The sequence below is a fragment of the Bos indicus genome, chromosome 11, assembly GCF_029378745.1.
Source record: "Bos indicus isolate NIAB-ARS_2022 breed Sahiwal x Tharparkar chromosome 11, NIAB-ARS_B.indTharparkar_mat_pri_1.0, whole genome shotgun sequence".
Lineage (NCBI taxonomy): Eukaryota > Metazoa > Chordata > Mammalia > Artiodactyla > Bovidae > Bos > Bos indicus.
In genome coordinates this window covers 21,838,067-21,965,460 of record NC_091770.1, presented here as the reverse complement: position 1 = coordinate 21,965,460, position 127,394 = coordinate 21,838,067, and the positions used below count along the sequence as shown (strand labels likewise).

The 127,394-nt window shown below is 42.4% G+C and overlaps 1 protein-coding gene across 2 annotated transcripts; it reads right to left on the bottom strand.

The window, feature by feature from the left end:
• Window positions 1-19,824: 19,824 nt before the first annotated feature.
• Window positions 19,825-123,517, bottom strand: TMEM178A (transmembrane protein 178A). Of its 2 annotated transcripts, none has more exons than XM_070798540.1 (4): window positions 123,350-123,517; window positions 35,626-35,739; window positions 32,429-32,566; window positions 19,825-20,797 (listed from the first exon to the last, which is right to left on the bottom strand). In XM_070798540.1, the coding sequence occupies exons 3-4, from the start codon at window positions 32,532-32,534 to the stop codon at window positions 20,556-20,558; spliced, it is 348 nt and encodes a 115-aa protein (XP_070654641.1). In that variant the 5' UTR covers window positions 32,535-32,566; window positions 35,626-35,739; window positions 123,350-123,517; the 3' UTR covers window positions 19,825-20,555. The 2 variants fall into 2 exon arrangements, with proteins under 2 accessions (XP_070654641.1, XP_019825602.2); XM_019970043.2 differs by lacking the exon at window positions 123,350-123,517 and adding an exon at window positions 76,844-77,359.
• Window positions 123,518-127,394: the final 3,877 nt, after the last annotated feature.

Below are 127,394 nucleotides of genomic sequence, written 5' to 3'. Positions count from 1 at the left end.
TATGTATTCATACAGTAAATACTCATTGCAAACTCACTATCTGCCGAGGCACTTTTTCAGCCCTTGGAGCTATCAGTGAACCAAGCAAATCCCTGCCCTCACAGGATTTAAAGCTAGTGGGGGAGACAGATAAAAAACGATAGACATAATAAGTCATTTATTTGCTAGGTTAAAAGATAACCTAGCGAAGATAACCTAGGTAAGTAGAAGGACCTTGCAGGGAGAAAATAGAGCAGAGTAGTGACGAGAACATAGGAGGATGGGGGCAAATGTTTTGCATTCTGCTTAAAACAGCTCCAGCTTCACTGAAAATGTGAGATTTGAGCAAATATTTAAAGGACATGGAATAGTGTTCCAGGCATATGGAACAGCCGTTGCAAAGGTCCTGTGGCCAGATAGTGCCTGATGTGTGTGAGGAACAGCAGAAAAGCACGTGTGGCTGGAGGAGAGTGAGTAATGGGGAGAATGAGAGGTTAAAGAGAAAGTGAGGGGCAGGTAAGGGTGGGAGGGGTTGGTGGGTGGGTTAAATCACATAGGACCTTGACGACTACAGGAAGACTTTGACTCAAAAGCAGTATAGAGTATTTAACAAGTCACAATCTAACATACACTGTATAGGATCACTGTGACTGCTGTATTGCACAGCGACTGTAGGGAGGCAAGGGTGGAAGTAGAGAGGTCAGTTGGGAATTTTTGCAATAATCCAGGCAAGAGAAGGTAGCTTGCCCCAGGATGGTGGAGCACAGGTAGTAAGAAGCAGCTGGATTCTGGATGTATTTTGTAAGCAGAACCAGCAGGATCTGCCGATGGAGAAGACGCAGGAATGACCACAAGATTTTTTGGCCAAGCACCTGGAACAGTGGAGTTTTCCAGTCAACTGTCCAGGGAACAACACAGGAGGAGCAGGCTTGGTGTGAGATATCAGAAGTTCAGGTTCAGACTTGCTTGCTTTGAGATACATATTAAACATTCAAGTGGAGGAGCTGAGTAGGCAATTGAATAAATAATCTGCAGTTTAAGCTGAAGGTCTCTTCTGGAGATAGAAATTTTGGAATTTACAGCATAAAGTTGCCATGAAACTGAATGGGGTCACCATAGGATGGAGTGGAGGAAAGAAAGGAAGAGGAGCAGGGCTGAGCCCTGGGTTCCTTCAACAGAAGAGGGATCTGCAAGGGAGACTGAGAAGGAACAAGCGGTGAGGCAGGAGGAAAACAAGAGCAGTTGCCTGGAAGGCAAATAATATGGTGGAGGGAGTGACCAACTACTAAACACGGCTAACCAGCCTAGTAAGAGAAGGACTGGAAATTGACTATTGGATTTAACAATGAAGAGGTCATATGGGACCTTGATAATGGGAGTTTTAGTGTTGTAGAGAAGGAGAAAAACCACACTGGATTGGGCTTCAGAGAAAACAGGAAAAGAACCAGAGGTAGTATGTATAGGCAACACCTTCAACTAGTTTTGCTGAAAAGAGCAAAAACGTAATAGTTGGTCAGGGACGTGGTGTTGAATGATTTTTTTTTTTTTTTTTTATGATGAGAGAAGTAGCATTTTTTTATGTTGATGAGACTGTTCAAGAAAGGTAAAAACTGATGAGCCAGGGAAAAGGGGCCAAATGCTAGAACGTCCTTGAATAAGGAGGTGGTACGAGTCCATACATGGAGGAATAAGCTTTCGATAAGAGCATGAATAATTTCTCCATGGTGACTAGTGGGAAGAAACATACAGGCATTTCTGCTATAACATGATAAATGTGTTTCTGAACACTTTTTCAATCCAAAATCCATGCACTAAAAATAACAATTTATGGAAAAGTAGGGTTGGGGCAGACCATTCCAAACCTATCCAATTTTGCAAACTGCATGCTAGCAAAAACTGACATAGTTGTTTGTTGTTTTTTTTTTTAAAGCCTTATATTTCATATAAATAAATCAGAAAATAAAAGACTCCACCTTCCCAAGAAAAGGGCAAAGACAGCCTGCTAGAATTTAGGAGAAGGAAAGATAGAAACTGCTGAGTCACGCCAACGGGTGGCCATTTCCTTCTCCAGGGGATGTTCCTAACCCAGGGATCAAATGCACATCCGCTGTGTCTCCTGCATTGCAGGCAGATTCTTTACCCACTGAGCCATCAGGGAAGCCCCCTCCAAGACAGAACCTGTGGCCAAACCACCAAGACCAGGAAGGACCAGGAAGGAGCGGCGTTACGTCAAGTACCTTATTCTGCAGCTCGTCCATTCAGCTCACCCCATTGGTGTCCTTCCCATTCGGCAGCTTTTATCTGGTGGAACAAAATATTAATGTGCTGGGGAAAAAATCACTTGTGATCCAACCCAATTTCCATATTACAGTGACATCATCCCCCTACTTAGCAATAATATTTAATGCCTGTCACAGAAACACACAGCGTAGGAGAACAGACTGTAAGTGGGAGCAGATGCTGGAAGGTGGGCGGATGTGCTGGTGAAAGACTGTTGGAGTCTTCCTACCACTTCCATTTTCTCAGTGAAAAAGTATGTGGTTATTTCCCCAGTTTCTGAGTCTGTGGTTGGAACAGCTTTCCTGTGCAGTGAAAGAATCTACACAATGAGCTCCAAACCAGGGGCTTGGGGTGTCTATTATGGAAGGACTAAGGTTACATACTCCCTAGGCTCCCCCTTCCTATCAAAATGACCAAAGAAAAGCAACACTGTACGTCTATAGGAACTGCAGATCTTGCTGCCACCAAGAATGAGGCACAGATGCTCAAGGGCACAGATCCCATCACTTGGCATCTGAATTCAACCTGTGTCAGCTTTGGGTCTGCTGCTCTGGCTCATTTACTCCTTCTGGACGCCTGGGTAGGAGACAGCTCTCTAGCTGGTCCAGGCACACTGGAAGCAGCTCTGCATTTTGCCCTTAGGACCCAGGAGAGTGAATGATGCCCAGACAGTCTGGGATCAGCCTGGATGCTGTGTGGACTCTGTCGCAGGTCCTAAAAGGGAAAGTGTAGCTGCAGCCTCTTGGCTTTTGGAGAAAATCCAAGCTTTCTTATGCAAGTAGTTATTCTTTTAGAAATAACTCTTGCTGCTAAGGGCTTGACCATAGGATTTTAGGTGACCATGTGACCTAAACTATCCATCCTGAGATTCAATCCAGCAAGCCAAGAGTGAGAGGGCTCAGTCTGACAGCATGCCTTCATCAGATGGGAATGACATATACCAGCACTGAGTGTGTGTGACTGACAGTCCTCATCCAGCGAGGTGCCTCCTGCCTGCCACTCCCCTCCCTCATAATCATGGTCCCACAGGGAATTCCCAATGAGTAGATCACCAAGGAGGAAAAAAAGCCAAATCTGGTTTGCAGATGGCTCTGCCAGTTTAGCTGTTATCTTCTGGCATTTAACTCCCAGAGCATGTCAGCCCCACTTGGGGCCAAGGGATGATGGGGAAAGGAAACATTCCCAGGGAGTACCGCTTGAAGCGGTCTGCAATGTCCACTTTACCTTAAAGGAGAGATGGCCTGAGAAGAGGATGCCCCCCATGTCATGGGCAGTAACTACCAGTTTGAAAGGATGGTGAGCAACATGAAGTGTGGGAAGAGGAATGTGGATGGACATCTCAGGATGGGCTCCCATATGGGAGAATCACTGGGTCTCAGTCACTGGAATGGTCCAGAACTCCCACCACGCATGAGACTCAGGTGTGTGAGCAGCAGATTGCCTGGCCTGCGCCTTCCCCGTTTTTCACTCAACAGCCTCATGGACAAAGTGGGCATGGTTTCAGACACAGAGATGAGGCGCTGGCCCAACAAGGACTTCTCACCAAGGCTGATTGCCTACTGCCCCTGCTGATGAATTTTCAGCAGCAGTGACCAGCCCTAAGACTTCGATATAATACCACACGGAGGAGGGGAATTAGAGTGGAGACCCTTCCCTGGTAGGGAGGGCAAGAATCTGTTCTCACTAGACTAACTGCTCACTCTGGACCCCAACTCTCCAGACCAGCCACGCCTTTCATGGACCTTGTTTCCCTGCAACAATACTTCTCATCAGAGTTCATTTACAGTGCTGTGTGTGAGACACACCACTGTGAGATCTGTGAGACCAAGGTTCATTGAATTTCTAGTCTTGTACCATCTGTCCCATCACCTCAAACAGAAGTCCTGATGGCAGGGTGGAAGGGCTATTCGACACTCAATGACTGTGCCAGCATAGAGAAGTCCTTGAGAGGCCGAGAGGCCTCCTTGCAGAATGCTATGTGCACTATGAGCCAAAGACCAATAGATGGTGCTCTTTCTCCCGAAGTCAGAAAAAAGGGATCAGGGGGTGAAAGTGGAAGGCAAGCCTGTTACCATACCCCATCTAAGCAGGCACCATGATGGAATCCACTCTCTGGAAGGGTGTCAGCAGAAGGATCTGGCCTCAGGAGTCATAGGGCCCCAAAGGAACGGTACGAGCTGCGGATGGTGCAGCCCAATGAGGCTGCAACGGCTCATTGTGACAGCAGTCCTGTCACGGCAGCTGGATGATGTTTCTGGTTGTGTAGCCACACAAACTAATTTCCTGCCCTCCCGAACACCTTAATATACCTAATTTTAATGACGTCTCTTCTGCTAAACTGCCTAGAGTAGATTCTGTCAGATGCAGCTGGGAACCCTGTCCCACACACCTGCGTTACTGAAACCCACTCCCGTCCTCCGGGCACAGCCCTCTCCTTCTCGGTGGGGTGCACTCATCTCTTCTGCATTTGTTCTTTTGCCACAGGTCTTAATTTTATATAATTTCTACACCCCCCCTTCACCAAAATTACTTTTAATGTTTTGGCCTCTTAAAGACGTTGAACAATAATACAGTCTTTTTCATTCTGTGCCTAAACCTTACTTGAATATTTAGAAGAGAAAAAAAAAACGTGCAAAGTTGCACATCTTTGTGTGTGTAACCAAGATGTAGCAAATGGCAGGTAGAAAATATGTTTCCTCATGGACTTGAATGACAGTTGGTGGACATCCTCAAAGGCAGTGGTTCTAACTATCTTTGCACACTTGGCAGAATTAAATCATGGTTTCAGTGTCTGTTAAAACAGCTTTAATAATCAAATGCACAAAATGATAAAGCTTTTTAAAACAAGTTTCCAAAATTTGAGGATATCTTCTAGTAGGAGTATTCTATCGTATTTTCCCCCACCCTTGGCACAGGGTGTGGCCCCCAAGAACAGTTAATATTCCTTGAACAAAACTAAACTGGCTCCTATTGGAAGGGAACAAATAGATGTTTGTGGATCTGAGGACAGTTAATTAAAGAGACACCCAGAAAGCCATGTGAGAGACAGACAGCTGTCTGGGGAGAGGCCTACTTTCTACATAACCTAGAAAACTAAGCCTCCTCAGGGATTCTAAATATATTGATTTTTCAAGAGGAATCACTCACTTGGATATTGGGTAAATATAAGCGTTCAAGGAGCCATGCAAGAAAGCTTTGGGGCAAAAATTAGCGAGATGAGAGGTCTTCACAGAAAAATCCTGGTAATAAAGAAATCTTAAGTGAGTATTTTCATGCACGTTATACAAACACATTTTTACATAGTGTTTATAGCGTTTTCAATTCTCTTATTCACTTCATTCATTGGACGGCCAAGCATCTCTGAGTACCTGCTGTGTGTCAGGCTCTGGGATGCTCATTAGTAAAGTGAAAAGGTGGGCAGGGAGCAGGAAGACAGCAGCCAGAGGTCTCCACGTATGACAGGGCTATCCCCGACCTCCAGACACAGAGGGACAAAATCACTCTCTGAAAGAGCTTGACAGAGAAAGATGGACAGAGTCCAGGATTGAGAGCAAAAAATAATGGATTTGTGGGGAGTTAAAAAAAACTGAATGCCTGCCTAGGTGTGGCTAGCTTCATCTTTTAGTTACATCACCTTTTAATGACATCTCTTCTGCTAAACTACCTAGAGTAGATTCTGTCAGTTGCAGCTGGGAACCCTGTTCTGCACACCTGGGTTACTGAAGCCCACTCCTGTCCCCCGGGCACTGCCCTCTCATTCATATAAATTCTGTGAATTTATGATGCTCAAGAGATGCAAGAATTTGAAGTATCATTTTGCCATCCGAATGCCACAACCATTTAATACTGTCAGTTTTCATCAAGTTCATTCAGCAAGTAATGGCCTTCTCAAATGTGTAATAAATGAGAACAATTACACCAGGCCCTCTCCCTGCCCATCCTCCTCTTCACATTTCTTCTTACCATTGAGTGGCTCTCCTCCTAGCTGCCCTTCTGTGGCTCCTGCCCTTGATATGTCTACACTATTTAGATTGAATTCACCTCGGAAGAGTGGGCATATTAACCATGTGTTCTGCCAGGGGCCCCCAAATGCCCAGTCTTGGACTCTGTGTATTAACATGATTCACTGGGCCAGAGGTTTTTTGGTTTTGTTCTTATGTAAGTTAGATAGTTCATCTTTCAGTGTCATATCTTTTTGCCTTTTCATACTGTTCATGGGATTCTCAAGGCAAGAGTACTGAAGTGGTCTGCCATTCCCTTCTCCAGTGGACCATGGTTTGTCAAAACTCTCCACCATGACCTGTCTATCTTGGGTGGCCCTACACAGCATGGCTCATAGTTTCATTGAGTTAGAAAAGGCTGTGGTCCATATGATCAATTTGATTAGTTTTCTGTGATTGTGGTTTTCATTCTGTCTGCCCTCTGACAGATAAGAATAAGAGGCTTATGGAAGCTTTCTGTTGGGAGAGACTGACTGTGGGGGAAACTGGGTCTTATTCGGATGGGTGGGGCCATGCTCAGTCAATCCTTTGTCCAATTTTCTGTTGATGGGCGGGGCTGTGTTCCCTCCCTGTTGTTTGACCTGAGACCAAACTATGGTGGCCTAAAGGAAATCAGTCCTGAATATTCACTGAAAGGACTGATGCTAAAGCTGAAATTACAATACTTTGGCCACCTGATACAAAGAAATGACTCCTTGGAAAAGACCCTGATGCTGGGAAAGATTTAAGGCAGGAGGAGAAGGGGACAACAGATGATGAGATGGTTGGATGGCATCACCGACTCAATGGACATGAGTTTGAGCAAGCTGCAGGAGTTGGTGATGGACAGGGAAGCCTGACGTGCTGCAGTCCACGCGGTTGCAAAGAGTTGGACACAACTGAGCAACTGAACTGAACTGAAGTCAGATAATTGTATGACTGTCTTGCTCAAAGCCCTCCAGTGATTTTCCCATTTTCCTCAGAATAAAACCTAAAGTCTTGATCTGGCCCCTGGTACCCATCTAACTTCATCTCTGACACATCCTCTCTCATTCTGACCCCTTGCCAACCCAGGAATGTGCAAAGTTCTGTCCCATCTCAGGCCTTTGGACTTGCTGGCCCTCTCCCTGGGCATCTCCCCTTATCCTGCACTGCTCAGGCTCTCAGTTGAAATGCCCTCTGATGAGCAAGGCCATCCATGGCCTCCTTACCTAAGCCAGCCACCACCTCACCCTTCACACCTAGTCTCAGAGCTCTTTTTCCATTTCTCTTTATATGTATGACATGCTTGTCTGTTGGCTGTCTGCCCATTACAGTGGCAGGTCCTTGAAGGCAGTGGCCTTAGTAATTTGCTCACAGTTTCTCTCCTGTACTGAAGTCAGTCTCTGACACATACTAGGCACTCAATATAGATTTGGTAAATAAAAGACCACATGAAGATTCCATTCCATGATCATCTGCCAACCAGATGAACAGAGCCAGAAAGGCCTGGATGCTAGACCAAGATCCCCCTCACTCTGAACAAATGCATACACTCCAAAAAAGAAGAAATGTTCAACTGTTATTCCCTGAAGAGAAATTCCCCCCACCTGCTTTCTTTTCCTTTGTGACATTAGAATGTATGGAATCGCGCAGCCCAGAACCAGCTGCTCAATCGTTACTAGGTAAAAGCTTGACATTTTCTATGACACCCTTCTTGATTATGTAGGCGTATCACAGCCCCACAGGCTGACTGCTTTTAAAAATAATGAAGTTGTACTAAATTTCACTTTAACCCATTGCATTCTTCACTCCTCTGGCTCCCCGCAGCCACAGGTATTTTTTTGGACAAGGTTGTGAAAAGCGGGCATCCATGCATCCAGCCCTGTCCAGCTCCACAAAACTCTTAGCCCTTTAATCCATCTCTCTCCAGCTCACCCTCATTACTCCCTCTCCTTCACCTCAGTTCCCTTGAAAACCATTCCTCACTCCTATGAACACTCTTTAAACTGTTACTTGATTTGAAAATTCTTTGTTTAAGAACTGGCTCATCCTTTGAATCAATACCACATTAATCACTTGTGTTATCTCCTCCAGATTACCTTTCACACTTGGTTTAGTTTCCATCCCCTAGTCCACGTTATCTGAGAAACGTGTTGGCACAATAGTGATTTACTGTAGTCACAGCAGAGGCATATAAAGCAGACACAGATGCCCAATTGACATGTTTGCAGGAATACAGATGCTTTGTTCAACCTCAAAATCTACTTAGCTGTTCTGTTTAGGGTGTTAGACACCTCACTAGAGACTGGCTGAGAGATCTTAGGTTAATACTCAGTCTCGTTTCCTCTCTTGTCAACAGGGATGACGATGAGGGCCTCCATATACCTTCCAAGGCTGCCTTGAGGTTTGGTTTGGTTTGGTTTTGAACTCACCACTCAGTGATCAACCTCTCCAAGAGAAAACATAAAATGAAGTACTCTCCTTGATTCATTAGAAAAAAAAATAAGAAGAACCTGTAGGATATCCTTTTTTGACTCAACATCAGATGGCTTTACTTTACTGTTTGTGTAATCCCCATGCTATATTTTCAAAGTTGCATTCAACTTGGATAAATAAAAGTTTACCAAAGTATTCAAAGTATTTCATGGGCTTCTCAAAAGTGTGGTGATTGCCAACATCCCTGGAAATCACATAAGCTCATGGATGTGTCTAGAGGTTCAGGAGAGGTGACTGGTTTTCAGTACTGTACATCAAGACAGTCACAAAACAAGGACTAAAATCCATGAGTCTCTGAAATCTGATACTATTTCTAACTGTATAGCCTCCTTTCTGAGTAATTGCTCTCATTTAATCATTTTTAAAAAGCCATCAGGAATGCTTTCTCAGGACAAAAGAAGGCAGACCCACCCACTTAAATATTAATCTTTGAGCCACCCTGGTGACATGGGAATTTCTCAAAATGTTCAGTGGGGGAAGTGCCAAGAAGGTAATTAAAATTGCTGTCATACCTTTAGGCTGCCGAAGGTCACTCATGTAAGGAGAGGTTCTGTGCTTGTAAAAATAGGTCTGGCATTCTTTAGAGAATTACAAAGGTCAGTGTGTGCTCTGGTTTAGAAATGCAGTAGCTTGATTAAAAACTGCAGAGCAATAACGTCCAAGGGGAACCATAAAAAATGTGGGGGAGTATGAACATATCTAGATGTACACGACTTTGAAAAATAAAATCAAATATAGCTAAAAGTGGACTGGCAGTGTTTGTCCTGGGGCTCCAGTAGGTGGTGTGGATGTCATGTGGAAAAGTGGAAAAAGCAATGACTTTGGAGTCAGCAGGCCAGTATCTAAACCTTGGCTCTGCCATTTGATACCTTAGAGAAGGTGATTTAACCACAAGGAGCCTTAGTTTCTCCATTTAGAAAGGAGCTATAGAACCTAAAATGGACTGAAATCAGTGAATTTAACTCAGATGACCATTATATCTACTACTGTGGGCAAGAATCCCTTAGAAGAAATGGATTAGCCATTCTAGTCAACAAGAAAGTCTGAAATGCAGTACTTGAATGCAGTCTCAAAAACGACAGAATGATCTCCATTCGTTTCCAAGGTAAACCATTCTATATCACAATAATCCAAGTCTATGCCCCAACCAGTAATGCTGAAGCTGAAGTTGAATGGTTCTATGAAGACCTACAAGACCTTCTATAACCAACACCCAAAAGAGATGTCCTTTTCATTATAGGGGACTGGAATGCAAAAGTAGGAAGTCAAGAGATACCTGGAGTAACAGGCAAATTTGGCCCTGGAGTTCAAAATGAAGTTGGTCAAAGGCTAACAGAGTTTTGCCAAGGGAACACACTGGTCATAGCAAACGCCCTCTTCCAACAACACAAGATAAGACTCTACACATGGACATCACCAGATGGTCAATACCAAAATCAGATTGATTATATTCTTTGCTGGAGAAGGAAATGGCAACCCACTCCAGTATTCTTGCCTAGAGAATCCTGTGGACAGAGGAGCCTGGTGGGCTGCTGTCCATAGGGTCGCCCAGAGTCAGACATGAGTGAAGCAACTTAGCAGCAACATATTCTTTGCAGCCAAAGATGGAGAAGCTGTATACAGTCAGCAAAAACAAGACCCGGAGCTGACTGTGGCTCAGATCATGAACTCTTTATTGCCAAATTCAGACTGAAATTGAAGAAAGTAGGGAAAACCACTAGACCATTCAGGTATGACCTAAATCAAATCCCTTATGATTATACAGTGGAAGTGACAAATAGATTCAAGGGATTAGATCTGATAGACAGAGTGGCTGAAGAACTATGGATGGAGGTTCATGACATTGTACAGGAAACAGGGATCAGGAATATCCCCAAGAAAAAGAAATGCAAAAAGGAAAAATGGTTGTCTGAGGAGGCCTTACAAATAGCTGTGAAAAGAAGAGAAGCGAAAGGCAAAGGAGAAAAGGAAAGATATATCCATTGGAATGCAGAGTTCCAAAGAAAACCAAGGAGGGATAAGAAAGCCCTCCTCAGTGATGGATGCAAAGAAATAGAGGAAAACGATAGAATGAGAAAGACTAGAGATCTTTTCAAGAAAACTAGAGATGCCAAGGGAACATTGCATGCAAAGATGGGCACAATAAAGGACAGAAATTGTAGGGACCTAACAGAAGCAGAAGATATTACGAAAAGGTGGCAAGAATACACAGAAGAACTGTACAAAAAAGATCATGACCCAGATAACCATGATGGTGTGATCATTCACCTAGAGCCAGACATCCTGGAATGCGAAGTCAAGTGGGCCTTAGGAAGCATCACTACAAACAAAGCTAGTGGAGGTGATGGACTTCAAGTTTCAAATCCTAAAAGATGATGTTGTGAAAGTGCTGCATTCAATATGCCAGCAAATTTGGAAAACTCAGCAAAACTCAGCAGTGGCCACAGGACTGGAAAAGGATTGCATTCCAAACCCAAAGAAAGGCAATGCCAAAGAATGCTCAAACTACTGCACAATTGCACTTATCTCACATGCTAGTAAATTCTGGCTCAGAGTTCTCCAAGCCAGGCTTCAACAGTACATGAACCATGAACTTCCAGATGTTCAAGCTGGATTTAGAAAAGGCAGAGGAATCAGAGATCAAATTGCCAACATCTGTTGGATCATCGACAAAACAAGAGAGTTCCAGAAAAACATCTACTTCTGCTTCATTGACTACGCCAAAGCCTTTGACTGTGTGGATCATGACAAACTGGAAAATTCTTCAAGAGACAGGAATACCAGACCACCTGACCTGCCTCCTGAGAAATCTGTATGCAGGTCAAAAAGCAACAGTTAGAACTGGACATGGAACAATAGACTGGTTCCAAATCGGGAAAGGAGTATGTCAAGGCTGCATATTGTCACCCCGCTTATTTAACTTATATATCAGAGTACATCATGAGAAATGCTGGGCTGGATGAAGCACAAGCTGGAATCAAGACTGCTGGGAGAAATATCAATATCCTCCGATATGCAGGTGACCCCACCCTTATGGCAGAAAGTGAAGAAGAACTTATGAAAGTAATGTAAGTAAAAGAGGAGAGTGAAAAAGTTGCTTAAAACTCAACATTCAGAAAACTAAGATCATAGTATCTGATCCTGTCACTTCATGGCAAATAGATGGGGAAACAATGAAAACAGTAACAGACTTTATTTTGGGGGGCTCCAAAATCACTGCAGATGGTGACTGCAGTCATGAAATTAAAAGATGCTTACTCCTTGGAAGAAAAGCTATGACCAACCTAGACAGCATATTAAAAAGCAGAGACATTACTTTGCCAACAAAGGTTTGTCTAGTCAAAGCTATGGTTTTTCCAGTAGTCATGTATGGATGTGAGAGTTGGACTATAAAGCAAGCTGAGTGCAGAAGCATTGATGCTTTCGAACTGTGGTGTTGGAGAAGACTCTTGAGAGTCCCTTGGACTGCAAGGAGATCCAACCAGTCCATCCTAAAGGAAATCAGTCCTGAATATTCATTGGAAGGACTGATGCTAAAGATGAAACTCCGATACTGTGGCCACTTGATGTGAAGAACTGATTCATTGGAAAAGACTGATGCTGGGAAGGATTGGGGGCAGGAGGAGAAGGGGACAACAGATGATGAGATGGTTGGATGGCATCACCAACTCAATGGACATAAGTCTGAGCAAGCTCCGGGAGTTGGTGATGGACAGGGAAGCCTGGCATGCTGCAGTCCTTCAGGTTGCAAAGAGTTGGACATGACTGAGCAACTGAACTGAACTGAATGTTTGTAAGGAAGATGTCCTGGAACAGTCCCTAAGAAAACTCAGTCCTTCCCTTCAGCATCTCATCAATGTCAAGAAACAAAACTGGAGAGGACTTAAAAATCAGAGCTTTCTTTTCCACTTCTCATTTATATCTAACATTTACAAGAATGAAGGAGACCTGGAAATTGACAGGAATAAAACTCCAGCACCAGCCTCTTAAATTCAAGTGCTTTGAAAATGGAAAGTGGTTTTTTTGAGCATCCAAGAGAGTCCAGAACTAACAAATGGAAACCAGGGCTTAGAGAGAGATGAGAAAACCTCAACAATTTATGCAGCTGCCTGGGTCCCTTTCTGCAGCCCAGTGCTTAACAGCTTCCACCGGTGTGGAGAGCTGTGATGTGTTTCATGTGTGCGGAATGAGTTTGAAGCCCACTGATGCCACATCCAGTGAAGTCAGGTTCCAGCATGGCCCAGTTCCCAAAGCAAGTATTGAGGTCTCATCACAGTCAACTTGATTGACAGGCAAAGCCAGGAGGATAAAAATAAATGGTGTTTTATAATTCAAAAACTAAACATCCAGAGCCTGACATCTCTCTGTGATTTCTGAGGGATCTGTTGTGTTCTGGGGGCACTGTCAGTGGGGTCCCAGGCCCTTCTTGCCAGGATCTAGTGGAGTCTTCATGAACCCCCACTCCAGCAAAGCTTCCATGCACTTTCCAGAATTCCCAGAGGATGTCATTCCACATCTACATAGTATTTAGGGGATTTACCTCTAGGGGCCTGTGTAGATTTAGAATGTTTCCTAAATAGCTTGAGAATACAGTTCTCTATACTCACAACCCACGCTCTCAAGGTGGTGGCATCATCCGAGACTTGGCCATCCAGAACGAGCAGATGATGGGGTAGTGGTCTGTGCGTTTGGTGAATGTCAGTAATACCAGCCCTCAGACATGATGGAGACTTAATGAACGCAGGCCAATAGTCTGTCAGGTTGAATTTAAGCTAGGGGTGGCCAGGGCATGACATCTGCCTTCCCCATTCACTTACAATCACTACATCCTTTCCTCTCTGGCTGGACTGAAATCTTCCCGAACACCAGTAAATGATCAAGTTCCTACTCAGACTGAATCCTATTTGCCAACACTGTATAAGCAGCTTCTGGAGAACAACTATAAACCAAAGAGGACGAGGCCAGCATTGGATCAATTAGAGAGAAAGCACATTGCAGTCACTAGAACACATTCTCAGCTACAGCTTTTCAATCCTGGGCTCCACTCAGGATTTATCTTAACACAGGTGCCATCCTAGGTGACACTGTGTTTGCCATAAAACTTTGTATTGTTTTCTTTTTTCAAATTGCTATATGCCTTTTTGATATAAGAACCATAATTTCCTTAGTAAATAACCTATTTTCTTGGGCTCCAAAATTGCTGTGGATGGTGACTGCAGCCACAAAATTAAAAGATACTTGCTTCTTGGAAGAAAGGCTATGCCAATCCTAGACAGTGTATTAAAAAGCAGAGATGTCACTTTGCGGACAAAGGTCCATAATAGTCTAAGCTATGGTTTTTCCAGTAGTCATGTATGGATGTGTGAGTTGGACCATAAAGAAGGCTGAGTGCCAAAGAATTGATGCTTTTGAACTGTAGTGCTGGAGAAGACTCTTGAGAGTCCCTTGGACTGCAAGAAGATCCAACCAGTCAATCCTAAAGTAGATCAGTCCTAGGTGTTCATTGGAAGGACTGAAGCTGAAGCTCCAATACTTTGGCCACCTGAGGGGAAGAGCTGACTCATTGGAAAAGACCCTGATGCTGGGAAAGATTGAGGGCAAGAGAAGGGGATAACAGAAGATGAGATGGTGGATGGCATCACTGACTCAATGGACATAGTTTGAGCAAACTCCGGGAGATAGTGAAGGATGGGGAAGCCTGGTGTGCTGCAGTTCAGGGGGTCACAAAGAGTCAGACACAACTTAGTAACTGAACAATCAAAAATTACTTAGTTGTCATCCTTGATAATGTCCCCTCTTTTCCCCCTCTCCATCTACCTTACCAGCATGCCTTGTCAATTCCATCTATAAAGTATACCTCCCCACTTCTATCTTCATCATATTCGTACCCACCATTACACCTCCAGGACTCCAGCAACAACCACCCCCCTTCTCAATGGGCTTCTCCACTTCAAGTCTTGCCTCCTTCCAATCTATTCTCCATCCAGCAACAACACTGACATTGTTAAAACAGAAACCAGATCCCATTGTTGTCCTTCATTAAAGACTTTCATTGCTTTTCAAGGCCAGAATAAAACCTCATCTCCTTATGGTGACCAGGAAGGCCCTGCCCATCCTCGAAGTCTCTCCTACACCACTGCCCCTTGCTCTTACCCCTCCAGCCAATGGTCTTCCCTCATTTCTTGTCTGCAGACAGACCCTGACAGAAGTCCACGTGTAGCCCAAGGCCTTGCACATAGCAGACAGTGTTCTACCGTACGGTACATGCTGACAGAGGAAAAAATAGGAAGACAGAACAGTATCTTATTTTATAGCCAACCATTTTGTTTTCCTCTTACAGATGCTGTAAGAAGACATATTCTATTAGATTTTAGGACAATTAGAAATCTTTCTTTTGAAGGATGGCAAAATATAGGTTGTATACAAAGAGGAAATGTATTGGATGGCCATGTTCCCAGTATGCAGTGGGGTGACCTGAGCATCGTCAGGCATTTGTGGTTGTCCTACAGCAAGGAGAACTTCCGGTCAAACGACAGGGCCCCAGGGAAATTCAAATAATGCAATTTAAAAGGGTTCTTGGTCTGTATAGCTATTTACATTCAAAGGAAATTATTTTTGAAGCATTCCTTTCAGAATTCCAATTAGAGATCTGAAACATATCAGCACATAAATGGAAAAACTTTAAAATGAGGTGTAGAACCATATTGAGGTTACTAATGTAGTACTGTTCGAACCATCAAATAAATGTCCCATGGTACTTAGTTCGTAACACATTTCAAGTTATATCTGGGATAGTTTAGGTTAATAGTCCTTTTAATTATTCTAATGAGACTTCCTTGCTTGCCAAGCTATATTCTCATTCCATTTAGCCTATTATACTACTGTTTATTTTTTTATGGGTTCCCTAAAATTGGTGCTAACAGAGTCAGTTCTGTCCAGGGAAGAGGAGAGTTTGTTTTTATGACTGAACTCACACATTTATTCCACAAAGGTTTATAAGCACCTGTTGGGTTCCAGAGCTAAACACTGGAGACAAAACTCAAACAAGACACAGTGTACACCTTGCAAGAGTCTCTCATCCAGTTAGGGGTGAGCAGGTGATTAGTCAGCTGGGAAGTCTGCAAGAGGCAAACTCATTCCCACCACCAAAAAAAATTAATAATGTACTTTTCATGCTACTGATAGATTCAAATAAGAATGATATGAAGTGAAGCACATAGCCAATGAAAACATAATTCAAAAGAAACTTACTTAATAACTGGATTGAATTACTTTAATCCTGGATTTATGGAATCATGTGGGGCCTGAAGGAACTTCCTAGGTGGTGCTAGTGGTAAAGAATCCACCAGCCACTGCAGGAGATCCAAGAGATGCAGGCTTGATTCCTGGGTCGGGAGGATCCCCTGGAGGAGAAAATGGCAACCCACTCCAGTATTCTCATCTGGAGAATCCCATCGACAGAGGAACGTGGCAACTTACAATATATAGTAAGAAACGAATTGTTGAAATATATAGTTGAATATATAGTTGAAAAGAGTTGTGTGTGACTGAAGTGACTTAGCATCCACATGGGGCTTGAAAGGGTAACACATTTTTTATTTGTACTTTATTGCATTTTACTAGAAAAAGCTTCACAGGGGCAATAATTTTGGTCTGTTTTGCTTCATTGGTGTTCCCCAAGTGCCTAGAAAACCACTTAGAATTCAACAAATATTTAAAGTATACCAGGACTCTTGCTTATTAAGCGTCCATGGTGCTTCAAAGAAGGAGGGGATAGGGTTTCCTTTGAGTGGGCAGCAATGTTCTAACATTGCAAATAAACCAAAAATGATACTGATAAAAGGAGGGGTCCATGTGGCCTATGATTATCTCATCAAGGCTTTGGGTAGAGCTCTCTTTTTCGGTAAATATTATCTATATATGGCAGATGGACTTGAATCTTAGTCTACAATCTCAGGTGTTCTGTAAATTTATTTACTTTTTATTCAAAGCCCTTCCTTGCAGGTCTAGGGGGTATTTGCTCTCAGTCATTACTGGGGACACACACAAACTGTACCAACATTCCCAGACCTCCCAAGGGTCAGACAGGCCACCACTGAGAGGTCCATTATTCCAAGGAGTGGTCCCTCCCAGCCCATTGATTCTGTTGCTCTGAAACCATGGTTGGGGCATGAGAGCCATTGTACTAAGGGCCCAGTATTTCTGGACACCCACACAGCCATCCTTCCCAAGGTCCTGATAACCTCAAGAAATTCATGTGCTTGTGCTTAGTCGCTCAGTTGTGTCCGACTCCATGTGACCTTCTGGACTATATTCCGCCAGGCTCCTCCATCCATGGGAATTTTCAGGCAAGAATATTGGAGCGGGTTGCCATTTCCTCCTCCAGGGGATCTTCCCAACCCTGGGATCAAACCTGGTCTTCTGCACTGCAGGTGGATTCTTTCACCGAGTCATTGGCGAAATCCTTCCAAGAAATGCACAGACCCAGCTAATCACAGGCCTGCCACCCTTTTCTCTCTCCATTCTCCGGGATGCCCTTGAGCACTTCTCGCCCACAAAGTCAGTCCTCTAGCCTGGCCTCCCTTCTGGACTTCTGCATCCTCTCTTCAAGAATATCAGCTACCTCTGCTTTCTGCTCTGCAAAAATACCCGAGGCAAAACATACACACACACACACACGTAGCCTAGCTACAGGCATGTAACTCCAAGTGGGAGAGAGAGAACATGAGAACAACATTAATTAATTCTTCTGCACATGCAGTACTGTGTGGCCATTTCAATCACTCCTCATTTGCAAGATAATTAAGAAAACACCTCTATGAGAAGCCTAAGGACTGGAAGCCAAATGCCTGTCTTTGGCAACATTTACTCACACTCTAAGATAGTAAATAGAAAGCAAGAAACCTTGCTCTGAGCTCCCTTTGGCTGAAAGGCAGGGAAGCTCTGTTCTTGCCAACACAAGTTTGCATCCTAAGTGTACTCCCTTGGCTTCTGGGCAAATCTTTCTAGTACGTGAACCCTTCAACCTTCTGTCACTCTGAGTCTCTCTTCCACTCACACCTCAAGCCCCTGGGAAGCTTTTCAGAAACTTCAAACGTCACTTACTCAGACGCTGCTCTGGTGGTTGGAATATAAATGCTCAAGAGTCCTGACATCTTCTGTGGGGCTCTTTAAAGAAAACTTCAAAGAAACGGCTCTCCAGCTTTGAAAATTTCCCACATAAGTAATGAATGAAAATAATTGCCCCTTTCTATACATCTCTGATCTCATCCAGAGGGATGGGTTTATTAAATAGGCCTGAGAGATTGTCGGGGAATATGGCCACAGGCCTCAACAAGAGCTTATGAGATCACCCAGATCATCTAACCTCTTCTGAAAGGCTTACGTGAAAATATGCGGAAGTTTGATTTTTGGGCAGGGGTAGGTAGATTATCACTGTCCTTCTACAATCACCAAATCAAGTTTCATCATGAAGAGAGAAAAATCTTTTACAAAATTAAAATCTGAAACACTGCTGTACTTCTGGTATAACATCTTTTCTCTTTTATAGACCATCTTTCTCACATGTTGTATGTAGAATATCAGATAATGCCAAAGTTTTTAAAAGGAAAAGCAAAAAATTAGCTAGTAAACCTACCCTTCCATTTAGGGCTTCCCAGGTGGCATAGTGGTAAAGAATCTGCCTGCCAGTGCAGAAGACACAGGAGATGCTGGCTCAATCCCTAGTTTGGGATGATCCCCAGGGGGAGGAAATGGCGACCCACTCCAGTACTCTTGTTGGGAAAACCCCATGGACAGAGGAGCCTGCTATATACAGTCTGTGGTGTCATAAAGAGTCGGACACGGCTTAGGAACTGAACATACACACTTTTCCATTTAAAAGATAAGGAAACGCCATGGAAGAGTTTTAATTTTGTCCTATACCCACACATTAAAAAAAAAAAAAAAAATGAAGCAAGTGCTCTGAGTCTGCCCTTCAGCTTCATTGTCAGTAAAATGGAATAAAAGTACCTACCTGGATGATCAGGCCACTCAAGATAGTTCTTCTCTTGCTCTCAGCACATCCTCTGCTTGATCCATCCCTGCTTTACCTACACCCTACTCAAGGGAATATGCTTGCCCCCTGCCCCTTAGGCCAGAATGGTTCCACCTGCTAGTTTATTAAAGGGAAACATACACCCTCATGATAGTTGTTAAGCTGCGGGGCGGGGCTGTGAGGGAAGGTGTCTCAGCTTCTTGTTTCCCTGGTAACTAATGAGCCAATCTGACATCAATTCCCTGAGAAATGGTAGCCTCCTTCTCCCCCAGGTAGCAAAGACCACTGCCATAGCCTGCCTGCCATCTACTGAGGGGTATTGCTCTAGGACCTTTTTGCTTCAGATGTGTAAGATTTCATGTCCAATAAACTGCTGATGTCTCTCTGTCGCTGTCTCTGGGCTCTTTCTTCCGTCTTGAGGCTGGTCATCCACAAGGCTTGCAGGGTGCTGCCTAACACTACCTGATAGAACTTTTGAGAGGATTTGAATGAAATTATACCTGGAAAAAACAGTCCAGTTACTGGCACACAGTACGTGCTAAATGAATGTTAGCTATTAAGGAGATAACCACAGCTCTGACGCAGTACAGTGACTCTTTATCACAGCTGCACGTCATACCTGAGGTGTTTCTTTTCCAAAATTATTCAAGCCGAGGCCCAGCTGCAGATATTCTATGATAATTGCTCTGGGACAGGGCACAGTTTAGGTACAAGTGAAGATGATTAAGCAGGTGATTCTGCTGTGCAGCCAAGGTTGAAACCCATTGGCTTAGGAGGTCCAAGGATAAGGCCAGAAACTGTAAATCCTTATCACTGGCTACATGCCAGGCAGACCGCACACAGAGAGGAAGAGGGAGAGAAGAAAACTCAAAATACTTCAGTGAGGTTTTAAAAGAAGCTTGAAAAATGATATCTTTTGTCAATAGCATATGTGTGGGTGCCACAAAAGATAAATAAAAATGACCAACCTCACTGAAATGAAACAAGTCTGTGAAAAACAAGAGTTCTCACCTGTCCAAATGGCTAGGGAGACCTACTGCCATGGCTGAAAGACAGAAGAACACACCCAGATTAACAAGGAGGCAGTCATTTAATGCAGAGATCCGGTTAACATAAAGAGACAGGTTGAACAACAGACAGGACTTCAAACAATACTGCATAGTATTACAGGGTAACTCTTCCACGGTTGGTCTGTTTCTCTTATGATTTCGATTCCAGTACAAAGAAGGAGAAGAGACTTCAATTAAAAATAAATAAGGCAACAGAAGAATCTTCCTGTAACAAAAAACATCAACAAATAATGCACAAATATTTGGAGCTGACACAACAAGACACCATTAGGACAAGTTCTGAAGGTGCAGCATGAAAATTTAACAAGCATGGTACAACAACAAGAAAATTATACTCGCTTTGTTATGAATCCTTTTGCAAATAGAAATGACTCTCGGGTAATTGTTATATACAAACTTTCTGAAATAAGTGGCAATCGTACAAATTTTTCCATTGCAGTTTCCTCTCTTTCTAAACCGAGAAATGTTCCATGGCACTGTTCCCTACTCCTCATAGTCAAAGCATAAATAGTCATTAAAGCACTTGAATCCACAGTAGTCTTGTCCTTAGAAAAGTATGGAGGTTTTGCATGATTAGATATCAGTCATCCACAAGGGGCTGGCAGGCAACAGACTGGAATGTAAAAGACGGTATTTGTGCTTGGGATCCTGACTCAAACTCTGCTCCGTCCCCTTCAAGAGTCGTCCGCACTGTGGACGGGGCCACCAAGCAGTGAACTTGAGTGTGGACAGTCATACCGTGGAGTCCCTGCCAGACTTTAGATGTGCAATCTTGGTCCGGCTGATAAATGGGTAAGCAATGCAGAGACCTCCAGCTGCCACAATAAAGCCTAAACTGCACCAGGCACAAAAGATAGACCAGCTGTAGCCGTGTTCCACATCATCAGGCAGGCTATAAATTAGCTTCGGGAGCCGGTTCAAATCATAGGAGATGCTGGCAGCGTAAGTGCAGAGGGAGATGGTGCAAAATATTCCTATAAATAATACAAAGAGAGCAGAGTGATCCGTTACTGTTTTGCCGGCTACAGGCAAATGCCAGACAGGCCTTTGTGAACATCAGATCAACAAATGAGATGATGAGTCCAAATTAATAAAAGATCCACAATTCTTTCACTTGAATTACTTCATTCAACAAACATTGGCAAAACCTTTTTGTGCCAGGCTGTATGCTAGGTTCTGGAGACACAGGAGTGAAAAAAAAAGATGCAGGAAATTCTGGTAACTTGAATTATTCAGAATTATCTAAATTAAATGGTATGTATATATGAATTTTTTTCTTCTTAAAAACTTAGAAATTTTGATTATTTTTAAGGAAAAAATCTTCTATAATCACTCAACCCTAATACAAACAATTTTCATTTCCTTTTTATTATTTTTGTTTATTTTTGGCTGCACTGGATTTTCTTTGCTGTGTGCGCGCTTTCTCTAACTGCAGTGAGCGAGGGCTGCTCCCTAGTTGCGGTGATCGGGCTCTAGGGTGCCAGATTGGTAGATGTGGTGCTCGAGTTTAGAGGCTCCAAGGAATGTGGGATCTTCCTGGACCAGGGATTGAACCTGTGTCCCCTGCGTTGGCAGGCAGATTCTTAACCCCTGGACCATCAGGGAAGTCCCGAGTCTCATTTCCCTTTGTTCTATACCTGAGTTGATGCATTTTTAGAGAGCTGCAGTCATACCAAGTCTTTCTTTTTCAATTAACATTATCCTTGAAATGTATCTGGTTGTCTGTGAATAATATCTCAAATTAATTTTTACAAGTTTCTTTTAAGGCACAGAGCTTGGCACGTTCTAGGGCTTCAAAAATCTTTTTTTTTTTTTTAATGAATGGATACAAAAATTTAAAATAATATAAATTAAATCCAAGAAGCTGGAGTTGATGTAAAATAGCTGACATCATATATAGGAGATCTATAACTCAACCGCTCAGAATGCAGGTAATTTGGGTGGCTTAAGGAAAATGAGACTCCCTTGGACTGCAAGGAGATCCAACCAGTCCATTCTGAAGGAGATCAGCCCTGGCATTTCTTTGGAAGGAATGATGCTAAAGCTGAAACTCCAGTACTTTGGCCACCTCATGCGAAGAGTTGACTCATTGAAAAAGACTCTGATGCTGGGAGGGATTGGGGGCAGGAGAAGAAGGGGACGACAGAGGATGAGATGGCTGGATGGCATCACTGACTCGATGGACATGAGTTTGAGTAAACTCTGGGAGTTGGTGATGGACAGGGAGGACTGGCGTGCTGCGATTTATGGGGTCGCAAAGAGTTGGATACGACTGAGCGACTGAACTGAACTGAAGGAAAATGAACAATTTAATTTGTTCATGTCAACATGTTATATACAATTGTCCTTTCAGAACACTAAAATCAGCATTCTGATAAAAATGCTGCAAAAGCCCAAAAGACAGGATTCTTAGTACTCATGGATGTAGATGGTTCTATTTCACCACAGTGGACCCCAAGGATGCTCCTTTTTGGTAGGCATGGGATTGCAATAAGGCAGTTGCCGAGCTGAAGGTGGGTAATAAATACAAAAATCCAGTCAAGTATCAGAATGTTTCGTTCTGTTCTGAGTCCTACATATCTGTTTTTAGTATTTTGGTTTATCCTTGTGTACAAAGGAGGTTATATCCATTTGCTGGAAAATTGCTTTGGTAACCTTAGGGATCTCTGCAGCATCTCCATAGGATTCGGAGACAGGTTTGGAACTGTAAAGAGAAGGTGAAAAGTAACAGACCGCTATATCCCTTTTTAATAGAGCTTTGGGGATCAGAAACACCAGAAGAAAACAAACTCAGAACAGGCAGCAGCCAGGAGGAAAGAAAGATCACCTTAATGCCTCCTTTTTTCCCCTTAATGACATTTTTAAGTGATAGAATTTGTCTGCACTTAAATCGCATAAGGATACATTGCCTGAATCCTTTTCCAAATGTGCATTTAGAAATGTTTTAAATGAAAAGGACACTTGATCTGAGGTGATTTGATATCTCCTACTCTTGGCATAATTCTATTTTTAGACTCTAAAGCAATTATGTTTTATAAAATCTTGTTTTCTGACTTCTTGCTCCAAATTATTATGGTAAACACATTGATTTTTGAGTTCTCTAAAGAAAGATCATGATGGAAATAAGTTTTTCATAAAGAATTGGTCCAGTTAAAACCAGAATACTACTCTGCTTTTTTCAAACCATGTAAAGAGCAAATGTTCTTGCATCTACATGAATGTTTTCACTGGCAGCCAAACAAAGACAATGTTTTATATGTAACAAGGCCCGTCTAATAAGTGCTGGTAATAGAACAATAGGCAGAAGAATTTGATCTCTAGAGTGTCAACAGGTAAAATACTAAAAATAGAACAGTAACCTGCTCACAGGAGAACCAACTCTAATCTGCATTTATCTGTCTGCACACAGCTGAGTGCTTGAAAGTGAAGCTTTTTACAAGTAACATATTTTTAATGACCTCAGAAAGTATGAGTTCAAACTAAGACTCTTAAGCAGCCTTTGATGTCCAAATGCATTGGGCTGGGATGAAAATAATATGTATTTTGGTCCCCAGCTCTGCTACTAATCACTGTGTGACCTTGAAATTACCTAACCTCTCTGAGTTTCGTCTAGGAAAGAAAATGAGGGCTTGGTTCCTGAAGTCCCTCGCTGTGCCAATTTTCAGAGACTCTATTATTCCACAATATAGCATAGAGCCAGGCCATTTCCCAAAATTTCCTAGTGAATCTAGTACTCAGTATTATACAGCTAAATAAAAATTGAAAGAGTCATGAATTTTTCTTTCTGCACGTACTCCTTTTGATTTTATACTAAACTTAGATTTTATTGGCATCTCTCCCCTACCAACACCCAAAACTGCTTTGAGTGAAATGAATTTTTTTTCCCTTGGTTTCTCCTCATTTTATTATATAAACAATGATTGTACAACAATTAGAAAATGCACATAATACAATATTGTGATGGTTTTTGCCATACATTGACATGAATCAGCCACGAGTGTACATGTGTCCCCCACCCCCCATCCTGAGCCCCCCTCCCGCCTCCCTCCCCATCCCATCTCTCTGGGTTGTCCCAATGCACCAGCTTTAAGTACCCTGCTTCATGCATAGAAACTTGGGCTGGTCATCTATTGGGTGAAATGAATTTCAGCGTAACAACACCAGCTCATACTGAATAGAAAAAGATTGTAACCTGAGGATTTAATCTCTCTCTGCCCTGAGTGTCATGCCCAGGGCACTTAGTTTGTGCTTACCTCATGGACACTGTGAATGATATCACTAATAGAAGTTTTTTTCCCCCCCAGCAAGTTGCCAGAGAGCTGAAACTCCCCTAAAATGTATACATTTGTACCCACACCCCACACCCAGGAGCAAAAACTGGCAAATTCATGGCATGCTTTTTGGCTACTGACCTCACCCTTGGATCCATCTTGCCTCGCAAACATGACTGCTTCTTTGTCTTATTTGTATTTCTTATTTTTATTTATCTTATCTTGAAATATACACATCTCTGTGCCACTTAAGTTCTTTCTGAAATAGGACATCACCAAACCTTGATGAAAACCTGCTTTATTTCCTTCTGCCTTTACTCTCTCAGCTGGGATGGGGTAGAAGAGACTCCATGAGCCCATAAATATGCCTGATTTCTACCCCTCCCCCTCCCCACAACTGTCCCCAGAGGCTGCTCTTCTGGGGACATTGTTTTCTCCCTCCGAGATGCTCTTGAAGTGGTTCTGAGTGAGAGAAAAGTAAAGATGAGCCAAAGAGCATATCTAGGAATTTCCCCTTTCTGGACCCTCACAGCTCTAAGGAAGTTTGCACGCACATAGCTGCCACAGCTCTTATTCATGGGCTGGGCATCACTGTTTCTGATTATTACAAAGAAATGTAGGGACAGGAGACAAAGCAGTGTTTCCAATGCTTGAAACCAGCTTTTGGAAAAGAGGCCTACTCCATTCAAGATATAAGAAGAGGAAAGAAAAACCCTTCTAACTTCAAAGACGCTAAGGAAAAGTGTTTAAAGGACGAAAACATCTTTGGTGCAGCTAGATTAGTAGTCTTGGTCAGTTTTGACCCTGTTGAATTCTATTTTATTTCCCTACACATGTCTTATAGTCTTCATGTGTGTTAGTTGCCTGGGTTGCCTTAAGAAAGTAGCAGCAGTCTGGATGGCTAAAACAACAGAAATCTATTTTATCACAGTTCTGGAGGCTAGAAGTCTGAGATCAATGTCCTAGAAAGGTGAGTTTCTTGCAAGGCCTCTCTCCTTGGCTTAAAGCTGGTGGTCTTCTCCCTGTGCCTTCACACATCCTTCCCCTGATAATATTTGAGTCCAAATTTCTTCTTTTTTATAAAGACACCAATCACCTGGGATTAAGGCCCACCCTAATGACCTCATTTAGATTTAATTACCTCTTTAAAGACCCTGCCTCTAAATACAATCACACTCTGAGGTTCTAGGAGTTAGAACTTCAACATATGAATGGGAGGCGGGCCACACAATCCAGCTGGTAACATTGTGTGCATGTGTTCAATGTATGAAGTACATTTCTATCCCTTTTATCAGATCAGATCAGATCAGTCACTCAGTCGTGTCCAACTCTTTGCGACCCCATGAATCGCAGCACGCCAGGCCTCCCTGTCCATCACCAACTCCCGGAGTTCACTCAGACTCACATCCATCGAGTCAGTGATGCCATCCAGCCATCTCATCCTCTGTCGTCCCCTTCTCCTCTTGCCCCCAATCCCTCCCAGCATCAGAGTCTTTTCCAATGAGTCAACTCTTCACATGAGGTGGCCAAAGTACTGGAGTTTCAGCTTTAGCATCATTCCTTCCAAAGAAATCCCAGGGCTGATCTCCTTCAGAATGGACTGGTTGGATCTCCTTGCAGTCCAAGGGACTCTCAAGAGTCTTCTCCAACACCACAGTTCAAAAGCATCAATTCTTAGGTGCTCAGCCTTCTTCACAGTCCAACTCTCACATCCATACATGACCACAGGAAAAACCATAGCCTTGACTAGATGAACCTTTGAAGCCTAAGCAAAACTTTACTATTTTAAGAGTTATTTACTCAGTTTGATCCCTGGGTTGGGAAGATCCCCTGGAGAAGGGAAAGGCTACCCATTCCAGTATTCTGGCCTGGAGAATTGCATGTACTATGGAGAAGGCAATGGCACCCCACTCTAGTACTCTTGCCTGGAAAATCCCACAGACGGAGGAGCCTGGTAGGCTGCAGTCCATGGGGTCGCTAAGAGTTGGACACGACTGAACGACTTCACTTTCACTTTTCACTTTCATGCATTGGAGAAGGAAATGGCAACCCACTCCAGTGTTCTTGCCTGGAGAATCCCAGGGACGGGGGGAGCCTGGTGGGCTGCTGTCTCTGGGGTCGCAGAGTCGGACACGACTGAAGCGACTTAGCAGTAGCAGCAGCATAGTCCATGGTGCCTCAAAGAGTCCGACAGGATTGAGCGACTTTCACTTTCTTTCACTTTCACTCAGTTGCTCAAGAGTTATTTATAAGTGGAATTCCCTGGAGGTCCAGTGGTTAGGACTCTGCACTCCAACTGCCAAGGACACAGGTCCCTGGTCAGGGAACTAAATTCCCACAAGCTGTGAGGCGTAGCCAAAAAATAAAAAAGAATTATTTGTAAGCCCCTTCTAGGTTCCAGACCCAGTTCTGATTATCATAGAGGTAGCTGAGTTGAATGAGTTCTTGATGGTCACAGCCATCATTTTCTTGACACTAACGTGATCATGAACCCCAAATGTTCTTTCCATTCACTTCCAAGCACGCATCTCAGGGAAAAGGAGTAGAGACCCCTCCCCACCCCAGACTTCCTGTAAGTTCCACATGGGGCCTAATAGCACAGAGGATATGGGAGTCAGCAAAACCTGCTGAACAAAACTGAGTTCTACAATGCAGTGAGTTCTACACACCTAAGAACCAATTCATTCCAAACTGCCTTCTGTAAGATTTACCTTGGAAAAGGAAATGGCAACCAACTCCAGTATTCTTGCCTGGAAAAATCCCATGGACAGAGGAGCCTAGCGGGTCACAGTCCATGGGGTCACAAAGAGTCAGACATAACTGAAGCGACTTAGCATGCAAGGTTTATCTAGGTAGCAAGTTATTTCAGATAATGTTGCCTTTTTGTCAGTAGCAACTTAGTTAATGCGAGATATGGGATGAGGGCATGGAAAGATAAGGTACCAACCTTGCATTTCAAAGTTCTAAATCAAATGATCCTTCTTAAAAATCCACGAGGAGAGAGGTCACATCTCTTTCTTCTTCTCTTAGACTTTTCCTTCATTTTCTCCTCTCTCCTGACCAACCAGGAGCTCCCTGGGGCAACCACCACTGACACTTTTCAGCCCAGCTAGTGGTGCCAAGGGAAAGGAGTTTATAAGTCCCAAGCCTCTGTCCTGGCTATTGCTGGTAGCATCGTCAAAAGGGTGAATAATTACTGGTTCTGAAGAGCCCTGTAGGCAGTTACTTTTCTTATAAAATATTAAAAGGTTTTCTGCCAAAATTCTTAATTAGAAGATACAGTGATATCACAGAATTACAAGACTGGAAGGGATATTTTCAGATCAGGAAAGAAGTGAATTTATGCTGCATCTCAGATCATCAACCTAATTTCCTTCCCTAAACTCTTCTCAGTGCCCGTGGCCAGCTGGTACAGTATAATTAGGGTAACTGGGCCCACTCTTCTCACCATCCTCCTTTGATGTGCTTGAAAGGCAGAAGAGAGCGGAAGTTGCTTCATCCTGGTTAGCCTGTTTGATAAATAACGTAGCTGCAACACCCAAAGGCATAAACATTGATTTTTTTTTTTCCCCCACTCCTTCAAAAGATGGCCTGCCCATCATTCTGGTCTCTGCAATTCCACACACACACAAAAAGCTTCATGCTACTTTTCACACAGATTACTCAAAGAGCCATTGCTAAGTTGCCTTAACTAAATGACTGGGCAGGACTAACAGAGACAGATGACACTTCTTGAAAAAGTCAAATACATGATCCACAGGCTGTAACTACTAAACCCAGAAAGCATGCAATTGTCTTCTGAGAGATTGCAGCACTGTAAATGACCAGCAAATCTTGGTCTGATGTGACACAAGGCTATTGACAGTCCTTATTGATCTTGCCTAGTGTGAATATTCATATGTTTGGCTGCAAAAATGTTAATGTATTGATTTTAGACCCTGCTTAGGGTGTTAGATAATACAGAATACATGCACTATATTACCTTTCTAAAAATCTAAAAAATATATATTTTTTAAATCCTGAATCCCAAAGTGCACCTGGTGCCAAGAGTTTCAGATATAGCATTAAGAACCTATAGTTTTAGGAAATAATCAATGGATACCCTAGATAAGTCAATACACCTACAGAGGAGGCCTTTTAAAAAAAAAAAAAATTGAATGTATTGAAGCAAAACAATGGATTGCCTAATGTGGGTGTTACCCATCCTGGAACTTGGCTGGGGTGGCCTGGACTGTTTCTTCTTTCTCTGCTGTCCCAAAAGCCCTGTATTGTTAGCAGTGGTCACTCCTGGCACAGCCTATGAAGGGGAATGGAGGCCCCAAAATATTTGCGTTGAATAAATTAACTTTTGAAAATATTTATATGTCTGCTGCTGCTGCTTGCTAAGTCGCTTCAGTCGTGTCCGACTCTGTGCGACCCCAGAGACGGCAGCCCACCAGGCTCCCCCGTCCCTGGGATTCTCCAGGCAAGAACACTGGAGTGGGTTGCCATTTCCTTCTCCAATGCATGAAAGTGAAAAGTGAAAGTGAAGTCGCTCAGTCGTGTCCGACTCCTTGTGATCCCATGGACTGCAGCCTACCAGGCTCCTCCGTCTGTGGGATTTTCCAGGCAAGAGTACTGGAATGGGGTGATTTATATGTCTAACAAATGATAATCATCATTCTATCACAATTGTGATCTAATGAGAGCATCATTTGAAGCTGAGGCACATACTCACTAGCAGTGCCCAAAGACAGTGCTGTCTGGTCAAGGGCAGCCCCCCACCCTGGATCATTAGTCTTATTTCCTTTGTCCTCTGGATACGCCTCAGTGACAGGGTGTGTAACCCAGAGGACATGAAGTCAGAAGGTTTTATTTGGGGCCCTGTGCCCTTGGCCCTGCTGGCGGACTGCTTGAGAGCCCCAAGGGAATTAGGATAAGTGACAGTTACAGCCCTGCTGTTCCACATGTGGGTAATCAAGAGCTGTCTGTATGCAATACGGCAGGAGAGATTGTTTCCAAGTTTCCATTTTAACATCTTAACTGTCACATCACTGAGGATCTTCATTGAAGGTTTGACTAATAAATTCAGGTAGAGTGAAGATGCCAGCGCCTTAGAAGAGGCTAAGATTAGCATCAAAAATCGGTGGGAGTGACGCTGACTAGGACTGCCGAAGACATTTCTGCTTAATTAAAATCAATTCTTTTAACCCTTATTTGCTCTCATCTGCTGCTGCTACATGGAAAGGTCCTATAGCTAATTTATCTCACGCAACGGATTAACACAGCTATCTCAGTGTTTACAAGGAAATGGAAAGGTATTATTTGTAGTAGCAAAAATGAAACAAACCTCCCTAAATCCCATAGTACAGGACTACAGCACAGCAAATCCCCTCCATGGAAGAAAATGCAGCTATTAAAATTGATTAAAAACGGAACACAGAACAATATAGGGACACGGGGAATGGATTTGGTAGAATGTTAAATGGAAGCCTAGAAAACAAAATACTTCCCAAATGATGAAGGTTGCAAACATTTTTCTTCTTTTTTTCTTTAAACTTTCTCTTCTGAAATAACTGTAGACTCAAATGCAGTTGAAAGAAGTAAAATGGTGAGGAGGATGGAGGATGAGTGGGAAGGAGGCTCAAGAAAGAGGAGACACATGTACACTTACAACTGATTCATGTTGTACAGCAGAAATTAATACAACATTGTAATTATAACCCAATTAAAAAATAACTTGTGTGTAGGCAAGATCCTACATTACCCATCACTCAATTTCCCCAAATAGTAATGTCTTATGACGTTAGGATAATAGCACAACCAGGAAACTGACAATGATACAATCCATCCACCTTATTCAGATTTCACCATTTTTATACACTCACTTGTGTGTGTGCACACTTAGTTCCACGGAATGTCACCATGTGTGCAGATTATGTGACCACTTTCATGGTCCAGATACAGGGCATTTCCATCATGAGAATGCCCTGAATTATCTACCCTTTTACAGCACAGCCACTTCTCTCCCCTTTGTTTACTTTTGTTTTCATGAGACAAAGATGTGGGCAAGACTTGGTTTAGGATAAGGAAAATATTTTAACAACCTAATTTTTCAGATGGTGACATCTATAAGTGGATTTTCCCTTTAGTCCAAAAAAAAAATGTTGTTTGGACAATCAAAATCAAAAACAAAAAAGCCAAACAGTGTTATGTGGTGTCTGTTTATCCTCCGGGACTGGTCATCAAACTTCAAGTTCACAAGTTTGGGATTTTGGAGGGGGGTTGCAGTGGGGTTTTGCTATTGTGGCTATTGTTCTGCTTATTCTTTTTTGTTTAACAATTGCACAGGGACTTTGAATGATAAATCCTGCTGAGCCCTGAGTCAGTCTGGCCCGAAGTTACACATTCAGTTGAGGGTTGAGTGGAGGCAGGTGGGCCTGGCTCAAGAAACTCTGTTCCTAATTCTGCTCCTAGCGACCCAAGACTGAACTCCCACCTCCTCTCATTTAAAACTAAACAAGCCCTTCCGCCTCCCAAGGAATGCTCACTGAGGCTGGCTTTTATGGCCCTATGATTTATTTTTATGCCAACAATTGTTTTATATCTAAGAGCATCCTAAATTATCCATGCATTACCCACATTAAAAGTGTCCTTTAAAAACTAATACTACTGAGGCTTTTGTCTGACCCTCAGCCCCTTTCATTTTCCTAAGGATACAACGTGGGGCCTTTCCAGGGCTGGGGGTAGTGAATCTGTACTTTGATGTCTATGAGGACGAGAGTTTGAAAAATGAGGCCTCAGCTAATAAAGGAAGGGAAGAAAAGGGAGAAGATTTTTAGCCTCCCAGGGCTACAGTCCTTCAGTCTCTGTGTAATCCCCCAAATTTGGAAAAGATGTTCTGCTAAGAATTTTTCAGGACCCAGGTGACTTCTAAGTGCTCTGTTCACAGTGATCATCCAGATTCCAGATCACTGCCAGTTACAGCCTCACACAGAACTTAGAAGGAAGGGCCTCTGTGGCAGAACTGGGTTAGGCGGGCTGACTGGTTGACCATTTACCTGTCAGTCACTTAAGACAGAGAAGACAGTGCCAACCACCGAGGGGTGCTGCTGCCTCCAGTTAACACCAGCTTGAGTAAGTGGCCGTGACAGTGAGAAGTGTCAGAAAACCCAGTCATGCTCACTTGAGTAACAGGACTCCAGAGAAGCAAAAATAAGCTTATTCAAAGTGCCTGCACATCTAGAGTAATAGCGCCCCAATGCTAAGCGTACTCGGGTGAGACTGCTAACTTGGCACTCACTCATCACTATCACACTCATGTCCTGAGAAGCAGCAGGAGGAAAGGTTTTTTTCCCCAAAGCCACGTTCAATTTCAGCCTTCAATTCAGCTCTTTTGACTCCTTCTTAGGTAAAAATGTCCTTCACCTGCTAATCGGTAAGACCAGCTGTGTCTCCACACACTCCCCACCCAACCTCCTGCTTTAAAATGAAGTCACTGCTCAGTTTAAAGCCTTCTGGTGACTTCCATCACCCTTGGATTAAAATCCAAGCCACTGCCCACTTCTCTGCCTCACAGGATGCTGTCCCTCCCCTCCTTGCTCTCCAGCCACACTGGTCTCTCTGTAGCTCAAAACACAAGCATCAACCCAGCCCTCCTTGGGGCTTGGCATTGTGCCTTCCTCTGCCCACAGCACACTCCCCATTTAGAATAGGGTCCCCTAGGCCAACTCGTTTCTCTTTCTCACAGCTTTTATGGCTGTCATAAATGATCATTTGTGTCTCCCCACAACAGAAATGGAGAAGGATTTTATTGCCTTAATCTCTGTGTGTCTTTAGTATGTAAAGCAGTGCCTGGCCCACAGTAAGTCCTCAAAAAATATCTGTAGAATAAAATGAATGAATGTGTTTTTGTGCGTAAAAATGACACCAGGGACTCCATCACTAAGGATGGACTGAGCTGACCTTCTGCCCAGAGGCATGGGCTGTGCTGAGCTATCATCCTCTGCTGGAGGGTTCCTGAGAACCAATGGTCCACTTTTGCTAAGAGTCCACATCAGAGCTAGGGGGCAATATGAAAGAATGGGACAGAAAAATCAGATCTGCCTCATTCGGAGATTAAACCCAAGACATCTCCATCTAATCTTGCAATGCACCACAATAGGGAAATCAGGACTGTGTTTTTAACATTGCTATTTTCTTTAAAGTCTGTATTACCTACCAAAGCCAAAGAACCTTTTGGTTGCTTTTCTCACAAGTGAAAATAAAATTAACAGAGAGATAACAAAGTGAAGCTACATGCTGCAGAACAGCCTTCACTTTTTCTGGGAAAGGTGTCAGAGGTGCTCCACGTACCTGTCATGAGGAAAAGGAGTCCAGCCACATGCTGGGTCAGGCTTTCCTCCCAGAAGAAGCTGACCGTGGCCACAATGCAGCCACAAAGCAGGACAGCCACAGCCATGCCCAGGAAGCCAGCAGTGATTCTTCTTAAATCTAATCTCAAATACAAACATTCAAAATAACAAGAAGGAGAGTTATTGAAAATTAGAGAATGAAGAGCTCTGTATACACTGTGAAAATTAATAAGTTGCATGGATAGGCATAGTGTCTACAGGGCCAAGGTGATTTAGGAAATAGACTTCCCAGGTATTCAGTAAGAGGACAGACCGGGTATAACGAATTGAGGTATCAGCATCTGCCTTCTCTAAATCCATGGAAAAGTCCCTACCAAGTAGAACACAGACCAGAGGACACCAGGGCAAATGAGGGTTATAGATAACGAGTTACTTAACAAACTAAGAGTCTGTTTGCAAACAAACAAGGTTGTACTGAACAAACTGAAGAAGGTCTGCAAAAGATCTTTATTATCCTTCAAAGAGCAACAGAAACCTAGGTCACCACCAACTGCAGTGACTGTAATTAATTTGACTTTGGGGAAAAAGTCTAAAAAGTCAGCTACAGTGAAACATGGTTTTACCTGCACACCAAGGATGCCAATTATTTTATTTTTCAGTTATATTTCCTCCTGCTTATTTTCAAAAAGAATTTGAGAAAGTGAAAGCAGTTGTACCTAAAAGGGGACCCAAGATGCACATATAAGACACCTGCTCATAAAGGCCCTCTCCCCTTAAACACAGGTCCTACAACCCACGCATCCAAGTACTCAGGTTAAGGAAGGGCTGTTTTCATGGCCAAGCCCACTGTATATGCAACTGTCAAGTTTGGTCTATCACAAAACCACCAGTGGTTGTGATCACGGGGCCAGGAACCCATCCCCTCCCCACCTTCTGAGCCATAACCAAGAGATGGACTGACTTCATGTACTTTGGTGCCGTGGGCTTCCCTGGTGGCTCAGATGGTAAAGACTCTGCCTGCAATACAGGAGAGGCAGGTCCAATCCCTGGGTCAGGAAGATGCTCTGGGCAAGGGAATAGTAACCCATTCCACTATTCTTGCCTAGAGAATTCTATGGATGGGGGAACTTGGTGGGCTATAGTCCACATGGTTGCAAAGAGTCAGACATGACTGAGCAATGAACACTGAATACTCTGATTGCCCACCCTCCTGTTATTTTCTTTTTCTATTTTCCTCTCTCCTTTTTTAAATTTGAATGCAGATACTTTTAAAAATTGTGGCTAAATTTCTCTGATCCCTCTTAAAGCAATAGATCCCAAACATAAGGCTGACCCTGAGACCAGTCAACAGTCCTGGGCAAGGTGGATCATGCACACCTATGCACATACAGAGCCCAGACAATAGGCACACCCTGCTGCATGAATGTGGGCGGCTCTGCGAAGGTGCCCAGGCAGACACCACCTCACTGTGTGTTCCTGTGGCTCCCGGGCAACTCAGGGTGGTGTATACAGGGTAAATTATGGTAGCTTCCAGTCTTGGCCTTGTCACACATGGTTCATCCCTTTCTTTCAAAAGAATTTCTTATTTCCAGCTCAGAGCATCTATACTGAATCAGGGCATTGCAGCCTAGAAGAGAAAGTGTATACATCACAGAGCTAGGGGTCACAGACACAGTTCATTTAAAGGGGCTGTTTAATATTACAGTGTAGGTCATTTTGAGACATTCAATATCATCATAGCTCAGCCACCATAATCTCACAACCTCCTAAATTCCCTGTGATTCAAGTTTTATTTACTATGGCCATTAAAATGTATACACACAAGGTTCAGATATAATCCACTTGGGATTCGCATTAGTACCAGACATGTTAAGCTTATCTGGTAAACATGGTACAGATCACCAAGTGTGACTGTCTTGGAAAGAGCCACGCCTGAGACTGCTGAAAGCATCTTTCCATGAGAACCTCAAAGAGGATTAGGAGGACAGTGCTCAATGTGGTCTTGTTGGGCAGTGACAGGGTACAAACTCAGAGTAAAGAGATAAGGTTCTTTTTCAGGACCCAGTAATGATCTTTTCTCACCTAAAACCAATGACTATGTGGCTTTCTGGATAGATGATTAAGGCAAAGAACCCCAAACATGCTCAAAAGTAATTATAAGAACACTTAGATAAGGCTCTAACTAAGGTCTGTTGAGAAATGACCATTAAGATCAGCCAGCCAAAAATAATTTTCAGGAATTTTCAGGTTTATTAAGAAATAAACCACATTTAAGCCAAGGACTTTCCAAGTTCTAAATGTGCCGATCACAATATCTATAATATTATACCACTGTTGTGGGCAGTATCTTAAGAGCTTCCATTTATGTGTTTGAGATTCAAAATAGAGCCCTTTGCTCTGCAGAGAGATTTTACTTTGCAAAATGAAACTCTGCCTTTGTAGTGACTTTGGTCACCAAACAAGATCACTGAAGTCCTTGTACTGACTGCATTGGAAATGACAATGTCAACCTCTGACTGCGGTAAACACTAAAAAGAATTAGGCCTAGTTTTTTTTTTTTTTTACTTTCCTGTATTAGCTATCCCTAGGCAACGCGAATCAATAGTTTTCAGGTAAATATCAGTTTTCTTTGGTATCACGCTGACGATCCTTTCTAGACTTTCACATTTTCCTGACAGTAACAAAAGAGTTCCTGCCATCAAGATGTGGAGGTAACAGACACCTTCTGAGAAAATTATAACATACACTCAATAAAGATATTTGAGTAGAAACACCAAGGTCTGAGACAGAAACGGTAACTAAAATGAATATTGGATAAACAAAACAAAAATAAGAGCACCTAAGGTATAATCTCCTGGGCTCATTGAGACAATTACCAGATCAGGGTCTTGTACCCCATGACCTGGTAAAGGAAACACCCAGGATGTGGCTTGTATACAGATGCCACCAGGACAGACAAGCTCACTGCACTGTCTCCCAGAACCCCACGCCTCACTCTCACACGTCTGATCTGCAAACAAGCTGTGACCTCGGCATGGTGAGATGACCCTCTGAGTCTCTGCCCAAGTCAGATGGGGCCCAGAGGCCCACGCAGGATCAGCACAGCATCTTTCAGTCCAGATCTGAAACGGCTGGTGGGAATACTTTTTGTTCAGAAAGACACCGCTTCCTCTCTGACCCTTTCCCGGAAATACTCACGAAGCAGGTGCCATTCATCTTGCTGGATTGTCTTGGTCAAATTGAAAGGGATGTTTCGTAAGCGGATTGGCTGAGAAAAGTGGTACTTGATGGCTGTACATCGTTGTGCAATACCTTGAAGGAAATAAGAAATGTGAGCTACTAGTTTGTGCATTTGTAATAGAATTCTGGAAACTGAAGGCAGGGTAATGCATCCTAAACTGGCTTGAAGGGACAAGGGAGAAGAGTCTATTGATTACTCTCATTAATAGAGACAAGTCAAAGCAGTAAAAACCCAAAACATGAAATAATTTTTTAAATCATGTTTCCACCTTTGAATGTATTAAATTTGATAAGAATCTAAACTCCCTTAATTGTTTTTTTCAACATTGAATTTGTGTTAATTAAACACAAAACTCCTCAAGGAGACATGGTCTAAAAGTATACAGAGGATTGGGAGAAATCAGCTTGGAATGTTAACACAGATAAATCTCATGCATCCAAATTTGATCCAACCTCAAACTCTCAAATAATCAAAAAGTACATCAGGAAGTGTGTTGTTTGTAAACCAGAAGACATTTTTCCATAAAGAATCTTCCACATGATGGTTTAAGTGGTAATTAGGTCTCCAGACAACCCACAAGAACCTAACTAGCCCTAGAGTAGCTGAAGTAATTCCTTAATACAAATTTTATTGATCTGAATTCAACGTCCTAAAAGCAAGGGTAATATTAAAAGGAGAAAGAAATGTGTTTCCTCCCTTTTCTGGTTGTTTGCATAATATTTTGAAAGGGGAAAATACCTACTACTTTATCTAGCAACTTCTATATTCCCTTCCAATCCATGCTTTTATTGCATAGATTAACACAGGCCTATTTTTCCCCTAAAATTTGCTGAATCCAACAAGAGTATCTATCTTCCTTTCAAAGTAAAATATAACAAAACTTTGTTGTTTCCTTGTAAATCACCGTGATCAGTTGTTTGGATAAATGCAAACTGATTAGATTAATTTTTAAAGAGCTGTGAGTAAATGTTAATCCTTTAACTCAAGCAGCTGTTAAAAAATATTCTCATAGATGCAAATAAATCTCTAATTGGTAGACTTGGAGTAAATGTAATAATAAAGTGAAACTTTTTTAAAGATCAGACATTGAAAAGGGAGATTAATATTTGAACACAGTTAATACCATGATCCAGTTAGCCCCTGACATGAAGGCACCTACAGAATCATCTCTCATAAATAGTTTCTCAGTCATTAGTGTTCGTAAGAATCACCGGGGGAGATAGTTTAACATGCAGACCCTGGACCTCACCAAAGATATTCTGAATCAAAAGATTTGGGACGGAGCCACAAACCTGACTTTTAACAAACATCCCAAGTAATTCTGATACAGGCAGCTGAAAAATACTACCCAAGACTATGTCTGCTTTTTGGAAGCTTATTTTTCTTTTCCTTATGAAACCATAGATTCTCCAAAAAGCTCAAAGCTCCCTTTTATTTTTCTCTTTGGTTGTGAGGTCTATAAGGTATGTAAGTTCAGTGTTTATATATGTTATGTGTTTATAAGTCAGAAAATTCCTGTGCTTACAAAGAGCAAATGATCTGGGCTGAGAATAATAATAGATAACAGACTGAAAATGTATTAATGGTTTACATTTGTGTTTTTCAAAATTATCATTCTACTTGATACTCATCCTTGGGGTAACTTTGAGGCTCTGTGTAAGCAGGAACTGAAGGGCTAAAGCAGAGTTGAACGACATGCCCCAACACACACACACCGTCCATCAGCAAAGACTGGTAACCTATTGGTTCTAGGCAGTTAAGGACATTTCTGTATAGTCATTAGCTTCCCACTAAGCTAGTCAAGCAGAGACTTTAGGGCCTACATATGACAAAGGATACAGACTTCACAGAATTAGTTCAGTAGAGTCACTAAACAAACAAACAAAAACCATTGACACAAAAAACAATAACAAACTCTGAGCAGGAGGGAGAATCTAATTTCCAGAATTGCTATATAATTTTAAATGCCCAGTTTCAATTTAAAACTACAAAGCAAACACAGAAAAGGAACATATGAGTCATACATAGGAAAAAAAATAGGTCAGTCAATAGAAACTATCACTGAAGAAGCCCAGACACTGGATTTATCTAACCAAGGCTTCACAATTCAAGGTTTTGTTTCTTGGTTTTTGTTTTCTGTTTTTAACACACTGCCAAATATGTGAGATCTTAGCTCCCCAACCATGGATTGAACCCCTGCCCCCTGCAGTGGAAATGTGGAGTCTTAACCACTGGACCACCGGGGAAGTCCCTAACCAAGACTTTAAATCAAATGTTCTAAATATGTTAAAAGAATTAAAGGAAACCATGTCCAAGGAGCTAAATGCAAGTGTGAGAATGATGTCTCACCAAATAGAGAATATTAGTAAAGTGACGAAATGTATGAAAAGAAAAACAAATAGAAAATCAAAAGTTGAAAAGTATAATAACTGAAATTTAAACATTTATTAGAGGGGCTCAACAAAGTTTTGAGCAGGCAGGAAAAATAATCAGTCAACTTGAAGATAGATCAATTGATATAATCCAGTCTGAGGAATATAATGGGAGTCCCAGAAATGAGGAGAGGAAAAAGGGACAAAAAGAATATTTGAAGAAATAATTGTCAAAACTTTCCCAATTTGATGAAAAACATGAATCTATACATCTAAGAAGTTTGATGAAGTAAAAAAAGGACAAACTCATATTCAGACACACCATCATCAAACTCTTGGAAGCCAAAGATGGAGACTCTTGAAAACCACAAGAAAAAAAGCAGTGTATGATATGTAAGGACTCCCCAAAAGACTGGACACTGATTTCTCATCAGAAACCATGGAGGCCAGAGGGAGTATTCAAAGCACTGAAAGAAGGATTGTCAACCAAGAATTTTGAATGCAGCAAAGTTATCCTTCAGAAATGAACAGAAAATGAAGACATTTCCAGTTAAACAAAAACTGACAGAATGCGTCACTAGCAGACCTGCCCTATAAAAAATAGTAAAGGAAGTCCTTCAGGCTGAATGAAGTAACAGTAACTGAATCCACATGGAGAAACAAGAAAACAACAAAAACATTTGTAATGTTACAAAACAGGGAAACATAAATGGAATTACACTAAATATAAATAGACCAAACATTCCAACAAAAGCAGAGATTGCATTACAGATAAAACAACATGATCCTTATGTGATACCCATTAGAGACACACTTCAGATTCAAAGACACAAGTAGGTTGGAAGTAAAAGATGAAAAAAGATACACCATGAAAATAGTCACCAAAAGAGAGATGGAATAGCTATACTAATATCAAACAAAATTAGACTTTAAGACAAAAACTGTTATTAGAGACAAAGAAAGACATTTTATAATGATAAAAGGGTCAACTCACTAAGAAGATATAACAACTTTAAACACATTTTATCCACTTACCAACAAAGCCACAAAATACTAAAAAAAAAAAAAACACTGACATAATTAAAGGAAGAAATAGACAATTCAACAATAATATTTGGAGACTTTAGCACTCCACTTTTAATAATGGTAGAATAGCGGAGAGTCAAGAAATAAACAGAAGATTTGAACAACACTATAAACCAACTAGACAAAACAGGCATCTACAGAACACTCCACCAAACAGCAGAATATACATAATTTTCAAGCGTACATCAGACACTCCCCAGCATACACCATATTTTATGCAATAAAATAAGTCTCAATGCATTTAAAAGTCATGCAAAGTATGTTCTCTGACTGCAATATAATGAAATTGGAAATCAATAACAGAAGGAAATTTTGGAAATTCAGAAATTTGTGGAAATTAAGTAACACTTCTAAACAATAAATGAGTCAAAAAGAAATTACAAGGAAAGTTTAAAAACACTTTGAGATTAATGAAAACAAAATCACAATATGTGAAAATCTATGAGATGCAGCTCGGAGAAGGCAATGGCAACCCACTCCAGTGTTCTTGCCTGGAGAATCCCAGGGGCGGCGGAGCCTGGTGGGCTGCCGTCTATGGGGTCGCACAGAGATGGACACGACTGAAGCGACTTAGCAGCAGCAGCAGCATGAGATGCAGTTAAAGCAGTGCTTAGAGGGAATTTACGCCTGTAAATGCCTACATTAAAAGAGAAAGTCTCAAATCAGCAGCCTGACTTTCTGAAGAAACTAAAAAGAGAAGAACAAACTAAACCCAAAGCAGAGAGATTACATAATTAGGGTAGAAGTAAAGTTAGTAGAGACTAGAAAAATGAGGAAAGTTTTTTTTTTTTAATTTATTTTTTAAAAGATTAATAGAATTGATAAATACTTATCTAGACCATTCAAGGCAAAAGGAGAGAAAACTTGAGTTACTAAATTCAGGAACAAAACAGAAGACAACACTTCACAAAAACAAAACATGGTAACAAGAGAATACTGTGAAAAAATTATATGTCAACAAATTAGATTCTACAGATTATATGAGAACTTCCTAGAGAGACGCAAATTACCAAAACTGACTCAAGAAGAAATAGAACATGTAAACCGATCGATATCAACTAAAGAGCCTTGAGTTAGTTATCGACTTAGTTTTAAAAAAAAAAAAAATTCCCACAAAGGAAAGTCCAGAACCAAAGAGCTTCACTGGTGAACTTTACCAAATGTTTAAAGAAGAATTAACCATGTTTCATAAACTCTTAAAAAAAAAAAAAGAGGAGGGAACAATTCCCAAATCATTGGATGAGGCCAGGTTTGCCCTGATATGAAAAACAAAGGCATCACAAGAAAAGAATATTACAAAACATTTCTTATGACTATGTATTCAAAAGTCCTCAATAAAGTACTAGCAAACTGAATTCACCAACATATAAAAAGGATAGAACATCATGACTAAATGCAATTTATGCCAGGATGGTAAGGTTGGTTCAACATAAGAAGATGAATTGATATAATACGCCTTATCGATAGAATGAAGTGCAGAAACCACCTCATAGATGAAAAAAAAAAAAAAAAGCATTTGTCAAAATTCATTTGGTACTCACCAATTCCCCTAAGAATTAGACATAAAATAGGTATTATTAATTCCATTAGGTGGGAAGAAAAATCTGATGCTCACAAAGGTTAAGTAACTAGACCAAAGCAATAGAACAAAGTACAAAGCAATAGCCACACTTTAACATGTGCAGTGTCACCCAAACTTTGCATAATGCTCACTCAGGAAAGTTAGGAATCCCTAACTCTTTTGGAAATGCCTCTTAATTCCGTGGGTAGTGAGACCTGTAGTTAGTTTGTTTTCATGGAAAGGCATTTTATTTTAAACACGGGAGTGTGTACATGTCAATCCCAAACTCCCAATCTATCCTTTCCTCTCACCCTTCCCCCCTGGTAATCATAAATTCAAGAACTGTAGTTATTGAATGAACTGTCAGTTTGAAGTGAAAAACAAATTTTTCAGTTTAGTACAAGCATATGCTCTTTTGGAAACAACCTGATACCCAAATTGAGGCTTCTGTCTGTACATTTTCCATACCTTTCAACACACATTATTCAGAGACTGGATTGGCTCATGGTTGACTCAGTGGCCTCATCCTTCCCGCATCTCACAGAAGCTGCTTAAGGCTAGATATGGGGTTGGACTGGGAAGAAATTCTCTCAGACTCAGAGGGCTGGCCTTCTACCAACTCCCGTGCTAAGAATATCTTTGGTCCCTTGCTAAACATCATTACTAATACTCTCAGAGCCCATCTCCTCCTCCACCCCTGCTGGAAATGGGTGTGATCCCAGGGGGCAGAGGCAGTAGCAGAAAGGAGGCGACCGGCCAGCCCAGTGTTCTTCTGCTCCCCACACATGCCAGGAATGAGGTAAGCAGTGCACACGCAACCAAATTATCTTTCCTTCCCCAGGAGGCTTCCAGGCTAAATTTAAACTGCCAAGAACTCTGAAATGAGAAGACATAGGAAGTGTGGAGAGTGACAAGGTCTGAATGGAGCACCTAAAATCCCAAAGATTAGGAGTATGGTGGGGAACCCAGAGCAACTTCCTTGAGTTTGCAAGAAAATGCTCTACAGCCCGGGAGTTACACTCCCTTGAAAGATTATTCGAGATTTCAGGCAGAAGTGGGGGTAAAGATGGAGATAGGACAGATCGCAGTAGGGTCAGAGGCCTGCCATTAGCTCTTTTATATCCTTTAAACATTTGTTCCACCATCATAGCAGAAAGTCAAATCGATTTGAAAAGGAAAGTATATTATTAAGTTCTAATTTCCTATGGCATGCACATAAAACTGACAAAATGAAACTTCACGAAAATCACATAGGAAAAGGCCTGCAGTTGCTTGATGGTTTGCTAAAGACAAAGTTCTTCTGATAAAAAGACAAGAATACGTATATACATAAGGGGTGGTCAAGATAGAAGTTCCGTGAGATATACTGAAGAGCAATACTATGAAAATCCACAAGGAGGCATTAGATGCAAATTTTTTCAAATCCATGCATGCAAACTGAAATTAACTGGCTGTCCGGGCTTAGAGAGCGATGAATCTGGTTCTCTGGAAAGGAACACAAAAAGCATGAGATCATAGCACCAGATGGCATCACACAATGGGGGGAAGAGACACGCAGGGGGTTGAAAAGAACAACTCGTGGTCTATATTTAGTGATTAATTAGCTTCTTAAAGGGCCAATCAGTTCAGTTCAGTCGCCCAGTCGTGTCCAACTCTTTGCGACCCCATGAATCGCAGCACACCAGGCGTCCCTGTCCATCACCAACAACAGAGCCACTCTAATGATGATATAAACCATGGAATAAGATATATAGACTATGCTGCACAAGGGTTAAAAATGGGGCTTAGGGGCTGGTGAATTTCTGTTGTTTCTGATGCTTAAGAGAAATGAATCAAATTCTGAGCTAAGTTACAGAAACTCACACTCTAGGTAAAATGACTGAGAAAAGTGAGAAACAGCAGAAGATGCTGTAAAAAATCATCAATCAATGACGAAGCAGTACATGCAGTGGCTAAAGGCCTTGCAGTCAGCCAGGCTCAGATTTGAATCCCAGCTGTACGATTTTGGGCAAATTACGTAACCTCCCTGAGACTCAGTTCCATCATCTGTAAAAGAGTGGGAACAATGGCAGATATTTCATGGGGTTATTGTGGGAAACAGAGATAGCACAGGATGTGGCCCACTCTAAGGCTCAGTAAACGTCAGCATTGGATTACGAGTTATCTCTCGGCATCTGCCCATGTTCACCACCAGAACAATCAGACACACTAGGAGTCTGAACCCTAAATGAGCATCGCTGTTGCTGCTGCTGCTAAGTCACTTCAGTCGTGTCTGACTCTATGCGATCCCATAGATGGGAGCCCACCAGGCTCCCCCGTCCCTGGGATTCTCCAGGCAAGAACACTGGAGTGGGTTGCCATCTCCTTCTCCAATGCATGAAAGTGAAAAGTGAAAGTGAAGTCGCTCAGTCGTGTCCTACCCTCAGCGACCCCATGGACTGCAGCCTTCCAGGCTCCTCCATCCATGGGATTTTCCAGGCAAGAGTACTAGAGTGGGTGCCATTGCCTTCTCCAAAATGAGCATCGCACATCAACCCAAATGCACAGGGAAATACACACACTCATGAAACACCTGACTGTACAACAGTCTAACCAGTGGCTTTTCTGTTTCCTCTCCTCCACCGCCTCTCAAGACTTCTATCAAGTCTTCACTTCACACCTGAACAGCTGGCTAACTGGCCACTTTGCCACTATTTCCCCACCTTCCACCCCACCCTGCATGCCACAGATAAACTTGCTGTGTGAAGGTGTGGGTCCTCTGGAGCCTTAGGTGCTCATCTATAAGGTAGGATATGAAAACCTTTATGATTGTTGCTATATCCACCTGCCTTTCACAGTATCATGAATTTAATATGTTTCTTTAAATTGATAACTCTACCAAAGCCTTTGGCTGTGTGGATCACAATAAACTGTGGAAAATTCTGAAAGAGATGGAATACCAGACCACCTGACCTGCCTCTTGAGAAACCTGTATGCAGGTCAGGAAGCAACAGTTAGAACTGGACATGGAACAACAGACTGGTTCCAAATAGGAAAAGGAGTATGTCAAGACTGTATGTAGTCACCTTGCTTATTTAACTTCTATGCAGAGTACATCATGAGAAATGCTGGGCTGGAGGAAGCACAAGCTGGAATCAAGATTGCTGGGAGAAATATCAATAACCTGAGATATGTAGATGACACCACTCTTATGGCAGAAAATGAAGAACTAAAGAGCCTCTTGATGAAAGTGAAAGAGGACTGAAAAAGTTGGTTTAAAGCTCAACATTCAGAAAACTAAAGATCACGGCATCCAGTCCCATTGCTTCATGGCAAATAGATGGGGAAACAGTGGAAACAGTAGATGATTTTATTTTGGGGGGCTCCAAAATCACTGCAGATGGTGACTGCAGCCATGAAATTAAAAGACGCTTACTTCTTGGAAGGAAAGTTATGACCAACCTAGACAGCATATTAAAAAGCAGAGACATTACTTTACCAACAAAAATCTGTCTAGTCAAGGCTATGGTTTTTCCAGTGGTCATATATGGATGTGAGAGTTGGACTATAAAGAAAGCTGAGCACCGAAGAATTGATGCTTTTGAACTGTGGTGTTGGAGAAGACTCTTGAGAGTCCCTTGGACTGCAAGGAGATCCAACTAGTCCATCCTAAAGAGATAAGTCCTGGATGTTCATTGGAAGGACTGATGCTGAAGCTGAAACTCCAGTACTTTTGGCCACCTGATGCGAAGAGCTGACTCATTTGAAAAGACCCTGATGCTGAGAAAGATTGAAGGCAGGAGGAGAAGGGGACAACAGAGGATGAGATGGTTGGATGGCATCACCGACTCAATGGACATAGGTTTGGGTAAACTCCGGGAGTTGGTGATGGACAGGGAGGCCTGGGGTGCTGTGGTTCGTGGGGTTGCAGAGAGTTGGACAAGACTAAGAGACTGAACTGAACTGAACTGAACTGAAGTGGGACACAGTTTTACTTGCCATCCTGTAACAATGTATTTGTTTTAGAATTCTGTATTTATTTGAAAACAAGGTGTCTTGAACAAGGTAGGTGCCATACAATTGTATAATGAATAGCTTTAAAGCTGTGCCAATGTAGCAGCATCCACATTTAGGCAAACAGAAGATAAGAACATTTCTAGGGGACTCTGAGAGCAATAAGCTCAGAGTTTTCATTGTCCAACTCTGTCTTGCTCCTTCTGAGACCATACCATCAGCTTCCGCCTGAGTCAAGCCCAGGTTATAAGCCCCTACCTTCTATCCCTGACCCCCAGCTCACTTACCTGTAACTGGTCCCCAGTGGCTCCCCCTACCCCTCCAACCTTCCCCTTAGAACAACCTACAATCTACTAAGCCCTCAAGGCTCAAAATCTTCATTCAAAAAGTCTTCTCTGAGCACATGGCCCATGCAGCTCACCCCCTTCTCTGGCTTTACTTTGATGTTCAAGGCTGAGCCACACAATCTGGCTCTAATTACTCAGTCTTTATTGCCTAACAAATCAGCAAGTCTGCCTCCCCCGAAAATCTGAAATTCCTTAAGGGCCAGGCTGTGACTTCCCTTCTGGGTCTGTGATGTTTAAGAGGTACATCAGCCACAGCTGTTGACGAATGCAGTATAACTGATACTTTGGGTCCTCTAGCAGGTGAAACGGAGAAGGCAATGGCACCCCACTCCAGTACCCTTGCCTGGAAAATCCCATGGACGGAGGAGCCTGGTAGGCTGCAGTCCATGAGGTCTCGAAGAGTCGGACATGACTGAGCGACTTCATTTTCACTTTTCACTTTCATGCATTGGAGAAGGAAATGGCAACCCACTCCAGGGTTCTTGCCTGGAGAATCCCAGGGATGGAGAAGCCTGGTGGGCTGCCATATGGGGTCGGACAGAGTTGGACACGACTGAAGCGACTTAGCAGCAGCAGCAGCAGCAGGTGAAAGGGCTGGTGAATAGCGTGCATGGTTTCCTAAAACATTTCAAAAGCAATTTGGAATTCCATAACTGGCCACGAGCAGAAAAATGAAGAGCTCTCTCCCCACCAGCACTACCTGCACACATCCCAGGTTAAAAGGAAAGATTGACCGTGGGGTCACAGGGCAGGGTGGTCACCATGTTCTTCCCTAAGAGATTTAATTTCAGAGGAAGGCAGGTGCTAAACAGGAAAAAGGAAAGGTTTTCCTCATCATCTCCTTGAATCAGCATGAACAGCTCTCACTTAGATAAATACACTAAGTACAGTAAGCCTAGTAGCTTAAAGCTGACTTTTAAGCCTAAAATGACCAAAACCAGTCCTGAAGGGCAAACCCATCATGAAGTGTCCAGAACTGAAGGGAGAAAGATATAAAATCAGTAAACCTATAATGTTGCTGTCCAGTAGAAATGGAACACAAGTCACATAAATAATTTTAAATTTTCTAATAGTCACATTATAAAAATAAACAGGGGGTATTAATTTTAATGTATTTTAACAAGCAATCAAGATTTTGAACATTATGAATGAGATATCTGACGTGCTTTTTTTTTACACCAAGTCTTCAAAACCTGGTGTTTGTTTTTCCCTTATGGCACATCTCCTTTTGGAAGTCTCCTTTCAAGCACCCATAAGTCTCCTGTGGCTGGTGCCTCTTGCACTGGAGAGAGGAAGTTTCCAGATGAAGGTGAATAAGACTCTATAAAAGCAACTAAGAGCAAGAAGGTTGGATATTGGAAGTGCCTGAAAGGTGTGAACGTTATTTTTTGCTGAGACTCTTTCTCTACAATACACTAGCTTGTTCTACTATAATTACTTATGATTAATACTAGTGGAGAATCAATTTTTAGCAATGTGGAATTGTGTTTGTGTTCACTCTGTTGGAGCCAGACAACCTGGATTTGTATTCTGGCTTCACCAGTCACTAGCTGTGTGCCCTTGGCCAGTTACTTAACCTCTCTGGGCATCAATTTCTTCTGTTGTAATATATAGACAATGACAGTTCATCTATCACACACAGGAGTAAATATATAGTACTTATACAATACTCATGTAATATTATTAGTGCAATTACTATTACTATTGTTAATACTACTACTGTTACTATTTCTACTGCTGCTATTTTGAACAAACCCAGACAACCACACTATTAAAGGTAAGATGCTGGGGAGTTCCTTGAACTGTAGAAAACACATGATCTCTGGGGTTCAATGCCAGAGGGACGGTTCAATGCCAAGTCTGATGGATTCAACCTTCTGCAGAGATAGTGAAAATCAACACAGGAAATTTTTTTTAAAAAGTGACAGTGGAGAAAACCAGAAATAATACTGGTCACACAGGCCCAGTCCTGTGTAAAGGTGGACACTGTCACTGGGTTAGGGTGATGACTGGTCTGCTGAACTTAACTGTCCTTGAATTTAGTTATGTTGCTGGGTCTAAAACATAATAAAACATTTAAAACTTGCAAACCAGGGATTCTCAGTTTTGAACCATCATGGCACACCATCAGGGACGTGTCTGGTGGCTTGGGGATTTACGATTAGAAGCTGAAGAGAGGATGTGATTTTCTGTGGCTTATGGGGGATGTTAGCCCAGCTGAACACTCTCTACCACTCTCTCTTTCTCCCTTCCTTCCTCCCTCCCTCCCTCTTCTCTTCCCTCCTCTACCCACTCTCTCTAGCAGGATATGAGAGAACTGAAATGCAGAGACAGGTCCTGGCCTCTTTTTTTCCATCTCAGAGGCGGCAGGATGAGAAACAGGGGAGTGATTCCACCACTGGAGAGAAGGCAGATGCACTAGTAACCGATACCCCCTCCCTCACCCTATTCCCTGAGCCCCGACTCATGTGAAACCAAATACAGCCATCAGCTAGTGGATACAGGAGCATCACACGCTGTGTATTTTCCCTGCCACCCACAGGGGATACCATGTTGCAGGGACAGGCCAACAGTCATTTCTAGTTACTCCTTCTCTGGTCACAACATGCTGACCTCAAAGAGATCAATACAGTCTGGACAATAGCTGTCTTAATAGTACCCGGGTCTGTTGTTAATACACACCTGAAGTTAAAATCTCCTGACTCAGGAAGGCATCCAGTCAGTCAGTGTGAGAAGCACATTGAAGCTGTCTTCCCCCTCCAGTCCCCAGGACTTTTTCAATTCATGTGAATGTCAATGAGTATACATTTTTTAATCAGCAGGTTAAACCCTTATACTCTACATATTGGGAGAAACTTGGGAATATGAGTTTTGTGTGTGTGTGCATTTAATATATGTGTATAAGAAGCAGCATGTGCAGTACTGTGCTCAGTCACTTCAGTCATGTCCTGCTCTTTGTGACCCTATGGACAGTAGCCTGCCAGGCTCCTCTGTCGATGGGATTCTCCAAGCAAGAATACTGGAGTCAGTTGCCATTCCCTTCACCAGGGGATCTTCCCCACCCAGGGATTGATCTCCTGTGTCTCTGCATTGCAGGCTGATTCTTTACCTGCTGAGCCACCTGGGAAGCCCCACAAAGAAGCTGCATGCAAGAGTGCAAACTGGAAGATCAGCTTTGGAACCAGCACATTGTGTAATTTAAACAATATACTTGACTACCCTGAGCCTCCATTTCCTCATTTGTAGAACAGAGGTGATATAATCTCATAGAACTGTTCACGAGGATAAAACGAGGTCACATATATGGAGTGTTCTAACACTGCCTAGCCCATAACTGATGCTTCATAAAGGCCAGTGTCCATTCACATCCCTCTCTTCCCGCCCTCTTCATAAGCAGGACCATTACAGTGTGAGTTCTGACCTGAGAGATGGCAGGAATTTCATCCTCGTCGCCAGCATTTGGGGAAAAAAATACTGGCTGTGTGTCAGTCACTATCTTTTGCCATCAAGAGTAAATCACCTCATCATTTATTCTTTATTTCATTTGCTCATTCATTCAACATTCATTTAGCAAGTACCCTTTAGATGGAGAACCTGCTTTCTGAATCTAGAATGTGGTTCCACAAAAACTGAAAACTAACAATATCAAACCAAACTACAACTCTAAAATGGGGAAAGGGGGAGAGAGTGGAGGATGAATGGGGAGAGAGAGGGAGCAATCTCCCACCTGCCACATGATGACCTATAAATACTGATGGCTTTAGCAATTCACCAACTACTCAAAAAACAGCAACTTTCTGGAGAAAAGCTGCCAATTGTAGAGTGGGTTGGCAGTGTCCCAGGGCAGATTATCCTTAAAAACAATGCACTCTTGGCCCTTTCCAGGTGCCTTCATAGAATTCTTCAAACTGACTACACTTTCAAACATTTGTTTCCTCCGTGAAGATAAGCCCTGGATCGAGCTGAACTGACTAATTGCTACTATACATGGAGATGAGGAAAGCAGTTTGGTAGAGCTAATTTATGAAAATATGGACAAGAGCAATAGCTCTGCTCAGACTGTGAAAAAAATCTAAACATATTTACTATCATGAACAATGTTCTCATGTCCCCTTCACCAGATGGGCTGCTGGATTTATGCTGGGATGTGTCACAGATACACATCAAGATAAATGGAAACTAGAAGCCCCTTTAAAAGCAGCCCTTAGGATCTCAAGAGAGAGCCTATTCTACTGCTGGCTTGATTACTAACAGGGTTGTAGTCTTGGGCTTTGATAGATGATTGAAATCAATTTCAAAAACCATACAAACTATTTTAAAACAATATTTTCAACTTTTTCTGAGTAAAGATCAAGGCTAAATTCCTGGATGTAATCTCACAAATGACAGAATGATCTCTGTTCGTTTCCAAGGCAAACCATTCAATATCATGGTAATCCAAGTCTATGCCCCAACTAGTAACACTGAAGAAGCTGAGATTGAACACTTCTATGAAGACCTACAAGACCTTTTAGAACTCACACCCCAAAAATATGTCTTTTTCATTATAGGGGACTGGAATGCAAAAGTAGGAAGACAAGAAACACCTGGAGTAACAGGCAAATTTGGCCTTGGAGTACAGAATGAAGCAGGGCAAAGGCTAATAGAGTTCTGCCAAGAGAATGCACTGGTCATAGCAAACACCCTCTTCCAACAACACAAGAGGAGACTGTACACATGGACATCACCAGATGGTCAATACAGAAATCAGATTGATTGTCTTCTTTGCTGGAGAAAGAAATGGCAACCCACTCCAGTATTCTTGCCTAGAGAATCTGTGGACAGAGGAACCTGGTGGGCTGCTGTCCATAGGGTTGCCCAGAGTCAGACACAACTGAAGTGACTTAGCAGCAGCATATTCTCTGCAGCCAAAGATGGAGAAGCTCTATACAGTCAGCAAAACAAGACTGGGAGCTGACTGTGGCTCAGACCATGAACTCCCTATTGCCAAATTCAGACTTAAATTGAAGAAAGTAGGGAAAACCACTAGACCATTCAGGTATGACCTAAATCAAATCCCTTATGATTATACAGTGGAAGTGAGAAATAGATTTAAGGGACTAGATCTGATAGATAGAGTGGCTGAAGAACTATGGATGGAGGTTCATGACACTGTACAGGAGACAGGGATCAAGACCATCCCCATGGAAAAGAAATGCAAAAAAGAAAAATGGCTGTCTGAGGAGGCCTTACAAATAGCTATGAAAAGAAGGGAAGTGAAAAGCAAAGGAGAAAAGGAAAGATATACCCATTTGAATGCAGAGTTCCAAAGAATAGCAAGGAGAGATAAGAAAGCCTTCCTCAGTGATCAATGCAAAGAAATAGAGGAAAACAAAAGAATGGGAAAGACTAGAGATCTCTTCAAGAAAATTAGAGATACCAAGGGAACATTTCATGCAAAGATGGGCTCAACAAAGGACAGAAAATGGTATGGACCTAACAGAAGCAGAAGATATTAAGAAGAGGTGGCAAGAATACACAGAAGAACTGTACAAAAAAGATCTTCGTGACCCAGATAATCATGATGGTGTGATCATTCACCTAGAGCCAGACATCCTGGAACGTGAAGTCAAGTGGGCCTTAAGAAGCATCACTACAAACAAAGCTAATGGAGGTGATAGAATTCCAGTTGAGCTATTTCAAATCCTAAAAGATGATGCTGTGGAAGAAAGTGCTGCCCTCAATATGCCAGCAAATTTGGAAAACTCAGCAGTGGCCGCAGGACTGGAAAAGGATTTCATTCCAATCCCAAAGAAAAGTAATGCCAAAGAACACTCAAACTACTGCACAACTGCACTCATCTCACATGCTAGTAAAGTAATGCTCAAAATTCTCCAAGCCAGGCTTCAGCAATACGTGAACCGTGAACTTCCTGATGTTCAAGCTGGATTTAGAAAAGGCAGAGGAACCAGAGATCAAATTGCCAACATCTGCTGGATTATCAAAAAAGCAAGAGAGTTCCAGAAAAACATCTATTTCTGCTTTATTGACTATGCCAAAGCCTTTGACTGTGTGGATCACAATAAACTGTGGAAAATTCTTAAGAGATGGGAATACCAGACCACCTGACCTGCCTCTTGAGAAACCTGTATGCAGGTCAGGAAGCAACAGTTACAACTGGACATGGAACAACAGACTGATTCCAAATAGGAAAAGGAGTATGTCAAGACTGTATATTGTCACCTTGCTTATTTAACTTCTATGCAGAGCACATCATGAAAAACGCTGGGCTGGAGGAAGCATAAGCTGGAATCAAGATTGCCGGGAGAAACATCAATAACCTCAGATATGCAGATGACATCACCCTTATGGCAGAAAGTGAAGAACTAAAGAGCCTCTTGAAGAAAGTGAAAGAGGAGAGTTAAAATGTTGGCTTAAAGCTCAACATTCAGAAAACAAAGATCATGGCATCTAGTCCCATCACTTCATGGGAAATAGATGGGGAAACAGTGTCAGACTTTATTTTTCTGGGCTCCAAAATCACTGCGGATGGTGATTGCAGCCATGAAATTAAAAGATGCTTGCTCCTTGGAAGGAAAGTTATGATCAACCTAGACAGTATATTAAAAAGCAGAGACATTACTTTGCCAACAAAGGTCTGTCTAGTCAAGGCTATGGTTTTTCCAGTAGTCCAGTAGTCATGTATGGATGTGAGAATTGGACTCTAAAGAAAGATGAGTGCCGAAGCATTGATGCTTTTGAACTGTGGTGTTGGAGAAGACTCTTGAGAGTCCCTTGGACTGCAAGGAGATGCAACCAGTCCATCCTAAAGGAGATCAGTCCTGGGTGTTCACTGGAAAAACTGATGTTGAAGCTGAAATTCCAATACTTTGGCCACCTGATGAGCCGACTCATTTGAAAAGACCGTGATGCTGGTAAAGATTGAGGGCAGGAGAAGGGGATGACAGAAGATGAGATGGTTGGATGGCATCACCGACTCAATGGACATGAGTTTGGGTGAACTCCGGGAGTTGGTGATGGACAAGGAGGCCTGGTGTGCTGCGATTCATGGGGTTGCAAAGAGTCAGACACGACTGAGTGACTGAACTGAACTGAACTGAAGCAATTTTAAGCAAAACTGACAGGTTTGAACTTTACTCCCTTTACTGTTTCAGTCTACCCTCTCATAGTTAGGTGGCCTGGTAGGTTCCAGAGGCAGGAAGCAAAGGAGCAAGAAAATCTCCAAATTGGATGAATTATCAATTATTCACTCCAACAAGAGCTGAGGATGGCACTCACTACCTTCCAGTGGCAAGAACCTTATGGAAGAAGAAGCCAAATCTCAAAGTCATTTGTAGCAGCAGCAGGAAGACAATAGGCAGGGCAAGATCCCTCCGTATCCAGCATCTTTTACACTATTTCCCATGAGTTCTGGCTCCTCCAACAATTCTATGGGCATTTCTAAATCATGACATAAATCTGCAGCCAGATAGCACACTGTTGAGACCCCCAAGAATTGCTATAGTGTAGTTATAGGAAAATGATAGTCATGCTCTTATTTATTATATTGCCTGTGATGCTATAGTCAACGTGCCTTCTCGTGCATCCTTATAAGTTACATAAGGCACCTTTCCTGTCCCTTCACAAGGAGGGCACAGCGGTTTGCCTTAGGCCACACAACTAAATGGTGATAATGATAGTTTACCGGGGACTTATTCTGTGCCAGGGTCTGTGCTGAGAGCTTAACCCACATTTCCCCCGTGAGATAGGTTCTGTTTTACAGAGGAGAAAACAGAGGCTCAGAGGTTCAATGATCTGCCTGAAGTCCCACAGCGAACAAGTGACAGAGCTGGCACTGAATTTGCATCTGCTTCCAAAACCAGTTCTTAGATATCTTAACAGACTCTGTCAGATGAGCGTCACTATGATCATATCAGACCACATCTGATCATAACTAATTAGTCCTCTTACATGAATAAGGACAAAGCAGGCAGGCATGGATGGACATATGGCGTTGCTTTTATTGTAATATTAATGTGTGTATTTCCATCCTCTTTGCTCTCATACTGCCCTTTACCCACAAGGAAGCAGAAACAAAGACCAAAAAAAACCATTATCCAAAGCTCTGCAGGCAAAATTTCTTTCCCTGCTTGGTGAGGAGGTTTTCAGGTGCCTACAGAGGCAGAGGAAAAACAAAAAGGGCACAGGAGTAGCTGGGGAGAGAAAGGAAGGTGTAGAAAGGATGCGAGGGGCAGGAGGGCCATTCGAGGCAGAGATTCCACCTCAGAGTCCTGGACACACATGGGTCCCAAATCCAGTGGCGGGGGCGGGGTGAGGGGGGTGTTGGGGTTTAATACCTAAAATGAAAACGGAAAGGATAAACTTCTTCCTTGACCAAGCAGAACTCACCTCTGATGGGAATCTCTGTGCGGGTAGGGAGAGGGAACGGGCAGGAGGAGGAAGGCCCACTCCCCAGCTCCCTACTTTAAATTGAAGTCCCCATCCTTCCCCCTACCAGAACTAACCACCTACCCACACAGTCCAAGCAGCCAAAATAACCATTGGATGCTTAATCCTGAAGCATAAATGTGCCTCTGTCCAGCTCCAGTGATAGTGTGAAGGAGAGCTGTAACTCTCTATTTCCACCTGTGCTTATCACATCTAGTCATCACACGTTCTTACTGGAGGACGAGCACAGGACGAGATAACCTGAATATAGTCCAGGGCTGTGTCTTGTTTACTACGGTTCTCACTGCACCTTATAACACACACACACACACACACACACACACACACACACACACACTTATACACACTGCCAGATTTCAGCCCACATCTCATCCAAACATCCCCACCAAATGTTTCCAGCCCTAATTTTACATCAGTCAGAATAAAAGACACAGACAACCAGCAGGAAAAAAAAAAAGTGCCAATAGGCAGTTCGGCTAAGTATCACTTCGATCAGCTATTTGTGGATATGGAGCTAAGAATCCAGGAAGTAGGCAGAGTTGATCTGAATGACAAAAATTACAGGTTAACCCTTAGCCCCCACTCATCTAGTCGGGTCAGCAGCAATGAACCTCTCCTTTGCTCCCCCAACCCCGGCCCCCCAGCCTGTGCTCAGTGAGCTCTCTCCTGCAGCTCCCAGCTCAGCCCAGAGCTATAGCCCATTAGCATTCCTATCACTCTCCTCAACCCAAGGGGAAAAACTTCCAGCTGCCTCATACTTAAGCATCACCCTCAGCACCATAAGCCTGAGCCTGTGCATAATTGACAAGGAATATGTTGATAAGGAGTGGGACTGTTCCAAGTTTCTGAAGGATAACTAGGTAATTAAAAGAAAAACCTAATTTAAGAAAATTCAGAAGAAATGCTTTAAAACCCTCTGGCAACATCCTTTATGGATTATCCTCTTTTACAGAGACCTCGGTTTTGCCTTTGTCTGCTTTTCAAAGCCCAGGGCTAGATCGCCACTGTTTGAGGGCATCCACAGCCCCCAACCTCCTCTGAAGGTAACTTAAAAGCCCTCGACTAGAAGTAGAAAGGCCACTTCCATTCCTCCTCCAGGCTCAGAAGTATCTGAGTTTTCTGAGGTTTGAGCACCTGGAGACTTCTTGCTCAGGACTTTGCATAGTACCCTCTGAGGACCCTGGCAGCCCAGCTAGCAGTTGCCCCCACTTTTATCAGGCAGTGCAAAAGGACTGAGAGAACCCCATGAACCCCCCCACCAGGAGCGCCCGTGCAGTGCTCCCTGCTTCTGGCCACACCACTTAGCTGCCTGGCTGGCTTAAAACCACAAACAGAGCCAGCCAGCTGCCAAAATACACCCTGAGACAGACAGACACACCCACCCACCCACACACACACCTCCACTACCACATACCAGGTAATCCATCAGCTCCCAATAGACAGCCTGGGCCAGCATGTTCTTTATTCCACTCTCCTCGCAATTGGCTTAACGTGAAATTACGGCCCCACCCTGCTACCTTTGATTTCATAGGCTATTCCAAGGACTAAGGGAGCACAGGTACTTCTGATGCTTGATCACCTCCTGCATTGCCCCCACGTGGGGGCGTGGGACTGACCTGGCCTTATCTAGTTTGATGTGTTGGGAACAGTTCTAACATCAGCAAATGAACCTTGTGACTTCCCCCCAATCCAATCCTACCTGTAAGTGAAAACAAACACAAGTCTTACCCTCAGAGAGTCTAGTGAAGGACAGTGGCATTGTTGAAATTAATAGGACAAGTAGATGCAAAATTATGACTCTGACATAAAGGAGATGCACGCAGTGACTGGGAACCATAGAGGAGGGTGTCTGAGTGCTGAGGACAAGGTGGAGACAGTCCAGGAATGCTGAGGTCTCGAGGATGAGCAGGATTATCCTCATGGAGCAGAAGGAAAGGCACACACGAGGGCTTTGAAGAAGGAGGCCTGTGAGATTGGGGTGCAGAGGCCGAGGAGGTGTCAGGGAAGATGGTACCAGAGGGGAGGTGGAGGCTAGATCACAGAGAGCCTGAAGTTGGATCTCCACTGTGAGCCTCAGTGGAACCACCCCAGATTGTAAATGACCAGAATCGATGATGAGAATTGATTTAAAAAAAAAAAAAACAAACCAGCCAGAAAACACTTCCCTTTTTCCCCCTAAATGGAGAATGGACTGGAGGGGGCGCAGAGTCATTTGAGTGAAGGAGATATAAGTAGGTGTCTACAGAACTGCCCAGAGAAACAGGTTCCCGACCAAGGGAAGGCAGAGAAGATCTCCTGCAGTGAATCTTAAAACAGAGCCAGAGTCAGCCAGGTCACAGGGGTGCTGACATTAGAGGCAGCAATGGGCATTCCAGACAGAAGAAATAGCAAAAGGGAAGGCAGAGAGGCAAGGAGTGTTTACAGGGACTGATAGGAGGTTCAGTACTGTGTGAGATGGAGCATGATGAGAAATAAAGAACTAAGAGGGGAGGTTGTCAGAGACCAAACAGGAAAAGCTCCCTCCCCAACTATGCAAGGCCTCACCCAGCAAGTTATCAGGAAGCACAGAAGGGTTTAAGCAGGGATGTGATAGGATCAAGTTTTCTCTCCAGTAGATGATTCCGTCAGGCAGACAAAAAAGGGGATAGGAGGAGAGACAAGAGTCAGAGAGATTAGTTACCTAGAAGGCTATGAGTCCACTAAAATAACTCTGCAGATATTAAAAAGAGATTAAAACTGGAAAACTCTTGTGGCTCAATGCTGGCTACAAGGCAGTATATATCATATTATCTAAATATGTCTCTGTACTTATGGTTACCAGGGTGGAAGGCTGGGAGGAAGGGACAGTTAGGGAGTTTGGAACTGACATGTACACACTGCTATATCTAAAATGGATAACCAATAAGGACCTACTGTATAGCACTGGGAACTCTGCTCAATATTATGTAACAACCTAAATGGGAAACGGACTTGAAAAAGAATGGATACATGCATATGTATAATTGAATCACTTTGCTGTATACTTGAAACTAATACAACAGTGTAAATCAACTATACTCCCATATAACATAAAAAGTAAATATATATGTGTGTCTTTATATATTTGCATAAAAACCGGATGAAAAGAAATCAAACTTTGAACAGGATTATATAAGTAAGTCGGAGGGCTACAGTTGATGTTTGTTTTCTTCTTTGCAGTTTTCTACATTTTCTATAATGAGAGCATGTTAATGAAAGTTCATAGTTAAGAAAGAAAGATATAAACCACGGAGACAGCATGAACCATCCTATCACACTGATGGCAACAATTTACATTTCGTGAGTGCATGATGTTTAGTTATCCTAAATCTTAAGCCACAAGATAAATATCATTCTCTCCGTGTTCAAAGAGAGGAAAATGAAAAACAAGGAAGGAAAATGATTCACTTAACATGACACAAAGGGCTGGAGGCAGAAGCAGACAGGAACAAGGTAGACGCATGGACCCTTGAGCTGGTTCAATTCCTTTTTTTGCTGAGAAATTATTTGAACACAACAGTTCATGCACAATCCCATAATTAGAACCAGCCCAACAGACTGCACGATTATCAGCCCAGATCAATAAAGAATAAGCCAATGCAAAGCCGTGGATAGACAAGGCCACAGGCTACACCGTTACAAGGACTGATTCCAGAATCCTGAGTGAGATTACGACAGTATTTTTCTAGAAGTGAGGAGAGGCCAGCCTTAGAAGGGAAGACAGCAGAAGCTGCTTCCACACTGTGCCCATCCTCATGCCTCCCGATGGTGTTAAAAGAGAGGAAAATTCCAACCCAAGTGGGACACAACAGTTGCTCACTTAACTCCCATGCCAGAAGAGGTAGCATGGTTCTATTTCTCTAATTACTGATCATCTCCTGGCTTTCCCCACAGCTCCAGGAGCTACATAATCCTGGCTGAAGCCACAGTGACATATACTGAACCCTCCTGGCTCCCTCCTCCCTAGGATGAGTTCCTATCTCCGTCCTAGGCCAGGCAGCTGTGGTCCCAGGACAGCACCAGGCCTGACTGCTGTTCTTCCATGAGTGCCCAGAAAACACAGCAAAAACAGCTTCATGGGAGACTGGCCTGTGTGATCCTTATTTATTTATTTATTTGAAAACTTCAGAAAAGCTTAGAGAAACCCAGCGGTATTTTTTAATATAGTTCCTACAGCCTAAAATAACATTCTTGGCTTTGCCGGATGGGAGGGTTGAGGTCACGGGGAGGGAGGATGGGAAAGGGACGAGGCTGCCCCAAATTGCCAAGCTGGCAGATTAAAGAAGCACAAATTAGTCAGTGTCCAGGTTTATGCTAAAATGGACAACACTGGATTTTGCAAGCTAATAAAGTGGCATTTACATGTAAATATACAGAAAATGAATAACCAATTTACATTTTCTCAATCTACCCGGCAAGTGGTCCTGAGGATCAATAGAATAACAATTAACTGGAAGTTCAGTATCCAGGGGTCCTAAATTAACCTTGCCACAGTAGACCCCCCTGTACATGCTTTGCTTCTTCTAAAGAAGGTGGAAATGGGAGGTCATGGTGGAGCATGGCTGGCAAGTCAAGGTTGTGAACAGGATGACCTTGTGGGATGCCCTATAAACATGACTTAGCCCAGTCTGTCAGTCTCCTGGATACTCTCACAGACCCACACATCTGCCCTCTCAGTGGCCTTTCTATTTTTGAGCCCTTTTTAGTCCCTTGGGCTATATCATTTCTGCCCAGCTCTCAGTCTTACCCGCCTCCCCCGGCAAGGATGGTCACAAACATTAGATCATTCCATAAACAAGAAGAGCCAGACACTTTATCCAAGGGCCTCTTACTGCAACACAGAACACCCCAAAGGCCTCAGGCAGTGACCCAAGGATGCCTCCAAACCTTCACACGCTGAAGTCCCTCCAGAAACCTCACCTGCGACTATTTGCCCAAACTTCAGACTTAACTCCAACTTGCTTCACCTACAGCTCCCTGTTCCTGGCCCATTAGAAGCAGTAAGGTGGAATACAGAAAAGGACAGCTCAAGACAGACAATGGAAACAGAAGGAAGTGATATTTAGGAAGCAGCAAGCATTAAAAAAAACCAAAAATCAGAACCAACACAATCATTTTCGTGAAAAGTATAGTGTTACTGCGATATTTGGTTTTGAGGCACATAGTTCCACATACCTCTATGCTCCCCAAGAGGAACATATCATGTTAATATGCTATATCCCAGTTATTATATCATAGTTCGTAGCAACAACCTTGAGTCATTCAGCAAAAGTTAAATTTAGTGCTCTCTGTTTCAGAAGGCAGATGAGAAGTATGTAATGCACTGAATAATAGATCCATCCAGTTAGATAAAAACAAGTTTCTGAGGCACAGAAAGGTAGGTTTTAGCTCTCTGGAAAACTCACCTTTTCCTTCCTGACACTATAAATAAGCCATAAAAAGTAATAATCTGGAAAACTCTGAAATCATTAAGTTCAATTTTAAAAATGAGAAACTTGGATTTAGAGAGGTTTAAATGACTTGCCAAGGTCCCATGGGTGGCACAAAAGCCAGGCCCAGGCCCACGGTTCCCGGTTCCCAGGGTTCTTCATCTCCTCCCCACTCCACGTGGCCATCTTCCCCTCCGTATACAAACAGTAATTAACGGCAGTCCCTATGTTATTCTCCTCAACGCTGAGTCAGAGAACATGTCTCCTTTTTCTCGTTGTAAAAACTGCTCTGACTTATACGGAAGGAATCTGCTGTGTAAATTTAAGGTGTTTTTCTTCATGAATTCCATGAATATCACACTCCTCGTCATATGGCTTCTACAGAGTAATTTCAGTTTCCTAGTGCATTATCTCCCACAGATTTTGTAAGAGTCTTCCTAGCGTTACTGTTTGTAAAAGGAAATAAACAAATTCCAAAAGAATGAAGAGACTTTCTAAGAAATATATCCCCAAATCAGCAGACCACAGTGAAGACCGTTATGTGATGACTCTTTCTCCTTGGAATTTTGTCTCCCCCATCTTCACCATCACCAATCAAAACAGGTCTCTCTTCTTTTTTTTCCTTCCTCTTAGATAAACTTCTAAATCTTCCAAATGACCCAAATGCTTATGATGGGGAAAAGTGAGGTGGTGGTATGCTCAACCTCCAGACCATATACACACACTGTCTTCTAGATCTCACGCTCTCTCTCAGTAAGAATCAGCCCGACTCTGATGGGGATAACTCAGATGATTATCTTGTCTACCCATCTCTGCTTTGACTGGAAGGATTTAAGTGAAAACAACTGGTCCAATCAAACATCAGAAGTGGAGCAACAGATCTACCATTATAATCATTGCCATGGATGCCTAAAGAAGTTTACCTGGGCATATCCTTTCATCTACATAAAAGAGAAAATTTGGGGGCAAGGAAAGTCATATCAAATTCAAATTTTTTGAATAGGGCTTTCAGTGAAATTAACTATTATGCCAGTGAAATTAACTATTATGCCAGTTACAATATGTGGCAAGCCACCTAAAATATCATTTGAGGGTAGAAAAAAAAAAAAAACCAAGTGAATAATCAAGATTCATAATACGAATTAAAGTGATCAAATATAACTTGCAGGTATTTAACACAGTGGATTATTAAATTCAGAGAGTACATCTCTAAAACCTTTGAACAAAATGAATCATAGTAGATAATTGTGGATTTCTCTGACTTCACATGGCTTGTGAGTATTAAATACTGTCATGAAGCAAAAAAGGAATAAATATAGGATTTTTTTTTACCTGTAATAACAAAAAAAAGTGTATGAGTTTTTTCTTTCATCGAAATCTTTCAAACTTCTTCAAAGAAGTTTAAAATGAGCAAGTAAGGCAAAATTTAAATTATACGATACAATTTTCTAAAGGGCACTTCTTTTTTGCTCTCTATTATAAACTCTAACTTCAGTTCCTAAAGCCAGGTATAACTTATTATTACCAATTCCCTGTGAAATTATCTAAGAAGAAAAAAAAATTATACAGTTGAGTCCTTCCAACCAAATGGCAAACACTGCTCGGGCAGAAAAGAATTCCTGGAACAATACGGAAAGTCCCGCTTTCTCCTTTGAAACCCTCAGGAAACGAAAAAGAAAATTAGCAAAAAGAAAGCATGTCACATTCAAAAGAGCAAAGGAAAGAAATGTGGGTGAACAATTGAAAAGAGAGAAAGGTTCTCAGATTTGGCTTGTCCTAATGCTTACCTACTTCTAGAGAGAAATGACCTTTCTCTATCCTTACACTTTGCTGAGTTAATTAAGCTGCTGTTTGCTGGGCATCCTATAATTACTGCCACTTAATGCTGCAAAAGACCCAGCAGGTTACACCGATCCAACCCCTATATTCACAAATGAGAAAATGAAGATCTGAGAGGTGAGGTGACTTGCCCAAGGTCACATAGCTAGTTAATAGCAGAGGCAAGGAGATGCCCCGAGTCTCTGACTCCTGTCACCTCAATAAACTGCAAAATAAACTTGCTGAGAGGGAGATGATTTCAGCACGCCAGAAAAGCCACCAGTCTCTTGGAGAGCTATCTCAGCTTGAAGAGTCCAAGGAGCACACTTGAACCCCACATGGTTTTCCAGGCTTTTTTGTCAGCAAACAGCCTCCTGCCTAAGACACCTGACACAGCATCCAAATAGCTCAGAAACGAGCCTGACGAAGGGCAGCCACCAAGAGTCTTTCAGTGATTCACTCTAGCTCTTGTGCTTTCCAGGGAAAGGAAGTATGTAACTGGACTTGAACAGCGTTACTGAAAAACAGAACATTTAATAAGCCAAAACTGTACAAGGAAATACTTAGAATAAACCTAGGAAAACACTACATATCTATTGAGTTCCTAGTATCTGAAAAACCACCAAATCAGGTCCTGTGAGAGAATAAAGGAAAAGTTCCTTGAAGGTAGGGACTTCCTGCTACGGGATATAAGCTGAAAGACAAGAAAATTGTAACAAAAATGTAATCCTTTTGCTAAGGCTATGGTTTTTCCAGTGGTCATGTATGGATGTGAAAGTTGGACTGTGAAGAAAGCTGAGCGCTGAAGAATTGATGCTTTTGAACTGTGGTGTTGGAGAAGACTCTTGAGAGTCCCTTGGACTGCAAGGAGATCCAACCAGTCTATCCTAAAGGAGATCAGTCCTGGGTGTTCTTTGGAAGGACTGATGCTAAAGCTGAAACTCCAATACTTCGGCCACCTGATGCGAAGAGCTGACTCATTGGAAAAGACCCTGATGCTGGGAGGGATTGAGGGCAGGAGGAGAAGGGGACAACAGAGGATGAGATGGCTGGATGCCATCACTGACTCGATGGACCTGAGTTTGAGCAAGCTCCGGGAGTTGGTGATGGTCAGGGAGGCCTGGCATGCTGTGATTCATGGGGTCGCAAAGAGTTGGACACGACTGAGCGACTGAACTGAACTGAACTGAAGAACATTTTGTGAGGAAAATCCTCCATAGAGAAGCACCCTGTTAGTTTTACAGTGGTTTTTAGAATACATCAAAAACAAAAGCAACCATAAATGTTTTGTTTTACATAATACTATTACTGTTTTTTTTAAATACCAATTGCTTTGCCTTCTTTGAATTATTAGTGTCCTAGTCTTTGAAAGCTCAGAATAAGTCTCTCTTCTCCCTTTCCTTAAATTGAATGAGTGGGTGAAAAAGAATGGACCAAATATCATGGTGATTTGAATCAATCCAGTGGAATTTTTTCAACAACTCTTCCATGGGAAGATAGCCATGTGCCAGATACTGAGCTAAGTGGCATCTGTTCCCAACCTAGGTAGGGAGCAAAGTGGGCAAGGAAATAAACCACAATATAATGTGCCTGCATGCTCAGTTGCTCGGTCGTGTCCGACTCTTTGCAGTCCCATGGACTGTAGGCTGCCAGGCTCCTCTGTCCATGGAATTTTTCAGGCAAAAATACTGCAGTGGGTTGGCATTTCCTACTCTAGGAGATCTTCCTGACCCAGGGATCAGATCCACGTTTCTCCTGTGTCTCCTGCATTGGCAGGTGGTTCTTTATCACTGCAAAACCTGGGAAACCCCACAATACAATGTAGAAAGTAATAATAGAGGTATGTACAAAGCACACTGGGGTCCTAACTAACAAAGCAATTAATTCTGCAGGTAATGAGAGACTAAGGGGAGAGTCAAGGAAATCTAGAGAGGAAAAAACAATAGAAGCCTTCAAGGAGTGACCAAAAGGACAAGGAGCAGTGGCATTTCAGGCAGAAGAAACAAATTCCAGTGACACAGAGTGAAGGGCATACGTACTGAAAGAAGAGCAAATGATCTGGTGAAGCCTGACCCCAGATTGCAAGAAGTGTCTGAGTACATAACAAGGAAAGGAGTTGGAGCCACAAGGAGAAGGCCTTTTTATGAACTTCGAAGAAGTTTAGACTTTTAGATATGAGCAGTGTAATGATTTTGTTTTGGTTTTGCTTGGTTTTGACCCCATTAGCCATTTTAAAGCATGTAATATCTTGTTCTTTAGTACATTACCATTCCTACCATCTATCTCTAGAACTTTTCTATCCACCCCAAAGAAAATCCTATGAATCAGTCACTTCCCCATTCTTCCGTCCTATTTTTCTATCTCTATGGCTTATTCTGGATATTTCATATTCATGGAATCATATAATACTTTGCCTTTTGTGTCTGATTTCTTTCACTGAGCATAGTATTTTCATGGTTCATCCATGCTGTGGCATGTATCAGTACATCATTCCTTTTTAATGTTCCATTATATAGATATAGCATATTTTCTTTAACCATTCATCAGCTCATGAACATTTGGGTTGAATCCACCTTTTGCCTATTTGGAACAGCACTGTTATGAATATTCATGTACAAGCTTTTGTTTGAGCCCCTGTTTTCCATTCTAGAGTATATTCCATTCTAGGATATATTGCTAGGAATGGAATTGCTGGATCAATTGGGTCAGTCTATTTTTACCTTATTGGGGAATCCATCAGACAGTGATTTTTAATCAAAGTAAAGGCATGGTAAGATTGTATTTCAGAAAGATAAATGAACTTGATAGATATTTAAAGAAACAAGATCTTAGAGGGTTGGTTCCCCAAAGATCTACCAAATAGTTGTTCATTTGCTCTTTCCTGCTTTCCTTTATTTCCTGCCTCTCCACTTGTTTTTTTTTTCTTTTTTTTTTCTTTTTGAACCTGCAAATTGGCATGCAATCTGGTGGTCCTAAAATATGTCCTCCCACATACCTTGTGGCTCTACACCATCTTTTGAGGCTTCTGGGCTGAAATCCTGCTAGCTCAGCCCATCTGCAGTAGTTCAGATTGTTTTCTTGCTTTGTAATTCCTGCTGTAAAGAGGTATCAAGCTTTAATAAATAGGCCTCTCAGTTTCAAATAAGAGGTCCAAGAGGAACGCAGCAATTCCATGAGGAAAGGTGAAGTGCCCTGGAGTGCTGTGACTTGAACATTCCTGCTGAGATGCTTGAGCTTCATCTTAATACGCTCTCCCTCCATCCCACTCCTCCAAACACAGAATTCCATGTTGCTGAACAACCACTTCCTTAGGTGACCTTCCAGGTTTGAACAACACTGACCTCATCAATCCAATGTGTATTAAATTTATAGCAACTGCACTATCAGATCTTAAGAGTGCATCAAAATTCTCTAAAATGTACGGTTTTGAAAATTTCACATTCCATTTTGTTAAGTGCAATTATGAAGAAGCCACCATAAAAACAACCATTCAGTCCCTGGGTTACTACAGATTAAAGAGTCACAAACCAGCCTTTAGAAAAGCAAAGCACAGAGCTTTCAGGGTGCTTCAATATGCCCATGAAAAATAGAATATGCTGCTCCCAAATATGCCACTCTGATATAAGAATCATTTTGAGCTGAAGGCAATTGAGAAGAAGCAGATACAAGAAAAACTCTGCCCTTCTCCTACTTGCCTAAAAGCAGGACATAAATTTATAAAGGTGCTGCTTCCTTCTTCTACCAAGGATAGAAGTTAATTACCAGGGATAACTCTAGATTCTCATCAGTGAAGAGATGGCAGCAGAGGAATCTACATAACAATCCTTGCTAATTTCTAGCCCTGATTTACTACCAGTCTCTCCTAATATTTGCCTTCCCACAATCTGTCAGCCCTGGAAACTCAAAGTCCTTTTCCTTTGGTTATCACTTCTCTGAAAATGTACTGTTCTTTCATTAAGATGCCATATAAACCTAAGTCCTAAACACCACTTTGAGCTACCAATCTCTGAGGGCTCCATATGCGTGATGCACACGTTAACTTCTGTTTTTCTCTCTTCATCTGTCTTTTATCAGTCAATTTACAGGAACCCAACCTGAGAATTTAACAAAGCTAGTGGAGGTGACAGAATTCTAGCTGAGCTATTTCAAATCCTAAAAGATGATGATGTGAAAGTGCTGCACTCAATATGCCAGCAAATTTGGAAAACTCAGCAGTGGCCACAGGACTGGAAAAGGTCAGTTTTCATTCCAATCGCAAAGAAGGGCAGTGCCAAACAATGTTCAAACTACTGCAAAATTGCTCTCATTTCACAAGCTAGCAAAATAATGCTCAAAATTCTCCAAGCTAGGCTTCAAAAGTATGTGAACTAAAAACTTCCAGATGTGCAAGCTGGATTTAGAAAAGGCAGAGGAATCAGAGATCAAATTGCCAACATCCGTTGGATCATCGAAAAAGCAAGAGAGTTCCAGAAAAACATCTACTTCTGCTTCATTGACTATGCTAAAGCCTTTGACTGTGTGGATCACAACAAACTGGAAAATTCTGAAAGAGATGGGAATACCAGACCACATTATCTGCCTTCTGAGAAACCTGTATGCAGGTCAAGAAACAACAATTAGAACCAGACATGGAACAACAGACTGGTTCCAAATAGGGAAAGGAGTACATCAAGGCTGTATACTGTCACCTTGCTTATTTAACTTCTATGCAGAGTACATCATGCAAAATGCTGGGATGGATGAAGTGCAAGCTCGCATCAAAATTGCCAGGAGAAATATCAGTAACCTCAGATATTCAGATGACACCACCCTTATGGCAGAAAGTGAAGAACTAAAGAGCCTCTTGATGAAGATGAAAGAAGAGAGGGAAAAACTGGCTTAAAACTCAACATTCAGAAAACTAAGATCATGGCATCCGGTCCCATTACTTCATGACAAATAGATGGGGGGGGAAATGGAAACAGTGACAGACTTTATTTTCTTGGGCTCCAAAATCACTGCAGATGGTGACTGCAGCCATGAAATTAAAAGACACTTGCTCCTTGGAAGAAAAGCTATGACAAACCTAGACACTGTAGTAAAAAGCAGAGACATCACTTTGCCAACAAAGGTCCATACAGTCAAAGTTATGGTTTTTCCAGTAATCACGTATGGATATGAAAGCTGGACCATAAAGAAGACTGACCACCGAAAAAATGATGCTTTCCAACTGTGGAGCTGGAGAAGACTCTTCAGAGTCCTTTGGACTGCAAGAAGATCAAACCAATTAATCCTAAAGGAAGTCAGTCCTGAATATTCATTGGAAGGACTGATGCTGAAGGTGAAACTCCAACACTTTGGCCACCTGATGCGAAGAGCCGACTCATTAGAAAAGATTCTGATGCTGGGAAAGATTGAAGGCAGGAGGAGAAGGGGATGACAGAGGATGAGATGGTTGGATGGCATCACCGATTTGATGGACATGAGTTTGAGTAAGCTCCAGGAGATGGTGATGGACAGGAAAGCCTGGCGTGCTGCAGTCCATGGGGTCACAAAGAGTTGGACACAACTGAGCAACTGAACAACAATCACAATCTGAGAATTTAGCGATATAGAGGAAAAAGATGTTCTTTTACTTCCCTATTCCCATCAGGGCAGGTTGTAGAGAGGGAATGTGGTAAATCTGGAAGCACCAGCAAGAAACTGGGTTCTCTCAGTCCTGTTCTCCCTATGGAATGATCGCAGGTAGGACTGGACCACTGTCTGGATTTCAAGCTGCAGCAGCACTAAAGCAGCCACACTTCCTTTAGCTAACAGTAGCCAGACTTGGTTCAGGTATCAAGCAGGCAAGTGCCTCCTGGGGACACTGAAATCTTAGCCTCTGTCATGAGAAGCTTGATTGGTCTAAGGGGCTCATTCTAATTCCATTCAATTCACTGGGGATTGGTTTAGGAATGGTCATGTGACATAATTCTAACCAATAATGTCTGTGGGAAATCTGGGAGACTTCTGGGGCATTACATTCATTCTAAGAATGTTTAGGAAAAAAGGGGCATGGCCTCTCTCCTGCTTTAGCCTTTGAACTACTGTTGTATAAGGAAGTGACCATCAGTCCTGCTGGTGACCAGGAAGAGACAAGCCTGAAGGCAAAGTTGCCCATGCTGCAACAACTAAAGCCCAACAGAATTCAATCTTCAATTGACCAGCCTAGGTACAGGCTTCCTCTGGACTTCTTGTTATGGGAGAAAACACATTTTTCTTGTAGGTTAAGTCATTTTTATCTGGGTTTTCTCTTATTTAGCTCTAAAAGATCTTTAGTAAACCTTACACAAGTGGATAAATGTTTATCAAGCATTTTATTAATAGCATTTTAAAAAATTAGACTTACAACCAAAATTATAATGTTTCATACCTGACCTTTTCAGGAATTAAAAACTCCAGAAACCTACATATATGGGACAATACTTAGCCAGGGGATGGGGGAGGAATAGGTCTGCCATTTTAACCTACAAATAGAACAGGAAGAGTGCTAAAACAAGAACCGTGTGATAATTGAAAAAATAAAAACATGCTGTAAAAAACACCCATGCCACAAATTTCCAAAATGAAAATCTGGGGCATATTAGTAAGGAACATTCAATTTCCTCCATGGCCTATTCAAATGTGACTGCAGAATCATCTGTATATGGGTTTACTGAATAGTGAACTCTGTTTAATGCCTCTCAGGGTCTCTCAGACAGATTTATTTCAATAACTCTGTTACACTTGGAGGGCAAACAAAACTATGACCTTTTATGATTCCTCCTGTCATTTTGTTTTTAACTTTCTCAAATCAAGTGTGTTGGGATGGGTTCAGAAGACTAACAGGTAATGAGTTCTTAATAAAGTTCCCAATTTCCAAATCAGAGACGGTGCCTGGGGACGACTTTGGGAGATTGAAGTGCACATGCTCACTGTATCCATCAGCTTCCTGTACAAGCCTCACTCCTAAAAAATACACAAACCGGATAAAGCCTCCACTCCCACAGCCAATCAGACTGCTTTCTCTAAGTTTCTTCTACATAAGATCAAAGGACCTCCCCCGTGCAAAAGCTAGAGTCTATTTTATAAATTAAAACTTATTTGAGATTTTGCTGATAACAACATTCCCTCCTTCACAGACATTCTAAAAACACTTTCTGAGCAAAAAACAGAGAGTTAGAGCTGGTGTGCCAGGAATTACATGTAATGGGCAGAAGTGTGCAGCGCACAAGAAAATTCTCTATCACGGCATCATAGTAAAAAAACTGGGTGAGGATCACAGCTCAAAGTTCCTTTCAACTCTATGAATCTTTAATTCAACATGTGCTTACCCATTTTCCTCCAACCAATTTGAGTTTCTTTCAGAAACAAAACGTAACCCTTGAGAAAAAAAGGAAAGAAATACATGACTTTGATGCTTCTTCAGCAGACATTTCTGGCTGGATTCTATCTTCTACTGCTGAATAGTAAGCGATTTCCTTGTGCCTTTTTGGTTTTGTTTCTTTCAAAAAACTGAACAAAAAGACAATATTTTTCAGAAACGTTCTTATCGGCAGTCACTGTCGCTTCTTCTGCCACTTGAATTCAGCCTAGCTCTTTCTTTCTCTAGTATTTGTTAGTTTTAGCTTGTTTCAAACAACATTTTCATTGTCTGAACATCAAAGTTTCCCTAAAATGCTAAGGATCAAACTAAAATGCTAAGGATCCCTAGATGCTAAGGATCAAACCCCCGGGAATAAGTGACTAAGTATTAGTGGCATGAAGCAAATACTGAACTTTGACAAAGACTCCATTACTGCCCTTGGCCATTGTATTTTTAGTTTCTCCTCTCCTACAGTTTATCTTCTGCTGAGTCAAATTGCTGCTCTGATGATCAGTTTCATAATCTTTCAATTCCATGACAAGTGATCAATTCTGTTGTTTTTCAGGATAACTTCCTTAAATACCATTTAATGGGATGCCCATGCTAAAAATTCCATGACAACTATAAACATTACTGTAAGGAGTTTTCAAAACTGTGAGAACATAAGGAACGGCATTCAAACTCAAATTAACCAAAAGCCCCAGCCCACCCCCTCAGACCCTCTTCCTCACTACTGAGGGTGTCCTTAGAGACAGCAAAACCTCACAGGGCAAGGAGGACACAGCACCCATGTGTTTCACTAAGCAGCCTCTTATTTTCAAAAGCATTTCTTTTCAACACTCAGTAACATTTGCTGACTGATTTCTGAATGAAGCAAATGCTTACATCCCCCACACCAAATAAAAATTCCCTAAAATATAGGCAAAAGAGATCCAAGTCACATACAGCCTCCTACCCCTACCCCCACCCTCACTCTCTCAATCTTGCCAGTTAAAGACCCTAAGAATATATGTCAGTGTTCTCTGGCATGGCAGATGGAAGCATCAGTGTTGATTTACAGTTGAGGGACCTATTTAAAGGGACACTAAAGCCTTCTGGATTATCTATACATTCAAAATTTCTCACATATTTCTGGAATCACTTCCCTGTCTACCTGTATGGTATTAAACAACCTGGTGGAACCAGAAGGGAACAGATAACATCCTTTTGGTCCTTAGAGGAGAAATGAGTTGATTGATTTTTTTTTCCATGAACAAAACACTTAAAAGTCTGAACACTGGGGGACATCCAGCAAGTTGTAGAAATAATTCAGTGTGTCTTCAGTCAGTCAAGATAACGAAAACTGAAATATGGTGTGTATTGTTCCCCTTTTTTCACTTGCTAATGCATTTCCTGATGGGTGTCCCCATGACATTATTGTTTGGTCTGCAATCAGCTTATCTGGCTGAGTTACAAGAAAGATGGAGTGCAGCCTGGAGTTTCCTGGTACTCTACAGCAAACAAAGGCTGTCAGCTTCGTGATGGCTGATGCGGACTCTCTCGGGCTCCAAGAAGTTCAGTTACCTCCTTTTAGTTAAAACTTGCAATAAAACAGATTAATCACTGCAATCACTTTTAACCGCAGGGAAGCACTATAAGAAAGTGAAAAATAAATAAATAAACCAGCATCAGTTTTACCAGGTTTTGAAGATAAAGTCCATTTTCTACTGTCAGATGCCTTTATTTTGATAAAAATCTTTACAACCAGTTGTGCAAAGCTTTAGACAATAGTAATGGTATGCTATTTTTAAAATACATACATATATATATATATATATATATATATAAATTGTAGAAAAAACTAATTTGTTACACTTAAAGCAAGTCTACAGGGTTAAGATGATCTTGTCTGAATTGCCCCCAAATTACTGAGCTAATGTTTTACTCCAAAGGAGACACATTTACTACTTGTACTATTTGCCAAACCTCCAGCTTAGTTGTTTTCAACTTTTTCCTTCCATCTCACCAGTTGCTTCTGCAAGGGACAGGGAAGTGAAGGGGATGACCAAATCAGATTATTTCTACTCTTTTAACCAGAAAATAATACAGGAAAATAGGCCTCAGACAGTCAGTCACATAATTATCAAAGAAGGACAATGGAATCTCTCTGAAAGATAAGATGGACACAAGAAAGATGGGCTTAAGGACACTGCCAACCTGATGTTACAGCTTGCTTGTAAGCTGGCAGAGGTCACAGCTCAGTTACCTGGGGTATACTGCACTGCAGGTGTACTCAAAGAGGAAAGGAGGGTTCGTTCTTGGTAACTGTTGGGAAAATCCTAGGACCAGCCTAAATTCCTTCAATGTGGCCACTCACCATCGTTTCCCATTTACCACTGACACTGGGCGTCTCAGTTACTCCCTCAATGAAATGTAACTCCCGGATGCTCCCCCAACAAAAGCTATCTTCTCTTGCAATCAAGAACACTTGGAATTATGAGTAGTCTGCCTGATGGGGTTTAAGGGCTCTTTCTGAGCTTTGAAGAGAAATCAGGAGCTAAGAAAAAAAATCACAGCCAACTCTAGTATGATTGGATGTGAATGTTCTATGGCATAGCAAAAAACTCTTCTGTTGTTCCCCTCAAGGTCATTGCTAAATGTAATCCACGAGACACGGTAGATACAAATGTCATTGACTCTTGCAATTTTGATCACAAACCACTTAAAGCACCATCCACTTTTGTGTTTATGAATCACTATTAAAAGGTGACTTCTCTGTGCAGATGGAAAGAATAGAAGCAAATGTCGTTTTTTGATATCAGAGAGGCAAGTGAGAATTTAATTTCTATGCAAGATAACTTTCAGGAGTGTTATCAATAGGATGTGTTGAAGCATAGGATATCACACTCAGGTATGTTCAGCCCCAAGACACTGCAGCACAAATCTACAAATCTAGTCATTAAGAGCTGTGTAATATGAGCTAGCACTTGTTTAATCATAAAGTCACAGGTAATACTGTTTCATGTCGGAAATGATACAGAAATAAAATGCATCTTCTTCTCTCGCCTGTGCACGATGAATATGTGATACAATGGTGCTGGGAGACCCACCACAGAGGTCAGGCACGATAGTAAAGGAACGATCCATCTTCTGCCCACACAAGAAACCCGGGCTTTGCTGATGGGCAATGAGAGAAGCAGTCTTCCAAGAGAAAGGGGGATATGCCAGGCGGTACATAAGCAGTCCTCTCATGTACCCCCCGGAACATAGATAAACTTTTTTCTATTTATTAATATTACCCCATCCCTTCAAAGTTTGTGTTCATTCATGTTTCATGATGAAGTTTGTTTGGTTTTCCACACAAGTGTACAAAAAAACAAATGAAATTTTTGGACAAGCCAATATATTTCAGTACAGAGTGTGCTGCTGCTGCTAAGTCACTTCAGTCGTGTCCGACTCTGTGTGATCCCATAGATGGCAGCCCACCAGGCTCCCTTGTCCCTGGGATTCTCCAGGCAAAAACACCGGAGTGGGTTGCCATTTCCTTCTCCAATGCATGAAAGTGGAAAGTGAACAGAGTGTGCAAGCATACTCAAATGCTCAGTCACGTTTGACTCTTTGCGACCCCTTGCACTGTAGTCGGCCAGGTGCCTCTGTCCATTGGATTATCTCGGCAAGAATACTGAAGTAGGTTGCCATTTCCTCCTCCAAGAGATTTTCCCCACCCAGGAATCAAACCCATGTCTCCTGCAGCTCCTGCCTTGGCAGGCAGATTCTTTACCACTGCATCATCTGGGAAGCCCATGTAAGTACAGTTCCTGTATCTAATTTTTAAATAAAAAAATATAAATTACATAGAGTGGGGTTTAAAACAGTTTCAGAGACCACTGCCTTGAGAAATAGAGAGAGAAAAAGGAAGTCTTAATGATATCCCCAGCACCCCCAAAACTGAAGAATCCCTTTGCCAGCAGCATCTTCTGGTCCAAGAGAAGGTCCGAGAACAATGTGTAAACTAATGGGTCAGGAAGGAGAAACAGTGCTCGCCTCCCAGATTTCCCAGATACATCTGCTCTTGGGAGATAATTATTCTAACACAAATGATACTTTGGTCTACAAATGAGCTGGAGAAAATCATCAATCTATTTTTCTGTCAGGTAGAACTTGGTGGGTCCTGTACAGACTATTAATTTCATGGAAAATAAGCCAACAGGGAAAACAGATAAATCATTAGCAGAGTGAGGAAGAGACCCAATAAATGCCTACCAATCCTCCTACTTTCTCTTTCTTGCAGAGAGTAAAATGACAAAGTATTTATGTCCCACTGTCTTTGATATCTCTGTTTATCTCATTAAAGGAAAAATGCTTCTGAAACCACAAGGACATATTCTATTTCAAGTTTTAAGAATTCAATCCCAAATGATTTATACAAGTGAACAATATGACTACAGAATCGTAATCTTCATATTTCTAAAATTCTATCATTCTTAACTTCATAAAAACAGAACACTACCACATTCATTTCCCTTTTGTTTATTGCAGGCAATATATAATATTAGGATTCAGTTTACATAAACAAGGAACATATATTTGAAAAGTAGTGTGGATTGTTTTTAATGAAAATTTTTAATTAAAAATTTTTTTCAATTAAACTTAAGGCTAGTAAGAACAGTTGGCACTTTTGATATCATTTCAATGACTAATCCCTACTCAAAATTAATTTCTCCAAAGTTCCATATAATGTATTCACAAGACTCATCAGTGTTTATTTATTAAAGTCAGTGTTTTCAGTAACTGAAAGAAGCATTATAGAATGTTTCCAACTGAGTCTCTTTCCATCTGTCCTTCTATTTTACTGTTCATCAAGTAGTTTAAACATAAGAATTGCACTGGGAACAGAATGCCTGGGTGTCACCCGAAGGCTCCGGCTCTCCATCACTTTGCAGTGTACTGTGTGTCATTTACCTACCAGTGCTAGCAGCCTGCCCAAAGTGTTTATCCCACAGCCTACTAAAAGTAGTTATTCTATAACCTACTAGAAAATAACTACAGTACTTGATAGCAACTCCATCGGGGCAGGTGTTTTTATCCATTTTTTTCACTTCTGTATTTTCTATTTTTTGAAGTGAAAGTGAAAGTCACTCAGCAGTGTCCAACTCTTTGCGACCCCAGGGACTATACAGTCCATGGAATTCTCCAGGCCAGAATTCTGAAGTGGGTAGCCATTCCCTCCTCCAGGGGATCTTCCCAATCCAGGGATTGAACCCAGGTCTCCTGCATTGCAGGCAGATTCTTTACCAGCTCAGCCACGAAGGAAGTCAAATTGTCTATACATAGAACAATACCTGACATTCAATACATGTTTATAAAGTAAATAAATTGGGTGAATGGTGGAAAAAAAGAATCTATCTTTAGGTCACCTCCTCTCATTTCCTGGGCTCTGTACACAATTCATGCCACCTGCCTTCCTGGCTTTCTTTTATACATAAAGGCTTCTTTCCAATGTGGTATTCCCAGGGGCACAGAGGGGCCTGAGGCCCTCCTCTTTAAACCCATTCTTTCAAGTTTCTACCACAAGGCTTCTTTAACTGTTCTAGCCCTCCTGCTGCTGGATGGACGATGATTAATTTGCAAACTTACCAGAATCTGTCTTTACTTTGAACAGCAAAGCTTTGTTAGCAACAAGAGTTAGCTGCAAGAAGGATCTACAAGGAACAGTTAGTCAACTGACAACTCAAATACAAAAGAACTCTCACATGTGTAGCTGAAATCTTCCTAATATTAACTGACGAAATAACAGGGTTTTGATGGGCATTTATTTCTATAATGCAGTGCAAACTTAATATCTCTATAGCATTTGTAAGTTCCCATGTTATCCCAGTGGGCAAGATAGTAAAATGTGGATTAGTCAATATAGTAAGAGGACTTGGTGCTGGAAAATCTATATTCAAATTGTGTTGGGGACTGGTCCTTCCTCAGCCTAAGACAGTAGCATCGAGTTCTAGTCTTGGTCCTTAATGGGTTTATCAATAACTTTACCTCCACTCTGACTGAAGGTCCTGGTTGGAGGTCTAATCTAGACCTTCAAGGGTCACTCTGGGCTAAAAGTAAACTAGAGTCACAATGAAAGGGTGACATTCAGAGTTTGACAATTTTCCTAAATACCTGTACAAATACCAAATACCAAATACCAAATCAAATACCAAAACAAAAGTAATGTTTACCTAATAGAGGTGTCAAAAATCATCTGTTCAAACTATTCTTGGAATCACAGAATTTTAAAGCTATTCATTTCACCCATTCATTTCACAGATGATAAATCTGAGATCCGAAAGAGTTATGTAAGTAGCCCAAGGTAGATGGGGAGCAATATTGAAAGTATTGCAGGCCCTTTTGGCCATCTCCCAAATAACAAATTATGATCCTACAATGTACTGAATGTCATTTCTCCAAACTCTTCATGTCTTAATAATGGCAGCTCGTTAACTTCCTAGGAAGCTAAATTTACATTGCTATTAGTACAACAATGACAGATTTCAGAACTACAAAAAAAGTCCCCTAAAAGATACTGAGCCTTCCTACAAGGAACAAGAAAACTGAAGACCAAGGAGGCCTGGACTTGTTGGAGGAAACAATGAGATTTAGTGGTATGGGCAACAATGGAGCCCAGGTCTTCTGATGACAACCTAGAACTCTTTAGTATTCCACACAAGGAATTAGCTAAACACCATCAATATTACAAAGCTGAGATCATTTTAATCTAAACTTGTGTTTATGATGAGAAAACTGTAATTCTTGAACTAGTACACAAGTTCCATCTTATGGAAGTGCTAGGGTGGACAACCATGCCAGAAAGATGTAGAAGGGATTTCAAACAATAGGTGGGAGGTTGGACTGAATGACGTCTAAAGTCCCTTCAGCCTCTAGGATTATTGGATTCTGAACTTCCCAGGAGCTGAACACCTCAGCTAGCCAGGGCGGATGAGGAGGTGGGGAATGTGCAAGAGTCCTGAGGGGCATACTCTCCTGCCCTTGGATTGAATGAACTCTACCCTGCTGTTTCAGGCATTATTACATATCCAATTTACATGCAATCAAATACCCTAGGCACAGGAAGAGTGGAAGGAAATGCAGCTCTGTTGTTCATTCCCAAAGACAGACTTCACTGCTTAGCTTTCAAAACTGCCTTGCCTAAATGAGCATTCCATAACTGAGCTTCCACTTTGAGCTTTTACAGTTTGCTCATGTACTTTGCTACTATCAACATTAATTATGCAGCATCTTCATGAGGAGAAACCAGATTTGGATGTGAGGTAGGAGAGGAAAGAATAAAGCGCAGTTTCCAAAAGAAGGTTATTGTATCTGCTCCCTGCTCCCCAAAGCACTGGAGTCCTTCCACCACACACAGATTTCAGATGGCAGTCCCCAGCTGAGCTAGCCATGGGAAGGAGGAAGTTGACATGTTTGAGAAATGAGGAATACGCCAACTAAGAAGACTCTGAGGCCAATATGTTATTAACTCCCTCCTTTCTATGTAATTCCATTCCAAACCAGAATTCAACACAAATCTGCTTCTTTGCTTTCCTGAATGGCTACTAAAAATGTAGATGTACCGATTTTATACGTCTTCTTTTTTCTTTTGCAATAATGAGTTCCAGGGAAGAACGTAGGGTGTTTTTTGTTTTTTGGTTTTTTTCGTCTCAGAGAAAAAGAATTTATCATAAGGGTCAAGCTCTGACAGCTAGAAGAAAGCTTCAGCAATAGGACTGTCACACTGAACGAGATTACAAAAAATAAATAAATAAATAAATTCAATGGATCCAACACGCATGGGAGCCAGGTATCCTCTAGACTTCAAAGAGCAAACTGATGTTCTACAACTCAGTGTCAAATAACAAAACAGCAACAAAACAGCCTAACAAGGTATCAAAATCTGAGAGGGTGATTCTGTAGAGACTCTGTGTGCAAATACAAAAAGCTCTACTTTAAAACGCTTGGGCAGGTTTTCCACTCTGCTCGCCCTGAACTGAGGATGGTGTGCCCAGTCATTAGGAGGAAGGCTGCAAAACAGTCGATGTCCTAGCTGCACTCAGCTGCCTCCACCAGGGCATTACTGTCGTCTGAGGTCTAACCCAAAGGAACCCCGCACTTCAGGGTTTAGAGGAAGGTTCCTCCAGCCTCCTGAGCTCCCCATTAGCCGGTCAGACTGGCATGACCACATCAGTCCCGTCTGCTACCAACATTAAAGCAGGACAAGAATAAAGCCCTTTCCTCCTCTTCTGAGATTTGCACCACTTTTCTTCCAAAGGTATTTCTAAAAGGAAAGCACAACTTGAGGGAAGGAGTCCAGCTGGGCAAGGTCGGGTCTTTTTGAGGGTTCCCTTCCTCGCCAGCGGCAATCGACACATGCATTCCAAGTCGGGCAGGTGTACAAAGACAGCGAAGGACGAGAGAGAGGAGAAGAGGGGGAGGAAGGAGGTCGAGGAAGGAAAGGAGACTGAGGTGAAGGGCTGAAGGGACTTGAGGGAAGAGAGGGAAAGGAAGAGGATGAAGAGGAAAGAAGAGTCGGGGAAAGAAGAGCCAGAGAGAAGGGAGGGACGGGAGAAAGAAAGGGAGACGGATAAAGAAAGGAGGCGGCGGGGAAGACGAAAGAGTGTGCCGGGGACGCGGCGGGGAGGCGGCCGTGGGGACCGGAGCCCCTGGGGAGCCACGAGCTGCGCTCCGCGAGCGGGCGCCTGGGGCGCAGGGCGCGCCCGGCGCTCACCTTTCAGGATGAGGGTGTCGATGTCCCGGTCGATGCCCAGGAAGTAGCACTTCCTCCAGAGGCCCGAGTAGGTGGCAAAGAGTGGCCGGCCGCACTCGGCGTCCAGCCCGCCGAGCCCCAGCAGCGAGCGCCAAGACTCGGGATCGGCGCGCCCTGGGCCGCCCGGGAGCAGCCGGCGCCCCAGTGGGGGCGAGTCCCGCAGCGGCAGGTGCGACAGCGGCATCAGGCGGTTCTTCTGGTCCGGGGGGTCGGCGCCCGCACGGCTGCGCTCGCAGCTCTCCTTGTGGCGCCGGGGGTCGGTCTCGTACCAGTGGTCGGTGAAGATGGCCGTGACCAGCAGCCCCAGGGAGCAGAGGCTGAGGCCGAGGCTGAGCGCCGTGACGAGCGCCCGCGGCTCCATGGCTGCTCGCCCCGCCGCCAGTGGGCCCGCGCGCCGCCGCCAGACACAATGCACTTGGCCTCGGCTCGCTCCGCTCTCTCTCCCGCGCTCCCCCACCTGCCCCCTGCCGCCCGCGGCCTCCGGCTCCCGGCCCGGCGCGCTCCCTCCTCGGCTCCCTCCGACCGCGCGCCCGCCTCCTCCCGGGCCCGCCGCTCCGCGCCACCCCGAGCCTCGAGCACTTTCTCGCTGCCCCCAACCCCGCTTTCACCGCCGCTCCCGCAGCCCCTTCCCCTCCCTCTCGGAGCCCCCCACCCTTCTCACCCCTAACTGTCCACACCGCCTGATCGATCAATCCTTCCGCCCTGCCCTCCCGCGACTCCTCTTCCTTTCCGAATCCCTCTCCTCGCCCTCACTTTTCCCTTGTCTCCTCCTCTCTCCCCTTCACCCAGTCCCTACTTTGCCCCTACTTTTCTTCAACTCGTCCTCCCTCTTCTTCGTCCCTGTCTCCCCGCTCTTGTCCCTTTCTGTCCCTGCCCTGGCCGCGACGCTTCTCCCCAGCTACCCACGAGCGCTCAGCCGTCCTCTCCCCTCCGACGACCTGAAAAGACATCCACCCACATCAGACTCAGTCTTGTCACTTGTCCAAGTTGATGTTGATCAGTGTCCCGTTTTGTAACCAGAAGCGAATCCCATCTGGGTCGGGCTGCACGGTGATACTTAACTCAGGAATCTCGATCTGGAGCGGAAGCAGAAGACCCTTTCTCCCTTCTCGAAGAACGCAGCCTCTCAGACCCCTGGGCGGCTCTGTCACCCTGCCATCCCCCGCTTTCCCTCTCCCTCCCCCACGGCAACCTCTCAGCGCTCTGTCCGCTCCAGACCCTCTTCTGAAAGAAAAGACACCGAGTGTCACTAGAGCGATGGACCAATGGCCAGAGATTTTTCTCCCACTCCAGCCTGCTCAGAGATGGACTTCTTTTTCGTCGACCACCTCCAACTCCCGCTGGAATGACGGCCTCCTGGAATTTCTACTAGTCTATAGTGATCAATAAGCCCTTGCAATGGCACCTGGTCTGTGAGGTGATTCTTGTCCTTAAATAAAGAAAGTCCTTAGTAATAAATAAAGGGAATTTTTTTTTTTCCTCCTGTGCAACTTAGATGGGCTAGGAGGGTCAACAGCGTAGCAATACTATACACCAAAGTCAACATCTCAGCTTGCTTCTGTTTTCTAGGGCACTCAGAGGTATTAATTGAGAAAAGCAGGCAGATTCACATTTTCTAAAATGAGGAAACCTTAGGACTCAGGGTCCTGAAAGAGTTAATCTCTGTGTTGTGTGGAATCTGATGATAGAGGAGCAATACCCTCCTGCCACTTAATGCCCAGGAGGCCACATCACAGACAGAAAACCATGCTGCGGGAGCCCAAGGATACCAAGTTTTGTATTCTTTTGCTATATTAATGATCAAAAGATGATGAGGCATTCATTAGATGCTAAATGTCATTACTCCATGATTTAATGGGACTTATTAATTAGTGCCCCACATCAGTTGGTATGAATATTATTTATATATTTCCTCTGAAATGACATCTGTAAAGGTGGTATAAGAATCTTTCTGAGATTTGTTTTCATTGTTGTTTGTACTCAGCATCTTCAGAGGGTATATTGCCCATGAAGACTGTGTACCTCCCTTCACAGATAGATCATTGGAGCAAATCTTTCAGTCATATTGGGCACCCCCTGCCTATTTCTGCTGACCTGACAATGTGAATTATTACTTGGATTGTCTCAGCAAGATCTATGGTGAGCTTCAGTCTAATTAAGAAAGACAAAGAATTATAATTTTAGTGTTCCTCTCACCTATAAGCTTTTCCTTAACAGGAAATGCTAAGCTCATCAGAGGAGTCTTATCTGGATTTACACAAAAAAATGATGAGTCTTAGAAGCTTGCTTTTATTTATACTCTATAATATGTGTAAAATCCTCGATCTTTATGGATACACAGAAAGAATATCTTTCACTGTGAACCCACAGCTGATATCTGAAACTCACTCTAGTTGTCATATGTCCTTTTATTTTTTGAAAATGCCTCTTGAGATCAAGATATTACAAACCTTGCAACTCCCAAGGATAGTCAAACCTTAAGCAACTCTTCACTCCCTTTACAAATCCTGATGTACTCCAACAAATAAATATTCTGCCACATTTCAGAGTCACCTGATTATCTTCACACAATAACCATGTCCCCAACTGGAGCCAACAGAAGGAAAACTCTTTCTCAGGCACTTCTGTTTAACTTAAAAGAAAATAATGTTCTGCTTTATTTTCTTAGCCAGAACCCTTTGATCATACCCTTCTCTGAAAACAGCATTATCCTTGAAGTTCATTTATGTCTGTGTTTAAGACCAGTCTCAGCATATAATCCAAAGGTTACTATATGATGGATTACCCTTGACAGTACTTCATAAAAAATGTCACACATTACAAATATGGGCCAGCAGCATGTAATGAGAGCACTGCTTCTCCTGGTGCAGCATTAACAGCATCAGCGGGAATGTGACATATGATGTGAACACAGGTTTTGCTATAGTAACTGAGTATCGCTCCATCTATGTTCTTAAAATTTCTCTTTTGGATATTTCCAACAATGAACTGTCATCCACTCTGCTGGGGGAGTGGGAAATACAAAGATGAATCGATGGTTCCCATCTTCTGGATGCTCCCAGACTAGTAGTGAGAGAGACATAGAGCTTTTTCTATGCCCTGTAGTATAGAAATCAGAACAAAGTGTGTGGTAATGTGGCCAATGAAAGGACTAACTGCCTGGGGGAGTCAGGAAGGTTACTTAGAGGTAGTAACTTCTGAGTAAGTTCTCAAAGGATGTGTTAAACTTTGCCAGAAGGACTAGATAAAAGATTGGCATTGTGGCCACAATATAATTCTGATTTATATATCTGCCTGACAGATTTGGAGGCTTCCATATTTGAGGCCACTGTAAAAGAAGAATATTTTTCTACATCTTTAAATCATAACGTTGACATCTTCTAATTCCTGAATACAAGCTAAGTAGTTGCAGACCAGGAAAAGCCTACCCTCCCCAGAAGCCTAAGCCAGAATACAGCTGATTTAGGAGAGCATTTAGCCTGGCAGGGAGTCAAAATGATGGGAGATCAAATATCCAACCAGAACACCAAGGCATGTCTTGGCTGTGGCAGTGCTGTGCCCACAGTGCTTTCCAACTTAGCTTGTTCTTCACTTGTCTTAAATTTCCCTTTTCCATCTCCAGATTTGACATTACCAGTATCTCCCTTGGAGAGTAACAGTACCCTAAAGTGACAGGGACAGAGCTAGAGAATTTCCACCTGGGCATCTCACTGTGTTGTGAAACTCAGTACGTTCAAAGGTCAGTTCTTATATTTCCCCTATGGCTCAACTGCACCTCCTCACTTATCCCTCTTTCTGGTGTTGACAGATCAGTAGATATTTTAGAATTTTCTATCATACCCACAAAGTGGTAGGGATTCTTCCTTTGAAATATCTTTCTAGCCAGTCTCTTCTCTACATTTCTACCTCTTGCTAACACTATGACTCTATCATTCACATCTGGATTATTCTTCCAGCTCCCTCCTTGGCTCCCATAATTCCAGGACATCTGGGTTCGTGGGCAGCTCTTCCTGAAGTTATCCTGGACACTGTTGCCCAATGCATCTTCCTCCAGTGTTGTCTTCGTGACTTTCATCCTTCAGTGTCCAACTCTCCTTTCTAAGTTAAAAAGAAATATCCTTTATCTTACTCTAGAGCCTTCTTTGTTACTGTCAATATTCCCATAGCATTTAAATATACCAACTGATGTGTTGGCTATCTTTAAATATTTAGAAAACAAAACACTTTTGCCTTCTCACACTTATCATAATATCTAGGTGCTTTATGACATTCATTGCATTTCTCTATATAGTCAGGAAGTTCTTAAATTTTCTTACAAAAATGTATACACACACACACACACACACACACACACACAGGGAGAGAGAGAGACCCAATCATCACAGAGCTATGGCAATGATTTATTGACATACCCATGCTAAGTTAACCATGCTATAACCATGAATCTTCTAAAAGGCCCTTTTGCCCCAGTGCTGAGACCAAAAGTAACATCTTTCCTCATTTCAAATGTTTCGATTCCACAGATTTTAAAATGTGAAGTTTAACCAAAATCACACACTGGCTTTCATAAAGAGTAGGGGTTTATTCTTGGTACTATCAGACATTTTTCCAGCATTTAATGTAAAGATAGACTCAATATGTTGTTGACCTACAATATGTCATTTCTGTAAATAATTGAGGTATCTTACATTAATGTCATCATTCTAAACTGTTCCCCTGTAACAATTTTATTTTAATTCAACATTTATTGAGCACCCCCAATGTAAGTTATTTTGCTGGGTTGTACTAAATGATGCTGAAATGATGAAAAGCATGGCCTGTGCCCTCAGGGAGCTTTAGGTTAGTGGAGGAGGAGGAAGAGAGAAACGCAAGAGGCTATAAAGAGAGATGCTTGGACTGAGTGCTATCATGAAGGTGCAAACAATATTCAACACAGACAGATAGGGAAATCTGGCACAGATCCATTTTCAGTGGGAAGAACATGGTTAAGCCAAGTGGAATACAGGCTATCTCAGAGAGGCCTTGGAGGAAACAGGGTATTTTCTGTATATGTGTCAGTTGAGTCCAGGGCAAAGCCAAAAGTAAATTTTAGAAGGAGCACCTACTATGGTGCTCCTCTCTACCTACCCCACACATGTGGCAATTCTTCTTGCCATTTTATCACTAACTGGAAGTCTGGAACCAGAAAATACCACAAAGCCCCAAAATAGATGGTGCCTGATAAATTTCTCATTTCACTGACACACCACGGAATGTCACCATTCTTTTTCACATTCCTGGATTAAGCTGTTTCCTTTTTAAAGCCTTTAAGCACATATGGTGGGGAAGAAAAAAAAAAAAAAAACCACGTTCAAAGAAACCCATAACCATGTTAAGTCCCACTCAGAGTGTGATGTTTTAGCAGATGGTGGCTCATTAATTGCCATACCTAACTGTATTCCCTGCCTTATCTGTGTGTATGGATACTGGGTTTCTATGTTGAGGGCTAGTTCAGCTCACTCAGGCCGTATTGACAACCAAGGCAGAGATACCTAGTCTCTCTGATCACAGCAGCTAGAGATGCTGTCCAGGTGAACAAAAAAAGCTAGTGTCTCCAGGTGTCTCTCCTTTTTACCTCGAATCTCTTCTCTGAGTTTTACCCACCCAAAAGCACCAGGACTCAGGGAACACACAAGCACGAAACTCAGACCACCTAGAAATTCCAGACCCACTGCTTCTTACCCACTCATCCTTAGCCAGTTACCTAACCTCACCGAGCCACACAAATTCTGAAAAACAGGGATATCAGCAGCTACCTCTCAGGATTAATGAGTCATCGTTAACACATGCTAAATATGTTTCCTCCCACTCCTCCCTGAAACATGCTTCGGAAAACCCATAGCCTAATCATACTAAGCCCATATCGCTTAAATGTCATAAATACTAATAGCTGAACAAGTTATTAATGACATACTTTTTTTCATGTTATTATTCATCTTATTCTTGTAGGAGAGGCAATCTATCCATACTCTTCTCGCTTGTTCAGTTAACATGTAGTGAGCACTTGTGGGTCAGGGAGAGAGCGTTCCAAGGAGAGGGAACTGCCAGTGCAAAGGTCCTGAGGCATGAAAGGGCTCTGTAATCACTGAGGAACTGGAAAGACAGCCCTGTAGCTAAAGAGCAGTGAGTGAGGCAGTGACGGGTATGAGATTCAGTTGCAAAGTTAGCCAACTGCCAGTTCATGCATAGCCTTGAAGGGCATTCTACGGAGTTTGGTCTTCAGTCAAAAGAAAATCTTTGGAGAGTTTCAAGGAGGGGAGGAGCCCAAATTGATTTATATTTTATTTTAATTGTATTTATTATTATTTTTAAATTGGGGGCCCATGGGCAATATTGGACCTATAGGTATATGTAATCAATCCTTTTCTTCTTTCTTAAAAAAAAAATATTTAGTAAATTCACTGGTTTGGCTATGCCAGCTCTTAGTTTTGGCAGAAGGGATCTTCGGTTGTGGCACACAGGATCAGTTCCCTGACCAGAGATCAAACCCTGGCCCCCTGCTTTGGGAGCGTGGAGCCTTAGCTATTATGCCACCAGGGAATTCCCTGATTCATATTGTAAACATCATTAAGTGGGAAATGAATTGGGGCTGGGGATGGCAAGTATGAAAGCAGGGAAACCAGGGAAAGTAGGCTATTGCAGTAGTTCAGACAAGGGATGTTAGTACTTAGACTAAAGACACAGCAGTGGAGGAAGAAAAGTGGGTCAAGGTTGAACTCACATAATTACTGGGAGTCTAGATGAAGAAAAGGTGAAATCAAGAACCAGGCTGACACTTCTGGTTTGAGTGTTTGCATGGTGGTATCATGTATTGAGGTGTCTGATGTTCTTGAGAAGGAAATAAAGAAGTCTATTTGGGGCATGTTAGCCTTTGACTGTGTGTGCACTAAGTCGCTTCAGTTGTGTCTGACTCTTTGCAACCCCATGAACTGTAGCCTGCCAGGCTCCTCTGTCCATGGGATTTTCCAAGCAAGAATATTGGAGTGGGTTGCCATTTCCAAACTGTGGAAAATTCTTGAAGAGATGGGAATACCATACCACATTACCTGCCTCCTGAGAAACCTGTATGCAGGTCAAGTAGCAACAGTTAGAACCAGACATGGAACAGTGGACTGGTTCAAAATTGGGAAAGTAGTACATCAAGGCTGTATATTGTCACCCTGCTTTTTCACTTCTATGCAGAGTCAGTCAGTCAGTTCAGTCACTCAGTCGTGTCTGACTCTTTGCAACCCCACGAATCACAGCACGCCAGGCCTCCCTGTCCATCACCAGCTCCCGGAGTTTACCCAAACTCATGTCTATCAAGTTGATGATGCCATCCAGCCATCTCATCCTCTGTCATCCCCTTCTACTCGTGCCCCCAATCCCTCCCAGCATCAGAGTCTTTTCCAATGAGTCAACTCTTCGCATGAGGTGGCCAAAGTACTGGAGTTTCAGCTTTAGCATCAGTCCTTCCAATGAACACCCAGGACTGATCTCCTTTAGGATGGACTGGTTGGATCTCCTTGCAGTCCAAAGGACTCTCAAGAGTCTTCTCCAACACCACAGTTCAAAAGCATCAATTCTTCAGCACTCAGCTTTCCTCACAGTCCAACTCTCACATCCATACAGTGGCTAAGACTCAGAGCTCCTAATGCAGGGAGCATCCCTGATCAGGGAAGTAGATCCCATATGCCACAACTAAAGATCCCATGAGCCGCAAGGAAGACCTGGCATAGACAAGTAGATGTATATTTTTTTAAAAACCAAGGTAGCTTTAAAAGGAAGCAAAGAATGGGCAAACAGGGGTGGGTTGGATATAACCTATCACTGTCTATAATATTATGTGTACTGACACAGCACTGGTTTGGCATTACTAAGTTTGGAAAAGGCTTGTTCATGTTTTCTTCCAGGACCACTAAATTGCTTTGTCATTTGAGAGAGTTTATTTTTTCAGTTCTCCTTTAATGAAAATATAGTTACCAGGTGGCAGTGGGTTCTTAGTGATGGAATTTTTCTAGCCCCTCCCACCCCTTCCTATGTATACTTATATTATTAACTTGTATATATTGAGAGGTAGTATATGTAGTGCTGGGCTGGATGAGTCACAAGCTGAAATCAAGACAGGTGGGAGAAACATCAACAATTGCAGATATGCAAATGATACCACTCAAATGGCAGAAAGCGAAGAGGAACTAAAGAGCCTCTTGAAGGTGAAGGAGGAGAAAGAGCTGGCTTAAGACTAAATATTAAAAAAACTAAGATCGTGGCCTTTTCATACTGTTCGTGGGGTTCTCAAGGCAAGAATACTGAGAAGGGAATGGCAAACCACTTCAGTATTCTTGCCTTGAGAACCCCATGAACAGTATGAAAAGGCAAAATGATAGGATACTGAAAGAGGAACTCCCCAGGTCAGTAGGTGCCCAATATGCTACTGGAGATCAGTGGAGAAATAACTCCAGAAAGAACGAAGGGATGGAGCCAAAGCAAAAACAATACCCAGTTGTGGATGTGACTGGTGATAGAAACAAGGTCTGATGCTGTAAAGAGCAATATTGCATAGGAACCTGGAATGTTAGGTCCATGAATGAAGGCAAATTGGAAGTGGTCAAACAGGAGATGGCAAGAGTAAACGTTGACATTCTAGGAATCAGCGAACTCAAATGGACTGGAATGGGTGAATTTAACTCAGATGACCATTATATCTACTACTGCAGGCAGGAATCCCTCAGAAGAAATGGAGTAGCCATCATGGTCAACAAAAGAGTCCGAAATACAGTACTTGGATGCAATCTCAAAAATGACAGAATGATCTCTGTTCGTTTCCAAGGCAAACCATTCAGTATCACAGTAATCCAAGCCTATGCCCCAACCAGTAACGCTGAAAAAGCTGAAGTTGAACGGTTCTATGAACACCTCCAAGACCTTTTAGAACTAACACCCAAAAAAGATGTCTTTTTCATTACAGGGGCCTGGAATGCAAAAATAGGAAGTCAAGAAACACCTGGAGTAACAGGCAAATTTGGCCTTGGAATACGGAATGAAGCAGGGCAAAGACTAATAGAGTTTTGCCAAGAAAATGCACTGGTCATAGCAAACACCCTCTTCCAACAACCCAAGAGGAGACTCTACACATGGACATCACCAGATGGTCAACACCGAAATCAGATTGATTATATTCTTTGCAGCCAAAGATGGAGAAGCTCTATACAGTCAACAAAAACAAGACCAGGAGCTGACTGTGGCTCAGATCATGAACTCCTTATTGACAAATTCAGACTTAAATTGAAGAAAGTAGGGAAAACCACTAGGCCATTCAGGTATGACCTAAATCAAATCCCTTATGATTATACAGTAGAAGTGAGAAATAGATTTAAGGGACTAGATCTGATTGATAAAGTGCCCGATGAACTATGGAATGAGGTTCATGACATTGTACAGGAGACAGGGATCAAGATCATCCCCATGGAAAAGAAATGCAAAAAAGCAAAATGGCTGTCTGAGGAGGCCTTACAAATAGCTGTGAAAAGAAGAGAAGTGAAAAAAAAAAAAAAAAGAAGAGAAGCAAAAAGCAAAGGAGAAAAGGAAAGATATAAGCATCTGAATGCAGAGTTCCAAAGAATAGCAAGGAGAGATAAGACAGCCTTCCTCAGTGATCAATGCAAAGAAATAGAGGAAAACAACAGGATGGGAAAGACTAGAGATTTCTTCAAGAAAATTAGAGATACCAAGGGAAGATTTCATGCAAAGATAGGCTCAATAAAGGACAGAAATGGTATGGACCTAACAGAAGCAGAAGACATTAAGAAGAGGTGGCAAGAATACACAGAAGAACTGTACAAAAAAGATCTTCATGACTAAGATAATCATGATGGTGTGATCACTGACCTAGAGCCAGACATCCTGGAATGTGAAGTCAAGTGGGCCTTAGCAAGAGCATCACTACGAACAAAGCTAGTGGAGGTGATGGAATTCCAGTGGAGCTATTTCAAATCCTGAAAGATGATGCTGTGAAAGTGCTGCATGCAATATGCCAGCAAATTTGGAAAACCCAGCAGTGGCCACAGGACTGGAAAAGGTCAGTTTTCATTCCAATCCCAAAGAAAGGCAATGCCAAAGAATGCTCAAACTACCGCACAATTGCACTCATCTCACACACTAGTAAAGTAATACTCAAAATTCTCCAAGCCAGGCTTCAGCAATATGTGAACCGTGAACTTTCAGATGTTCAAGCTGGTTTTAGAAAAGGCAGATGAACCAGAGATCAAATTGCCAACATCCCCTGGGTCATGGAAAAAGCAAGAGAGTTCCAGAAAAACATCAATTTCTGCTTTATTGACTATGCCAAAGCCTTTGACTGTGTGGATCACAATAAACTGTGGAAAATTCTGAAAGAGATGGGAATACCAGACCACCTGATCTGCCTCTTGAGAAATTTGTATGCAGGTCAGGAAGCAACAGTTAGAACTGGACATGGAACAACAGACTGATTCCAAATAGGAAAAGGAGTACGTCAAGGCTGTATATCGTCACCCTGCTTATTTAACTTATATGCAGAATACATCATGAGAAACGCTGGACTGGAAGAAACACAAGCTGGAATCTAGATTGCTGGGAGAAATATCAATAACCTCAGATATGCAGATGACACCACCCTTATGGCAGAAAGTGAAGAGGAACTCAAAAGCCTCTTGATGAAAGTGAAAGTGGAGAGTGAAAAAGTTGGCTTAAAGCTCAACATTCAGAAAACTAAGATCATGGCATCTGGTCCCATCACTTCATGGGAAATAGATGGGGAAACAGTGGAAACAGTGTCAGACTTTATTTTTCTGGGCTCCAAAATCACTGCAGATGGTGACTGCAGCCATGAAATTAAAAGACGCTTACTCCTTGGAAGGAAAGTTATGACCAACCTAGATAGCATATTGAAAAGCAGAGACATTATTTTGCCAACAAAGGTCTGTCTCGTCAAGGCTATGGTTTTTCCTGTGGTCATGTATGGATGTGAGAGTTGGACTGTGAAGAAGGCTGAGTGCTGAACAACTGATGCTTTTGAACTGTGGTGTTGGAGAAGACTCTTGAGAGTCCCTTGGACTGCAAGGAGTTCCAACCAGTCTATTCTAAAGTAGATCAGCCCTAGGATTTCTTTGGAAGGAATGATGCTAAAGCTGAAACTCCAGTACTTTGGCCACTTCATGTGAAGAGTTGACTCATTGGAAAAGACTCTGATGCTGGGAGGGATTGGGGGCAGGAGGAGAAGGGGATGACAGAGGATGAGATGGCTGGATGGCATCACCAACTCGATGGACGTGAGTCTGAGTGAACTCCGGGAGTTGGTGATGGACAGGGAGGCCTGGCGTGCTGCAATTCATGGGGTCTCAGAGAGTCGGACACAACTGAGCAACTGAACTGAACTGAACTGAAGATCATGGCATCTGACCCCATTACTGCATAGCAAATAGAAGGGTGAAAGGAGGAAATAGTGACAGATTTCCTCTTCTTGGGCTGCAAAATCACTGTGGATGGTGACTGCAGCCATGAAATCAGAAGACGATTGCTTCTTGGCAGGAAAGCGATGACAAACCTAGACAGTGTGTTAAAAAGCAGAGACATTACTCTGCCGACAAAGGTCCATATAGTCAAGGCTGTGGTCTTCCCAATGGTCATGTATGGTTGTGAGAGCTAGACTGTTAGGAAGGCAGAAAGCCAAAGAATTGGTGCCTTCAAACTGTGGTGCTGGAGAAGACTCCTGAGAGTCCCTTGGATAGCAAGGAGATCAAACCAGTCAATCTTAAGGGAGATCAACCCTGAATATTCACTGTAAGGACTGATGCTGAAGCTGAAGCTCCAGTATTTTGGTCTTCTGATTCCAACAGGCAACTGATTGGAAAAGTCCCTGATACTGGGAAAGATTGAGGGCAGAAGAGGGTGTCAGAGGATGAGATGGCTGGATGGCATCATCGATACAATGAACACAAACTTGGGCAAACTCTGGGAGATGATGAGGGATAGGGAAGCCTGGCATGCTGCAGTCCATGGGGTCACAAAGAGTTGGACACAACTGAGCGACTGAGCAACAATGTATATTTACAAATATGTGTGAGCATATACAAGCTGATATATACACATATCTTTTAAAGGTATAGGAAGACAAAATATAAGCCCTAAGTGCCAAGGAATTTCAACAAAAATGCATCTTAAAGTTGAAAAAGTTTATCACCTTATTGTCCCTCCACTCTCAACACCTGCCCCTTCCCTTGTCTAATTAGAGCTCTCTGAAAAATGTACAAATAAGCACACATTTTCATCTTTTCAGGAATGACTTATGTAAAGACATCATCAGGATCAATAGATTTGTTTTCTGTAATGTAACATACTCTTAAGCAAGTGTACTTAAAAAATTAGCCCACATGTATTATTGAATACTGGTCATATTTTTACAGTGAGTGATGAGTGCCACTGACTGCCTCTTCTACATGCACCCACGCGGCTGACACACCCTCTTCAATATCAGTAAGGCAGAGCAAGTCACCAGCTTCTATAGAGCACCGCTGGCTGTGTGCTGAGAATTTTCTCCCATGCAGACCTGGCAAGACAATGCTTGTACACAAACACATTGTATAGCCATTTGCTGGCTCCGTCAGAGCAGCAACAGGGCAGGGGCAGGGGGTCTCTGAGCCGGGAACTCTCTCTGTTGGAGGAGTCCCTCTTAACCCTTTAGAGGTAACTAATTTCATGAGGTAACTAATCTCATTCATGGCTGCACAACTGCCTTCCTCTAAACCCCTCCTAAGATCTCTCAAAATGGTGCTAATTAGACATCTCATGCACTTTTTGACTTATCATAACATCATTAACAAGGGAAGTAAGCCCCAATGCTGACCAGCTAGGTGCTAGGGCAGACCTTCTGCACTTTGTCTATACCCCACCTGTGTTCTTGACACATTTCACTTATGGTGCTAAGAATATACAGTTTCTCTTTCTTTTGTTTGTTTGCTTTTGGCTGTTTCTCCATAAAGTATTCATGACCTGTCCACATTCTCCTGGATTTATCAACTTAGCTCCTTTTATATCTACTAGTTAACCTTGATGTCTTCCCTTCCTCCTGTACAATAAATTCCTCTTCTGGATCAATACTCCTCATTCAGTACACACTTGCCTTATAAGTAACTCTCAAGATACTTGGGTCCTTTTACAGAGTCCATGTTTGCAGTTCAAAGGCAATCTCTCGGGCTTTAATAACTTGGATTCAGGTAATCAGGGCGGTAGCTACATATGCTCCATTCTGTTAAATGCCAGGTGGAAATCCATTCTGATTGAGTTCAAAGTGAAATTAGGAAAAAAAGTCTTTCCAGCTCTTTGGTACAGGAAATAGCTCGGGGTTCTGCACAAATCTGAAGAGCTCATTGAATGCATCTTTCCTGTGACTTTAGTGGACACAGTCACTGGAGCTTATTGGTGCTCAGGCTTCTCTGTTGCTTTCTGGAGGATTCACTACAATCATCCTCCAGCCTTTCCTATTCCTGGATGGCAGGCAGAGCACGCCTGGAGGGAATGAGTGCTTAGCTGAGATAAAGGCACGGAGAAAGTGGACGCCAGGATCTAAGGGAAACTGGCGAGACATTCACTCTCCAGCTGTTAGGAACTTTAATTGTCATGTCTATTGGAATTCCGTAGACCCTTGGAACATGATCAGAGGGGTAAGTGGGTCAGAGAAGAGGGGAAATAGTGGTGAATTGTGGGATACCATCTTACAAAGAAAGCAATTTAAAATACTGGTTTCCAATTCCTGCTATAACAAATTACCACCAATTTAAGGACTTAAGACAATTCATTACCTTACAGTTCTATAGGTCAGAAGTCCAAAGTTAGTCTCACCAGGCTAAACCCAAGGCATCATCAGGGCTGCATTCCTCTCTAAAAGCTCTATAGAGACACAAATGTAGAGAACAAACATATAGACACCCAGGGGGGAGGAGGGGATGAACTGGGAGATTGAGATTGACATATATACACTATGGATACCACGTATAAAATAGATAACTACTGAGAACCTACTGTATACTTCAAGGAACCCTACTCAGTGCTCTGTGGTGACCGAAATGGGAAGAAAATCCAAAAAAAGAGGGGATATATATACACACACACATACATATAGCTGATTCACTTTGCTGCACAGTAGAAACTAGCATAACATTGTAAAGCAACTACACTTCAATAAAAATTAAAGATAAACCTGAATATTGAAATAGTAAAAAAAAAAAAAAGCTCTTGGGGAGAATCAGTTTGCTTGCCTTTTCTAGCCTTGAGAGGTTTCCTACATTCCCCAGCTTGTTGTTTACTTCCTCTGTTTTCAAGGTCAGCAATGATGCATCTCTGTAACTCTTTTTCCATTTTCCACCTGCTCTAATGGTACTCAGGAAAGGTTCTCTGGTTTTAGGAATGCATGGGATTCGCTTGGACCCACTGGAATAATCCAGGATAATCTCCCCATTTCAAGACTTCAAGACCTTAATTATATCTGCCAAGTTCCTTTTGCCATCTAAGGTGACATAGTCATAGGTTTTGGGGGTGGGATGGGCAGATTATTCTATCCTACTGTGAAGAAGGCTGAGTGCTGAAGAATTGATGCCTTTTAACTGTGGTGTTGGAGAAGACTCTTGAGAGTCCCTTGGACTGCAAGGAGATCCAACCAGTCCATTCTGAAGGAGATCAGTCCTGGGTGTTCTTTGGAAGGAATGATGCTAAAGCTGAAACTCCAGTACTTTGGCCACCTCATGCGAAGAGTTGACTCATTGGAAAAGACTCTGATGCTGGGAGGGATTGGGGGCAGGAGGAGAAGGGGACGACAGAGGATGAGATGGCTGGATGGCATCACTGACTCGATGAACGTGAGTCTGGGTGAACTCTGGTGTGAACTGAGTCTGGATGAACTCCGGGAGTTGGTAATGGACAGGGAGGCCTGGCGTGCTGTGATTCATGGGGTCGCAAAGAGTTGGACACGACTGAGTGACTGAACTGACTGACTGACCACAACCACAAATGGAGAAGTAAATGGCAGCCCACTCCAGTATTCTTGCCTAGAGAATACCATGGACTGTATGTAGCCTGTCAGGCTCCTGTGTCCATGGGGTCACAAAAGTTGGACATGACTTAGCAACTAAACCACCCCCCACCCCACAACCACAGAGTTGATATCCTCACTGAGATAGAAAAGGGAAGTGTCTACCTTTAGACCTACCTTTTTTTGTCTCCTTCAGGTCTAATGGGGCTTCCCAGGTGGCTTAGTGTTAAAGAATCCTTCTGCTAGCTGCCGTCTATGGGGTCACTACTGAAGTGACTTAGCAGCAGCAGCAGCAGCAGCGGAGATATGGGTTTGATCCCTGGGTCAGGAAGATCCCCTGGAGTGGGAAATGGCAACCCACTCCAGTATTCTTGCCTGAGAAAGAGGAGCCTGATGGGCTACAGTCCATGAGGTCACAAAAGAGTCGGCCCAGATGGTGCAGCGGTGAAGAATCCGCCTGCCGATGCAGGAGATGCAGGAGACCAGAGTTTGCTCCTTGGGTTGGGAAGATCCTCGGGAGGAGGAAATGGCAACCCACTCTAGTATTCTTACCTTGAAAATCCCATGGACAGAGGAGACTGGTGGGCTACAGTCCATGGGGTTGCAGAGTTGGACACAACTGAGCACGCATGCTGTGCTGTGCAGATCTAATGAGATAACCATAGATTTTTAAAAATTCTTGATTTGACCAGTTAATCTATGATAAGTGAAATTTTATTATTGGCAAGCAATAATAATAGTAATTCCATAATAGTTTTTCTTTATGCAAATTATTACTTTAGTTTCAGTTTGGGAGATAACTTTCATTTCTCCTCTCCATGTCTCTCCTTTGAACATCCAGGAGCTTTCTCTACCTTCAAAATCTTTAATCTTCCTGACCTCTCTAGCTACGGAATGATTTCTTCTACAGGTGACTGCCAAAGTTCTCTGACAATTCATCAACATGTGTTACTGTGTTTTCACTTATCTTCTATCCATCCCTCAGGCCCCAGAAGTTTGATTCCTGCCTTAACTCCTCTATTGATGATCACATGCCAAAGGTCCCAGGTATTATGTCACTGAGACCCTTCCTTACTCTTCTGTCTGCTGCTAGATATTCCCATGGTTCTCAACACCCTTGACCAGGCGCTTCTTGAAACTCCCTGCCCTTGGCTTGCGTGGCTCTCCTGACTCACTCACAGCATGCCGCTAGGCCCTGGTTCCTTGTCCTCCTCCAAGGTCTACCTTCAGACACCACCTCTGCTCTTCTACCCCAGTTAATCATGGGCTTCTCAACATGTTTGCCTCTACGTAGATACCTGCCGAATCTGCTTTTCTGACTATCTGGTGGACATTTCTATACAGGTATCCCTCTGTCCTCTCATATCCAAAAGTCCAGAGCTTAAATCTCCAAATCTGTTCTCCCTCCTGATTTATATACCTACTTACTTATATAAAGGTTGTTCGTTTATTTTAGTCAACAAATCCATCATGGTCCTAGTCATCTTGGCTTGAATCTCCAGCATTGGCGTCTGACTCTTTTAATCCCCTCTGGTTAACTTATTCACTATTTTTATTCCTAATACTTCTGGCATCTTTTCCTTTGCTTCCAGTACTGCCCTCCTGATTCTTATCACACATGCCTGGGTGATCTGAAGTCCTTCTCAGCACTTTCTTCACCACCACTGCTAAAGCAGTTCTTAATCTCTCTTCTTCCATCATGTCATTCTTCTTTTCTTCATTGCCTAAGATCTTAGTGCTGTTTGAACCCTCCGCTCTCTCAATCTGATCGGTATTTCCACATTTATCTTAAACTTTTCATTACAAAAATTCTAGGAGGACCAGGCTGTTCACTCTCCCATGAACATAACTTGTTCATTACTGTTTCTGGGTTCACATGGTTTTCCATTCCTGAAATTCAATCTCTTTCTCCACTAGTTTACTCTCATAGACCTTTCAAAGCTCAAGTCTCAATTTCCCCATCAATACTTCTCTGGCCATTTCCGTTTTAAAGACTTTTTTCTTCTTCTGAACACATTCACATTTGCAGAGCACATTGCAAATCAGCAGAGAACTTCCATAAGGCACAGTCAACCACTCACCTGTCTTTCTGCAACTGTCACCATGTCCTAAATTCTCTCCACTGTTACTATGGATGAACTGTGCAGGTATTTACCTAAGTCAACCTGTCCACTTATCTACCAGATTCCACTTCAGCATTTCTGCTTCTCTTTTCTGTATCAATTTCTCCATCCCTCCTGGATAATTTCCATCAGTACATAGCATGCTGTTATCTTCTCATTTTCAAAAAATCAAACAAACCCTCTCTTAATCCCACTTCTGCCTCTATTCATTTTTTTCTCATTCCTTTTACAGCAAAACTCCTTGAAAAAGTAGCCAGTCTGCACTGCTCTAACTTCTCTCTTACTGTTCTGTCTTGAACGCATTCCAGATGAGCTTGCATCCCCAGTGGTCTGCTGAAAATGCTGTTAGTAAGGTCACCAAAGACCTCCTCTTTTTCTTTTCTTTTCTTTTTTTTTAAATCCAATGTTCAATTCTTATTTCTCATCTTGCTAGACCAATCAGAAACGTTTCAACCTTGATGACTTTCTTCTATTTGAAACACTGTTTTCACTTGGCTTCCCAGACTTCTCCCTGGCCATGCCTCTCCAGTCTTTTTGCTGGTTCCTACTCGTCTCCTGGACTTTCCTGATGGCTCAGATGGTAAAGCATCTGCCTACAATGCAGGAGACCTGGGTTTGACTCCTGGGTCGGGAAGATCCTCTGGAAAAGGAAATGGCAACCCACTCCAGTACTCTTGCCTGGAGAATCCCATGGATGGAGGAGCACAATAGGCTACAGTCCATGGGGTCGCAAAGAGTTGGATACGACTGAAAACTTCACTTTCTCATCTCCTAGACCTCAACTTGTAACAGTTTTATATGTCTCAGTCCTTGCCCCTCTTGTCTCATCTCATCTCATGGTTTAAAGTACCATCTATAAGTGGATTCTGTTAGCCCCCAAATTTATATCTTTACCTGAACCTCTTCCCTGAGCCTTAGATGTGTGCATCCAATTGCTCACTCAGCATCTCCACTTAGACATCTAATAGGCATCTCAGTGCATCCCAAATCTAGCTACTGAGACTGTTATTGCTCCAACCTACACTTTCCATAGCCTCCCTGTGTCCATTGCTGATAACTCCACCCAGTCCCTTTCTTTCTCTCTCATTGTATGCACTAGCATATCCTTTTGGTAGTACTTTCAATATTGATCTGGAATCCAACCACTTACCATCGTTCTACTATTATTACCCAGCTTAAAACATTGTCATCTCTCTGCTGCTGCTGCTAAGTCGCTTCAGTTATGCCCAACTCTGTGCGACCCCATAGATGGCAGCCCACCAGGCTCCTCTGTCCCTGGGATTATCCAGGCAAGAATACTGGAGTGGGTTGCCATTTTCTTCTCCAATGCATGCATCCATGCTAAGTCACTTCAGTCGTGTCCAACTCTGTGCGACCCTATGAACAGCAGCCCACCAGGCTCCTCTATCCACAGGATTCTCCAGGCAACAATACTAGAGTGGGTTGCCATTTCCTTCTCCAAGTCATCGCTCTATAATGACACAAATGACAGGTAAGAGTGAAGGTCCTGGAGTCATAGCATGCAGGCTTCAGTCCAGGCTCTGCCACTTACTGAGGGTATGGTCTTGGCAAGTTATTTACCCTTTCTGTGATTCAGTTTCCTTATTTGTAAAATAAGGATAATGATGATGACTGTTACAAGGTTAAGTAAAAAAAAAAAAAAAAAAAAATATATATATATATATATAAAATAAAGCGCTTAGAACAATGCCTGACAAATAGAAGGTGATCAACACATGTCAGCTACATACCATTATGTATGTATAATCTATAAAGCCATAAAAGCTCCTTGACCATAGATGGGAAATAGCAGGCAAGAAGATAAGGAGAACTGTCAAAATGGCCATTCTCCTAAGCATCAGCCATCCACATTTTTAAATACCCAAACCCTTACTGAACTAGGCTGGGGGATAATTGTTTCCACCCACTCTGGACTGTGCCTACTGCTTGATATATTGCTTATTTCGTGAAATTTTTACCTACAGATTTATAGAACGATGGCATGTAGCAAACATCTCCTGATCACGCTGTGCTGTGCTTAACTATTAGCTATTGTCACCTCTCTTTCCTTTGTCTTGAGAGTACTTCCTATGCTACTCTTCTCCAAATCTCCTTTCAGCTCCCAGGAATCCCAGACAACCTTAGTTCTGATCCTGGCTCTATTCTGGGTTGACCTCCTCTTTTCAGGATGCTATATGTAGTTTGCTGTCATTGCTACCAAATATAACATTTAAAAGAGTGCTCTATAAACCCAGTTAACAATGCTGCCCTGAGAGCCATTTTCAGTTCTCATTTTATTGACACAAAGAACCTGGGATTCTTTGCAAAAGTGGTTGATATGGAAAAGGCTGAACTGCTGAGTGAGGATGGAAAAAGCAAGTAATTCAAACTATGTCCATACTATTCAGGACCAAAAAAACCAGGTAGCTTTCAGAAAAGGAAATTGAGAAATGAAAGAATTTCCCTAAATATTCAGCAAGTCCTGAAGCAGGGATCAAACCTCACTGTTCAAAACTTCAGGTATTTCTTTTGGCTAAATTCCAAGATTCTTTGGAGAGAAGAATCTGTTGTGTTTTTGTTTCAGTGGGGCTCATAAGGGCACATGGTGGCCTGGCTGGGAAACACTGAGCAACATCTCCCCCACCATCTGCCCCCTCCATGACTTGCCACTTGTTCAAGGCTCTTGATCACATGCAGATCGCAGACACCAAATAAATTAGGCAGATGGAGCTCATACCTCAAAGCCACTCACCTGCACTCCTTTTTGACCATTGGTACCTTTTCTCTCTCTCACTTTTTTTTTTTTTTTCAATCAGCCTCATAAATCTGACCCTGACAAGGTCCTATCTCTCCATACCGATAGTCAGAGGTGAAATGGTAATTTGTCCTCAGGCTTTCATCTGCTTCTCCACTTGAGTGACCATCAGTGCCATGTGGTAGGTGGCTCAGTGGTAAAGAATCCATGTGCCAATGCAGGAGACCCAGGAGATTGGGAAGATCCCCTGAAGGAGGAAATGACAACCCACACAGTATTCTTGTCTGGAAAATCCCATCAACAGAGGAGGTTAATGGGCTACAGTCCATGGGGTCACAAAGAATCGGACGTAACTGAGCATCCGCACACACCCATTTACTACAGGGGCTCAGGTGTAGCTGCGCAGAGATGTGTGCCAAGTCCTGCCAAACTGGTGACTCCTTCCAAAAGAACAGGATGGTTCTCCAAGTACTGTGCACATCTGATGATTACACTGCCAAGAGCTGTAAAGAACACGATACATTGTTATGTCTTCTTCAGAATATCTGCTTCATTATAGCTATTCATGTACTGGCTAATGATTACCTGGAGTCAAATAATTTTTCAAGAGGCTTATCCAAGTCAAGGATTGAAGGAAAAAAACAGAGTATCCAGGGTGGTAACATTGCTCTCTGAGGGAAGGAGGGCAAATGCCTCTCTGTAGAATTCACCGTGTTCAGGGACATTTGACTCAATTGTTGTGCCCTGGTCTTGAGCCTGTGAGTCTGGGATATCAATTTTGGTCATGTGGGCAAAGTTTAGATTTCTCATCACTTGTGGAGAGCTGCCTTCTGCCTTCTGGGAGCTGCATCTTGGCTGGGTCTTGGGTCATTTCTGAGTCTTTGCCTTTTTCTGCCTGCTCTTCTTAGAGGAGGCTGTCTCTTTTTCTCCTCTCATCCAGATGCTATTTATATGTGGCTTATGTTCCCCTGTCCTCTCTGGGTTTCCCCAGCTCCTTGCATGGGGAGGGGACACCCAGGTTCTCCCTCTGTTCCTCTGATGTGATTTGTATCCATAAAAATGGGCAGTCATTTTCTACAGAGGCCTTTCTATCTAGTCCATTTTAGAGACCTTGAGGGTTAGAGATACCTTATCATACTCTGGCAGCTTATTTTGGCTATTTACAAAATACCATTAAACTTCTTTCATTGGTTCATAATAAAATAACCTATTGAAAGAGCATCATGCTTTCTCATACTTTTGAATGCCCATCATTCCACCAATACTATAGATGATTTATGTTTGCTGGTGCTTTATGGTAAACTCCAGGCTTTTCACTGGGTACAGTCCTTGGGAAAATAGTGTTCTGTACCCCTTGGAGACTGTGGCCTGCAGGTGTGAGCAGCCACCGGATACCTGTGTTGGAGATGATGAAGAACAAGCCGTAACTGCTGCCATGCACATGGCGCAGTTATTACAGGCCAGCCTTCTCATTCTCTGATGCTAATGCTTCATTTTCATTATGTGTTTGGTTCTCATAGCAGCTCTAAGAAGGATATTAGTACTCTGATCCCCATTTTACAGATGAGGAAACAAAGGCTTGGAGATGCTAAGTAAATCCTGCTCCCCACAAAACAGTGGAGCCTTGCAGGCTACAGTCCATGGGATTGCAAGAGTCCAACACAATGTAGGGACTAAACCACCACCACCACAAAACAATCACATAGAATTTGAACCCAAGCCCCTCTGACCTCACACCCTGGACTCCATATGTCTTGTTGCTATGTCATCAAAGCATATCACTAGACTCTCCTGGCTTGGCTCTGGGGACATGCATTTTATTGGTTTCCTTCCTACCTTTCTTCATGGTCTCCTCTGTGGCTTTTCCTCTCCCTGTGGAGCTTTCAATGCTTGAGAGTCTTAGAGTCTGCCTTGACCAGAACCTCCTAGTTTTCCTAGCTACACTCTCCCCTAAGCAATCTCACCTAGTTCTGTGAACTTAAATATCAACATGCATTTAACACCTATCTGCTGACATCTCTACAATCAAAACTTCCTTCCTTGACTCTCAGATTCAGGCATCCAACTGAGATTTCTAAATGGCATCTCAAACTATTGTCATTATTCAATTGCTCAGTCATGTCCAACTCTTGGCGACCCCATGGACTGCAGCACACCAGACTTTCCTGTCCTTCACTATCTCCCAGAGTTTGCACAAACTCATGTCCACTGATGTCAATGATGCCATCCAACCGTCTCCTCCTCTGTTGCCCCCTTCTCCTCCTGCCCTCAATCTTTGCCACCATCAGGGTCTTTTCCAGTGAGTCAGCTCTTTGTATCAGGTGGTCAAATTATTGGAGCTTCAGCATCGGACCTTACAATGAATATTCATGATTGATTTCCTTTAGGATTGACTGGTTTTATCTCTTTCCTCTCCAAGAGACTCTCCAGAGTCTTCTCCAACACCACAATTCAAAAGCATCAGTTCTTCAGCACTCAACCTTGTTTATGGTCCAACTCTCGCATCCATACATGACTACAGGAAGAACCATAGCCTTGACTATATGGACCTTTGTCGGCAAAGTGATCTCTCTGCTTTTTAATACACTGTCTAGGTTTGTCATAGCTTTTGTTACAACGGAGCAAGTGTCTTTTCATTTCATGGCTGTAGTCACCATCTGCAGTGATTTTGGAGCCCAAGAAAATAAAATCTGTCACAGTTTGCATTTTTTCCCCACCTAGTTGTCATGAAGTGGTGGCACTAGATACCATGATCTTAGTTTTTTGAATATTGAGTTTTAAGCCATATTTTTCACTCTCCTCTTTCATCTTCCTCAAGAGGCTCTTTAGCTCTTCACTTTCTGCCATAAGCATGGTATCATCTGCATATCTGAGGTTATTGATATTTCTCCCAGCTATCTTGATGCCAGCTTGTGCTTCATTCAGCCCAGCATTTTGCATGATGTACTCTGCATAGAAAAGGCAAAATGATAGGATACTTAAAGAGGAACTCCCCAGGTTGGTAAGTGCCCAATATGCTACTGGAGATCAGTGGAGAAAGAACTCCAGAAAAAATGAAGGGATGGAACCAAAGCAAAAACAATACCCAGTTGTGGATGTGACTGGTGATAGAAGCAAGGTCCGATGCTGTAAAGAGCAATATTGCATAGGAACCTGGAATGTTAGGTCCATGAATGAAGGCAAATTGGAAGTGGTCAAACAGGAGATGGCAAGAGTGAACATCAACATTCTGGGAATCAGCGAACTCAAATGGACTGGAATGGGTGAATTTAACTCAGATGACCATTATATCTACTACTGCGGGCAGGAATCCCTCAGAAGAAATGGAGTAGCCATCATGGTCAACAAAAGAGTCTGAAATGCAGTACTTGGATGCAATCTCAAAAACGACAGAATGATCTCTGTTTCCAAGGCAAGCCATTCAATATCACAGTAATCCAAGCCTATGCCCCAACCAGTAACGCTGAAGAAGCTGAAGTTGAACAGTTCTATAAAGACCTCCAAGACCTTTTAGAACTAACACCCAAAAAAGATGTCCTTTTCATTATAGGGACTGGAATACAAAAGTAAGAAGTTAAGAAACACCAAGAGTAACAGGCAAATTTGGCCTTGGAGTATAGAATGAAGCAGGGCAAATGCTAATAGAGTTTTGCCAGGAGACCACACTGGTCATAGCAAACATTCTCTTCCAACAACATAGGAGAAGACTCTACACCTGGACATCACCAGATGGTCAACACGAAATTAGATTGATTATATTCTTTGCAGCCAAAGATGGAGAAGCTCTATACAGTCAGCAAAAACAAGACCAGGAGCTGACTGTGGCTCAGATCATGAACTCCTTATTGACAAATTCAGACTTAAATTGAAGAAAGCAGGTAAAACCACTAGACCATTCAGGTATGACCTAAATCAAATCCCTTATGATTATACAGTAGAAGTGAGAAATAGATTTAAGGGAATAGATCCGATAGACAAAGTGCCTGATGAACTATGGATGGAGGTTCGTGACATTGTACAGGAGACAGGGATCAAGACCATCCCCATGGAAAAGAAATGCAAAAAACAAAATGGCTGTCTGGGGAGGCCTTACAAATAGCTGTGAAAAAAAAGAAGTGAAAAGCAAAGGAGAAAAGGAAAGATATAAGCATCTGAATGCAGAGTTCCAAACAATAGCAAGGAGAGATAAGAAAGCCTTCCTCAGTGATCAATGCAAAGAAATAGAGGAAAACAACAGGATGGGAAAGACTAGAGATTTCTTCAAGAAAATTAGAGATACCAAGGGAAGATTTCATGCAAAGATAGGCTCAATAAAGGACAGAAATGGTATGGACCTAACAGAAGCAGAAGACATTAAGAAGAGGTGGCAAGAATACACAGAAGAACTGTACAAAAAAGATCTTCATGACTAAGATAATCATGATGGTGTGATCACTGACCTAGAGGCAGACATCCTGGAATGTGAAGTCAAGTGGGCCTTAGAAAGCATCACTATGAACAAAGCTAGTGGAGGTGATGGAATTCCAGTTGAGCTATTTCAAATCCTAAAAGATGATGCTGTGAAAGTGCTGCATGCAATATGCCAGCAAATTTGGAAAACCCAGCAGTGGCCACAGGACTGGAAAAGGTCAGTTTTCATTCCAATCCCAAAGAAAGGCAATGCCAAAGAATGCTCAAACTACCGCACAATTGCCCTCATCTCACACGCTAGTAAAGTAATGCTCAAAATTCTCCAAGCCAGGCTTCAGCAATACGTGAACCGTGAACCTCCAGGTGTTCAAGCTGGTTTTAGAAAAGGCAGAGGAACCAGAGATCAAATTGCCAACATCCGCTGGATCATCAAAAAAGCAAGAGAGTTCCAGAAATACATTGATTTCTGCTTTATTGACTATGCTAAAGCCTTTGACTGTGTGGATCACAATGAACTGTGGGAAATTCTGAAAGAGATGGGAATACCAGACCACCTGACCTGCCTCTTGAGAAACTTGTATGCAGGTCAGGAAGCAACAGTTAGAACTGGACATGGAAAAACAGACTGGTTCCAAATAGGAAAAGGAGTACGTCAAGGCTGTATATTGTCACCCTGCTTATTTAACTTATATGCAGAGTACATCATGAGAAACGCTGGGCTGGAAGAAGACAAGCTGGAATCAAGATTGCCGGGAGAAATATAAATAACTTCAGATATGCAGATTTCACCACCCTTATGGCAGAAAGTGAAAAGGAACTAAAAAGCCTCTTGATGAAAGTGAAAGAGGAGAGTGAAAAAGTTGGCTTAAAGCTCAACATTCAGAAAACAAAGATCATGGCATCTGGTCCCATCACTTCATGGCAAATAGATGGGGAAACAGTGGAAACAGTGTCAGACTTTGTTTTTTTGGGCTCCAAAATCACTGCGGATGGTGATTGCAGCCATGAAATTAAAAGATGCTTACTCCTTGGAAGGAAAATTATGACCAACCTAGACAGCATATTCAAAAGCAGAGACATTACTTTTTCAGCAAAGATCTGTCTAGTCAAGGCTATGGTTTTTCCAGTGGTCCCACCAGGGAAGCCCCAAGGCTACCCTAATTTAGATCAGCCTTTTTATTCTGAAGCTTGAACACCTAGGGTCCTATTGACCCCAGAGAGCCTGTCGCTTTGAGGGCTAGCCAACTTCAAAGAGAATTAAGGACTTGTGGGAGTACACCTCTCAGAGCCTTACCCTAAACACCTCCTTGAGTGGATTTTTATGGCTGAGCCACTGTTCCTGTGCCCTAGTCACCCTAGGCCCAGAATATCAAAAAGAGACAGCCCCTATATCCCAGAACCCACTGAAATTATTCAGACTAGTCAATCCTAAACTTGTTCACCCTGCCTCACCTGTTTCTTCCTGCAGAAACCACAGTAAGGGCTCTCGCCTTCGCTTTCCCCTGCTCTGTCTGTCTCCTGTCTGATCCTGCTGCTCTCCGGTATGCCCCTGCCCTTGGGAACTGTGAATAACAAACTAGTTTCTCAACCGCTATCATCTCTTGATCTATTGTCCTCACCATTCCTGAATAAAAACAAACCTACCATCTGTGGGGATAGGTTTCATGAAAACTGTGTTGATGAGTGAAAAGATTAGGATTCAGCTGTTGGGGAGATGGTACTAATAAGACCAATAGTTCAGTTATAAGTAAAGTCAATTTCTTTTATGACCCATTGGCCAAATATTCACACTGCAGATCCAGTTATTTGCAAATATTTACTCAGAACTACCATGTACCAACTAGTTCTGTAAATGATCATCTCTCTGCTGCTGCTGCTAAGTCTCTTGAGTTGTGTCCGACTCTGTGCGACCCCATAGACGGCAGCCCACCAGGCTCCCCCATCCCTGGGATTCTCCAGGCAAGAACACTGGAGTGGGTTGCCATTTCCTTCTCCAATGCATGAAAGTGAAAAGTGAAAGGGAAGTTGCCCAGTCGTGTCTGACTCTTAGTGACCCCATGGACTACAGCCTACCAGGCTCCTCCATCCATGGGATTTTCCAGGCAAGAGTACTGGAGTGGGGTGCCATTGCCTTCTCTGAATCATCTCTCTATTCTAATTCAAATAGAATGCTTATGTAAGTAGTGAGAATTACCTAGACCAGGAAAGAACCACAGTTCACCTCTGACACACCATGATCATCTGTGCCACCTGGAATGCAGAGCCATGACAGGGATGATGTGACCTTGGATTCTTTCCAACCAATCTGCAATAATCTGTCCTTTAAATCACCTCACAAATATACAGCCTTTAACTTCATACCCAAATATGCTAATATGCAGCAAGGATGGCTGCCATGTCTTTACAATGTATCTTTAAACACATCCATAAAATTGTCCCAAAGTTAATTGGGCAGTATAGATAAGGAGGGTCTGTAAAGTTTTATTTTAACCATTGTATACTTTTATACTTAGAAAACTTCTCCATCCCAATTGCATAGTTGAGGAATCAGAGACCTAGAAAAAGAGTGATTTTTCTAGAATTAATGGCTAACTGGGGATAAAATCCCTAACTCCTACTGATTCTCTACCCTAACTAGTTGTGTGATTTAGAGCATGTCTACAAACTTCCCTAAACCTTAATTACTTTTTCTGAAAACAAAGATAATAGTACCACTTCACGGCTTTGTTGTAGTATTCAAGATGTGAAAAGGGATTGGCAAACCATAAAACAGAAAATGAATAATGTATGTTATTGCTTGCTGTTGTTCAGTTGCTCAGCTCTTTGTGACCTCATGGAATGCAGCATGCCAGGTCTCCCTGTCCTCATCTCCCAGAGTTTGCTCAAGCTCATGTCCATTGAGTCTGTGATACCATGCAACCATCTCATCCTCTGTCATCCCCTTCTACTTGTGCCTTCAATTTTTCCCAGCATCAGGGTCTTTTCCAAGGAGTCATTTCTTTGTATCAGGTGGCCAAAGGATTGGAGTTTCAGCTTCAGCATCAGTCCTTTCAATGAATATTCAGGACTGACTTCCTTTAGGATGGACTGGTTGGATCTCCTTGCAGTACAAGGGACTCTCAAGAGTCTTCTCCACCACCACAGTTCAAAAGCATCAATTCTTCAGTGCTCAGCTTTCTTTATGGTCCAACTCTCACATCCATACATGACTACTGGAAAAACCATAGCTTTGACTAAATGGACCTTTGTTGGCAAAGTGATGTCTCTGATTTTTAATACACTGTCTAGATTTGTTATAGCTTTTTTTCCAATGAGCATGAGTCTTTTGATTTCATGGCTGCAGTCACCATCTGCAGTGATTTTGGAGAACCCCCCAAAATAAAGTCTGTCTCTGTTTCCATTGTTTCCATATCTATTTGCCATGAAGTGATGGGACCGGATCCCATGATCTTATTTTTTGAATGTTGAGTTTTAAGCCAGCTTTTTCACTCTCCTCTTTCATCTTTATCAAAGGGCTGTTTAGTCCTCTTCACTTTCTGCCATAAGGGTGGTGTCATCTGTGTATCTGAGGTTATTGATATTTCTCCCAGCTATCTTGATGCCAGATTGTGTTTCATCCAGCCCAGCATTTTGCATGATGTACTCTACATAGAAGTTAAATAAACAGGTTGACAATATACAGCCTTGATGTGCTCCTTTCCCAATTTTAGAACTAGTCCATTGCTGCATATCTGGTTCTAACTGTTGCATCTTGACCTGCATACAGGTTTCTCAAGAGTCAGTAAGGTGTTCTGTTATTCCCATCTCTTTAAGAATTTTCCACAGTTTGTTGTGATTCACACAGTCAAAGGCTTTACTGTAGTCAATGAAGCAGAAGTATATGTTTTTCTGGAATTCTCTTGCTTTTTCTAAGATCCAACAGTGTTGGCAATTTGATCTCTGGTTCCTCTGCCTTTTCTAAATCCAGCTTACATTGGTTCACATACTGCTGAAGCCTAGCTTGAAGGATTGTGAGCATTACCTTGCTAACATGTAAAAGGCAAATATATGATAGTTTGAACATTCATTGGCATTGCCCTTCTTTGGGACTGGAATGAAAACTGACTTTTTCCAGTCCTGTGGCCACTGCTGCATTTTCCAAATTTGCTGGCATATTGAGTGTAGCACTTTCATAGCATCATGTTTTAGGATTTGAAATAGCTCAGCTGGAATGTTATTAAGAGTATCATTAAGAATGTTATTAAGAGTATCATTAAGGTTATTCCCAGGTGGTGCTAGTTATAAAGAACCTGCCTGCCAGTGTAGGTATACTTAAGAGATGAGGGTTCAATCCCTGCGTGGGGAAGATCCCTTGGAGGAGGGCACAGCAGCCTACTTCAGTATTCTTGCCTGGAGAATCCCATGGACAGAGGAGCCTGGCAGGTTGCTGTCTGTAGGGCTGCACAAAGTCGGACACAACTGAAGCAACTTGGCACACAAAGCATGCACAGGCTGATAGAACAAAGGGGTCAGGCCAATAAATGTCTTGAACTTACAGTCCCACCTTCTCTCAGAAGACAGAACACATATTCTAGAAATACACTCAGATGAAATCCTTCCTCCAAGAGCCTGAAACAACCATATAGCCTCTGTTTGTAATTATGGATTTATTCTTTTTGGCTACTGTGTAATCCAAGGATTACTCTGGGCATCTTGACTGAAAAGCTTTTAAATTATTTAATCTCCTTTTGCAAATATATATTTAGCTTCAGAAGTAATACATGTTAACTGAAAACTTTCCAATGAAGCAGAAGTGTAGAACGCCAAAGTGATGACCCTTCCCTCAGCTTCCTCAACTCCAGTCCCCAAGGGCAGCACTGCTACACACGCATCGTTTTGTAAACACAGGAACGGCTATACAGCAACCTATTGTGGACACCGCTATTCAGATAAGGCTGCTTGGCTGTTTTTTCACAGCTACCTAATATTCTGCAGCATAAATAACACCATCATTGATATCACCCCCCCATTTAGGTTGTTTCCAATTTCTCATTCTTGTACTGCTACTGCTAAGTCGCTTCAGTCGTGTCCGACTCTGTCCGGCCCCATAGACGGCAGCCCACCAGGCTTCCCGTCCCTGGGATTCTCCAGGCAAGAACACTGGAGTGGGTTGCCATTTCCTTCTCCAATGCATGCAAGTGAAAAGTGAAAGTGAAGTCGCTCAGTCGTGTCCGACTCTTTGCGACACCATGGACTGTAGCCTACCAGGCTCCTCCATCCATGGGTTTTCCAGGCAAGAGTACTGGAGTGGGTTGCCATTGCCTTCATGATGCTGTAATTAACTTCATTGTGGATGGACTTATGGAAACACTTGCTTAAGTATTTCTTTAGAATTGATTACTGGAAGTCAAAGGGCAGACACCATTTGGGAGGCTCAGAGTACCTAGACTTGGGGTTTTCCACTTTAAGTAACTGTCCTGACTTTCACTGTTCTTCATCACCAACTGCACCTCCAGGCAGACAATGTTGCAGGAGTTCAAGGCAGATGCAATCTAGACGGGGCTGAGTCTGTAATACACGAGAATAGAAGCCATTGCATAAGATGGGTTGTGTGGCATGCTCTGCAGTGACTCAGCCCTCGCATTGTTTGCCACTCATCCTGACAACTCTGTCCATGTTTCTGCTGACTCGAAGCATCTGTGTGTACAATGAAACTTATGACAATATCAGCATAGGGTTGCTTTAAATACACCACGGAGGTCATGTCACAGTGAGTATTCATAAATGACTTCTTAATGAATAAAAACAAGAGGAAGCTGAAACTCCCATCCTGCAAAAAGGTCAGACTCAGTCTCCATTTGGAGACAGTGACCATCCATCCTTCATCAGCCAGGCAAAGCCCTGGCTCGCCTAAGGCATGGTTCCACCCAGTGGGCTGCTCACAACTGCAGCCTTTCTCAGCTCCCACAGTCCCAGCCCATGAATGTAAACTCCAACTCTTGGGAAAATGCTGAAACAAATCCCAACTTTTGGAGTTGTCTTCAGCTTTGAAAATATGTTTACAGGAGTCTAGTTGTATTTACTGAACAATCATGGACCAATTCCTGATGCCTCCAATTTTTCACACCAACTGTGATTTATTTGTTACATTTGGACTTTTGGCCATGCTATAGTTTTCCTAAATTGAAATGTTTCTTAAGCTCAAAGATCTCCTTGATGTTCAAAAGCAAAATTGGTTTTCTATAAAAACTTGGCATCTCTGTCATTAATTAACAGAAAGTAGAATGCCTCTGTGCGTTTACCTTCACTAAGTGCATCCATGCAATGCACTTCTTTCCCAGAGGCATGGTTTATGCCTATGGACCAGAAATTAAGAATGGATTTTTCAAAAATGCATTCTTTTCACCAGCAGGGAAGTTTGGAAAAGGAGTCTACTATATTTCATGGGAAGACATCAGATACAGGGGTATGAAAATTAAATAGAGCCTCTCACTGTGAGAAAGTAAATCATGTTAAATCACTCACTTTGTCTGAGGCTACTTTCTGTGGCTTGATCCAGTTTGCCAAACAATGTATAGGCTGATCATTCAGTCAGTCAGGAGCTATTCACTGGCTAGCTTATGACTGATCCAACTTGCTAGTAACACTGCAAGGTAGAAGTGTGTGTATGTGTGTATACACACATGTGTGTGAGATTTCATTACTACTTATAACAAAAGGATTCCTAGAATTTAAAGACTGATTCTGGAAAGTAAGATTACAACCAAGGTTTTCTCTGTGGTTTCCTTTCATTCAGCATAATTTGAGTCATGGTATACTTAAATCCATGAACCATATTGTGATATTGGTTACATTTCTATAATACAATAAATGACTTTAAGTCATAAATATTTCTGGGTATACCTTTGAGACTGAAACTACATATTTCATTATTTTAGCCTCTGTTGCTTTTATAACAAGGTTAGGGATATAAATAAAACTGATAAATACTAGACACTAGATAAACACTTGCTTGCTGACTTTAATTACAGATGATCTCTTCCTTCCTTTATTTATGTTCTATGATTGTTGTTTAGTCGATAAGTCATATCTGATTCTTTGTGATCCCACAGACTATAGCCCACCAGGCTCCTGTGTCCACGGGATTTTCCAGGCAAGAATACTGAAGTGGGTTGCCATTTCCTTTTAAAGGGATCTTCCTGACCCAGAGACTGAACTCATGTCTCCTGCATTGCAGGCAGATTCTTTACCACTGAGTCACCTGGGAAGCCCCATATTCTATGATCAGTTCAATTCAGTTCAGTCACTCAGTCATGTTTGACTCTGCGAACCCATGGACTGACTGTAGTACACCAGGCCTCCCTGTCCGTCACCAACTCCTGAAGTTCACTCAAACTCATGTCCATTGAGTTCATGATCCCATCCAACCATCTCATCCTCTGTTGTCTCCTTTTCTTCCCACCTTCAATTTTTCCCAGCATCAGGGCCTTTTCAAATGAGTCAGTTCTTCACATCAGGTGGCCAAAGTATTGAAGTTTCAGCTTCAACATCAGTCCTTCCAATGAACAGACAGGACTGATCTCCTTTAGGATGGACTGGTTGGACCTCCTTGCAGTCCAAGGGACTCTCAAGAGTCTTCTCCAACACCACAGTTCAAAAGCATCAATTCTTCGGCGCTCAGCCTTCTTCACGGTCCAACTCTCACATCCGTACATGACCACTGGAAAAACCATAGCCTTGACTAGATGGACCCTTGTTGGCAAAGTTATGAATGTCTCTGCTTTTAAGTATGCTGTCTAGCTTGGTCATAACTTTCCTTCCAAGGAGTATAAGGGTCTTTAATTTCATAGTGACAGTCACCATCTGCTGTGATTACGAAGCCCAAAAAATAAAGTCACTGTTTTCACTGTTTCCCCATCTATTTGCCATGAAGTGATAGGACCAGATGCCATGATCTTAGTTTTCTGAATGTTGAGCTTTAAGCCAACTTTCACTCTCCTCTTTCACTTTCATCAAGAGGCTCTTTAGTTCTTCACTTTCTGCCATTAGGGTGGTATCATCTGCATATCTGAGGTTATTGATATTTCTCCTGGCAATCTTGATTCCAGCTTGTGCTTCATTCAGCCCAGCGTTTCTCATGATGTACTCTGCATATAAGTTAAATAAGCAGGGTGACAGTATACAGCATTGACATACTTCTTTTCCTATTTGGAACCAGTCTGTTGTTCCATGTCCAGTTCTAACTGTTGCTTCCTGACATGCATACAGGCTTCTCAAGAGGCAGGTTAGGTTGTCTGGTATTCCCGTATTTTGAAGAATTTTCCACAGTTCGTTGTGATCCACACAATCAAAGCTTTGGCATAGTCAATAAAGCAGAAACCAATGTTTTTCTGGAACTCTCTTGCTTTTTTGATGATCCAGTAGATGTTGGCAATTTGATCTCTGGTTCCTCTGCCTTTCCTAAAACCAGCTTGAACATCTGGAACTTCTTGGTTCATGTATTGCTGAAGCCTGGCTTGGAGAATTCTGAGCATTACTAGCATGTGAGATTAGTGCAATTGTGCAGTAGTTTGAGCATTCTTTGGCATTGCCTTTCTTTGGGATTGGAATGAAATCCTTTTCCAGTCCTGTGGCCACTGCTGAGTTTTCCAAATTTGCTGGCATATTGCATGCAACACTTTCACAGCATCATCCTTTAGGATTTGAAATAGCTCCACAGGAATTCCATCACCTCCACTAGCTTTGTTCGTAGTGATGCTTCCTAAAGCCCAGTTGACTTCACATTCCAGGATGTCTGGCTCTAGGTGAGTGATCACACCATCATGATTATCTGGGTCATGAAGATCTTTTTTGTATAGTTCTTCTGTGTATTCGTGCCACCTCTTCTTAATATCTTCTGTTTGTATTAGGTCCATACCATTTCTGTCCTTTATTGTGCCTATTTTTGCATGAAATGTTCCCTTGGTATCTCTAATTTTCTTGAAGAGATCCCTATGCTTTCCCATTCTATTGTTTTCCTCTATTTCTTTGCACTGATCACTAAGGAAGGCTTTCTTATCTCTCCTTGCTATTCTTTGGAACTCCACATTCAAATGGGTATATCTTTCCTTTTCTCCTTTGTTTTTTGCTTCTCTTCTTTTCATGGCTATTTGTAAGGCCTCCTCAGACAGCCATTTTGCTTTTTGCATTTCTTTTCCATGGGGATGGTCTTGATCCCTGTCTCCTGTACAATGTCATGAACCTCCATCCACAGTTCTTCAGGCGCTCTGTCTATCAGATCTAATCCCTTGAATCCATTTCTCACTTCCACTGTATAATTGTAAGGGATTTGATTTAGGTCATACCTGAATGGTCTAGTAGTTTTACCTGCTTTCTTCAATTTAAGTCTGAATTTGGCAATAAGGAGTTCATGATCTGAGCCACAGTCAGCTCCTGGTCTTGTTTTTGCTAACTGTATAGAGCTTCTCCATCTTTGGCTGCAAAGAATATAATCAATCTGATTTCTGTATTGACCATCTGGTGATGTCCATGTGTAGAGTCTTCTCTTGTGTTGTTGGAAGAGGGTGTTTGCTATGACCAGTGCGTTCTCTTGGCAGAACTCTATTAGCCTTTGCCCTGCTTCATTCTGTACTCCAAGGCCAAATTTGCCTGTTACTCCAGGTGTTTCTTGACTTCCTACTTTTGCATTCCAGTCCCCTATATTGAAAAGGACACCTTTTTGGGGTGTGAGTTCTGAGAGGTCTTGTAGGTCTTCATAGATGTGTTTGACTTCAGCTTCTTCAGCATTACTGGTCGGGGCATAGACTTGGATTACCGTGATATTGAATGGTTTGCCTTGGAAATGAACAGAGATCATTCTGTCATTTTTGAGATTGCATCCAAGTACTGCATTTCAGACTCTTGTTGACCATGATGGCTACGCCATTTCTTCTCAAGGATTCTTGCCAACAGTAGTAGATATAATGGTTGTCTTGAGTTAAATTTACCCATTCCAGTCCATTTTAGTTTGCTGATTCCTAAAATGTCAACATTCACTCTTGCCATCTCCTGTTTGACCACTTCCAATTTGCCTTGATTGATGGACCTAACATTACAGGTTCCTATGCAATATTGCTCTTCACAGCATCAGACTTCACTTCCATCACCCATCACATTCACAACTAGGTATTGTTTTTGCTTTGGCTCCATCCCCTCATTTTTTCTGGAGTTCTTTCTCCACTGATATTCAGTAGCACATTGGGTACCTACCGACCTGGGGAGTTCATCTTTCATTGTCCTATCTTTTTGCCTTTTCATACTGTTCATGGGGTTCTCAAGGCAAGAATACTGAACTGGTTTGCCATTCCTTCTCCAGTGGACCACATTTTGTTAGAACTCTCCACCATGACCCGTCCATCTTGGGTAGCCCTACATGGCATGGCTCATAGTTTCATTGAGTTAGACAAGGCTGTGGTCCATGTGATCAGATTGGTTAGTTTTCTGTGACTGTGGTTTTCATTCTGTCTGCCCTCTGATGGAGAAGGATAAGAGGCTTATGGAAGCTTCTTGATGGGAGAGACTGACTGAGGGGGAAACTGGGTCTTGTTCTGATGGGCATGGCCATGCTCAGTAAATCTTTAATTGAATTTTCTGTTGATGGGTGGAGCTGTGTTCTCTCCCTGATATTTACCTGGGGCCAAAGCCAAACTACAGTTGGTTTCCCTGGTGGCTCAGAGGATGAAGCGTCTGTCTGCAATGCAGGAGACCCAGGTTCGATCCCTGGGTTGGGTAGACCCCCTGGAGAAGGAAATGGCAACCCACTCCAGTATTCTTGCCTGGAGAATCCCATGGACAGAGGAGCCTGGCGGGCTACAGTCCACGGGGTTGCAAAGAGTCGGACACGATTGAGCGACTTCACTTTCACTTTCAAACTATGACGGTAACGAAGATAATATTGAGCTCCTTTAAAAGATCCCATGCATGTACTGCTACACTCACTGCTGCCAACCCTGCAGCAGGCCACCACCGACCCACGCCTCCACTGGAGATTCCTGGACACTCCTGGGCAAGTCTGGGTCAGTCTCTTGTGTGGTCACTGCTCCTTTCCTGGGTCCTGGTGCACAAGGTTCTGTTTGTCTAAGAGTCTATTTCACAATCCTGTGTAAGTTCCGGCAGCTCTATGGTAGGGTTAATGGCGACCTCCTCCAAGAGGGCTTATGCCATATCCGAGTCTGCTGCACCCAGAGCCCCTGCCCCTGTGGCAGTCCACTGCTGATCCATACCTCCACAGGAGACGCTCAAACACACAGTTCTGTCTCAGTCTCTGTGGGGTCCCTGGGTCCTGGTGCACACAAAGTTTGTTTGAGCCTTCTGAGCATCTCTGGCAGGAATGGGGTTTGATTCTAAACACAAATTTGCCCCTCCTACCGTCTTGTTGGGGCTTCTCCTTTGCCCCTGGGCGTGGGGTATCTCCTCACAGCCGCTCCAGTGCCTACCATCTTGCTGGGATTTCTCTGACCTTGGACGTGGGGTATCTCCTCACAGCCGTGAGACAAACATAAAATAAAACACTTTAATTCAAAAATGCTATTCAGAATCCTTCAGGATTGTTGCTCATAAGAACCAGGGTGCATGGTGGGACTTAGAGTTGAAGGAAATTGCCTTGTTGGCAGTCCTCCTTTCTTTTCCCCTTCTGCTGAAATCAGGGCCAGAGCCAAAGACAGCAATGCCACGTGTCCTGGGAGCACTGAGTAGCATCAATTCTATTAAAGTGAAAATGGGACAGAACCCAGACTCAGGCAGGCAGGAGGCTTGCTGGAGGCTTACTGGGGCCTTGGCAGCCAAGAGCAGGCAGGAATGGGCATCATGAACCAGGATGCAAGCCAGGCCAGCTGCAAAATTGAAGGTCCTGAGTCCAGCCTGACTCCTTGGTACACACTCGGTGTATAATGGGGTGACAAGGCCCACAAGATTCACTCCTTCTACCACCATCCCTCACCTAGACCCCTGCCTGGCCTCTCTGCTAGCCACCTGTTCATTTCAACCCCAGTTTCAATCTGGACACCTCCATCTACCTGTTCTTTTCTATGGTAATGTACCCCTTTACCTCTAAGCTCACGACATTTCTTTTCGCTCATCATTTAGTGATGCTTGAGCTGCTTTTCTAGAATCACAGCCATCATGGCCCCTGGAGCCTGTCTGTGGCACTCACTCCTGTAACTACCCCCCTAAGCAACCAGAGCGTTCAGCCCAGCATTCAGCTAATGTTTTGCTCTTTGCTCTAGGCTGAGAGAGTCAGACTCAGTCTCAAGGCATAATCATCCAAGGGTGTAATGAGGTCAGGCACAGTTCAGATTTTATGGCTATGAAGAGTTGCAGCCTAAAAGGATGAACACAGGAGCAAGAGAGTCTTAGACAGGCTCAACTGCAGTGTTAGGTAAGAGGCTGCTTCAGAATTGGGTGACAAGGAAGAGCATGGGCCCGGCATTTGTGGCCATGTCACTGGGCACCCAGGCCAGGAATGTGAATGAATCCCAGAGGTGAGGCTATCACACTTCCTACCAGGATTGGTTTGGGGACTGAGGTGGACAGGAGTTGGGAATTGGGGCTATTTTTAAGTCCAGCCTTAAGGAGTTAGGGAGGAAGAAGTCAGAAGAATAAAGACGGTCCAAGAAGCAAGTGATCGGATTCCTCTTGCAGGAGACACAGACTTAAAAGATGACTGTTTATAGTAGATTAAGACAGAAAACAATCTTTTATTTCCACTGAAAGAACTATGTTTGGAAGTACTTTTAGGAGGGAAAAAAAAAAGATGGAGTAGGTAGCAGTCTGGAGTTTTCCAAACTAAACAAAAAATGGTTATTATAGTAGCTATAAACTTACTCACAAACCAAGAGCATTTATTTCTGGTGGGCATGCACCTTGAAGAAGGAAAAAGAATAAATATCCCTTTCAGAACTCACAAGTTCAAGTTAAATGACAACTTTCTCCATAGAACAGGTTGTTCAAAGGAAATAGCCCAGGAGAAGGCCTGCTGGTTATAAGGGAACATCTGAGCTCCCATACCAAGATCAAAAAGTGTCCTCCTCAATGTATGTGTCAGTAACGTAATCCTCACACAGTAATCTAATTTGCCACTGTACGTCAATGCAATAATCATCGCAGCAAATACTTAAATATACGCTTCCAACCTGGATCAATGCCCAGAAGTAAAATGCATCCAAGGATCCGATATTCTGACATTTAATAGAAGTTTGAATTATATTTCCAGTCTGCTGTGATTTAATTTTCTTGAGTTCAATATTTAATAAAACAATAGAAAATTATTACAAGTATTTGTGCCATTCAGAAACCACTGGAAAAGATCCTAGTTCTAGGGTCAGATATTAAGAGATTAAATCCCAATTTAGCCACATACTAGCTGTCTAACTAGCAAATGACTCACCCTGTCAGTCCCTCAGTTTTTCTCACCAGCAAAACTGAGAATCATCCTCAAATCTACTTACCATGGCTGCTGTGAGGGTTAATAAGTGACTATATGTGAATTGCTTTAAGCACTGCCAGGCTTAAAGAAAGGACTCAGCAGAAATTAACTAAGGTTTTTATTTTCCAAAGTGGAACCAGGCTACTTAGTCCTCTTGTTTCATTTGTTTGCTTGTTTGTTTCAAATAGCTATACAAACATCTACACATTTTCCGTTTGTTTCAAATATTCTTCCAAATAAATTCTTTTTTAGAAAGAGAAGAATTGAATCGATTATAAACTTCAACATGCAGATTCTGAAGTTATGCGGACTGAGAAGATAACCAGGTGAAGCATCTGAACCTCAGATCACAGAGAAATCTGACTTAATGCAACCTTAAAAGTGGGTGCAGCTTCTGAGTTTCAAATCTGAATTTCCAGAAAGCACTAAGAAAGAAAGAACTGGTGTTGTAGTACTATTTACAACAGCCAGAACATGGAAGCAACCTCAGTGTCCATCAACAGAGGAATGGATAATGAAGATGTGGTACATACACACAATGGAATACTACACTCAGCCATAAAAAGAAACAAAGTTGGGTCATCTGCAGAGACTTGGATGGACTTAGAGACTGTCATACAGAATGAAATAGGTCAGAAAGAGAAAAACAAATATCATACATTAATGCATAGATGTGGAATCTAGAAAAATGGTATAAATGATCTTATTTGCAAAGCAGAAATAAAGACACAAATGTAGAGAAAAAATGTATGGACACCAAGGGGGGAAAGTAAGGGGGATAAATTGGGAGATTGGGGTTAACACATACACACTATTGATAGTATGTATAAAATAGATAACTAATGAGAACCTACTGTATAGCACAGGAATTCTTGGCTGAGCTATTACTACTGTCCTAGTTTTACAATCTGTGAAAATGGAGAACAGAGAGGTTAAGTGGGTTTTCCAAGATCATACAGCTAAGCAGCAGCTGACATAGACCTGAAAACCAGCTTTATTCAATTCCGAAGGACCTTGCTTTTAATCACTGCCTTGCATTATATAGTGAAGTCGCTCAGTCGTGTCCGACTCTTTGTGACCCCATGGACTGTAGCCTACCAGGCTCCTCTGTCCATGGGATTTTCCAGGCAATAGTCCTGGAGTGGATTGCCATTTCCTTCTCCAAGGGATCTTCCCAACCCAGGGATGGAACCCGGGTCTCCTGCATTGCAGGCAGACGCTTTACTGTCTGAGCCACCAGGGAAGTCTTAATGCCTTGCATTAAACCCTATTAAAGTCACAAAATAACAGAAACTAAGAGGATTTTGTGTATTTTACAGGTAAGGAAACTGAAACTAGTGTTGTGAGGTGCCTTGACAAATATCACCTGGTTCATCAAAGCAGAGCCTAGGACTTAAGACTCTTATCTGACAATCCAAAAAGCTTTCTCCTTACCTAATCACTTCCTTTTTAAACAAAAGCAGCCTTATTCTAGCTTTGGCAAACTCAATCAATCTCTTTACTGAATGTTAGAAAAAAATTTCCCTTCCAGAAATGACTTACTCTTGTTTCATAAGCTCAATCAATTCTTTCGTAATCCAAAATATGCACCCTGAAATAAATTCCATGGGTTAGAAGTCTAAGCACATGTTTGTTTGTTTGTTTGTTTTTTCCTCTCCCTGCTTTCGAAACCGCCACTCAGAGCATGCTGCCTAACACAGACTCCCTTCCAGGGACTGGAACTGATAGAGAAAAAGGAGAAAAAAGACAAAGTGCAAACCTATTTTCACAATCAGATCTTTCATTCAACAGATGATTGCCAAGTAATAGATGTGACTGACAACAGTCACCCAATGAGGTCTAGCATCTTAACCAAGATGCCCGTTGTTTCTGATCCATTTGTTAAAGATGCCCATATTACACTGACCATGTGATGATTAAGGCATTGTTCACCAAACCAGGCATCATGACTGATGTTTTTAAAAAAGTGCATATATGCAAAATGCAAATCTGATTACCTCAATAATAGCCCATTCTTTAGCTTAAAAGGAGATGCTATTTTGGAATTATCAGCAGAAGCTCCCCCCTTGGCCTCCCCCACCCCCCACTAAATGTGCTCTTTGCACGAAGCAAAATGTTGATAATAGTTGAATGTGGGGGAGTGGGTAAAAGGGTCTATTATTCTAATCTATTTGAGAATTTGAAAACTTGCACAATAAAGGCTCATTTTTTTTCCTCAAAAGTAATCCTTGCCTTGGGAAGAAGCTTCCCAGAGTCTTGTCTCATCAGGAAGCAAGGATTAGTAGAGGGCACTGGACTTGAACTCAGAAGTCCATGACCTCCAGCAGTCCAACAACCTCCTGGGCCACAGAGCCTTGAAGGTTCAACCTTCCCTAACTCGTGGTTTGTCTCATAGTCTCCCCTGCATTTGCTCCCATCACACTCCCTGAGAGTCCTTATCATACTGTATTTCCTTTGTCTTCTTCCCCATTTCCCCAGGAATACAAGAACTCCTCTAGAGATGGTGTCACAACCCAGTTAATGCTGAGCCACCAGGACCTAGTACAATGTCTGCATGTATCCAACACTCAGTAAATATCTGGGTGACCAAACGGCTTGTTGCGATTTTTCAGTATCTTACAGAAAACCGTGAATGAACTTTTTGACCAACCCAATACTTACTCAAAGAAGAAAGAAACTGACATTGATTAAGTATATGTTCATTAGGAGGGCCCATTTCTTACTGGTGTTGTCAAGATTGAGACCACTTAGCACAGTGGTTGGTGTGTAGTAAGTACTCATTTACTGGTAGCTGCTTGAATAACAATAATTATTTCTACTATCATTATTATTACCCACCTATCATATGATATTTAATCATCACCTGAAAGAAAATGCTTTCAAAGTCTCCATTACTAAGTGGCAGAATTTGAACCTAAAACTATTTGTCCCCAAAGCTCATGATTTTAGCTCTGCATCATTCTGATTTCTTATGTCACTGCCAACTCTAATGTAAAACAGACTATGTGTGAGTCGCTTCAGTTGTGTTCTACTCTTTGCAACTCCATGGATCATAGCCCACCAGGCTCCTCTGTCCATAGGATTCTCTAGGCAAGAATACTGAAGTGGATTGCCATGCCCGCCTCCAGGGGATCTTCCTGAACCAGGGATCAAACCCTGGTCTCAGGCATCTCCTGCACGGGCAGGCGGGTTCTTTACCACTAGCACCATGTGGGAAGCCCAAGTCAGTCTATAGATGGGCCTAAAAAGAGCTGAAAGAGCTCAGTTGTGGATTGTTAACCCCCTCCATTGAATGTCAGATTCTAGAGGTAAGACACCTGACACTTTCCACGGCTGAGAGGAAGAGACATCAAACTGTTCCAGGCTGCTTAAACTCAATTTAATCCCTGAGTGAACAGAAAGAAACAAACAGCAGTCACTACAGTTCATGTGGCTGAAATAAATGTATATTTCGCTTGAGTCAGCAGTGTCCCCCCTACTCTGAAAACGCATTAGTGTTAGTTTACTGTACATATACTTTTCTCCTTAGACTTGGTTTAATTGTGACTATGAAGTCACATGGGGATGGCTAGTCCCAACAGCACAGGTTTGAATTAAATGTTAAGAGAACACTGGGCTGAAACAATTTCCTTTTCCTTCATCTGCGTTTGAATTTCCCTTTTCCTAAGGAGCTGTGGATAGCAGATGTTAGGGAACACTAAGTTGAGGGTGACTGGCTGGGCAAGGGCTGTAGTAAGGGATAATCAGTCTATGAGTTCTGCCTGTTTCACTAATTTGGTGATCTCAGACCAGTCAGTGTTGCTCTTTATGCTTCTGTTTGCCCAGCCATAAAACAAGAAAAATCATGCACGGTAGAGTTGGGAGTTAACATTAACAAGTACCCTTAAAACCCACATAAGACTTAATAAAAATTTATTGCACACAGAAATCTCCATATTTTTACACCTTCCCATTAAGAAGGTGTCACAACAAATGTCATATGATATCACTTATATGTGGAATCTAAAAAAGATACAAATGAACTTATTTATAAAACAGAAACAGACTCACAGACATAGAAAACAAGCTTATAGTTACCCAAAGGGGTGGGGAGGGAAAGATTAGGAGTTTGGGATTAACAGATACACAGTACTGTATATAAAAATAGATAAACAAGGCCCTACTATATAGCACAGGGAACTATATTCAATATCTTACAATATCCTATAATGGAAAGGAATCTGAGAAAGAACATATATATATATATATGTTCTTTTATATATATTTATCTCTGAATCACTTTGCTGTACACCAGAAGCTAACACAATATTGTAAATCAACTATATTTCAATTAAAACGATGTTTTTTTAATTTTTAAAAAAACTCTCAAGAAAGCACAAATTTTCTAAGCTTCATTCTCATAAGCCTTTCCAGCCCACAGCTGAAGAGCCAGCATCAGCCAGCCACAGCCAGCCATTCTCAGGCAGAAAGTAGCCTCAGGGTCCCTTCGGCTTCCAGAAATCAGATATGACCTCCTTGCAACGTTTTCCTTGTGAACTCAGCCAGGTACCTAGAATTGGACTTCCAGGACCAGCCCTCAGATACTCCTTTTCAAAATTTGTTGTTCAGACCATCAGAGAAAATTATAATTCCATCAAACAATTAAGATAGAGCTCACATTTGTAGCTTTCTGGGGAACGCAGAGTGAAATCCAAAATTACCTCCTTAGCAAGAAAAGTGACTGAAAGTGAAAGTCGCTCAGTAGCGTCTGACTCTTTGCAACCCCAAGGACTATACAGTCCATGGAATTCTCTGAGCCAGAATATTGGAGTGGATAGCCTTTCCCTTCTCCAGGAGATCTTCTGAACCCAGGTCTTCCTCATTGCAGGTGGATTCTTTACCAGCTGAGCCACAAGGGAAGCCCCTAGCAAGGAAGGAAAGTCCTTAAAACAATAAAAATGAATCAAAGATGTGGCAATAAAGTGTTAAAGGCAGGAATACCTTCGATACTGAAAAGTTTGTCAACACCTTTGAAGTTCAGTGGTTTCACCTCTTTCCAAGTGTTGGGGCTTTTTTTTTTTTAAAGGACATGAAGAACCTTAAAGAGGTCCTGGGAAGTCAGATGTTTTGCTCTTCAACATCAAACTCTCCTGGAAGATAATAAGGAGCTCCCCTTCAAGCTACACAAATAAAATAATAAATAGGAAAATAGTGGGGAAAATAGGAGATAGTAGAATTGATGAGGACCAAATGTTTGGAAAGCAAAAGAGTATTTCAGGAACCTGAAGGTGAACTTCTAACAATTTATTGACCTGGTAGAAAAGTCTAGAAATTGTGATCATAATGGAACACTGAGACAACTTCCTGAAGGAGTTCATAAGCCCTCATGAACAAAAGGGAACAATGGATCAAGACACCCAGAAGAGCCCTGAGAGTTAGGGAGGAAAATTTTGTCTTGCCCTTGTATGATGAGCAAGAGCTAAACATAACTAGTTGTGCAATGAGTTGACTAGTTGAATGAATACTAAATCAACTCTTCTGAGTACACGGAGTTGTCTTCAAATAACCCACTCATGTTTTTAAGCTTTAAGTCAAGAATCCTAACCAAGTATTATTTACAACAACAAATACTGAGACTGACAGATCCTAAATGCCAACTGATATCCACGAGGGTCGTTAAATCAGCCTAGACTGGAAACACCTACACACTCTCTAGCACAAGGAGAAAACATGTAAACACCACAGAGGTGACCTTATCCAGGCTCCACACCCCCTTTTCGGTTTCTAAAACCATCGCTATGACCCTTCACCTAGTATGCCTTTCCCCACCTTCATGGCCCACTCCTCACACTTGTCCCTACAAATTACACTCTTATTCCCAGAGTTTGCAGTAATCTGGTTAAGGTAATTTATATTAAATTACAGACTTTTGATGACCCTAATGTTTCCAGAAGAATTTTCATTTTTACAATAAAAGACCCAATAAATTCAACTGATGGTCAGTGTAAAGGTTTTAGTTACATATAGAGAATATTTTTTATATGAGAGTGTTTTAGTGAGAGATACAAGTTATTGAAAACAGATCAAGCTACCACAAGCCAAGAGGGAAACTGGGTTTCATTTTTCTGTCTCCCTAAAAACCATTTTAACAGTTTCTTTATCTACATGGCAGAATAAAGCTGTACTATGCTCTCGAGATTCCACATTGCAGTTCTAGAGACCGACTGACTACCTCTAAATGCCATTTTTAATTTACAGGGAGAAAATCTGACTGGCACAGCCCGGCTTCCTTTGCAGCCAGGGACATGGGTATGACACAGCCCAACCATGAATACTGAGGTCCTACCGAGGGGTAGGGAGTTGTATTGGTAGGTATTATACAGGCTAAATGGATATCCTAAAAGCTCTGCTATAAAGGCCTTCCTGCAGAACCTTTGAATCTGTGTTTTCCAAACTTCTCTGAGGGTAGAATCATCAGACCCTAGACTGAAAAGTCTGAATCAGTGGACCTGGCAATGTCTATTTTTAGTAACTACATCAGGTGATGATTATCGTGAGGTAAGCTTGGGAAACTCTGTTGAATCAAACCAGAGGCTACTGCCTATACAGAAGGACATGTTTGACCTGTGTAGCCAAAATCTCCCATCCTGCATTCCTCAAAGTGTCTTGACCTATGATTGTCAATGAGCCTACTCTCTCCACAATCTGATCTCTTGGAAGTCTTCTTTAAAAAAAAAAAAAAAAAAATTACTTATTTTGGCTGCACTAGGTCTTTGTTGCCAGGTGCAGGACTTCTCTAGCTGCAGAGAGCAGGGGCTACTGTCCAGTTGGTGGCACATGGGCTGCTCGTTGAAGCGGCTCTTCTTGTTGCAGAGCACGGGCTCTAGGACACATGGGCTGCAGCAGTTGCAGTTCTCGGGGCTAAGTGGCTCTGCGGCATGTGGGATCTCCCCGGACCAAAGATCAAACCCGTCCCCTGCATTGCAAGGCAGATTCTCAACCTCTGGACCAGGGAAGTCTTCTTGGGAGTCTTCTATCCTGAATCATTTCAAAGTCTCAGGAAATAACTATGAGGAGACTCAACATTACCCACACTTCGGAGAAGGCAATGGCACCCCACTCCTGGAAATTTTGCCTGGAAAATCCCATGGATGGAGGAGCCTGGTGGGCTGCAGTCCATGGGGTCATTAAGGGTCAGGCACGACTGTGCGACTTCACTTTCCCTTTTCATGCATTGGAGAAGGAAATGGCAACCCACTCCAGTGTTCTTGCCTGGAGAATCCCAGGGACGGCGGAGCCTGGTGGGCTGCTGTCTATGGGGTCGCAGAGTCGGACACGACTGAAGTGACTTAACAGTAGCAACTTTCACAGGATATTTGGGCCCAAAGCATGGAAAAATAAAACAGCATGGAAAATCTTGGGGCCCAAAGATTTTAATTCTTTTTGGATTAAAAAGAAATAGTCAACTTTCCATACAGACTTCCCTCCTCCTCCTTAGAGATCAGGATAGCATGAAAAACTCTCTTCCCTTAAGAACTCCAACTGCCTTGAGAGTAGGTGAGTTTGACATCCTTCACATTCTTACTTCACCCCAATCCCACCATTTCAGTTAACTGGGTGTCCTGGTCTCAAGAATTTTATCACATAGCTTAGAAGATCGATGTGCTACTCCTAAAACAGCTTCATAAAGGATAGTGTAACAAATTAAAGGCTTAGCTTTACCTATTAAGACTCACATAATATTATCCTAATAATACAATGCTGGTTTATTTTCAGGCTGGGGTTATCAACTAAAGGATACCGTTATAAACTAAGGAACAAGCAGATACTTAATGACAACTGCCAAAATCTTTTTCCTGTGTAAAGCACTGTTGAGGTTTTCAAAAGATGTATCAGAAATACAAAAGGCCAGTGAACATATGAAAAAATTGCTCCACCTCAGCAAGTATACAAATTAAAAGAATGAGCTCATTTTTTACCTATCAAATTGGCAAAGACAAAAAAAGAATAATCCCCAGTGCTGGTAAGGTTGTGAGAAGGTTGACTCCCTTGCTGAAAGGAGTATAAATTGGGCTGGCTTTTCCAGAAGGTAATTGGAATATGTATTTGTAAAGTCTTAAAAGTGGCTACATTTCTTAATCTAGCACTTTTTATTTGTAAGAATTTATCCTAAAAAAAAAAAAAGAACTAAGACTGGGCTCATAGATTTATGACAAGATTGTTCATTATAACACTGACTATATTGGCAAGTACCTGGAGAAAAGAACCCAGCAACAGAAAATAGTTAAGCAAACTAAGGCAGAGACATACAATGGATATATTGCACTGTCACAAAAAACTGAGGAGGTATGATAATATTTATAGATGGGGAGTATTTAATATGTTGGCAAAAAAAATCAGTTTAAAAAATATTTATAAAAATAAAAAAATTTTTTAAAAATTATAAGAGGTATGACCTCATTTTTGTTTTTAAAAATTGTAGTAGACTATTTGGGCACAGTTGCTAGTCTGTAATTCATTACTGGGAATCACCCCCACAAACCTACCTGAAAGGGGTGGCCTTCCTGGTCCTGTTTTAGTAACAGCTTGACATTGGCTGATAAAAGTGTGGGATCAGTAAATAGCTAGAATTCTCTGACTGGAGAATAAGAACTAACAGACACAATACCGTGCTCACATGATTGCTGAGGAATAAACTGAAGGATGCTGTTCAATTAGGGCAGGGATGGCCATTTTCACTCACTCGCAAGCAGAAGAGTAGCTGAATGAGCCTTGTCTGCAGGAAGGAAAGGGGGAGAAGAGAGAAACAGAACATGAGCTTCAAAAGACTGTGATGTGTGGAAGGAGGAGTGTCCTCTCCCTAACTTTAAAACCTCCTTTTATTGAACTATCTTGAATCACATAAAGAGTAAACTTCTGAATTTAACAGATACGAGCACCGAAGAATTGATGCTTTTGAACTGTGGTGTTGGAGAAGACTCTTGAGAGTCCCTTGGACTGCAAGGAGATCCAACCAGTCCATTCTAAAGGAGATCAGTCCTTGGTGTTCTTTGGAAGGAATGCTGCTAAAGCTGAAACTCCAGTACTTTGGCCACCAGATGCGAAGAGTTGACTCATTGGAAAAGACTCTGATGCTGGGAGGGATTGGGGGCAGGAGGAGAAGGGGATGACAGAGGATGAGATGGCTGGATAGCATCACGGACTCGATGGACGTGAGTCTGGGTGAACTCCGGGAGTTGGTAATGGACAGGGAGGCCTGGCGTGCTGCGATTCATGGGGTTGCAAAGAGTCGGACACGACTGAGCAACTGAACTGAACTGATCCCTGAAAGATGGTATTTCAGACCAATTTTCTCTGCTTTTTCTTTTAAATTGTAACATGACATGAAAGGTCAAAAAGCCTGCACTCCACCCAGGATTATGCACTTAACTGTGTGATTTGGAGGAGTCATTCTACCGTCTAGATTCTGTGAGACTTTCAAGCAGGAAATCCCAGCTTTTTAGAAAGGACAAAGTAGACTCATGGGGGTAGGACCCAGAGAACTCCCTGTCTGCCCATCTTGCAGGTGACTCAAAACCCAAGTGAAAAAGACTGAATCATGCCCTGCCAGTGAGTGGCAGTCTAGATGTGAGTCCTGGTTCTTCTGAGGACACCAGCAAGTGGGTTCGGGCAAATTGCTTAATGATTTTATAGCTCAATCTCCCTATCTGTAAAATGGGATTAATTTTTTAAATTAATTAATTTATTTAAATTGGAGATAATTACTTTACAATATTGTGGTGGTTTTTTGCCATACATCGATATGAATCAGACACAGGTGCACATGTGTCCCCCTATCCTGAACCCCCCTCCCACCTCACCCCATTCCTCTGGGTTGTCCCAGAGCACTGGCTTGTCCTGCTTTGTGCATCGAATTTGCACTGGTCATCTATTTTACATATGGTAATATACATGTTTCAATGCTATTCTCTCAAATCATCCCACCCTTGCCTTCTCCCACAGAGTCCAAAAGCATGTCCTTTACACCTGTGTCTCTTTTGTTGTCTTGCATATAGGGTGGTCATTACTGTCTTTTTAAATTCCATATATATGTGTTAATATGTTGTATTGGTGTTTCTCTTTCTGACTTACTTCACACTGTATAATAGGCTCCAGTTTCATCCACAGCATTAGAACTGACTCGAATGCATTCTTTTTTATAGCTGAGCAGTATTCCATTGTGTATATGTACTACAACTTCCTTATCCATTTGTCTGCCAGTGGACATCTAGGTTGCTTCCATGTCCTAGCTATTGTACACAGTGCTGCAATGAACATTAGGATACATGTGTCTCTTTCAATTCTGGTTTCCTCAGTGTGTATACTCAGCAGTAGGCAGTTCTATTTCCAGTTTTTTAAGGAATCTCCACACTGTTCTCCATAGTGGCTGTACTAGTTTGCACTCCCACCAACAGTGTAATAGGGTTGGGATTAATTCTTACACAGCTTCCTTAGGACTGCTGAAGGATTCAGCTGAGCTATTTCAAATCCTGAAAGATGATGCTGTGAAAGTGCTGCCCTCAATATGCCAGCAAATTTGGAAAATTCAGCAGTGGCCACAGGACTGGAAAAGGTCAGTTTTCATTCCAATCCCAAAGAAAGGCAATGCCAAAGAATGCTCAAACTACTGCACAATTGCACTCATCTCACATGCCAGTAAAGTAATGCTCAAAATTCTCCAAGCCAGGTTTCAGTAATACGTGAACCGTGAACTTCCTGATGTTCAAGCTGGTTTTAGAAAAGGCAGAGGAACCAGAGACCAAATTGCCAACATCCCCTGAATCATCAAAAAAGCAAGAGAGTTCCAGAAAAACATCTATTTCTGCTTTATTGACAATGCCAAAGTCTTTGTGTGGATCACAATAAACTGGGGAAAATTCTGAAAGAGATAAGAATACTAGACCACCTGACCTGCCTCTTGAGAAATCTGCATGCAGGTCAGGAAGCAACAGTTAGAACTGGACATGGAACAACAGACTGGTTCCAAATAGGAAAAGGAGTACGTCAAGTCTGTATATTGTCACCCTGCTTATTTAACTTATATGTAGAGTACATCATAAGAAACGCTGGACTGGAAGAAACACAAGCTGGAATCAAGACTGCTGGGAGAAATATCAATAACCTCAGATATGCAGAAGACATCACCCTTATGGCAGAAAGTGAAGAGGAACTCAAAAGCCTCTTGATGAAAGTGAAAGTGGAGAGTGAAAAAGTTGGCTTAAAGCACAACATTCAGAAAACGAAGATCATGGCATCCGGTCCCATCACTTCATGGGAAATAGATGGGGAAACAGTGGAAACAGTGTCAGACTTTCTTTTTTTGGGCTCCAAAATCACTGCAGATGGTGACTGCAGCCATGAAATTAAAAGACACTTACTCCTTGGAAGGAAAGTTATGACCAACCTAGATAGCATATTGAAAAGCGGAGATATTACTTTGCCAACAAAGGTCCGTCTAGTCAAGGCTATGGTTTTTCCAGTGGTCATGTATGGATATGAGAGTTGGACTGTGAAGAAAGCTGAGTGCTGCAGAGTTGATGCTTTTGAACTGTGGTGTTGGAGAAGACTCTTGAGAGTCCCTTGGACTGCAAGGAGATCCAACCAGTCCATTCTGAAGGAGATCAGCCCTGGGATTTCTTTGGAAGGAATGATGCTAAAGCTGAAACTCCAATACTTTGGCCACCTCATGTGAAGAGCTGACTCATTGGAAAAGACTCTGATGCTGGAAGGGATTGGGGGCAGGAGGAGAAGGGGACGACAGGGGATGAGAAGGCTGGATGGCATCACTGACTCGATGGATGTGAGTCTGAGTGAACTCCGGGAGTTGGTGATGGACAGCAAGGCCTGGCGTGCTGCAATTCATGGGGTTGCAAAGAGTCGGAAACGACTGAGCAACTGAACTGAACTGAACTGAACTCATGTAAAGTTCTTAGCATAGGAACTAGAACATAAAATAAGCATTAGTTGTGGTCTCCAGAGGCCCTATTCAAGGAAAAGGTATTCCTTACTTTCCAAGAAACAGATTAGTCCCCTAGGCCAATGCTTCTCAAACTTCAGTGTGCCTAGAATTCCCTAAAGATGTTGCTAATAAGCAGATTTTGGTGTGGGCTCAGAATTTGCAATTCCAACTAGTTCTAGGTAAAACAAAGCAGGTAATCCACCAAGCTGTGTTAGTGTTAACACTTCTGCCTCAAAGAAACGCATAAAACCTTCTCATACCTGTTTCCAATGTGCAAAAGAACCCTTAATCAACTGGAAAGTTTTAAGAGTGGGACCTTTTAATTACTTAGATGTTCTCACTAAATTGGAGTTAAACATCGCCATGTTTTCAGTTTCAGCTTTCAGAGCAACTGCTTCTAAAATATATTATTAGTTCACTTTTTGGCTTTGGTAAGTTCAGGACATAATTTAATCTTTCTTGGATGATTTGTGAGGCACTTCAGACTCTTACAGTGCCTCTGGTCATTATTTAGAGCATTCATTTTCATTGCCTGGCTCCACAGACACAGGAGTTATGGGGTAAGAAATTGGACTGAATTTGTTCAGACCCAGAGCATAGTCTGAACTCCGTTGAAGGGTTTTATGTGTTTCTACTGATTCTTTGGAATGAGTGTCTTTGCTGACCATAAAGTGAAATGAAGGATGCTATTCTGGTTACTTGAAGGGTCTGATCATGCTCTGAA

What these genes read in the sequence shown, in the direction of transcription:
- TMEM178A (XM_019970043.2), bottom strand. Translation starts at nt 77,243, where the DNA reads ATGGAGCCGCGGGCGCTCGTCACGGCGCTCAGCCTCGGCCTCAGCCTC. An exon ending in CGACACCCTCATCCTGAAAG is followed by an intron (nt 35,740 to 76,843) that starts GTGAGCGCCGGG and finishes ATTTCCTTCAAG; the next exon opens with GTATTGCACAACGATGTACA. An exon ending in AGATGAATGGCACCTGCTTC is followed by an intron (nt 32,567 to 35,625) that starts GTGAGTATTTCC and finishes ATTTGAGATTAG; the next exon opens with ATTTAAGAAGAATCACTGCT.